This window comes from Myotis yumanensis, unplaced genomic scaffold (genome assembly GCF_028538775.1).
Source record: "Myotis yumanensis isolate MYYU_CA2020_CCGP unplaced genomic scaffold, mMyoYum1.0.hap1 SCAF_9, whole genome shotgun sequence".
In the NCBI taxonomy this organism is placed as follows: Eukaryota; Metazoa; Chordata; class Mammalia; order Chiroptera; family Vespertilionidae; genus Myotis; species Myotis yumanensis.
Window position 1 is genome coordinate 65,256,008 of NW_027223760.1, and position 130,981 is coordinate 65,386,988.

The 130,981-nt window shown below is 43.8% G+C and overlaps 1 protein-coding gene across 1 annotated transcript; it reads right to left on the minus strand.

Annotated features, from left to right (window-relative positions):
- Positions 1-1,593: 1,593 nt before the first annotated feature.
- On the minus strand, positions 1,594-103,025 carry CPVL (carboxypeptidase vitellogenic like). The gene is made up of 13 exons (XM_070424495.1): positions 102,944-103,025; positions 86,492-86,680; positions 79,993-80,114; positions 65,112-65,226; positions 63,656-63,714; positions 62,250-62,329; positions 57,247-57,313; positions 44,695-44,817; positions 44,003-44,134; positions 41,102-41,200; positions 39,450-39,623; positions 23,403-23,585; positions 1,594-1,848 (listed from the first exon to the last, which is right to left on the minus strand). The coding sequence occupies exons 2-13, from the start codon at positions 86,655-86,657 to the stop codon at positions 1,744-1,746; spliced, it is 1,425 nt and encodes a 474-aa protein (XP_070280596.1). The 5' UTR covers positions 86,658-86,680; positions 102,944-103,025; the 3' UTR covers positions 1,594-1,743.
- Between the last annotated feature and the right edge of the window lie 27,956 nt (positions 103,026-130,981).

Genomic DNA, 130,981 nt, shown 5'->3' on the forward strand with positions numbered 1-130,981 from the left:
AAAGCAAAAACGTGAACAATGTGGCACTAAATGTACCAAAAAAAGGCTATGTTCCCAGGAGGAGAGCTGCCATGGGAAGGCAGAGTGTGACCTCACTTGACCTCAGCTGACAACATGCATATGGATGACTCAAAGTTTTTGTCATTCTACACATGTTTCTGGATGACACCAAGTATTGATTTGAGTATTACAAGTACATTTTCAGCGAATAGGTGAATACACATATGGAATCCATGAATAATGAAGATTGACTATATCATGTCGTGGCGTCCTTTTAAAATAGGTCCTATTACAATGGCATGCGAACCCCAGCAATCTCCTCTCCTGGCTACCTTCTCGGAGACTCTGGGAGGCTAGTACCGCATAGGCCTTATCCAAAAACATCAGTGCATGTGTGACATCAGAGCTAAATCCCAGGTCTCCCAGGCACAGCTGGTACCCTTTCTACCACATATTTGTGGGACCAAATACAAGTGTTTTAACTTGCTGATGGGGCTCTATATAAACGTTTTTGCACACGCCTCCATCCCACTCCAGTGTTTTTTCCCCCTGCAATAATTAAAGCTGCTTTTGATCACAATGTTTGACTTGATGATTTGTAGTAGATGGGACCAATGAAATATGTGTATAAAAAAACCCAAAGGAAGATCAAAACCTGAATGAAATAAGGCACAAAATGAAATATTAAAAGAACTCAATAAAGTATCTGCAGCAAGAACAAGCTTTGACTTTTTAAATTTAGTTCTCCAGAGAGCCAAATCGTAGATGGGTAATATGAGAGGGTAACGATGTGGAAAAAGCTAAACACGCTGTAGAATTTCAAAGATATGAGCACATGCTGCGTAAATAGGAAAGATGGGCCCAGATGTGATATTTTAGTTGGAAAATTACTAATGTATGCTATTTATAAATATATTGTGATGCCAGATTATCTCAATTTTTTTTTTTTTTTTTGGTATTTCAACAATTATACAAAATTAGGTTGTTTATTTGCCTAACAGACATACAGACTTTACCACCCAAATTAGAAATGGCTCATAAGTAACGTGGCTGGCCTGCTGGTAAACATGTACACTTCAAACAGATCAACAAATTAAAGAGAAAAAAGGGAAAGGCAAAGAGTCAGTATGACCTCTAAGATCCTGCGCTTATCATCAGTTGGTACATCATTACTTTGATATCTGAGATTTCCGTTTCAAGGAATTCCAAGCTACCTTTCATGCTAAGACTTTCTACATCCCAGAATCTCTTCCCCACCACTGTTTTAATTTCACCTGTTCCTTTGGGGTAATAATTCAGCTACTCTTATCCAATAATATTCACCAAACCCCCTGCATATGTGTGATCTGAGGAAACTCTATTATTTATAGAACAAGATGTTGTTACAGCTCTATTCATTTATTGTACTTTTAACATACTCTTAGGAGAAATTAAAAATTCCTTTTCAAGGTCCCAACATCCCATTTATCCATATGTATCTGAATCAGTGCCTCAGAATCCATCCTTTCCACCTTTTAAGTTAAAAGATGTAATTTGCACTCCTCCACAGCATTTCCTGAAAGTTAATTTTGTAATGAAACAACAGAACCTCACTTATTATTTCAAGGGTAATTTTTATTGATGAGAAACATTTTGCAGATAGAAAAAGATAGTTTTTTTATTTGTATGACATTTCCTTTTTGAAAATTTTCTTATTAAAGATTCCAACCCTTGACGTACTCTTTGAGAAAAGCAGCTTATCCATCAATAAGGATCCCACCCTTTATCAAAAATGAATCGATTGATCATGTCGAAAGATCTCAGAGGCTGGTCATAGGGTAAAATGTGTCCTCCGCCTCGAACAATGACCTGAAAGGAGAAAAAGAAAGAAAAATTGAAATATTGAGAAATGCATATTCTAAATAAATGGAAAGTTTGATTCAGACTGAAGTATTCTGAAAGCCTACATGACCATAGAACATATTCTAGAAATCCATGCCTTGGGCTATGCCAATGTCTTGCTTTTGACAGCTTCAATAATAGGTACTTTAAGGTGGGAAAGTTTTGAAGTTGTGTAGTTATTTAACTTTACACAAAGTTGGGTTCATCATTACCTTGCATAAAACTGGAAAATTTCTCCTTGTCTTTCTCCACTTGGGAGGGAGCTAAGAGCTCTCTGCTCTCCCCCACCCTCCGCTGTTCGATAATTCTTACCGGGTTAGGCCCTGTCGTGGGGAGACACACCCAGGTCAGCTCTGTCTGCAACTGAGGGAGAAAAGTACCCAATTCCACCCTTCAATGATCTGGTCCGCTTCACCCTCATACTGAGCGGCACCTTCCCATTAACCTTTACCATTAATAAAGGGGACGGTGTCATTATCCAAAAAAAAGTAAAGAAAAAAGCCTTGCCACCTGAAATTTTAAAAGGCAATTTTTTGAGCAGCATAGAGTTAGAACATTCTTTTCCCCCAACATTTGATTATGAAAATTTTTTTAAACATATACAAATTTGAAAGATTTCCACATATGCACCATTTAGATTCTCTCATTATCACCCACGTTACTCATTTTCTCGCATAAGGATCCCACTATTTATGTATGAATCTACCTTATTTTTTAAAAATATATTTCTTTATTGATTTCAGAGAGGAAGGGAGAAGGAGAGAGAGAAACATCAATGATGAGAGAGAATCATTGATCAGCTGCCTCCTGCACACCCCTACTGGGGATGGAGCCCGCAACCTGGGACCCCTCAGTCCGCAGGCTGACACTCTATCCACTGAGCCAAGCTGGCTAGGGCTCCACCTTATTTTCTGACACATTTCAAAGTCAAGTGGAGGTATCAGTACATTTTCTCCAAAATTGTGTGCAATATAAACACACAATAGCATGCACTAGTCTTAAGTGTAGACTCACCACGTTTGGATAACAATGGACACCTGTAAGCCCTCTCAGGATGTAAAAAACATTCTTAAAACATCTAGTTGAGGTGAACTCAGACACACACATGGACCCACAAAGGATCCACCCTTGTGCTAGGCTCCCCACTGACAAAAGGGGGACCAGTTTCTGCACTCAGAAAGCCTCAAGGTTCAGCAAATGTCCCAAATAGAGGACAGAGAGGCCTTCATGATTCAAGTCCCAACAGGAAAGGGCTGACACTGAGTGTCAGGAGGCCACATGCAGGAGAGACCGACCTGGCCTGTGCTGTCCTATGGCACATGGAGAACACAGGGTTAGTAGTGGATGGAGGGAGTGAACACACGCAGTACAAGCATCACATTAGTAACTTCTAGCTGTTGAATCACACCCAGCAATTAAAAATCACTTTGACAAGGCCCTTCCGAAGAGGCTGGGCTCATTTTACCTGCTCCAGCCTGGAGGGAACTGAGGCAGGAAAAAGTACACATATATTACATAGCGCATTTATGAGATGAACCCCCAATCCACCACCTACACGCACCCTTGCTGTGAGGTAAGAGGGATCAACGTGGCTGGATGAATTATACTTTGCAGCTCTGCAAGCTGTGCACCCACAAATGATGAGAGAGCATTCACACCAGCATTCACACCAGCTCAGTCAAGGTGGCTGAGCTTCTTGGAGCTACTAGGTGGCTTGTCCAAGCCACACAATTGCAAGTGAGAGAATTAGCTAGAACCCTGGCCTCTGATGCAAACACCAGTGTTTTAAATCAAATCATTGTACTGGTACCATAATTCCTTAGTCTTGGGCCAAACTTTACAGCTTAGTCACAGAACATTTCACTCACTTCTCAACAACCCGCTGAGGCAGGTGAGGGAAGGAGACCACCACTACAGACAGGAGATTGCACCTACTCCTCCTATGCAATTGGAAACACCTGCTTTGTGTTTCACTCCGTCGGGGGCCCGCTGTGCCCTGCTGCAGCAACAGCGGGGCTCACCTATCATGTGTGTTCAGGCTTGCATCTGGAAACCCACCATGCCCCACTCTGTCACAGACGGAAAGTAAACAGATGTGTGACAGGGGCCCCTGCAGATGACTCTAAAGGAAAATTCTCGCTGTCCCTACACTCTCAGCGTACAATTCTCCTCCTGTACATTCCTCTCCAAATCTCTGGCCTTGGCAGGAATCCGATGAGGGATTTTTATGCAACTTCAGCTCAGCAGAGGACACTTAATGAAGTCATGTTTGTGACAAAACCCAGCTGCTTCAACTGGAAATGAGTTTGGCAGCCGTGGTCCAGAACAGCAATAAACCGACTACCCCTGAGCTAAGGTCATCCTCTGTCCAGGGCCAGCCTGCAGCCAATGGGGACAGCACAGTGTGGTAAGGCCAGGGCTCGGGGGAGTGAGGGCATAGGAACGTGACTCCAGGCAGGGCAAGCTGTGACTTTGGCCAAATAATTGAACCCCTCTAACCCTCGGTTTCTTTGTATGACAGGGAAAGAAGTATCACCACTGGGGACAGCTGTGAACTGTGTGAGAAATTAATGGAATCATGTCCATGGGACACCGAGCACACTGTGTGGCCTGGGGAGATACTCAGGAAATATTAGTCACTGTCATGATTCTACTAACAATTATCCTCATTCAAAATGCAGCATCAAAATGCTTGTATCAGCTACCCTCAGATATTGTCTTCCCACGTTAGCATCAACAATCTTGGTTGAACGAAGTTGTTTAAAACGTGAACGTGCATAAAAACACCTGAGTTGGTTGATTGGACTCCTGGGCCCTGCCCATCGAGGGTCCAATTCTGAAGGGCGGGGGCGAGGCCTACGTATGTGCATCTCCAACAATTCCAAGGGAATGCTGATGCTGTTGGTCCAGAGACTCCTCTGTGAAGAACCGTGTCTATCCTGTGACAGATCAGGCAATTCTCTATTTACTTCGTGGGAGACTACAAACAGAAATTTGTTTAACACCTACGCATGACCTCACCTTCTTTCTTCCTGATGGTCTGCTCTCCTGGTACTAACACACACACACACACACACACACACACACACACAGTCACACACACAGTCACACACACCATGTCCATGATAATCATGTGGTCAGGAAGGGACGACACAGCTGGGTATTATAATTCTTATTCTCAGAGACCTGCCTGACCCCAGTCCAATGCTGAGCTGCCACGTGGAATGACCAAACACCATAAAAAAGGGTGTCGTTAAGATGGGAAAGGAAAGCTCTTGCAGGAACAAAGGCTTTTTCACTCGCCACAGGTTCTCAGAGGATGCTCTCCAGCAGACTCACAGCCAGCATGCTGCCGATGTTAGCCTCAGGAATAAATGTATGCGTGCTGACAAATAGCTCCTCTGTTGTTTTCCGCCACGCTGCTCCCCCTCACAGATCGAGGGCACAGGCCACGCCACAGTCTTTAAGGTGTGCAACCAGATGTGACAGGGCTGCGATCACCTGTTTAAATGTGACAAGATTAATCTCAAGGCTCCCTGGATGGAAAGGGCCTCATCAGCAGAAACTGTACATCTGGGCCGTTTCCACACTGGAGCCCAAACCGCCGGACTCATGTGTTCCAGATGTTCCAGGGGTCACAAACATGTCATGGATTTTAAAAGGGTTCTATAAAACACGTTAAAACCTCAACTCACTTTGTGTTTTAGAGAACTGTACAATTCTGCCTGGAACTGGAAACATGGTCTTGGCAGTAAAGGATTTCCCAGTCATGCCTTTTCAGGGGACACAATATAGAGGGGAATTCCCAGTGGGCGTGTGGATGTGGATGGCCGGGGTGTGCATGGGAGTCTTGGAGGAAACAGGTCACTGGACAGATTGTGGAGGGTGGGTGAGGGGAGGGTAGCATTGCAGACAGAGGAAACTGTGTGTGTGCGAGCACTGGGGCACGGAATTCATGGCATGTGCCCATGCCTTAACCTGCAAATGGTTCCATTTATGAAGGCATAGAGGGAAAACAGAGGGAGGGTGAACAAGTAACCCTGAGAGACATGCTGCTGAGATGCATCGACCTTATCTGGTAGGATGTGTGTGTGTGTTAAAATAAAATGTGTGACATAAAAGAAAATGACCCTTCTAAGCATTTCACAGTGAACAAGTTAGTAGCATTTAGTGCATTCACAATGCTGTGCAGCCGTCACCACTATCTAGCTGCAGAATGTTTTCATCACAAAGGAGGCCCCATTACCATTAGCCATCGCTCCCTCTCCCCTCTCCCTGCCAGAACCTGGCAGTCACTGCTCAGCCTTCTACCTCTGTGGGTTTACTCTCCCAGAGAGTGATATATGGTCCAGGTAGGGACATGCTCAGATTTGCATTATAGAAAGATGACTGAGCATGGGCTGAGGAATGAAATGATACTGGGGCAAGTGAGGCGACTAGCTGTTCAGGTGAGCAGTGATGTAGGTTCATAGCACAGGTGATGAGAAGGGGAAGGAAAAGAGGGATGTTGGGGTGGAAGCAGGGAAATTAGTGATTAATTATATATAAAGCTGAAGTGAAAGCAGCCCTCCTAAGCCCCACACACATGCTCCCCACTGCAGGCTTTTTTGCAAGAAATGTTGACATGGACCAAGACAGAAGAAAAGAAGCCCCTGGAAGATGCAGGCTGGGGAGGCAGGCGACAGGATAGATTTATAGTTCTTGTGCGTAACGATGGAATGATGGAGACTCAAGAGAACCTTGTTTGTTATGGCTTCTGACTTACACTAAATTCTTTTGCTATTTTTTATTCCATTGCATATTTATGAAATCTTACTTGTTAGCTTTCAGAAACTACCCATATGTAGAAATAAAATAAATATGCACTCAAATAAAAAATATACTAAAATGTAAAGGTACTTGGGAAGGAGAATTAAAAACAAGCCAAAGCTTGTTAGCAGCCACCTGTCAACAAAAAATGAGGCAAGTCACTTAAAAAAAATACACAAAAAACAAAGCAGAAATCAAGGCTCACAGTTACTCCCATGACACCCAGGGACAACTCCGGAGATTTACAACTCTACACCTCTAGCGTAGCAAGTGATCATTAAATAGGAGGGGGAGGCTGCTTTCGCTCTCCTACATGTGGCCCTTGCAGTGGTAGACATTCCTAGAGTAGTCAATAGTTACGTTTGGTATTGCTTTAAAGTTCCCAAAGGCCTCCCAGAGGCACTGTCTTGCTTAATCAGTTGCAACAATATTGTAATTTAGGATTTCCACTTCTGCCTATGTCACAATAGCGTGTGTCACACCAACCCACCCCAGAAGAGCATGCCTGCTGGTGAAGACCGTAAGCTCAGGGTCCAGCAGTCTGGGTTTAAGCCCAGCTCTATGACTTTGGCCAGGGACTTAACTGCCTCTACTATGGGTTAAAATATGGGTGACAAGTTGTCCCAGTTTGGCTAGGGTTTGAGGGGCTTCTGGAAACACAGATGTCTCAGTGCTAAAAACTGAAAAGTGCCAGGCAAGCCAGGATGGTTGGTCATTCTTAGGATATTTAACCTATTGTGGGGATTCAAAGAGAGAATGCATATAGAATGCCACATGGCATTCAGTCCACAGATATGGATTAAGCTTGAATCACGTGCTGTATAGACAAATAATAAGCACTAAAGCAGTGTTCATGCTACTATTGACTGACTTTTTATGGTCAAAGGAATAGTTTTCCTTTTAAGAGTGGAGGAAGAGCATATGTTACATCTAGAGGCCTGGTGCACGAAATCCGTGCATGGGTAGGGTCCCTAGGCCTGGTCGGTGATCAGGCCCAATCAGGTTCCCCACCTCTTTGCCTCCCTGCCTCCTCCTTCCCTCACTCCCTCAGCACCCTGCTGCTGCTGGTTGCCCGCCATGCTCCACGCTGCCCCTGGTGGTCAGCGCATGTCATAGCGAGCGATTGAACTCCCATTCTCCCGGTTGAACTCCCAAGGGAACACTTTTGTGTATTAGCCTTTTATATATAGAGATAGTAATAACTACAAAATGCATTACTATACTTTTCAGAAAGAAAGGATTATAAGATATTTTTCAGGAGGGGCATATTTCTCTTCCAGGCTTCTTTCATTTCCATGCAATGAATCCCTCCTTCCCGTGGGCAAGGTCCCAGTGACAGTAAGAAAACAGCTTGAACACGAGCTCCAGCCTCTGTCAATAGACTTGACTTAACTACTGAGAGTGAGTTTTAGCCCTAAGTCTGCCAACTCCAGGATCTGCCCCATTCTTTCCCTCCACCCCCTTCCGCCACATTCAATGCCAAACACCCTCTTCTCTCCACACAGAAATGTCAAGCGAGCAAGACCTTACTTGTCTTAGCAGAATGAGAGAAAGCTGTTCTGTCTTTTTTCCCTTTTAAGAACCCACTTAACAACAAAAGGATTTGATGCAATTAAAAAGTAATAGAAACTCCACTTCCTCCATGTCCAGTTTTATATTTGACAGCCACAAGAGGATAAAAAGCACAATCCAGGTCATTAATGACCCTTCCTCAGTATCTGGCTTTACGATCTGCATTTGTAGTTTTTCTTTGAGGACAGACTGAGTGGGAGGAGAGGGCAGAGGGGCGGCAGGGAATGCTCTAACCGGCAGTGTCCTGAGGACCGAGAGCCTGACTCACTCGCCACTTCTGGGGAACATGGAATCCAGAGCGAGCCAGCCTGCTAATACTGTGTCTCCCGCAAGCATGGCAGGCTGGTTTTACAGTGGAGGGCTGGGCTCTCGCACCTGTGCACATCGCTGTCCCGCTCCACATCCAGGACGTCACTTTGGTAGCTTGAACCCGGCCGTGGTGGGAGTATTCCCACCAAGGAAATTGACAACCACTACAGATTGGCATCTCTCCTCCCTCCCAACCCCGTTCACCCTCAGGCCACTGGTTCTCTGACGTTTTGGCTCTACTGGGGAAAGATGAAATATTTGGGCATTCTTCCTCTTTCTCAAAATCAATCAAAGAAATATCCATCCAAATGGGTAAATTAATGACCCCTCCTCAGTATCTAGCTTTACAATCTGCATTCGTAGGCCGAATTGTCTCTGACACCTTGGCTCAGGAAATCAGACGGGCCGGGTTGCAAATACCCGCAGGAAGGCGAGAAGGCCCTGTCGCCTGTGTCCAACCATGCGCCCCCACTTAGTTCCAGTGAAATTGGCAAGAGTCATGTTAAAGCCATACCACCGGGTTCTCGGAACCTCCGCTGGTGTCAGAGCCCTTGAGACCCTCCAGAGCGGGTCTGTTTGGGACAACTGACCAGACAGGGCTTCTAGGTTTAACTGTGTTCCTGACCCCCAGCCTAAGGGGACCCCGGACCTGCAAATGTCCCCAGGTTCCAGGAATTTCAGATGCAGAATATGCCAAAGCGCACAGCATTTTCATGATGCCCTTACTGGTACTTGAAAGAAAACAAGGCACACCGTTTTTACTACCAAAGCAAAGATGGTGCAAAGCAAAACGGGGCCCTTAGTCCATGGGACAATGGGACAGTCTTAACATAACTTTATTTTGTTTCGTCCCGCTGTCCATTTCTCTACCCGACTCCACCCTCCACTTTGTTAACTCTCTGGCTCTGTTTAACACCCCCACAAGCGATTTCGTGACTCTGGCTACACTTCCTTAAATTAAACAACAAAAAAAGGTCACTCTTTAAAAAGCAAACCCAATTCCTTCTTTGTTCCTCAAATAGTATTAATTTTTAAAACCCATCCTCCGTGTGTGGATAATACTTTAGATGTGAAACTTCTTCGTATTTATTCACTTCCCATAATGAAATGGTTCTCTGTGAAATTTCAATAGAGTATTAAAAACCACTCAACAGTTAAGAGAAGATTATGCATCATTGCCTAGCAGCTATACCTCAGTAAATAGATCTGCTTTCCAATTTATGTTTTAAATAATACAATAAATTAGCTCCCTGAGAATTAGCTAAGTGCATATTTGGGTAGCTTAATTTAGAAGCATTCTTTTTATGCTAATAAGTCCTCTCTATTGAAAAAGAATCACATAAACCAAGAGGACTCTTGGCAAGTAATCAGAGTAAAATTGGGAGTTGCTATTGTTTATTATTTCCTTTGTTTTCAGGAAGCAAGCTGTGTCCTTTTTAAGGAAAGGAAAATAAATCAAATAGCAAGGATTCAATATTTTAAAAGGAGATGACACTACAGTCAGCCCCTGAGATAATGAAGCTTTTACACCACCTTCCTTAAATTGGTTTCCCAGGATGCTCCCCCTCCCTCCCCCTATGTCACACAGAAAGGAAATAGTCTTCAGCTGACATCAGCAGTGCATCCTTTGGCTCAGAGCGGATTGTTTTGAACTATTCATTATCTCCTCATGTCTAGTCTGTTTCCTAGAAGACATTGTGGTGTGTACAATTGGGGAGTGACAATAGCATTCCTTGAGAATTGTAGTACACACACACACACACACACACACACACACACACACACACACTGTGGGAACCATGCCAGGTCCCCGGATAGTCAAGGCCAGTGGGAGCACAGAGGCCTTGTTATCAATACACCAGAATGGCCAAAGGCCGCTCTGGGCATGTGCCTAAGCGGGATGTTCAAGGACTCTGAGCCTGGGATTCCTAATCCGGCCAAGATACCATGAGCGGGCGCAAGGACGCACGGTACACTGTGCTCTTCAGTAGCCAATATGATTGATATAACTATTGGCACCAAGCCTTCTTTGTCTAAATAGTGTAAAAGTAGGTAACTGACCAGCTAGTTAGCTGGAGCAGGCTGGAGTCAGCTGAGGATGGAGTGAGAAGAAGTCTGCTGGAGAGAGCAGCTGGGCAGGAGAGACAGGGGAAGCTGCTGAGCTGGAGAGCTCAGGTACCGCTACGATGTGAGGCGGTGAGTCCAGGAGGCAGCGTGCGGCTGCTCAGATAATAGCTGTGGGTACAGAGACTGGTGCTGCTTTCTGGGAAAGATCTATGTTCACCAGCCAGTGTCCGGCTGCCTGCCTCTATGGACTTCGCTGTGAGGACTCTTCTTGTCTGACGGCTATATGGCCACTGGCTTCAGCAATAAAGACTCATTCTTATACACCCACAACCTCTCATGGCTTCTCCATCTAAGACCCAGGGTCCTAGGAGGGCCAGCCCCAGGCAGAGGGGCTCAGACCCAACACCTGCTGTCTAGTGAGCAGAAGATAAAGGAGGAACTTGGACTAAGTTCCCAAGAGTTAGTACAGTGAGCAAGGTTCAAGCGGGAACCAGCCCTGGCGTAGTCGGATGGGAGAGTTGAGAAGAATACATGGGCTCAGAGATACTCACAGCCACTCGGAGCCAGTCAGAGCACCAGAGCGCGTGCAGGGCTCTTGCTACTGGCTCTGACACACACACACACACACACACACACACACACACACACACACACACACGAGAAGGGTGTAGGCATGAGGCAGGGGCCAGTTTGATTTTAATTCTAATTCGCTGAACATTTACTGAGTGCCAGGATCTGTGCTAAGGGCTTGCTACCAACAGAAAGCGTACATCATTCCTGTCCTCAAGGAGCTCAGTGTGTGCCGAAACCGGTTTGGCTCAGTGGATAGAGCGTCGGCCTGCGGACTGAAAGGTCCCGGGTTCGATTCCGGTCAAGGGCATGTACCTGGGTTGCGGGCACATCCCCAGTAGGAGATGTGCAGGAGGCAGCTGATCGATGTTTCTCTCTCATCGATGTTTCTAACTCTCTATCTCTCTCCCTTCCTCTGTAAAAAATCAATAAAATATATTTAAAAAAAAAAGGAGCTCAGTGTGGAACAGGGGAGGAAGGTGACTACAGAGTTAAAAGGACCCCCGGTGCGGTCCCTGCAATGGGAAAGTGGCCCAGAGAGGACAGGGAGGCCTTCCGGGAGGAGGGCTTCCCACAGGTGATGCTGCAGCTTAGCTTTGAACGGCACATGGATTCCAGGCAGTCGGTTGGACGAGGAGAAAGGGCCTTATGAGGAAGAGGGAGGGCATCCCATGGAAACTGCTGGCTGATGAAACAGCGGGGGGAGTTTGGAAAGTTATAAGGTGTTTTGTTTTCTTTCTCAAAATTCTAATTGGGAAAAAGGGAGAGTGAGCGGTCAGGTTGGGGAAGGAAGCTGAGGCCAGACCAACCATCATCACTATTCCAGTAAAGAGCTTGGACTTGATTCTGCAGGTAGCAGAGTCAGTGAGAGGTTTGAAACAAGGGAAAACACGACCAGACTTGCCTTTTGGAAAAAGCACAGAGAGGAGGGGAGATTGGAGAGGAGGGAGACTAGTTAAGAACAGCTATGGAGGCCCTTGTAAAAGGCAAAACATTTAAACAACAACATAAAACACATATTTAGAGAGTTGTTCAATAGCAACTCTTAAAACTTGTGCCTTTTCTTAAAACACCACAGGGAGAAACTATTTTATTTGAGAATTTATAATGTGGGGTAGCCATCATTTTTTTCTAGTGTCTCCAAAATGCTGTGTAAAATCAGTGTTTTTCTTGTTCAGTAATTCTGTGTGGTTTCTGTGTTGAGCACTGGGAAATGAATTAAGCCATGGCAATGAGAAGGCTATTGGAAGGCAGATGTGAGAAATGCTAGCTAAGGGACTGGGTGAGTAATATTTGCCAATTACAATTTTTCTTAATTTTCTGGTAAGACTCATAGCAAAGCAATTTCTAAATAACTTCCCTTCCTTGTTGTTTTAATGGAAAAATAATGGAAGTGAGGGGCCTCGTGCTGTGTCGGAAAAATATTCAGGTCCTTCTCCCAGATGGTCTGGGGCTTGCCTGCAAATCCACGACGTGAGTTGAAATCTGTCTATTTTATCTAGTTGCTTCTTGTACTGAGCCACTGTGGGCGAGTGGATGTAAAACGATGGCAAAAGAATACATTTCTGATTTTTTTTTTGAGCTGGATATTTTGGTAGCCAACCTCAGCTCAGGACATCCTGAATAAAAAATGCCTCTGCAAAACCAAAGCAGCACCAACACTTAGACATGCCATGTTCCCTGCACCCTGTCACAGTGCGTGGATGCTGGTCTCAGTCTGATGGTAGCCAGGGAAGAAGACGGGAAAGACAGCACGAGAAGAAGAAGGCAAACCATGAGTGTTAGACATGGGAAGGACATTAATCCCCTCTTCCCCTGAAGCCCGAGGGAAAGATGACTAGAGACAAGTCCAAGATTTGATGATAATGGTGGAATAACCAGAATTCTTACACATTACTGGCAAGAATAAATAAGTTGGCATTATCTTATGCAGTTGAAGATGCTTGAATCCTGTGAACTCATCAATTCCACCTCTAGGCAATATTCTTACAGAAACTCTTACAAGCAGGGCACAAAGAGACATGTGCAAGAATGTTCACAGCAGCAAATTGATAGTTGCAGAAAACTGGAAACAACCCAAATATCCAGTAGCAATGGAATGGCCAGAGAATATAAGCATGCAATAGAATACTATGCAGCGATGAAAAAGGATGAGGCACAGCTGCACATATCAACATGGGTGACTCTCACAAAGCATTGCATAGCAAAAGTATGTTATTGCAAAATACATACAGAGCAATCGCTTCCTCTAAAATTAAACATGAAAAGTAAAATATTGTTTATGGAGATATATCTGTTTATGGAGATGCATATCTGTAGTAAAACTATTAATTTTTAAAAGGGGAAAAGGATGGTGAAAAGAAAATCTAGGACAGTGAGGACAGGGGATGGGATTGGGGAGGGCAAACTCACGGTAATGTTGCATTTCTTAAACCAGCTGGCTAAGTCTAAGGGAGTTCATTTACCACTGTCTGTTTACTTTTACACAAATATTATACATATTCTTTGGCTATTATTCAATTTTTAATTTAAGAAAAGAAAAGCCACCTACTGATGCTGCCAACTCAGAAAAAAATAAACCTTTAAGAAATTTAACATGTTCTTTGCTCTGCTATTTTCTTCTGCCCAACCCAGAGATGAGGAGATGGGCCACTACGTGGGAGGAGATAGAGAAGCAACTGAATAGAAACAAAGGCAACCATGGGAAGTGCCCTTCTGGAAAGCAGCTCTAAGGAGACAGAGCTGCTGCCAGAATCTAAACCTCGGGACTCCAGTTGCTGCATAAAAAATAAATAAATGTTAGGAACAAAAACAAACACCCACATCTCCATGCTGGACAGCAGAAGAGCAAGTTGCCAAATATTTTACTGTATTTTTTTCTGGGTTGTTTTTTACTCTCTAATCTAAGCTCCATATTCCTCTTCTTCTCTGTTTCCATATGTTAGAAGCTAAGTCCAGGTGGAAAAACAAAAACAAAAAGGCTGGGTGCTCCATTTATTGTCAACAGGGATGGTTCAGATTATTGTTCAACTAGAAGGAACTCAGTGCTTTAGAAACATCTCATTACTCAATGCAGCCACTTCTACGTACTATCATTAGACTGCCCTGGAACAATATGCAGAATCCCTCACAGCCCTCTCTCTTTCTTCCATTTCTCAGCAAGAGTTTCCTTATTATAGTGAAGCTGAAACTGGATACAATTACAGTAGGGCCAGACCTTTCAAATAAATAATATTTAGCCCATTTCATCATCTGAGCCTTTAAAACCCAGTATCTATTAAGGACCCTCTTAGGGGAAGAGCTGCTTGCTCTGTGAAAACAGATGAATGCTGGACATCAATAAAGGCTGTAGGAATAAATATTACATGCTTACTAGCTGCCAGGTAGAGTGTCAAGTAATGTATAAGCATTCTTTCAGTTAATCCTAATAATCAATCCTTCTGTGAGAGAGGTAGGTGTTAATATTATCCCAACCTTACAGATGAGGAATCTCTTGGAGAGCTTAAGTAATTTGCCCAAGGTCACACAACTAGTAAGTGGTATAACAAGGAGGGAAACCAGGTCTAACATAGTATCTAGCCCTAATCCCTATACTACAAGGTCACTGGAGTATGGTGATAGTAGAAGTAGAGTTGCCATTGAAATACATTAGAAATAAAATTCAAGTCTACTTGATAGCTAAGCTCATAACTTCTCTATCTGAAGTCACCAAAGGTGGTTTGGGGTTTGGTTTGGTGAGGGTCTATAAATTATTTTTAACAATTCAAACTATGTATATATATATATATATGTATGTGTGTGTATATATATATATATATATATATATATATATATATATAGTGTAATATGTATATTATATAAATATCTATCTATATAAAAGCCTAAGTGACCATTTAACCATTTGACCAGTAGCTATGATGCGCACTGACCACCAGGGGGGAGAGACTCAACGCACAGGCATGGAAACATGGAACAGACAGATGAATCTCAGAGGGAAGCGGGGAGGGGGGGAAGAGATTAACCAAAGATCTTATATGCATACTAGAGGCCCGGTGTATGAATTTGTGCACTGGTGGGGGGTCCCTCGGCCTGGCCTGTGGGGATCAGGCCAAAACTGGCAGTCCGACATCCCCCGAGGGTGCCAGATTGCGAAAGGGTGCAGGCCAGGCCGAGGGACCCCACCAGTGCACGAATTCGTGCACTGGGCCTCTAGTATATAATAAAATAGACCACACATGAAGCCATTACATTGAAATTATCAATCTAATAAGAAACAAATTTGTGATATATTAATATACATATTTCTATATGAACACATTCAATAAGAACTACCAATGGGTCTGATAACTACTATAATTTTAAAGTAGCAATGGCCATAAACATTGTTTCAAGGTATTTGCAACAGCATATGTATTTGATATGGAAATACTTCTGCTTTCTATTGGTGACAAAGTCAAAGGCACTGCCAATGCCGCTGTGGTTTGTTGCCTACACTCATAATGGCAGGAAATGCTAAATTTTAAAATTCATAATGGAAGGAAATGCTGTTTTGGTTAGAGGTTAGTACAAATAAAGCTGTAATTTTTTTTCCCCATCTGAGTTCACTGACCCCTTGAATCCTCAGCACAGGCCTGAACCCAGGTTAAGAACCCTTCTTCAATAACCTGATGATCACCGCCTGGAAGTGCTAAGCTTATTCCTGATAAGGCTTCAGTCTAATTGATGCATTTGAATTCTTGCTTTGACATAGAATTAGTTGTATCCATCCATTATAGCATGTGACCAATAATTAACATCCAGGAACAAAGAATAAGGACGTAATATCCAGGAACACGTTCACTGTGACTGGTGGGCCACATGTTGCTGAGAACCCCTGTGGATGGTGTTTACAGTAGACCATGCTTGATCGAATGGTGTCTGTGTTGGAAAGGACCACACATACACTGCTACCTAAAGACACTGCATGCGAGGACCACGTTGTTTCAGTACAGGGCAAAAACTCAGCTGGGTAAAGTAAGCTAATGTTTTGAATGAATGAAATAGTGTTTCTATAAGTCTGAATTACCTACGGTCTGTCAGTGTTTTAAGAGAACAAAGGCCACTTGTAAACCTACAATGCATGGTGAAGACTGTGGTCTGAAATTTGACATCAGGTCTTGGCTGAAGATTTCAGAGAAACAGCGCCACACCAGTAGACACTGTGGACTAGGGGGCACTTTGCTAAATGTGATGCTTCTGCTCAGTGGCTGGTTTGTTAAGAGTAAAACTATGTTCTCAGGTTCCTGGTTGGCCTGGAAGTAAATATCATAGGTCAGGGTTTAGAAAACACTTTAGGCATCAGAGTGGAAGTTTATCCAAACATAAGCCACACAGGGTTCCTGCAAGATGAAGGCCATTTTAGTACCAATAAAGGGACAAAGCACATACAAAGGACAAAGCTATGTATTAGAATTCCCTAAGACAAATACTGAGGCTCAGGTCCTACCTCAGATCAATAAAGTCAGAATAAATGGAGATAGGGCCTGGGGATCTGTATTTGTAAGGGTTGAGACACATTGATTTAGTTCAACATTCGTTGCTATTCTTCCCATCAAGATGAATCTGGCCTTGCTCTGTGATTTGCTTTCACCCAGAGAATGCAATGGACTTTGGAACCCTGGCTTTACAAGGACTGGCATCTTTTGCTTCTCAATTTGGGAGACCAGCCCTCATGCTGTGAAGGCCAGGCCAGGACACTGCATGGTTAGAAGCCATCTGGAGAGAGCCCTGGAGGAGAGGAGACCATCTTGGATAGCTTAGCTTTCACCAAACTCTCAGCTGAATGCATTCGCATGTGTGACCTCAGTCTGCATCATCTGAATCTGGCTGAGCCCATTCCCCCCATATCATTGTGAGGAATAATACATTACTGTGTTTAAGTCACTATATTTTGATGTGACTTCTTATTCCATAATAAACTAAAAAAAAAAAAAATACTGACAACGCTCTATTCTTTTCTTGAAAGATCTGGTGATCCTATCTTGGAATCTTGACATGAACTGAAAAGCAAGGCTGGATACATCTTTCTAAAGCAGATAGAAGACATGATTACACCGAGAGCTTAGGTGAAAGCTTACCTAATACAGACAAAGGAAGACCAATATCCCATGTGGTCTTAGGTAAACGCCCTACTCCTGAGAGTTGGGTGGCCATTTTGATAGACATAGAGACCCACCATCAGATCCCCCTACAAAGGTGCACTTGCTGCCCTGCTGCAGGGAGTCCCGTCAACAGAAAGCCTCCAGCTCCCAGCCCCTTCAGGGTCTGCCTCGGCTGCACAGAGCAATCTTTCCTATGATGAGGCCCACATTTGGTGACTGAGTGAGGTGGGGATAGAAAGGTCATTTGGGCCTGATGTGGAATACTGATAGAAAAGACTCTCTCTGGAGTTCCCTGCAGGTTGGCCAAGGTTTAGATGGCCTGTGCCATAGCCCGACTTCCCACCCTTTCCTTTCACATGTGTCACTTTCTAATAAACATCTTGTATCCCAAACTTGGCCTCAATGTTTACTTCTGGAGAACTCAACCTGTGACTGCCATGAGATCTAGGAGGTTTTACTTCTGAGGATGTGGGATGTGGGTTGATTGCTATATTCTGGTTTTTCTGGCCACAGACTGATTCCTATAAAAGGACAGAAGAACTTTCCTAGGTCTAAAAGATGGAGAAAAAGAACCCATGAATCAGGACTTCCCTCTTTTGGAAGGGAACAGGGCTGGGAGAGAGATGAAGATCCTGTTGAACAGTTTCTGTAACAACGCCAAAACATTTTCCCAGGGAATTAGCTGCATTTGGTAGTCATTGTCTCAAATCTGTCTAGCAGTTACTTTCCTCCATTACATAGTGTCTTAAATGCTCACTCCCTCTCAACCAGTCACATTTATTGCTTGTTGCTTACTCTGAGTTTGTCAATGCAATCAAGAACGTGGTGAAGACCTGCCTGGAACTGTTATTTCCTTCAGAAATAGTTCATAATGCTCCCAAAGCTGTTTAAAATTATTTTAAAAAATGAACTGTCAGCAGGAAATTCAAGAAAGGCAGGTGGCCAGCTCTCTGTGGATTATCCGAGGAAACCCTCAAATCCTTCCACTCAAAGCACCATGGTTATTCTTTTAATTGTGTGTAGTCAAAGAAGGGCAATAAAGATCATGTTCGTTTTAGGAAAGCACAGCTGGGAAGCTGGAGTTATGCTTTCTGTCTGCACAACATGCTTTCCCCCTCCTCCTCCTCCCTGGAGGCACCCTCTTGCCTGTAGGGGACAAGTGATTCCATGTGGACTGGATGCGCTGCCAAAGACTGTCCATTGCCAACACTCCACCCAACTTTGTGACCACCACCACCTCCTACACACCCAGAGCACACATGTGGGCTAGATCTGGCCAACCCAAGTATTCCACCCCTTCCCACTCCACTGCCCTCTCGGGCTCAAAGGCACAGTGGTGCAGGGGAAAGGTTGGTTTGGGTTGTCAAATCTCAGATACGACTACTATTCGAAGCCTTAAGCGAGTTTCTCGGGTGAAACTTCTGGTTCCTTATTTATAAAGTAGTACATTCAATCACATAAAATATAGGGGAGCTACCAGAATGTCACAAAAAGGGGTGTGGCAGACCACAGGCCCGAGGGCTTGCACATGCTCCCATGGCCTTCCTGATACCCTGTGAAGTAACTGATCTCCCTCTGAGTTTACAGAACAAGAAACCAGCGCAAAGCTAGTAAGTGACAAAGCTAACATATAAACCAGGCTTGTCTAACTCCACAGTCTACCTTCCTCTCCTGATACCAGACAACCCGCCATTGATCATGACTCTCCAGAATGACCAAGCTTTGAGGGTGGTGGTTCCTTTGCTCCGGACTCAATCTCTACCTGAAGGTGTCAGGAAGTACGGGAGCACCTTCTTCCCATAAAGCTCCTAATATATTCCCGGTTTCCCAGGGATTCCCCTACCCTGACCTCTCTCCACCCTGAATCCATCCTCTTGCTGACATTTTAAACTTCCCAAAGAACACGTGCTTACACACCTTCCATGGTGACAAGTGGTGTCTTTGAGAGACTTAGAGGAGTCAGATTCATGGAGACAGAAAGTAGAATGGTGGTTCCAGAGCTAAGGAGAGGGTTGGGGTGGGGGATATACTGTTCAGTGGGCCAGGGTTTCAGTGTTTCAAGATGAAAAGTGCTACGGAGATGAATGGTGGTGATGGTTGCCCACAAACATATGTAATACCACTGAACTGTACACTTAAAAATGGTTGAGGTGGTAAGTTTTATGTTTTGTGTTTTGCCACAATAAAAAAAATTGGGGAAAACCCCAACAACCTTCAATGGCTGCCCAGTGCCTATATAATAAACACTCACCCCTTTGTCTACCACAGAGGCCCCACAATCCCCTTCCACTTTCTCTCCCAGCTTTTATTATCCAGGCTCCAGACTAGAAACTGGGTTAAGCACTCTGCCTGTGCCCTGCCCCAAATACTCTTCCATACTCAAGGTTCTGCCCACCCACCATGTTTTCTCTGCTCATTTTAGCCAATTTTAGCATCTGTGCTTTTAGCACAAGTTCCCAGATAAAATCATAACTTTTCCTACCAGTGCATGAACCTGGTCTCACCACCTACTAAGCTCTAGTACTTTCTAAAATTCCGGATACTCTGTCTATGGGAGGTGAGCTATGTGACCTCACAGCTAATCCTAGATGTGAAACACATTATTTCTCAGGCCTGCTGTAATTATAACTAACATATGCAGGTTCCTATTTTAAATACATTAGCATATTGCTGCCAATCTGTCATTCCAGAGGTGGGTCCCCTTGAGAAGCTGAAAACCACCGGACTGGAAACCAGAAGGCCTGGGGTCTCAGCTCCGACATGAAATGGGTAGGAGACTTTGGGGCAGTCCCTTAACCTCTGGGCTTTGTTTCTCCATCTGGAACATTAGATCTGAAAGTCGTTTCAGCTGTAAAATGTTACCTCTCTGAGATGTTCCATCCTGAAATCACTGAATAACCTGAACTGATACTGATAATGAAAACAAAATAAAAATACAATGGCTTAAACTACAATCAGGGAAAACAGACTTGCTGGATGTTATGCTAAAGGCATAATATCAGAAGCTATGCCCAGTGAGGTTGGATAAGAATGAAGACTGACCAGTGCCTTTTCTTTCAATGTTCATATGGAAAATAATTTCAAAAAAAATATTTTCAGTAAAATAAAGATAGAAAAACCTGTAATGGTTTCAATGCTTTTGCCAGAAAATATTAGCTTAATAAAATTGTTCTAGGAAAATGTTCTTAAAGAAAGTCATCAGTGTTGCTATTATTCTGATTACAAATTTATATTTCTAAATGTGGAGTCAAAACTTCCTTGGGGTTCAGATGACGATTCAGTGATGTAAGAACAAAATGTCCTGCATTTCAAAGACCATGACAACATCAAAAGAGACCATGGCAGCAACTCTGACATTCGGAGGACAGAGAAAGACCCCAAAGGAAGCAGCAAAGTGGCCTTGACAGTGATGGCCGTGGGTTGTCACCAGCCAAGGAGAAAGAGGGTTAGACCTCTGATCTACCTGTAACATTATTAAGTCAATATATATTGACTACACACACACACACATACACATATATACACACATACACACAGACATATATACTTACATACACACATATATGCATATACACACATGCACATATACATTTATATATATATATACATACACACACACACACACACACACACATAACACATACCTGAGTCAATACTAGTAGAGGGATATATATATATTAATATTAGGTGTGTGTATGTGTATATCTATACCTATAAATATATACACTGAAGGCCACTATGCTATTCTATATTTCTTGCTAACTGTGCCCCTCTGGGCATTACCAAAAAGTAGATATTTCAGTTATTTCTTAGAAGCTATCTTAGCGATAACTCAGTCCGAACCTGGCATTTTACAGATGAACAAACTGAGGCTCAGAAAAGGCCCCTGCCCCAGACGACCAGGCCGTGTCCAATTGTTAGAATGGTACAGATGCCAAAGGCTTGCTCCCTCTCGGCCAGGTCGAGCGCCCACCTTCGCCCTTCACCTGGCCTCTGAGGCTGGCTGCAGCTGCCTGGTTTTCCTGGGCATCGCTTGCCGGGAATACCTGGGGACGCCCGCTCCCTCTCCCAGCACCCTGTTGCTCCCTGCGGGGAGCTGTCACTCCTTTAAGTGGGCATTTTAAGGAACCATCCAAAAATAAGTCTACTTTGGTTTCGATTTTTAAGTTAAGAGCTGTGCAGTTTGGCAGGGAGGGCGGTTTCTATTTTGGCAGACACATATGCATGCTTCTGTGCTGTGTGTCTCATGCTGGAAAGCAAGTCCATGGCTAAGGTCCACTGTTTTCATTATCAGCCGCTTGACATTTGGACTGTGTGCTCAGTCCAGCCTGACAGAGGATGCCTTTCTTAACACGGGACCTCTTCCCTCCTCCATTCTGCCCTCATCTCCACCCACCACCCCACCCTCCACCCAGCACTTCGGGCAGGAGCTCTGCCAACATTTGTAAATCACCTACATGACATGCTGCGTGGTGAAACCCTCCCTATCACAAACATATGTGGGCCTTGTTCCTTTGTTGCCCGTTTTTGGCAGCCGGGGGAGTGCCATGGCAGCTCTCAATGTGTTTTGCATTCACGAGAAGGGTCAGCGGGCGCCGTGTGATATTTGCACACAAGTTTCTGAGTGGCAGGCAATCCCTTTGTCCACTTCTGTGGCACATGCAGCCACAATCTGGTCTCCCAAGCGGCTGCTTTATGCACAGAGCTGCACGGGACACGTGTGCAATGCCAAGCACGGCAGCGCTCACAGGCTGGGCTGGGGACACGAAATAACAGGGGCGGAGGCAGCCATGAAAGGACCTGGAGGACATGCCGAGTGTGCCCGCGGCCACCCTCCTCAAGCAGTGAGCAGATGGGGGACACCTGACGTGATCATTGCTCCCTGGCCGTTCAACATTCAAGTCTGCCCTTAATGGCCTAACTATTAATATCACAACTTTCCCCAAAGAGTTGATTTTCATTCATTTGCCCTGGTATTGATTTTTATCATTTATAATTCTCCTTTTGTTATGTACATTCTTATGAGTAGAGATTCCTCTCACCAGAGCCCAGAAATATGTCTTTCAACGGTTTCTTTTGTTCATCAAGGTAGTTAACATTTTGGGCAATATCTAAATTTCTCACATGCTTTTAATGATTAGAATGACTGGGGTGGGGTAGGCAAATCTATACTTTTTACATTACAATACCCCTAATTTTACTTGATCTATCAATTCTTCTAATGTAAAAGTAACCCAGTAACCCCTATGAAATTCTTTGTGAACTCTCATTTATTATGTCAAATTGAAGTACTTTCAAGGAAGTATGTGTCTGATTAATTTCTGTTTGGAGCATGGATTTGCCTAATGGAAAACTCGAGCATTTAGAATCCCAAATACCCAGGGAGCCAAAATTAAGGTCCCAATGTTGTCTCAAATAAAAAATTGAGGGAAATAAAAATCAAGTCCAAAACATTTAAATTTCTTCTCTTGACTAAGCAAATGCTTGCTGAGGGGCTTTCTAATTTCTCCAAAAACTTTCTGGAGGTGAACAGTTCAACCGTCAAGTAATCATTGGAGAAGCCTTGTCCTGAGGAGCCGAGATCCACAAACAAAGGCGGGTGGACAGGCTTGGCCAGGAGTAATATCTGATATGATCCCTTAAGGGGAGGTCACACTAGGGGCATCAGGTAGAAAGATTTTGTCTTGGGCTCCAGGTATAATATACAAATATGATCATAGATTGGCCAAAGGAGATTACATTGACCTTGCCTCATGAAATTTGTTCAAGCTCCCCTTTTGTTCCCAAATACACTAATTCTCTCATTAATGATTCACCTTTTGGGGGCTGAGTATTCTCTTTTTGACTGTTGAACAATGCCTACACTTTGGTCTTGTGTACTTCAACAGAAACGCAGACCACTCTTCCCTTGTGGAAAGTAGGACCGCAGAGGCCACATTTTGGCTGGTGTGGGCCTCTGCTTGAGGCCAGCCGTGCCCGATCGATGTTTTTAGGCTTTGTTTTCAACCCACTCTCCCATTCCCACAAGCCGAAGGCCCCAAAGCGTGTTCCTACCTGATGGAAGTTACCCACTTGCCGCACGTAACCAGCCACTTCCTTATCAGATTTAAAGATCTTCCAAACTTTTCTTTCTGCTTTCTTGTATTCCCGGGATCCTTTCCAATTCATGGCCATCAGGGAGCGCTCTGTCAGGGGGGCTGCCACGATGATGTCCAGTTGGCCATTGTAGATGAGCACCTACATGAAATCGAGCCGGGTACAAATGCAGGAGTCAGCGAGTGAAGCCAGTGACTCTACCTAGGTAGCCAAAGTGCACACGCACATGCACACGCACATGCACACGCATGGGAGAAAAGGGACCGTGAGCGTCTCTCCTGTGGTGCTCCCAGAGGCCCGGCTCACAGGCCTGTGGGGTCATTTTCTTCCAGTTGGCTACACACATCAACAACCTGAAATAAACTGGAGCCTTGTCTCAACCGTTGCCTTCTCCCAACATTTGATTCTTCACAGGAATCTACCTAAAGGCCTCTCTTGGTTGCAAACATGTTTGCGCTGTAACACTCGATGATATTATATGCTTGGAGGTATGGCTATGCTAAAGAGTAGGACTGTACTTACCACATTTTAGTGAAGCTGAGGAATACTACACCCCGGATTTTCATGAGGCCTGCATTTCATTAACTGGGCTTTCAGGCACTGCAGTAGCTTGTGGGCTGGGCCTTCCCTGGGGGTTGTTAACCCATATGGCTCTCCTCTCCACATTGATTGTACAGTGGCCACTATAATGCTTTGAGGCAGACAGACAGATGCAGGTGCCTCAAATTTGTTACTTGTTGGAGGCAACTGTGTCTGCCATGCAACTTCTAAGACCTCCTGTTCTTAAATAAGACAGCTATTTGCCAACAGTGAGCAATGTCCTTCCGTCCCAGAATTCATTTGTATTTTTTGCCAATTTGATGGCTATTATAATAGAAACAACCCTGGGGAAGCTCTTATCTCTTCTTCCCAAACAATGTTCAATTTGCTTGGAAAAGAATCCAGGTAGCACCCAGCGCGGGTGAAGCCGTGGAACTTCCCGGCAGGGCAACAGGCGCTCTCCTCTGCAGGGCCACTTAACACAAACCCTTTCAATGTTGAGACTTTCCATCTCAGTAGTCCTGATTTTTTAAATGAATTTTATGAAAATAAGCCCAAAGAAACTATATTCATTAGTCTTATTATAAAGAAAAACTCAAGCACAATCTAAAGGTTCCATGATTAGTAAGTGGTTAAATGAACTGTGGTATGGACATTCAAAGGGATAGAGCAAAACCATCGAAAATGTTTGCCTGAACCATGAAGCAAAGTGGAAAACCCTTATCCCATAAGTCTGAGAGCCAAAAGTCAAATATATATATCACCATTAGGAATGGATAAGATAGGTAGACATATTCTCATGTGTGTAATGAGACTGTTTTAAAAAATGAATACAACCCATTAATTTCAGTTCTTTTCTCGTTTGTTTTCTACTCTTCTTAGGCTATTTTTATGCAGCTCCCACAGTAGGAATGCTCATACGGCACTGTCCCTCTGTCCCCAGCAAGGGGTGTTCCTCAGCTCCATGCCACCGTTCATCTCTGGAAGCTCTGGTTTGGCTCAAGTGAAGACCTTTGGTTGAATCCTCACACTGGATAGAAAAGGTCTCACTGCATATGTTTCCATCCCGGCCTCCCTGGTACAGGCTTCTTAAAAGGCTCACACATAATTAAAAAGCCCAGGACTTTGACACACTGCAAATCCTCCGGCAGCCCTGGCCGGGACTCGGCGGAAGATGAAAGAGTCCTGGGCTCTGCCGCAAGAACGCGGGTCTTTCATGTCCTTCCCTCGCCGTCACCACTTCACTCCCCTCAACAGAAACCCAGAGGGGAAAATCCTGGTCGATTTAAAGCATCTTGAGAAAACTCAACTCCCCCCTGGCAATAAAATTTTGCATTGTTTATTCAAAGACATTGCCTCAAAGACCTTGAGTACTTCTGGCCCAGGCAAAACTCCTACAGCTGTTTCACCGACAGTATGGAAACAATTATATATGATCTGTACCAGCAAACAAGGCTTAAATGCTCCACCATTCTAGGAAGGCCTGATTATAGCTGATTAACAGAGATAATCATCTCTAAAGTAATTCCTCGGCTAGCCCTCCATGAAAAGATGCCGATTCACTAGGGGATGCGCCAGACTCTCCGGCGTTTTCCTCTCCGTGGCCACAAAATGAAGCTTGCTGAGTGTCTTTCCGAGTGTCTCTTGTAGGGACTTGCTAGCAACAGTATATTTTGAAATTGATTTAAGGGATTTCATCAATCGATGTCATCTTTAAGGGATGAAAACCCACAGATTACAGCAAAAACATGCTAAGATGTACAGCATTAGTGTGCATGGTTGTTGAACTGAATTGAGATGAATCCCAGCCCTGAGCTGGGTCCCTGGTCGCCTCCACTGGTCCTAAACCAGAGCACTAGCTCCCTGGAATGCTGCAGTGAAGGGCTGACCTGCATCACTTTGTGCATGTGACAGGCGGAAGGCCCCCTTGGGGGGGAGGGGGGAATAATTGGAAATCCTTCCTTTACAAAACAAGGAAAACATTTTTAACTTTTAAAGGGCACATAAGTCAAATGCAACCAAAAAAGAAATCAGATTAATGTTCAAGTGAAGTGATTTCAGGGCTGGCCTTTAAGGTCGCCAGCCTTAAATATAAGAATTCCTGAGCTTTTATTTTTATCTAAATGTCACGTTTATTCTCGTCGGACCTCACAGGAATATCCCAGTTGCCTGTAGGGCTGGATGAGTGGGCAAAATATCCCAGGGTGCACTGACAGTGAGCTGAGAAGCCAGGTGGGTGAAGTGCATGGGTGGGTGGTCCTGAAGCCCAAGGGCACATGTGGGCGACCCACATCCTAACAGAGAAGTTCAAGGACAAGGCATACGCCCTGACGCGTTGGCCAATTATGCAGGATCTACACACACACATTCGCTTCATTTCTTCCTTGTAGGGTGACCAGCTGTCCTGGTTTGTCCTGGGCTGAGGAGTTTCCCAGGATGTAGGACTTTCAGGCTAAAACTGGGACAGTCTGGGGCAAACCTCCCCCGGAGGCTTGCTGGTATTTTAAGCAACAGGATCTAAAGACAGAGTGGAGACAGAAATGAATGCAGCCTTGAGCTACACTCCCCTTGTCAGCAGTGAGCCTAACAAAACCCGGAGCAGGGACAGGGCTGCTGGGAACTGGTTTCCCAGGCAGCATCCGAAACACGTGTCCTGGGTGGTCAGCTGTGAGGCCTCCTTTTAGAGAATGTTCTTTTCTGTCAGCACTTAGAGGACTGACTGGTAAGCTTGCTGGAAGTGACGGTTATGTGAAGACATGGAAAATACTTCTTATTAAAAAAAAATCAATGAACAACTATGATTCCACAGTTTGTGCTCTGTAATTACTATAAAAAGATGCTTCCAATTTGGGAAAAGAAAACATCAAATACAGGCAGTTAGGGTAGTCTAAGTATGAGTGATTTGTTTTAACTTGACTGTTTTCTAGGTTTATGTTATAAACGTGTTTAGGATGCTTTTATAATGAAAAATAATTAAAAAAACAAACAAACAATAACATTAAGAGGTTAGGCACCTCCATTTGGCAAAAGATGGGTTTTATCACAGAATAATTTATGAAAACTCCAATATTACCCATTCTCAATTTTTCATGACAACTAGGTAAAAAGCACAACTTCAGTTCGTTCGCAGGTGACCCTAAAGACTCATTCCAGAATTCAAGCATTTGCAAGAGACAGCACTAGGTCATCTGGATTACAAGCATCTTTCTTGGGGAGGTCAAAGGACAGAGATGAGAAAAGCATTTTTATGATGATCTTTATTTTCTGAAGTGCTTTTGTGTCCACGTGGCTTTATTCTCATTCTGCTACACGAGGTCGGGATGAAAGTGTTCGCCTCCGCTTTAGGAAATTGTGACATAGCGAGGTGCCAGAATGCATCCTAGATCCCGACTTGCAAACTTGTACCTGGAATTCCCCACGGAAAGAGCTAAAGGCCTTCGAACCAACAAGCATGTACTGACTCCCCACAGCGAAGTGTTTGGTGCCCCTGGAAACGGAGAGTTGGTTGAGCATGACACAGCTCACATCTCCAGTTCAGAAACAATCTTGGCCTGTGTGCCCAAGTCCAGTGACATAGCTGCGTCATTTCTCACTTTGGCTCTGTGGGCAAGGATGAGTGCAAGGGCATTGCTCAGCTGGTGGCAGATGCCCCACTTCTGCAGGGAGTGGCCTTGGTGAAGCTGCTGTGGGGCAGCATCAGCTCCTGGAGAAGGAAGCTCCCTGAGCATCCGGTCTGTCCACAGCCCCTGCACAGTGCCTGGCGCCCCATAGAACATATGGACACTTCCAGGGCATAGTCAGTTGCTCTCCTTAGGCGTTCTGCCATGCTGTAGAGTGACTGCTGCTGTGGCTTGCCCAGGTCCACTCTTCCTTCTCCTGGTGACTGTCCTCCCAACCCCTAAAGGATACAGCCCTAGTGGAGCTGTCAATCACAGCATCCCGCCTCTTCTGTGCCAGGGATGAGCATGTGACCTAAGCTAGGCCTCCCTGATGAATCTGCTCAGATTTTTTCCTGGTCCCTATCTTTCCTCTTCACTCCAGCTCTTCAGCTTTTCTGTGAATTCTGTGACCTCTCGTGTCTTCTGATCAAGTCCTTTGATGCTTCAAGTAACCAGAACTGTTTATGTTGCTAAGAGCACGCCATCCAAATGCATGCACCGCCAGACCAGTGCACACAGGCCCCAGCATGCAAAGCAGGGAACCCCTGGGTCCGGGGCTTAACCTCCCAGAGCTTCAGTTCCCTTTCCTGGACGTGAAGATGGTAAGACCTACATCCCACTGCAGCGAGGATGAATGAGGTGATGTGCATACAGCTCCTAGGATAGGGCCTGATACAAACTGAGAGTCCAGTGACTGTTAGGTCCTCTTCATTTTTAGGCAGGTTGATCATTTGATAATGACTTGACTCAACAAAGCACTTCTTCTAAAATAACCCCCCAGTGTGTATGGATGGTCTTTTTGTGCTCACTACTTGGTTGCCAAGCTCACTCTTTCGGACAAAGGCCTATGGTAGGAGGGAATCCAGCCAGGGTAAACCTGAACTCTATATATTCAGACTCCTGAAATAACACACCTCTCCCTGGGACTTTTACACACGTCGGGTATAGCGTCTCAGAAATACTTTCCTGGTAGTCAGAGCCATAAGTTCACCAAGTACTCTTTTTAAAGGAACTTATAATTTTGAAGCATGGGATTCAAAATCACAAGGAATTTCCCCATATTTAAATGCTAGGAAAGTAAGGTAAAAGTATAGCTTTGAAAAGGACATTTTGAATAATAATTGAACATGTTCACCCTTATTATGTTACAGGAAGTGTGCTAACCATTTTACATCCATGACGATTTCAAAACACCCCCAGAAGGCAGGGGGTAGTCACCCTTTTTTAGATACAAGGAGACAGAGGTACAGGGATGTGAGCCAACTGGTGACAGATTCAAGTTCAGATCTGCCTGACTCCAAAAGGTTGTGATTCTAATCTCTCTTCCACACTGTCTCCCTGCCCAAGTCACTACCCCGAAAGAACACATCGATCAGGCGGTGTATCTGTATTTGTAATTCCACACGCAAGGAGCAAACCTAATGATAAGTGTGCCTCCTTGTAATGAAGGATACATGTTTATAGTTAAGAGCACAGGGCCTGTGTCTGGGTTTTGAATCATAGCCCTGCTACTTACTAATAAGATTACCTTAATTAATTACTCAGCCTGTCTAGAGTTCCATTTCCTCATCTGTAAAATGGGTATAAGGGAAACATATAGGACAAAGAATCACTGGGAGAATTACACAACATATGCATGTAAAGCTCTTTGCGTCCTAGGCACACAGTACATGCTCAATTAATGCTAGCTATTATTATTGTCACCACATTTAAAGAGCTCAACATAGCTATTCAAACAGCTGCATAATATCCAAAAGAAATGTCACCTGTGGATTACAATTGTGATTTAGGAATAAGGAGTTCGAATTCTAACACAACGGCATGAGGCCATAAATTTGGTAAAACGAACAGCAGGGCCTTAGGAAAGTAGTATTACACTTGTAGACAGAAGACTTGAGGCCCAGCCCTGGCTCAGCCCCCAGGGCCTGTGCTTTGGGGGGCGGGGGGGGGGGGGGGGGGCGGGGGGTGACATTGACATGGCATCTACTCACTCTTAGCCTTAACTTTCTCCTCTAGGAAGTGAAATAGCTACGTAGTAGAGTTGTTATGAGGGCCACATGGGATACGAGATGTAAAAATGTCCTGTCACTTGAAGAGCAGGGTTTCATCAATGGTTTTGTTACTCCTTATGAAGATTAATCTGAAAATTACATTGAGATAGTGGAGTGCAGAGGTTTTAAATTGGCTGCCTGAGGCCTTGCAGATCTGTCCACTGAGTCTACATCGTGGCACAGTTTTTGCAATTAGATGCTAGCATTCAAATACGAGGAGATCTGACCCTGCTGGGCCCGTATTTCCCCTGGGCCACAGTGACTAACCCTGGACTTGAGCTATCCCTCTTACACACAGCCCCACCCCTTCCTCAGTGCCCCCCCCCCCCCCACAGGTGCAAGGGCAGTTGTCAGTTTTTTCGGTGCTTATGCTATTATTTTTCTTTAAAGAGAAAAATATTTCTCTGTATCCATGACTTTGTCATGGGCAAAACAGAAAGATCAATAGGTCTCAATCCAACACTGTTCATTGATTTCCTTTCCTTCCTGGATCCTCAGGCAGCTGAAGTCCACTTCCATCCGAAATGGTATGGGAAGTGTGGCCTTTTGTCTGAGTGGGAGAAGAGCCCGTGACTTACATAAGGAATGTGTTGTGTCTGTTTGTTTACTTGGCTACTATGAAATGTCGACTTACTCAGCAGCAAATATTTATGAAGCGCCTAAGGATTAGGTGCTCAGGGGACAGATAGGGAAACATGTGACCTCTGCCCTGATGATGCTCCAGACTTTTTTTAACTCCAAAACAGTGACTAATCAGAAGAGGAAAGGCAAGTTCACCCTTCCATTCTCTAAGCCAACGGTGGGCAAACTTTTTGACTCGAGGGCCACAATGGGTTCTTAAACTGGACCGGAGGGCCGGAACAAAAGCATGGATGGAGTGTTTGTGTGAACTAATATAAATTCAAAGTAAACATCATTACATAAAAGGGTACGGTCTTTTTTTTTTTTAGTTTTATTCATTTCAAACGGGCCGGATCTGGCCCGCGGGCCGTAGTTTGCCCACGGCTGCTCTAAGCTCTCCTTAAAGGAGAGGTCAACCAAAGTCTGTTCCACGTGCATCTTCCTAAAATCTAATCATTTAACCACCAACTTTTCAAGTTCTGGACGTATATAAATCAGTAGTCGATTCATACATTTCCCTCTCTCAGCAAGAACACATTCTCCCCAGTAGAGACCTAATGAGCAGAACCAGAGGATGCTGAACCCTTACTTTGCACAGTGTATGCCTTTCAAAGGTATTTTCTGGGCAGATATAAAGCAACCCACTGTTAGCAAAACAATACCTGCTCACCACTTTACCTGCAGAGGCAACTGAAAAGATCCCGTGCCCTCAGAACTCAGATTTGGGATCCAAGTAAGTTAGGGGGTGGGCACATGCTACTCAACGGGGAGAGAGACATCTGGGCTTGCAATGGTCCCGCACAACTGGCTTCTTGAAAGAAGGGGCTGGGGGCAGAAATGTACATAAATGTGCATTTTGTTGTAAATGTCAGTGCCTCCAGTCTCAAGGCAGAAGGATGGAAATAAATCATGTGCGGGCTACTGTCTGATCGAAACTTTAACTTCTTTGTTAAACCAAATCAAAAGAACACAAAACTGTTCCCTGTGTTTGCCCGTTTGCGCGGCTACTTTTAGGAAAATGACTGAAATGCCGCAGGAGGAGGCTTTGGTCTCTCAGCAGAACGGGAAAGCAACCCGTGCTTGTGTGCGAAGGCGAGCTTTTTGTTGTTGTGCTTTTAGACGAAAGATTTATGCTTATATTTTGGCCCATTTACAACCCATCATAATACTTTGCAGACAAAGTTATGCTCTTTTCCCAATGATCTAGTGACCTTAATCTCTAATATTTTGTGGTTTCCTGTTTGGGGAAATGATTGAACAGCAGCCTAAGCTATTCCAGGCGGCCCGGCGTTCCCAGTTGGCCGCTATCTGTCTTGGTTTTGAATGTTCTCCTGTTCACCAATCCAAGAAAGAAAAAAATTGGTTTAAAGAAGGTTTTCCTACAGATGCTAAATCAATGAAACTCCTACCAAGCGGCCCTCCACACTTCCTCCTCTGGCTGCCTTACTTATCATTCTTCTATTACAAACCCCAGCAGCGCCAGGAGTCCTTTCTGCCTGAAGCAATTAGCATGCTCCACCACCGCTGCTCTCTCCTGAGCAGAAGGGAATTAATTTCACTAATATCCAACTCGACCCAGGGCCCTTCCCCAGGGCTTCTCACCAGTTCAGCTGCAAAAGAAGAGCTGTGCCTCCACTGTGCACAATAAGGTTCAGGAAATGTTCCCGCCTGGAGGCAGGGTTGTTATCTCTTCCCGGACAATTCCTGGCCCCCTGGCCCCAGCTGCCTATGGCTCTCAGGAGTCCCTCTTCCTGGTGATTTTGCAGGAATATCGGGTTGGAAGGCTCAGGAAGCCCAATCCCTGTGGTCCACCCAGAGAAGACTATGGCAGAAAACTAATGCCACCATTGAAGGAAACAAAATATGTTCCAAAGGGACATATTTTGCTTCCAAGCTTAAGGAAAAGGGAAGACAATGAAAGAGAGAAAATGAACTTGGCATAAACACCCCCATGTGCCTGCCATCCGCCTACCAGCTAGCTTTGCCAAGACGAGCAAAGAAAAATGAGAATGGAGCAAAACAAGGTTGGGAGTGTGTGCGGCGATTACACAAATAATGTCTTTCAGCCAAAGAAAATTATTCCTGCTTTCTTGCAACTTAACTCTAAATAATTTCGTTGCTTTTAGAGGGGAACAAGGAGCTAAGCCAGCGTGGCAAAGAGCCAGCAAGCCATCACTCCAACCCAGGCATCTCTGAGGAAAAATTAACCACCTAGCATAGCACACTTAAAACGACTTTTAATGATGGCTCAGAGTAATATTTTTCTCTGGTTTGAACAGAAAAGTCCCGGGCTCACTCCAGGGTCTTTCTCTGCCTTCTCGTTCCAGGGTCTGCTGTCAGGGCCCTTTTCTGATCTTCTCACCTCTCCGGGGTCTCCTCTGATCAATGTCCATCCCTGGGTTTAGGAACCGAAAGTGCCCAGGAGCGGGCCTGCCGCTGCCCACGCAAGTCCCTCTGGAGGTGAAAGTCCTCCCTGGTTGTCAGAATGTCAGTTTCAAGGCCGCAGCAAGGGCCATCTCCAAAGACTGCCACATGCTTGCCACTGCGGTTACCCCGCTGCCATGGAAGGGGGCAAGTACCTGGTCGCACAGCCTACTTTTCCTTACTGAATTCAAAAGAGAAGCCCAGCTGATGCCCGTGGCCTCTGGGATTTCATCGGCACAGGAAAACCTGCTATCAGCAGGTGCAAGATCCTCTGCCCGCACTCTCAATGGTGCTATTCACCACAGCTGCCCCGTTAGTCTGAGATTAGCCTTTTTCTCCCCCAAACACAACTTCCCCTTGTTTGGTAAGAAAAGCATCCTTTTCCCCGTTCTTTCCCGAGAATGTCAAATAGGCTCAAAAGGATTGTGCGAGCCGCTGTAACAAACGCAGGGACTGTCAGGAGGCCGAAGAAACAGACATGAGTATTCAGAGTGGAAGGAGCACAGGGAGACCGGGAAATCTAGACAGAGGAGGTGGGGGGCTCCCGCCCAGAGCTCTCACTTCAGAAAGCTTGGTTAGAGGTTTGGGCTTTCACTCAGCCACGTGCTGCTCAGTACAGGAAGCCTGTGCTCTGGTGTTGCCTGTTACTCGTGAGAAGATGGGAGTTTCTCATCAGCAGTGAGTGGATGGTACAGACGGAGCCACACAGGGGTGTGGCTGGAGGACTTCTACAAGCAGGCCAGGCAAGTCAGTGATAAAAAGCCTCCAGGGGGACCCCTAGAGGTTGCGACTCTGGCTCCCACAGGCACTGGGAAGGGTGGGAACATGCCTTCCCCTTTGGACTAATAGCCAGGGCCCACCGCCCCTGAACTCAGTCCCCTGTGCTCAGGTGGAAGAAGAGGAAACTGCAGTGGAAAGAGCACTGGACCTGGAGTCACATCTCGTGGCAAATGGACTCAAATGGTGATGACCATGACCCGAACCAAAATACCGGCTTTGCATTTTGTCTCTATGTCTCTAATATGTGACTCTCACATACAGACCAACAAGTGCCCCAGTACCAATCCATGCAGTATCATTAGCAAAGCTTTTTGTCTTGTTTTCTTTTGTGAAATAAAAATTGAGGCTGTACTGTTTTCCTCCCACACCCCCAGGAGGGTGGTGGCGCCCACTGCTTTGGAAACCACTCGTTTCCTATGGTGTGGCATCGGTTTGCACTAGTCCTGCTCCACGATGACACGAGGAATAGACTGAGAGGCGACTACCAATGCTGACATCTATCACACGCAAACTACTCCTCACTGTATCCAGAAAGCAATTCTCTCTGCCCCCCCACCCCCCGCCATTTCTCTATTTATCTTTTCAAAGTAAAATCAACTGATATAATAGCCTTTGGTTCAGAGCAGTTGGATTTCACAGCAACTGAATTTAAATAAGTCATTCCTTGGTATTCCTGGGGCATTGGTTACAGGTCCCCTGTAAGTACCAAAATCTGAGGATGCTCAAATCCCTTCTATATATTTGCATACATCCTCCTGTTCAATTTAAATTGCTCTAGGTTACTTGTAATAGCTCATACAAGGTAAGTGCTATGTAAATAGTTGTTATACTGTATTGTTTAGGGAATAATGATATGAAAAATAGTCTGTAAATGTTCAGTGCAGATGCAATCATCATTGGCCTAAGTACATATGAGGAACAATAAAACAATTTTTCTTTGGAATGTTATTGATCCATGGTTAATTGAATCTGTGGCCACAGAAACTGTGGACATAGTGGGGCAACTATATATGCATTTCTTAACTTAATGATTCTTAGATTCCCTGGAATCTGCATAGCAAATGGTAGTGCCACTTACTATCTTCCTTCTTACACCACCCTCTGCCCTGCCATATTTGGGTGACACCAGAATAAATTCTACTTTTCCTGTTGCCAGAGATCACAAATGTACTTTCTATTGTTTTGAGCATGAGGTCCCTTCAAACAACAAAATAAAGCCCTTGCGAAATGATTGGCATGCTTACCAAGCAAAGCCATTTAAAACAACTGGTCCACATGGCAGAATATAGTATCAAAAGGTTTTTTGTTTGTTTGTTTTTTTTAATAAGAGAACATAAAAATACATTCTGGTTCTCCTTTGAACATTTCATCCCAACATAAATTTAAAGGACAGACAAGAAAAATTGTCAAAAGCATGGCAAGTTTGGGTGAAATCAAAGTCTGTTTCATAATATATGGCTATTTTCATTTCCCCATAGTCATTGAAATGCTTACAAATCAGCAAAGTCCAAAAGTATGTCTCATAAAAAAACCCCCACAAAAAACATAAAAAGCTAACCCCACTCTTGCACTTGGATTATAACTGAAGCAGGTAAAATGGCCTCACCAAGCACCCTGCAGTATAAGGTACACTATTTTATTTGCCTGTAAAGTGGCACTTGCGGATCTATAGGCTATGATTACATACAACAAATGTCCCAGGATTAGCTTCCTCTCTTCTGTTGTGCTTCACTAGGAGCCACTTCCTCCCCCCAGACATTTTCATGGAATGGCACTGGCATTCCCTTCATGGCCTTCAAAGGCTTTGGAAGAAAGTGATCACATCAGCTTACAGTCAACAAAGCCAAGCGTTTCCCGTCATGGTTTCATGGACGCTTGGACTCCAACTGAGCCGCTGAGGAACCAGGCCCATGTAAGTGTTAACTTTTTCTTGGTATGCTAGACACTTATCCAATCTCATTTCCTGGCCACTTTTGTTATTGACATTTTGCTATCAGGAGATGTTATGAAGGAAAATGCCACCAGCAATGAGAATGACTGCGAAAATGAGTTTGTTTTACTAGAAATATTTATCTCCCAAACGTCTAAGTCGCCTCCTTTAATCAGGAACTGCCCATTTCTAAATGAAGACCTTTTGCTAGCCCCGGACAAGTAAACAAAACTCCAACGACCTGGGTGTTAAGATTTCAGTCTGGTGGGGAAGCTGAGAAAACAGTAAGATCCTGAATTCTGAAGATGCAATTAGTGGAAACTTAATGAGCTGCAGAATGATAAGTGACAGGGAAATGTAACTTTATATTTACAATTTCCTGACTAGATGAACTTTTAAACACAGCAAACTAAGCCCTACCCCAGGGCAATTTAACCTTTCGAAGCACAGGCATGTGGAGGTTAAGAACAGGCACTTGGAGATGGTACCCCTAAAACTGCAGTGGGCTTCCAGACAACACAGCTACGGGGGTAACCTCAAATCCAAGGCCAGTGCTTTGCTTTGAATCCAAATGGCCTCCATGTATGGAGCTGTGGCTCCTATTTGTTAAAATAAAGGTTTCACACACCCCCACCCTCCCACACTGACACTCATTCTCATGTCTTTGAAACTATAGCCCATATATTTTTAGAAAGGCAAGAACTAAAGAAAGGGAGGCTAAACACATATTCAGAACTTTTAGCAAGAATCTTCACGAGAACAATGTACCTTCTAATATCAGAAAGAACTAAGGACCAGGGGACCTCTACAAAGAGCAGGGTTTTCAAAGCCAACAGCTCTGAAGGAGTATGAGTTGCATGTCTTAGGTTTTAGAGATGCCCTGCAAGTACTATCATTATTCCCATTTCACAGATGGAGAAGCTGAAGTATCCTATGTGTTTAAGTATCCTCCCCAAAGGAACACAGCCAGTGAATGATGGAGCAGCCAGCATTCAAACTCAGAACATCCAACTTGAGAACCCCCGCTCCTAACTACCATGTTCTACGACCCCGCTGAATCCTAAAAATCCGGACAATATTGTGACCCGATTGAATCATGAAGAATCCCAATAGCCCAGCAGAGTATTTCTCATTCTAGTTATTTTGGAAATTATTAATATGATATTGCAATTTACCACCCAAACGTCTGAAATTACTGGGTAGAGAGTGCATTTGAGTACACATCCCCTAGAGATCATTACACGAAAAGGGTTATGTTTCATACAGTCTACCCAGAGGTGCCACAGGAGTTCCATTCGTTGCCAGGAGCTGAGGAGGGCCTTCCCCTGTCCACCTGAGATAGTCCACATTGGCTAAAATGAACCCAGTGCAGGAAAAAGACTTCCAGGTTCCTAGGAATAGAAACATGTGCACTATTTTCTATGACAAATTAGCACTGAGTCTTACATATCACTTTGAGGGTACTAATGTTTCACGCCAATCTGCGTTGTTCTGATTCCATTGCATATGCATTGAGGTTCACCACCATCACAGACAAGCCAAAGGTATTCGCTGCCCGGTGGCTCCGCCAGCGCAGCAACGCGTATGCAGTCTGTCTGAGCAGATGCCACTTTTTTGGTGGGCACTCAGATTGACTGAATACTTTGTTCTCTTTCTTTATGGAAACACGGTTTATCTGCATCACTGATCTGTTCTCTTTTTTTTGACAACTCAGCCAGAGTCTTACTGTTTAGAAAATACTCTGCTTGCATTGGAATTCACATGGACAGAGATGTGTATATATCTTTAGTCAATGTGTTCTTGTCAATCCATTGCACACTCCATGGAGATGAGCCACTCGCAGGTGAGCTGATTATATAGACTCTCCTCATGTGCCTGGGAAAGGAATCATGTTCCAGTTCAGTTTATACAGTGAGAACATGTATCTCCGAAGGGCACAAAAAAAAAATGTGATGGGAACTTCCTTATTTGCTCTCCACTCAAAAATACCACGTTGCATTCCTTAATGTTTATATTGTAGCCCATTATTTAGGTTTTGAAAATGCAAATGCTAAGCTCTTTTGGTTTAATAATTTGATGGGTCATTGACAAGTTTATAAGAGATAATTAAATTTTTAATTTTTTATTGATGTTTAGAGAGAGGAAAAGAGAGGGAAAGATAGAAACATTGATGGGAGAGGAACATCGATCAACTGCCTCCTGCATGCCCCCTACTAGCAAGTAAACAGTCCCAGCATGTGCCCTGACTGGTAATCAAACCAGTGAGCTCTTGGTGCATGGGAGGACGCTCAATCCACTGAGCCACACTAACAGGGCTAGTAGAGATAATTTTGAAATACCACTGATTTATAGAACTGGTTTTTCATTCATTCGTTCTCTTGTCATCTGCTCCAGGCTAGTGCTGGACTGGCAGTCTATAATGGCAGTCCAGCTAAGTGCTAAGTGTGGCAAGAGCAGCAGAGATGACATGGTCTGAGAGTGAGAGAAGACGACTGTCCTAGGAAGTATTTCATCCATTTCTGCAGAGTTGTAATAGGGTTGCAGACTCCACATGTCATTGACACTAGATTATTTTCAAAAAGGGTTGTGTGCTAGGAACTCAAACTCGGTGCTAGAGGCAGGACCAGAAAATGGGCCTCTTAGGTCGGGCATATTCCAAAAACCCAATCTAGTAATTGTGCATTTAGCCAGAAACTCCCTGGACGGTACTGAATGTTGTGCACAGAACAATCCTACAGGACCCTATTCCTGACATAGACATTGTAGAAATGTGTATTTCTCATGGTAGAAAACGGCAGCAAAGAGTTTAGTTCAAATAAAGGCAGTATATTAGGATAATTTTTGACAGATGGGAATAAAGTATCTTGAGAGGTGACCTTTTTTTTCCTAATTGATACAAAGGTGTGCTGGCTACTGGCTGCTCTGTGCTTTTTTTTAAAATCCCAAACACTAGAGTCCTGGTGCACAAATTTGTGCATGGGTGGGGTCTGGCCGGCCCACTCCAATCAGGGCCAGTCTGGCTGGGCTGGCTGGGGGGAGGGGATGCTTGAGGTTGGCTCGCTGGCCCCACCCCCTGGTTGAACTCCCAGTCAAGGGGACAATTTGCATAGTAGCCTTTTATTATATAGGATTATTCTTGCTTCTGCCAGGAAATAGAGAGGAAGTGGACTGCCTCACTCGTGGTCTCTTCTCTCATGTAAGCACACTTATCCTGCACAGATGCCCCATAGACCATGCCTAGGACAGATGACAGCAGCCCTGGAGGACAGAACTGAGAAGAGAAGGGGGAGGGGCTGCACAGGGTGACTCTCCCGAAGGCACTTGCTCTTGGTGTCCACCCTTTTGGTGAGAGCCCTAGAGTCCATGGCTCCTTTCCTGAACCCTCAGGGCTTTCTTTCCATGATTTCACTTTCTTTTGGTAGCTCCAGCAGCAAATCAGGCAAAACATCTCAATCAGATAACATACTAATAGCGGTAGGCTTTCACACCTCCGAACAGAAACCCTTTCTCATTCATTGTTTCAACCTGACAGCCTAGCAGTGTTTGGCTTAATGTGGCTACTGAAAACAAAATAAAACTGCCTTTTGAGCAACATTAATTAATTCAATCAATAGGCAATATGCATTTTTGGAGTAATCAGTTGATTCCATTTACCCCTGACTTCACCGGGATTAATATTATACAGCAAACAATAAGCAAAAATTGGCTTATCCTTTTAGTTCTGTGATGACTTCTTTTCTCAAGAAATGATGAGAGGTGGCCTGTGCCAAGGGGAATTTCACTTTAGGAACTATTGGGGTATGTGATTTAATTAGAATGAAGAAACCACAAAATTTTTCACTTAAAGAAATCAAACAATGAAGGCGTTATTTGTATCTGTAAAACATCATAAAAGTAAAAAAAGAAAATGGTAGGAGTCGAATGACAAAGCCAAGAAAGTCCCCTCTGCTCTGGGCAATCCGAAAAGTTCCTAAAACAGTAACTGAAGTAACTTTCTCACCTTATAGTTATTCATGATTGCAGTTAACCATGGCTTAACTGACTTCACTGTATCTTCTCGCAAGTACTTTTCAACTATGGATCCATCATTAAAAGTCCGGTTCCCCACGTGGATGGCTCGTCTCACTTGTGTGAGGGACAAGAATTGCTGATAGTAACTTTGGTCCTCGGGTTCCTGGCAGAAGGAGGCATCCAAAAGATATTAGGGAACATGAACAGCCCACATTTGGTCAAAGCTTCAAATTTCTCATAACCTATAGTATCTTGTTCCTATACCATTAGGAACAAGATAAGTCATGACTATTCACTTGCTTCCACCTGAAAATTTTAAGTTGGGGATTTTGAGTTAATTTAAATTTCACTAACAAATCTGGACAATCAAATGATACTCTTGGAGCCAATACCCAATTTGTAAATGCTGGATTTCCCTTTATGGAATCTGTGACTCCAATGAACAATCCCATTGGAGGTAAATACAGGGAAATGGAAGAGGTGAGATTATCCGAATTAATTTGCTCCTTGCTGGAGGACCTATGGGAAGAAGATCAAAGGAGCACATGGGCCCAGGGTGATGGCTAGTGGGTCCCAGCTGAGGATTTCTTGCCCATGTTCCCTTTGCTAAAGCCACACGCACCAAATAATCGGCTGACCATAATTTAAGGGGTACACATAGAGTATAAAAACAGATGATATACTTTGTGAGGCACATAACACTAAAGAAGATATCCAGGAGCCTTAGTTTTAAAACAGTACTGTGCACAAGTCTCTGATATTCATTATACTAAAATGAAAAGGACTCCATGCTGTTTTAAAAAGTTACAAAAGGATAAAAAAAACTGTCAGAGTTTGAGATTAACATATGTGCATCATCAACAGTTTTTGCTAACTGAATTATTACTTTGAAAAAATCAAATTAAAAATTTTATTTCTCTTTTGATACCATATGTTTTTCTCTTGATAAAATCTAAAACCTCAAAGCTGGCAAATCCCATTGATGTTAGCTTTATATTTTATTTACAAAGTAGTTCATGAGCAAGGGAATTTCACAAACAGAATGCATTGCTATATACACTAGAGTAGACAAAGAATATACAACCCAAATCCCCACTTTGGCTCACTTTGTCTTATTTGATTAATTCTACCCAGAAGACATCAACTTTGGCCTACTTTAATGAAAGAAACTACTTGAATACTTTGAGAAATACTCCAGAGGGCTCCAAGTGAGGCCCGAATTAAATGCAAGAAACATCTTAAGACAAAGCAAATATTTTCATAAAGGCTTCGGCAGTTTTGGTTATCCAAGCTGTCTTAAGTACAGAGCAAATAATGTGGGCATTTCCAAAAACTCACTGCAGGCTTGGAACTCAGGGGCCTGCTGCCCAGAACTGCAGTCCCTGCCTCTGTCCATCACCAAAGAACTTCTGTATAACAAGCTCTTTGGGGTCATTGGGGGCGGGGGAGAGGATTGTGTTAATCAGAGATTGTTCTGAATTATCTGGAATGTCACACATTCTCAATGGTCAGATGATAATGTTTACAACATTGAGGGGAGGGAATCTATAGATTAGTAGACCCAAAATTCTTTTTAAAAAAAGTTTGATTTTGCCAAAGGTTTTAAGCAAACACTATCATGGTATTTTTAAATGCCATTACCGTGCACTGTAAAATGTTATAGTAGTTAGAGCATCCTGTAACATTCTGGAAGTAAGAAGGGTCTGTTGTTAAGTCACCATCTAGTAGTTTATCCATCACCTAGACCAGAAGAGAGGGGAGAAAGAAAGAAGAACCACATCAGGGTGGGTAAAAATATACAGGCATTTGTCATTTCTTTTATCGAATGGCCTTTTCACTTGTGCACTGTTTCATCCCACAACCACTAATTGCACATCTCCTCTGGGCTAGACACTGTCCTAGACATGGGGGAAGCAGTGGCCATCAGGACAGATCCAAAGTCCTCCCTTGTGAAGCTTATATTCCAGAACGCATTTGATTTTGAAAAGAGTCAGAAATCATTTGCTGTCAAACCACTCAGGTGGGTGGTCAAGACCTGTGAGGTCCAGCTTCTAATCAAAACTGTTTCCCCAAGAGAACATTGTCATGTGAGAAAGACAACACAGGACCAGTGATGGCCTGTGCACGTCTTACAGAATCATTATGATGCCCCGGGATTTTTCTAGAAAGCAGGAAAATTACCACGGGAGAAGTCCTGGGTGGGAATTGGGGAGGGGAGGCACTTCTAGCCCCAGACCTCCCACAATCTGTCATGTGGCTTTTGGCAATTGATTGCCCCCTCCGGACCTCAGCAACCTCATCAGTGAATGTGTGCGTGTGTGAGGAGAGATGCTCTCGGACGTCCCCTCCAGCTCTGGTGGACGGGATCATTGTAAAGGAGCAAAGCATCAAACAGGCTTCATTATTTCGGCCTGCGATGCTGACAGGGCTTTTCTCTTGGGTTTCGGGATTTCTTGCAATTTCTATGACCGATGTTGAAACACATTTGACCACTACTTACGGACTTTCCTAAGTATCATTTTATCTATTTCCCTTGAAAAAGCAACAGTCTTTATGTTTTAATTCTTCACTCAAGATATTGGACCATTGGCCAGAGGGACACTGCATTCCTTCCAGGGTTTTGGGTGTTTTCTTTGTTTGTTTCCTGATGAATCTGGGTTGGGAGAGACGCTACTTAACCTCATGCACCAGCTCCTCATTATCTCTGGATATACAAAATACTTGAACTTTTAAACAGGGTCACTGAATTCCGTAACTGCTAGTTCACTTCACGTACAACAAGCGTCCTTCTGCCTTCTTTATCCCTTTGGGCCTATGAAATATGCTTGTTCTTGACACTGCTTAATCCCTGTATGCTTCGCCAAAAACACATCTAATGTCTCACTTGCAGATCGGTCTCCCATGAGGTAAACTTTCATAGGAAGTCTAAATTCTAAAGGTTTAGTCCTTTTTGCGCTAGCACAGCTGATAGTCCAAAACCAGCCTTGAAAATTCTGTCATTTTGGCCTGGCCCATGTGTCCAGTGGTTAGAGTGTTGGCCCACACACTGCAGAGTCCAGGGTTTGATTCCCAGTCAAGGGCATGTACCTCGGTTGCAGGTTCGATCCCTGGCCTGGGTGGGAGTGCATATGGGAGGCAACCAATGGATGTATCTCTCTCTCTCTTTCTCTCTCTCTCTCTCTCTCTCACACACAAATCAATGGAAAAAAATATCCTCAGATGAGAATTTTAAAAAAAGAAAAAGAAAATACTGTTGTTATGAGTTGAAGAATGATCCTACATGTCCCCATGACGCTCCCTCTTCCTTCATATTTACAATCGCACAAGAAATTCTGAACCACATTCCGCAGCCATGGCAGGTGTCCTGATACAGAGAAAGGGGAGGTGGCTGGCATCCTGCTAGGGCTTCCTGAGTCCCAGGCTGCTATCGGAATTCCTGGCAGGGGCAGGCATTGCCTGGGGGGTTCAGGTAGTGCCCTGGCACCCACGTGCAGACTGGAGCGTAACTTCATGTTACTCCCCTTCTCCCTAAGTGTGTCTGCCTCCTGCTTTGATCTGAACCAGCTGACCTGCAGCGCCTAGAAGTCTATTAATAGCAGGCCTCGGTCTTAACAACCACCGTGCCCTTAGCTAAACATCACAAATAGCTTCCGATAACAAAGATTCAAGTCCTCAGAACTGAACCTGGCCTCATTTACATGATGGCTCCGTCCTAAAGGTGGCAAAACCCCTGAGAAAGGCTGCTTACACTTCATCTCCATCTACACTGGCAAACAACAAAACAAACCCCAACCTCCCATATCCTAACATTTCGTCTAGTCCAGTGGTTGGCAAACTGCGGCCCCTTGAGTGTGGCTCTTCCACAAAATGCCACGTGCGGGCGTGCACGTACAGTGCGATTGAAACTTCGTGGCCACACTCAAGGGGCCAAAGAGCCGCATGTGGCTCGCGAGCCACAGTTTGCCGACCACTGGTCTAGTCTAACATTTTAAATAACAACAACAAGGGTGAAGAATATAACCCCATTATTTGATTCTCAATTTCAATATTAGGGGAGCAATGTGCCAATGTTTACAAATACCAAAGGCTCTTGGTAAAAGCCTCCAATCACTATACTTTATCATCTTTGTCCCTGGCACACAGGAACACAGGACATTTGTTACACATGCTGGTCACTTCTTGGGCTGAAACCCTGTGTGTGGCTATCAGGGGGGTTAGAGGGTTCAGAACCGATGGTCCACTTTCCAGGCTGCCTGCCTCCATTCCTCACCCAGGGTGTGCCTTCAGGGCCTACGTGGTGTTTAAAGAAATCAAGACAGTCAATGAAAGACAGGATCTCTGGTGGAACATGGAGCCACAGGAAATTCAAAGAAACCCACACCATCCGCTTCTTCATCAGGAGCCCACTGTCTCCCTCCTGAGCTTGGATGGCATAACAGATACACCTTCTCTAACAACAACAAACAGCCTGAGCACTGTGGTGCTTCCGGCACCCCCTCAGATGGTTCTCATTGCTCCGGCCACGTGGGCCCCAGGACTCACTTCAAAGGCTTGAAACCACTTCTCCTCCTTGATGTATTTCACGCACGTCTCGCTCAGCTTCTGGAAGTACTTTCTCTGCCTCTCATCCAACAAGCCAATTTGGTACAGGAATGATGCATAGCCCCCTATGATCTGAGGAGAAAAGAGACAAACACAAGAGCCACAGGGCGTGGAAGAAGTTAGGGAAGCCCATGTGCTTAGTGAAATAGCCCTTTGTAATTTGTCCACCTTGGGCTAAAATTAGCCAAGCAAGACAATCACACACACACCCCACATACCACACATCACACAGTACAAATACAAACACATACCACACATCAAACATATACAAACATACAACACATGCCACACACATACACATGCTGTACAAACACACACAAACATGCCCACACAATACACAAATACATAACACACAACTTTACAAACACACACCACATAACACACAAACATATATATACAACACACATGTAACACACATACACACACACCACACACACCCATACACATACACACACACCACTACACCTTAAAACATTTGGGGAAATTTAGAGGATTGAAATTATTAGACATCAACTGCACAACTGTATTTCTCTTTATCAGGTTTGATTTCTAAGGTAAGAGGAGCCTCCATCGAATTAAAGGGAGTTTATTCTCCTCAATGAACAAAACGGAAAGGAAAAGCAGACACCTACTGATTCAGGATCGAAATAGGCATCTCCAATAGCGATTCCTTTCAGGTTGATCTTCACCGACAGGATGGGGTTGAGCATGTGGATATAGTGTGCGATGGCCGGCACATACTTGCCTGCATAAGACTGAGGAGGGTAGATGTTAAAATGAACCATCAGAAGTGTATGCTGATAAAATTACGTGTTTAAGCTCATTCAGTAACAATCACAGCAGTATCTCCACCTGAGACACACCAAGAATTTCTTAGCCTCACATTGCAAATTCCACAATAGCTGAGAGCACTGTCTCTTGCTCCTTTATTCATCCCAAGTTGCACCCAGTACACGCAAGTCACAGATTAGGAGCACACAAAGATAATGCACGGACATGGAATAAGTGAGCATTTTCATTTTCTTCCAAAACAGTAAAGAAAAATGGACCAGTGAACACAATTCTGGTCCATAGGACTTTTCTTACGAGAAAGTTCCATTAAAAGGTTTATTTTTTAAAAAAAATCTCAAGGCCAGAATTAAGATCTCAACATCTGTATAATGACACAAGTTTTGACATCAGCATGTGCTAAAGGAAGAGGAAAAGGGAAATACTACTTATTGGCCACTGAAATTGTCACTTGAATGCTCTTCCGTATCCAACCTTTTCCAGTATAAGGTTCTTTTTCAGTTTCAAAATATTTTGTGGACACATACATAATAATAATGCTGCTTTTAAGAGTATGCTGAAAAGGCTACTATGAGTTCAGTAATAGTTTAAAACCAACTTGTATTTTTTTCCAAACGTTGCCTTCTTGACATTTCCACTTGCATGTTTAATATTAAACTTCATCTGTTCAAAATGCAGCTTCATCCCAAGCCCTCCTTGCAGCCTCCCTTTCCATTCACATGAACTCTGACCTTCTCACTGCTTAGGCCAAAAACTGATGCCATTCTTCAGCTCTCTGATGCCCCACGGAAGCCTATCATTGACATGTCTTCTCACACCCCCACTTCACTGCTTTGTTCCAGGTAGACCATCTCTCACCTGGACTGTTGCAGTAGCCTCCTACCTGGCCCCTGCTCTCACCCTTCCCCTTGTCCAGGCTACTGTCAGGACAGTGGTCTGGATAAAGCAGACCATGTCACACCTCTGCTCAAACCCAAGGACTTCCCACTTCCCTCAGAGGAAGAGCAAAGGGTTTTTTCTGAGACATAAGGGCTGACATGATCTGGTCACTTCACTAACATTATCCCCTCCACCCTCGTGCTCATTCCTCTCCAGCTCATGTGGGACCACAATCATCACTGTGATCCTCACTGCTCCTCCCCTGTGGCCTTTGCAGTAGCAGTTCCCGCCACCAGGAATGGTCTCCCAGATATATCCACATGCTTAACTCCCTTACTTCCCTCAGTGAGGCCTTCTAAGGGATGCCTTCCCTGGCCACCCTATCTAAAATTGTCACACCTCCTTTTTGCCTGGCTAGTGTGGCTCAGTGGTTGAGCATCAAGCTATGAACCAGGTCATGGTTTGATTCTGGCTCATGGCACATGCTGGGGTTGGGGGCTCGATCCCAGTAGGGGGCATGCAGAAGACAGCTGATTGATGATTCTCTCTCATCACTGATGTTTCTCTCTCTCTTTCATTCTCCCTTCCTCTCTGAAATCAATATATCTGTGTGTGTGTATATATATATATATATATATATATATATATATATATATATAATTGTTACACCTTTTTTTTCCCCTTTTCTAGTCCCCTTCTCTCCTTTTTTATCTTATTCCTTATCACTCGCTAACACTCTTTTACTTATTTATCTTGAATTGTTATTCCCCCATCCAGACTAAATAAAAGATCAGTGAGTACAGGGATATCGGTCTGCATATTTCTCAGTGTATCCCCTGGGCCTGCTGCTGTTTATTTGTTAGTGCTCAATAAACAGTTGTTGAAAGAATCTTTAATTAACCTAATGCATTTGAAGAACAGCAATGCATATATGTTCACAGTAGACTAGAGGCATTATGTGGGTACATCTGAGTCTGCAGACCCTTCACAACATTTCCAAGGCTCTCTGAGGGATGATAGTTCAAAGACTGGGTGCTCTCATTTATTTCAGACCATAATCATATGCTGGACATAGCACTGTTCCCATTGCAAAATGTGGACACTGAGGCTCAGAGGGGTTGACTGCTGTCCCATTATAAAACCTGGCAATAAAACACCTCTCCTCGGGTGTGCATTTTAACTTGTAAACAGGTAGTGATGACAAACGTAGGCTAAAGCAGCCAGAATTTTAGGGCATCTCCCCCCTTGTGACCATCATGAGTATCTGGGATACATCCAGGCAGGAAATTAAGAACAAACACCCACTCCATTTCTGAGCATCTATTAAAAACTAGGCTTTTCCACTTACTTTAATTTAAGCCAAATAAGGTTACCCTTATCTTCCTATATTTTAGAATGATGGAAACAAGGGCCTGTGCATTGCCGTCACATGCCTGGCTGGAATTCTATCCAGGCTTGGCTGCCTCCACGCCCCCCATTTCTCACATCAAATCATCTTTCAGGCCACGGGCCTGGAATAGATTATGGGTCTCTGGTCCCCCAAGTGGGGGCTCAACCTTGGGTTTATCCACGGCATGCCTGCTAAGCTGGCCACTGCTGGAAAACGAGAAGTGAGGTGGGTAGTTCTGTAACAACGTCCAAAACGGATTCCTCAATGTTCAGTCACATTTGCTAACCTAACCATGATGGTGTCTACCTCGTTTTCCCTTCCTAATGACTATCCCACACTTCCCTGCCCGTGTCAGTGTGACAAATCCTTCACTGCCGTCCCCATTAATCATCCCACTGGCGGAGTGACTCCGGCTGTCACACGGAAGACAATTACAGGATCGTTTTATGGAAAACAGACTGGAACAGTATAGTGAAATTGCAATTATTTTGGCTCTCCTGTTGACACATGTTTCTTCTTTTTATTTATTTTTTTACAAGATAAGACTTGTTTATTCTTCCTCAAATATTTATTTCTCAATTTAACGATTCTCTGATCACCATGAGCCCACAAAAAGGCAACCAGACCGTAAATCCTGTTTTATTTTGCCCAGTGTTCCCTTTTCTGGATATATATATATATATGTTTTAAATAGAACAGAACCCCTTATTTGGGAGGGAGAATTTAGGTATGGCTGTCTGCTGGATCAGAGGCAGGCTAAATAGCCCCTCAGGACTTGTACTTGGGATCCTGTGATTTTATGAACTCTTGCTTCTTTTGTTCTGAGTTCTGCCCGTTACAAGGACAAAGGCAACAAACCGGCACAGCGACCGGCCCTGCGGTTTCTCTGATCTCTCGCTGGCGTTCACCAATGTGGGCAGCAGCTGGCCACGGGGGCTCCTGAAGTCTGTGAATTCACACTAACCTTCCACCACTGGGTTAGACCCTGGCCTCATAAAGGCTCAGAACAGCATCAAAGCGATGATAAAAGGAAAGCAGAAAGGCGAGACCAGAAAGTATCTGGGCACATATTAGTTTAGAACTCAGCAGTGACCTTCAGATGGGGAACTCAGCCACAGAACCATATGTACTTGACACAATAATTCAAAGGAGGCTGGCTATCAACACATCAGGATCTTCGTCTGCCCTTCGTATTCCTTTCTGATATTGAAAGACGTCTCAAGGTGTGATTCCCAGCACAGTTCTTGGGGAGCTCATAGAGCTCACCTCTGACAAGGACCAGAGGTACCGGGGTGTGTCTGCATCTGCTGGTATTGGCTGGAACTTAAAGCAGCAGTGAGCCCCCAGTCTCCCTTGTTACATCAGCAGGATCTCAGCATCCAGCTCTGTCTTTTATGTCCCCCAGGAGAGAACAAGGTCTCCACAGCACCGGGGAGCAGTGGTTTTGAATCTTGGTCTGCGATCTTTCTGAGTTCTTAAATGATGTTTGGAACAGCCTAGTGGAAATCACATTAAGAGCACATTGTACTTGTAAAAATAGTCTGGGGAGAATGTAATGCTTGGTTAATTATCCAGATGTGTAAAAGCACAATGAAATTGGGCTTTAAAAAAACTTGTAACTGTGTATTCCGTCTGAATCTCTCCCTTCTTACATGTTTCAACAATATTCGAAGCAGACTTACAATATCCCTGCACCCGGTGACTTTTAAGGGAGGAAAAAATATTTCATATCTAAAATCAAGCTTTAATCAGCTCCTCCTGAAGAAAAAAAAAATCGTGTCAGAGAATAATACTATAATGGAAACAATGTCCTCTTACAGAAATTTCACATGTGTTAGCAGTTACTATTGTTTGAGCTTCTCTCAGTGGTCTACATTTCTTACTCAAGTTCAGTTGTAAAAAAAAAAAAAAAAATGCAGTTAATACGTTTTCATTCTCTGCCTTGCTTCTAAGAATGCATTTTATGGTGAAGCATGCAACTTTATGGGTGATAATGAGCAATGCCCTTTGAAATGAGACACACTGCAACCCAGACACACACAGTGTCACTGTCCACAGCCCCTACTTCCTACCCTCTGTTTGGCCAGTGGAAAAGGGGGAGCTTTCAACCTCAGCCCTGGTATGTTGAGGAAGGTCAGGGTCATTCTACACCCTTCTGCCTGTTCCACACCCACACCCCCACACCCCCACACCCCCAGGCACTCCAGCTGAAATGAAAGTCTCTTTGAAGAAGTCCCTTGGGGATGATAAGAACTTCTCCATGTCCCCAGGAGGAGACAAGGTGGGCTGCCCTTCAAGAGAGAGTCACACCAGTGCCGTGTCCTCTAGCTGTCCCCAAACACAGACTATGGTGGAGCCACACCCACTCATGGGGATGATCAGAGGGAATAAGGGAATATGCCTTGAAGAGAATTGTATACACAGATTGCAAACCACAAAACCTAATGGAGTAACACAGGAAGCAGCGGCCAAGAGGACAGGATTAAGCAAGGGTGACCTTGACTTCATCCAGCCTTGGGGTAGAATCTAATTTCACGAGACCATTATTTTCTCTGAGGAGAGAAGAGGTGGGGCCTTAAAAGGGCCACTTCAGAAAATTAATGAATGGGGAAAGCTGAAACTTCAGTATTGTGGTAATCTCTACAACTTCCTAGACATTTCTAGACCATGCGTCATCCAATTTCATGACCGCACTGCTGCAATTAAAAGAAAAAACATGGCTTCTAACAAGGATATGACTTTATCTAAACATCTATTGCTCTGGAACATGAGCTTGAAAAGGAGCTCAGAATCTATAGGAGTAGGCATAAGACAAACATTTTGATCTGTATCCAACTTTTAGCTACATAAATTTATGCAAAAAGATGTGCTGCCTTCCAAATGATATATTCTTGTTTCATACTAGAGGCCTGATGCACGAAATTCGTGCAAGAGTAGGCCTTTCTTTCCCTGGCTGCCGGCACCCAGGACCCTTGCTGGCTTCCCTCCAGCCACTGGCAGGCACTCGCAGCCCCGGCTTCATCAGGAAGGACATCCGATCTAATTAGCATATTATGCTTTTATTATTATAGATTGAGAGGATGCTTCTTTTCATTCTGTTTTCTTTTTAAATTGATTTCACAGAGGAAGGGAGAGGGAGAGAGAGAAATATCAATGATGAGAGAGAATCATTGATGGGCTGCCTCCTACATGCCCCTTCCTGGGGATCCAGCCCACAACCCCAGGCCTGTGCCCTGACCAGGGAATTGAACAGTGACCTCCTGGTTCATAGGTCAAGGCTCAACCACTGAGCCACACTGGCTGGGCAAGAGGATGCTTCTTAAAAAAAAAATCCCATCAATGACAACAAGTATAGGTGAAAAACATTCACCTGCCCTCCCCTTCCCCTGCAAGTGATCTTGTGTCGGTTTTGCAGAAACCCAGCTTTCAGCCAGGTGACTCAACCAGATGAATAAATCCTTATGTTTAAAGAGACCACAGATAATTTGACTTTAAACAAAGAGTATGAACATCAGGGCACAGTCAACAAATTGTGCCTTTGTTTGCTAAGCACAGATAAAATCAGAAGGTTGAAGCTGCATAATAGATAAAACTTAGCATTTCCTGTCTCCATCATCGAATCAAGCACTATCTGTGTGGCAGCACGGTGGGCAACCTCAAACAAAGCTTATAATGACTTCCGATTTACTCATCTTCTTTTCTATGGAACTAAGGAATCAGTAAACATGCATTGATTCCACTCAGATATGCTGCTATCCAAACGCCTCAGGCCTCATTTGCAAACAGTTCCATATGTTCCTGTTCAGTTTTTCAGGTTGCAGTTTAAAGTTTAACTTTTCTGATATTAAATACATTAAATAGTCACCAATCCATTCCCAATTCTAAAAGAAAATATTGGCAAGTCAGATGAACATAACTGAAAAGAGACATTTGTCATGAGCCTCGGAGTTAAAGCACTTGAATGTTATCTAATAAAATTTAGCAAGTTCCAAGCTTTTGGGAATAATTGCATTCTGAGGACGTCAAGCCTTTACATCACTTGAAACTTCCATTTACTCCATAAAACTTCGTGATCAAAGCCAAGTCTTTATGATTGAAACTAAGTCTTGGCCAGAAAGACAGACACATCCAAGAAGCTATGTCTCTTCCATTTGTGTTAGGTTGAAAGATTCTGCACAAAATATGAAAAGGATGTTTGACTCCCTTCTACAGAAGGTGGGTCTGTTTCATGGGAAGAGGCAGGTCCCAAAGACAGTGCAGTTTTGGAGAGAGAGCACCCAGGCTCCAGATTGCATCTCCACAAGCAGGGTAACAATCTTTAGCCAGCTCTGGAGTCTGGCTGGGAGACCTTAGTAAGGCCTACCTAACCTCTCTGAGCCTTAGTCATCTCATCTGTAAAATGAGAATGACAGTAACAGTGTCAGCTTCATAAGGTGGCTGTGAGGATGAAGCAAGGTAATCCATGAAACAGTGCTTAGCATTATGCCTGTCATATGATCCACTCTCAATAAATATCCTCAAATAATCCTACAAATAAAACAAGTGAACCCTTGAAGGCCCCCTTCTAGCTACCATATTCAATGATCACAGCCTGAGCTGATGGGAGAATGGTGTAGGCCTACATAGAATGAGGACAGGCCCACTGCTAGAATAGTTCTCCCATCCCACACACGTTAGATGTCACCCCACAACTGTATGTCCCTGCTTGAAATTCCCCATTACAAATATCTTTTTATGGCCTAGGCTCTGTACTCTAGTCCAGCGGTCACCAACCGGTGGTCTGCGAACCCCTGGTGGTCCGTGAGGTCCGAAAGGCTGGCGACCACTGCTCTAGTCAAATACCAGCCTCTTGGGAATAAGTTTAATTTTTCAGATCCTCTCTAATGGATAGTGAGCTGATAACAAGTCAGAATGGAGGAGAGAAACGATAAATCATGGTGGAGATGAAGGAAGTGTTGGACAATAGAATCTGAGCACAATATAGCCAAGGAAAGGAAGGCTGAGAGTGAGTGGGGGCACTGGATAGCCCTGGGAAATAAGGATGTAGGAATGAGGGCCCCTAGGCCTGGGAAGTACAGGGAGAGAAGGGTCATGAAAGGGTGATGAAAGGAAGCTGGAGAGAAATACCACCGATATTTTCATTTCATCTAGTAACAGCCTTGGAAGAAGCCACTCTCTAACATTCATTAAGTAATGTGCTCAGGCCCGGCTGGTGTGGCTCAGTGGTTGAGCATCGACCTATGGACCAGGAGGTCACGGTTCAATTCCTGTCAGGGCACATGCCCGGATTGCGGACTTGATCCCCAGTAGGAGTATGCAGGGTGCCACACCAAACAATGTTTCTCTCTCATCATTGATGTTGCCATCTCTCTCTGAAATCAATAAAAATATATTTTAAAAAAAGTAATGTGCTCAGTATTATATGAAACAAATTAAACAAACATGGCTCGGGCCTACAGGGAGCCTACCCCTCCTGCTACTCCCAACCCAGTGAACCATGATGCTTTCAATCAAGGTTGTCAGACTCCCTGATGCCAGCAGGACTTCGCTCATGCAAATGAAGATAAAGTATCCTATTAAGCTCACTAATTTTTAAATAGCTTCCAAGTTTTGCCTTTATTGGGCCCTGAAATTAGCCATGGTTGCAAAACGGCTTCTAAGGAGCGGAGGCCCCTTCCGCTGATCGGAAGAGCAGCCAGAGTTTCCACCAGGCACCCTGTGCCTTTGAAAGAGCTCCTCCATCCACTCCACTGCCACTGCCATCGTAAGTGCTGGATCTTTCATGGGGTCGACAGAAAGCCACATGCTCCGAGGACAATGGAGGGCCGATTTGGTTTAAGGTCTCACTGGGCCCGTGTTCCCTGAAGAGGAGGCTAAGTGGGCCTGCGCCTCAAGAACAAGAGGCACCCCTCCAATAGTCGCTGGCTCAGAAAGAATAACACTTAGAAAGCAAGTTAATGATGTGAATTAAACGCAGCTTGTTTCTCCTCTTTGAAGTCCTTTTTTGTTCATGCCTGGAGGAGGGTGATTTACAGACACATTTTTCTCTCTTTAGAGCAAATTAATTCCAGTTGGTGTTCCGGGCAGACATGGAGAGAAAGCAGTCCTTCCTCTATAGCGCTGACTGCGGGCCGCACTGAGCCTCCTGGTCTCGCCATGGTCCACACGCAGCGACAAGGAGCCTGGGGTTGCTTCTGACGCATCTGCTTTCCGAAATGTCTAGTATCTGCTTCTAAGCTGCACTGTCATCCCTTGATGAAGCAACCACTTCTTTTAAAGATGGTGTCAAGATGACAGGGGAGACAACGCCACATCCCCAACCAGGTGAGCAGAGCTTTCTAAACGCCCAGCTCCTGTCCATGCGCATTAAGCCATGTGCTTTGAAGCCTTAATATATTATGGCTCCAAATATATATATTAATGCAGCTTTTCAACATGAGTAGTAATAATAGTCATCATGTGTTGGGCACTCACCACAGCCAGTCACTCGGCTAAATATTTGAGGAGGATTATCTAATTAAACGCTCAAAACAACCCTATGCAGTAGGTACTATTATTGCTTCCAGACTTCCTTGCACCAAAGTTGGGGCACAAAACAGCTGCTCCAGACCCTTGGAGCATCAGGCTACCCTCATCCACAGCACACGTAGGTCAAGGACATTTAGGTCCAGAACATTTGCACCGAGAAGCAGAAAACCTTCTCTACCTATTTATTTTTCAAGGACGATTCTACAAATTGAGTGGCATTAATTGTTCAATCTGCCTAAGACTGTGAGGAAATTAAGAGTTCAGAAGGAAAAAGAATTTCCTCTTCTTGAAATTTCTTCTTCTTCTTCTTCTTCTTCTTCTTCTTCTTCTTCTTCTTCTTCTTTGTGGTGGAGACAGGAAGGGTGGGTGGTATTATATTAAAACTGCAATGGCCCACAGATGCTTTAAGAGTACATGTGGTAACTACAGTTGGATTTCTGGCAAAGTGAACTACCTCTGGAGGTGATCTAGTTTACAAACCCACCCCTCTGATGGGAAGATGAGAAGCAGAAGGCTGCAGACAGTAAAGAACATGTTTGGAATCATCCAGAGAGAGGCAAGGCCAGCAATGACTCCAGGGGCTCCTGCTTATTTACCGAGTGCCTTCCACTTCTCCATCCTGCCTTGAAACAGAAGACCAGATGGAGCAAACCAGACTGCAGAAACATAGCTTTCTAATGACAATAAACCATCCAGGCTTTATTTAGTGGTCTTCCTTCTAGGAGACGTGCCCCCAGATTTGACGTGTCCCGTGGAGACCTTATGAAGATGCTGCCTGGCACTGCCTCTCTAGCCCAGATGCTGCCTGCCCTGGCTCACATCTCCCTTCATCACTTGGAAGGCACAGGCTTCCTTAAACATATCTGTCCTGGCAGCAAAGCACGTAAAAATAAGATGGCCCTTTCCTACGCACATCGGAAATTACATGCGTGGGAACCACCAGGCGGACATGAAATAGACAAATTTTCCATCCGGAATTTGGCAGCTTTGCTGAAAGTTCAACCTCATAGTTAACAACATCCCCACATCATTGGCTCTTCTGTGGGCGGGGGACACTGGGCATTCTCCAAGGTTGCTACCAAGAATGATGGGAGGGTCTCTTCCTGCCCTTTTCCCCAACCTGCCTTTGAAATAGGTTAAAAGGCAAGGAATAGCAGGGAATTATTGGTAGAGATCTCAAATAATCCCAACGGGGTAATTAGCTTATTAGCTTTAAAAAATAAGCAGTCAGAATGTCCTTTCCGAATGCCTTAGAAGAACGCAGGCGGAAGAGAAGGGAGCTCCCAGTTCCATTAACTAGCGATTCCCTTGGAAAACAAAGACTATTTTTCACGTTGAATCCCTTGGAGTGGACATCTGTGGTTTGTGCTGGCCCAGAATCCTTCCAGCCCTTACTCAGGTATCATCACTTGGATCGTCCTGTGGAGACCACTCATCTCCCAGGCCCTGCAGTTCAGAGGGTGAGGGCCCCACTATGATCCCTCTCAGGGCTTTGGGGTGGGCCTCAGGTACCACTCTGGCCAGTTTGATATTCTATCCTCCAACGCCAGTTATTAGTTTTAGAATGGGCATGGGATCCAAATGGCTCATATGAGATTCAGGAATACGAGTGGAATTATTGGGAAAGAGAAGTTGAGCTGGTAGGCTATACCAGAGCTCTGGAGGGGGTGGAGGAGCAAGGGCATGGGTGGAAAGAACTTACCTGAGAATAAAACCAGTGAAGTGCAAAGCCAAGTGCATAGATGAAGAGAGAATGAAAGACAAGATACCGATGACTATTTTTGAGCACCCATCTCCAGCCATTCCTGATGTCAATCAACCCAGTCTGCCTTAAGCCACCTTGAATAGGGTTTCTGTCACTTGCAAGCAAAAGGGCCTTGAGTAATGTACTCCTATTCATCCTCCAAAATCCAGTTTAACTTTTGGCTCCTCTGTCTGGCCTTTTCTGATGATCCCATATTGAGAGGTAGCTATTTGCACTCTCCTGTGCTACTTGTCCTTATGGCTGCTTCTCTGATTGCACTTTTCATTCTGTATTGTGCTTAAATTGTTACTTTCAGATATAGGATGGAGTCAATGTCATAGTAATCACTAAATTTCCAACACTTATCCAATACCTCTGATATAGTAGATAGTCAATATATGTGTGTTGTATTGCATTTGATTCTAACTACTCTTTCACTGCACCCTGCAATGATTTCCCAATACACTTAGAATGAAATTGAAACTCTACCATGGGCATCAGGGCCCCACATGACCTGCCTGCCCTTCCCATCTTGGCTCCTTCCTCAGTGGCTCTGTGCTTTCCCTTGAGCACACCAAGCCTGTCCCCACCTCAGAGTGTTTGCATTTGCTATTCCTCCTTCCAGGAAAGCTTTTCTTCCAGGTACTACAACCAACCCCACGACATCACTCAGGACTCACTCAATTGCCTCCTTACCAGAGAGTCTTTCTCTGACCACTTTATCCTAAGTAGTACCTCCATCACTCTCTAACCATAACCTTGTTTTTTCCTCCTCATGACATCTATCATTGCATGACTGCACAGTGCATATTTCTTTTTTATTTATTACTGTCTTCTCCTCTTAGGATGTATAAAGGCAGGGTATTTTTCTGTTTTGTTCACAACTAGCACCTAGAAATTTTTGTGGTCTCAAAATACTGGCTGCTACACATTTTTGAAATAACCTTAAATTTAAATGAATGGAAAAAGCAAATCCCAAAATTGAAACCAATATATGCACGTGAAGCTGTATATTCAATTGTAACATATCACCCTAAAAATAGAATCCATTCTTATAACTTTAAAACATAGTACTTTAAAAAAAAAAAAAAAAACTGTGGCAACCTGTGGTGAAATAATAATCTAATGATAAAAATAATTATAGCAAAAATATTGACAGTAACTTGGAGGTTTCTTGTTGTAGTGGTACTGATGCAGCAATTGTGAAACCATTTTGCACATGTTGTAGGATTGAGCAAAAGAGTAAATACACTGATGCTGTTGGGAACCCTGGCATTCAATGTGAAAAAGGGGCATACAAATACAGGATGCGGGAAGAAGCTTGTGACGTTGAATTAGAATGATGGGATGACTTTGTACCATTTTGCCTCCTATCCCTGTCCATAGACCAAGTCTAGAAGAAATTGCATCCCAGTAGTAATGAGCACACTTAGTACTCGGGTCTTGGTTTCTAAATACCATTCCCCATAAAAAGGAACCAAGATTCCTTGAAGAAATGACTGGTTCCAGGGCCTGGGCAGGGAAAGCACAAGATAATCCTAGAAATATATTTGTGCCAAAAGCACAGACGTGCTCAAAGACTAATGGGGATCTGTCAAAAGGATATAGGAACCAGACAGAGGGACTCCTGTTGATCAAATGTGGGACAATGTGAGCATCAAAAGCAATAATGATAGCAAGAAATGTTAAAACATCAAACAGAAATTACAACCTATGAGCCCACAGTGATGTTTTAAAATGTAAAATATTGAAAAGAATAGGAGTGAAAGATCTCTTTAGAAGACTGACAGATGCTACCTGCTAATATATTTCAGTCCTCTTGGAAGACCACAAGAAACCATGACTTCAACTCACCTCTCCAGTGGCATAAAAGTCATTCTCTTGGTATTCAGGAAACAACTGGAAGAACTGGATTAGTGCACTGCAAAAAAAACCCCAAAACAACAAGAAAAATCATATGGAGTCGGAAAGGCTTCATGCTACCCAATCCAAGCCTTGCACAATAGGTTTCACATTTAAGACAGGATACCATTATGGTGTAAGCTCCTGCAGGCATCGTTTTCAATGTCTCATGTGCATAACACTCCACACTTGATGGTTAGAAAATACTTGTGGTCTTACTTTGTGATACTTAGAAGTTGAGACAAGTGGACGTCCACACTCTGGGCACATTTGCAAATCTCTGGGTTACCAACTTGGATCATTTACCTTGAGCCAAGTGATCCAGGCTTTCACCTTTTATTTAGCACTTTTTGGAGGCAGTTCTGCAAACCTTGTGACCTCATTAACCCAGGTTTGTGGTGAGGTAATGGGAACCTCTAACGCTTACCTCCCTCTCCCTGTGGGCAACCCTGAACATTTCTAATGGGCCTCCCAGAATTTCAGTGTTTTTAATAACAAAAACACAGAAAAGATGTGAAATGACGGCACTCTAAAGAAAATCACTGAAAGGCCACAGATATGGAAGGAAATGTCCAATGGCCCTCTAGGCTCCAAAAAATCATATTTACTAAAGAATGGCAAAGCCACATGGGTGAGTTATGCTGCAACAGACTTAAACAGACTCAACGAAACAAAACCGTGTGAAACTCAGATGCTCTATGACTGTTTTCACCCAGCTTGCAATGCCTGAGTAGCCAGGCAGGGATTTTGTTCCAGCTTCCTGCTGAGGGATTTAAAGCCATGAACCACCCAGGAGAGATGAAAGGCAGGACGCCCCGCAAAATCAGGAGGAGGAGGAGGAAGTTCCAGGGTTACAGAGAGGCACAACTGGGTCATTACAATCACCATGATCCTGGCTATACTTACTTTTCAAAGGCTCCATAAAAATCCACCGTTACACACTACCATAGAGTTTCAGCGTATTTCTCTATTCATTATTTATAGAAACTAAATCTTGGAAGCTGCTTTATACAGCTTCCATGTTAGTGCTGACAATAAGCTGGCTTTAGAGCACAGATAAAATAGGAGTTGATCCTCCTCCTTTCCCTCTCTAACCTTTAGGCTAAAAGTGACGTCCCTTTCGCTCTTCCTGCTAATTGGGAAAAGGCAATACTAGAAAATTTAATTTAGTAAATTTCAATTTAGCCATATGCCTTAGGTTAAAGCTTATTTGCCTGGAGAATTTGTTGCTGAGTTGTGAGGGTTGCCAGATTTAGCAAATAAAAATACAAGATGCCCAATTAAATTAGAATTTTAGATAAGCAACAAATAAGGATTTTGCATAAGTGTGTCCCAAATATTGCATGGGACATACTTAGGTTAAAAAAGTATTAATTGTTTATCTAAAATTCAAATTTAACTGGGCATTCTGCCCTTTATCTGGAAATCTTAGTTGCTTCTAGCTCGAAGGATGCCAGGATTCTGTAGGTGAAGTGTCCAAAGCAAGACCCCGCTTGAGGAAGTTATCATAGAGTTTTAACTTAACAGTAAGATCAGAACAACAACAACAAAAAGGCTAATAGTAGCAAGCTCTTGGTGGGTCTTTCTTAAATGGGAGTGAAAAATAAAAAAGGTTAATTTAGTGAGTTAGATTTATATATGGCATTTGCTCATTTAACTGTGTTTTACTCAAGGATTCTTCTTGTTACATGATGGTTTGCCTAAAAATATAATCTAGAATTATGGCCACATAAAATTCCAAATTTTAGAAGCGGAATCGCAAAAATATGTAATACATAATGTACACACGTGCATGTATGTGTGTGTGTACGTGCGCGCACTCACTCCATGCATGTGTTTAGGCACCAGGAAACATGCCTCTTCCAGGCGATTCTACTTGGCAACCTTGCTGGCTTTGAGCCAAGACCTTCTCTAATAATTAGAATTTAAGTCAAAAGCTACCAGGTGGCGGAAGGGTGCATTGAAAGACAACAGGAAGAGACAGAGCTTGTAAGAGAGAATGACTAGCAGAAAATACTCCTCGGACCCAAAAAGGGAAGATGAGTTTGGGTCCGAGAAGGTGTGTGAAAATGACAATGCTCGAGAGACCGAAGACAGCACTGGGACTGGTCAGGTCTGACGGTGTCAGAGGCACAATTAATACAAGACGTTCAGGAGGATTGAGGTCAAAATAATCTAAGTAAAAGCTCCATAATAGCACACACCAAACAAGGAGCATCTTTAGTCACTGACGCTTTCACAAAACAGGCTGAGCAAGAAGAATCCTGGTGGTTTTGTGCTGTTGCCACAGATGGGGCCCACCCCCTCTGCGTCCATTCCTTCCCCCTCTGGAGCGGCTGGGCCATGATCTCGTCCAACCTGTGAGGACCGGGCCACGTTCTCAGTGAACACATGACTATCTCATAGTCACACTGTGTGAGGCTTTGTGTAGCCACAGACATCATTTCCCATGCACTCGGGCATGTGGAGTAGAATGCTAGTACCACGTCCATTTGACTGTGAGTAAGTAGCATGGGGCGCATCGCGAGAGCAGGGGCTGTGGGCTTGCTGACTCTGCGGCCCCAGCACCAGGAACGGGCCATCGGTCAAGAGCGGTAGAAGGAGACGGGCACCAGTTGGTATACTCCCAGTCAAAGGTAGTCAAGTTCTTATTCTTTGGCACATTTATTTTATTTTCTCAACCAGAGAGGCATTGTGGCTCAATAGCACAATTCAAGTCCGAAGAAAAGAAACAAAGGAGAAGAACATTTAAACATCTGGTAGTGAAAACGTTTCATTTCCAAACACACAGAAAAGCAGCCTTAATGTGAATGTCAGATGCCCCTTGAGGAGGCTTCTCCTTACAGCCGGGCACTAGTAATAGTCCAAAGAAATGGGATTTTCAGAAGAAAGGTGGTTTTCAAAGGGAGAAGGAGAAAGGTTTGCTTTCTAAGCCTGCAGTAGTCCACTTACAGGTTTCAAAGCGACCTTTTTATGCCGACCGCCCATCTGGGGAGCAGGAGAGAAGAAACAAATAGTGTAAACTGGGAAGGGAACAGCTGAAGTCAGTTTTCTGCACGACCCTTGATTAGCTATTTTCCAGTTCTAAGAGCCTAAAGCGAAAAGAACTCAAACAGCTATAAACAATGCATGCTTTGAAATAGGTTCCCTTTACATGTCATGCAAGAGGAGATGTACCACATGTCCGCAGTAAATATCCACACGGAGGGTCAACTGGAAGCTGGGACCATCCTGGGGGGGGAGGGGAAGGAGAGACAGAAAAGGAATGGCAGGGTTGCAACCCCCTGGCTTAGAGGGGATTGATGTGTTTCTTTAATGCAGAACCTCCGCCCTCGGGGTGTTTGCTAGTTAAACAACTAAGCTGGTTTGGATTTAAACCAAAAGAGAGCCCACAGTCAGTACTAAATGAGAAAGACATGGAGCTTGAGCACACTTATAAGGACAGCGGGATTATGTCTGTGCGGGGGGGTTGGGTGTGGGGTTGGGGAATAAATCAGACCAAGGGGGAAGGGGCAGGGACCTCTGCCAGGATCTGCCCAACCTGCTCCCAGGATCCACTGTATCTGGAAACATAAGGGTGGGGTCCTATGCATTCCCCCCAGAAACTGAATGGAAGTGTTTAAATAATGGGACATGTGGCAAATGAAGTGTAGGAGACGACAGCCATATTCTTTTCTGGGTCAGAAAGCAGAGGAGAGAGTGATGTCTCTGGGAGAAAGGCACAAAGTTCCTTTCCCCCCCACCCCCACCCCCCTCCCCCACCCCCATCCCACCACTTGCCTGGGCACAAAGAATAGAACAGAAAGCTTTTGTCCGATGAAAAACCTCTGACTCTATTGGATTCATTTTCACTTTTGGACCTGGTTGCGGTTCCCTCACCAAGTAATTAGCAGAGTGAGTGTTTGGGGGAGGTCGGGGTAGAGGAGCTGGTTAACTCTTTCTGGCCACTGGGGTTCTTGGAGTGAATTATTACAAAGAGTGGTGGCCTAGTGATTGGAAAGAACTCAGGACTTGGTCTCTAGTAATAAGTTACAGGCTGGGAAAATGTGCACAAATATGAAAGGTCACTTACTTTTAAAAAAACATATACATACTAAAAATAGCTATAGTCATGTAGGGAAAAGAAAGGAAGAAATTACATGTATACTGTTTGATCAAGCTTGCAACTTTCCATTTTCCTTCAATTTTTTTACTAAAGTAGTAATTTTGTAAGATGAAGGGGAAGGGAAGAGACTAGCTATCGAGCTGAGCTTTTAGCCTGAAGAGTCATGAGAAGAAGCAAGAGAATGAAAAACTGCCCTGAAGGCCTCAAAAAGGGGGAACCCTGGGCCCTAACTGGTTTGACTCAGTGGATAGAGTGTTGGCCTGCAGGCTGAAAGGTCCCAGGTTCGATTTCAGTCAAGGGCATGTATCTTGGTTGCGGGCACATCCCCAGTAGGAGGTGTGCAGGAGGCAGCTGATCGATGTTTCTCTCTCAATGATGTTTCTAACTCTCTATCCCTCTCCCTTCCTCTCTGTAAAAAAATCAATAAAATATTTTTTTTAAAAAGGGGCGGGGGAACCCTGGGAGAAAAACAGACATCTGAGATGCTGCTTCCTAGAAGTGCCAAGTTCATCTTACACGGTCAACAGAACCCTCTGAGGCACCTGGCCAAAGGTCTGAAGATCATGTTTGGTTGAATAACCTGCCCTGTTTCCATTGTTTCTTAAAGGATATATTTTACCAAATCATAATTATGTCTTAAGCTTTCCCCCCCTCCTTGTTACTTTCTCTGCTGGCCACTTTTACAATTATCAGTGATAACGTAACAAAGTGGAAAGTAGACAGTGTGTGTCTTAAAATGCCTTTGGGAATTATACTAGGAGGACCAATCGGTAATACTTCTACTACTACAAGCACTTTCCTACTGAAAGAGAAAAGTGTTGAGTCTGAAGAGAGAGCCAGGGCCTCTTACCTGAATAAGTCTCGAGCCACATCATCCTCGGTGACTGCATATCCCTGGGGGTCATCAGTAAAGCTGAAACCTGTGCCCACCTGAAGGGGAGATAATGAGCAGGTAGAGTCATAGAGAAATATGTGCTTTGCGCCCCGCAGAGGGAAACACCACATGGGAAGGAAATAGACCTGTTCCAAGAGCCAAGCCTCTGACCTCGGCTTTGTGCCATCGGCCATGTGCACTTAGTCATCCTCACAGGAGGATGCGACATTCCACCTACTTCCCTTCCCCCCTCCAAGCCCGAATACAAAGCATCAGCATAAAACTCTGCCCTAGGTCAGTGGTCCAGCTGTCCTGATTCCGCAGTGGGGACCCTGCCAGATGTTGATTTAAGGGCGAGGAATTCACCTTTTCTTGGCCCCTGCTACAGCGTCAAAGACCCAAAGCTGTCTCCTCTCTGAAACCGGGAGGGTGCATTGCTGTCCTGCCAGGAAGGAACTCTCCAGGCTGGAGGTACCAGATCATGTGAAAAATATGGCCCCTAATCCCTTTCACCTTCAGTAGGCAAGCGGTTTTAAAACAATTAACATTTCGTTTTACACTCATGTTTCCTTTTACCTAGAAGTTCATAGACAACTGAGTTGTAACTAAAAGAAGCTACTACTTATTCTGCATAAATAATTTGTCTAAGGAAGGCACCACCCACCAGATATAAATATTTTCTCCCCTGAAATACTCAAGGGAATGAGACATTTAATTCAACATTTATTTAAATATGCAGTTACTGACCAGGAAAGAGAATGGTTGATGGGGAAGAGCGGAGACAAGGACACTCCTCCCTATTGACCTGTTTTCTCTTTGAACTGTCTGGGAAGGGAGAGGGGTTGGAGAAATGAGGGGCACACATCTGCAGAAGCTGGTCCTAAAGTCATGCTCCTGCTCTGCAGCTTATTGGACTCAGGTTCAGAAGAACTTCCCAAGAAGAAGTGGCTTCCTGTGCTGAGAAGAGGCATTCTGCTGCTGTGACGGTGAAGGAGGCCAGTTTTGACTTTTTATGTCTAGAATTCCATTGGAAAGATTAGGAGTCCTGCCACCATATAATAACCATGACATCAGGAAGTCGTATTATCAGTGGAAAGAAACGAATCCCTCATCCTGGATGATGTCATTCAATGAACAGGGCATTTCATAAGATTGAAAATGAGGGATGGAGAGAAAGCACCAACCAAAATCCCCAAACTCGGATGTAATCATCCATGAGAAAAACAAAATCTAAAAAAAAAAGTTTTAATAGATTAAATTTTACTTTCAAATGAACAAAACTAAATCTCTATTTCCTTTTCCCCCTATTTCTTAAATGTACGGAATCAAAAGGAGAAAGACGAGTGGCCCACGTTGCCCTGTCACTGGCCGCCTGTACTCACCGGATTATCGATGTACAGCATGGACAGGGTGCTGGTCCAAGGGAAGTCTCGGGCGCGCACTGGGGAAACAGAGACCAGGTTAGTGAAAGGGTCATGAACCGAACACCCTACTGAAGGCCCAGATCTGGTCCAGAGCCCACCTCTCCCCACCTCTCCCCACCACGTCAACATGGTGTCCCTCTAACTGCTGTGTCTTCTCACAGTGGGAACAGACACCAGCCCCTTCTCCTCTCCTCTCCTTTACTTACCCCCGACCCAGAGGGTCTCTACATCTAAGATGCAATTTGGGAACAAAACCCTGTGCAACTGCCCAGCTGGTGTGACTCAGTAGTTGAGTATCAATCTATGAACCAGGAGGTCACTGTTTGATTCCCAGTCAGGGTACATGATTGGGTTGTGGGCTCAATCCCCAGTAGGGGTCATGGGGGAGGCAGCCGATCAATGATTCTCTCTCATCATCGATGTTTCTCTCTCTCCCTCTCCCTTCCTCTCTGAAATATATATATTTTTAAATAAAACAAACCCCTGTGCTACTTGGTTCATGTAGAACACCCATCAACCAACTATGCAGTACACCAGGGGTCCTCAAACTTTTTAAACAGGGGGCCAGTTCACTGTCCCTCAGACCGTTGGAGGGCCGGACTATAGTTTAAAAAAAACTATGAACAAATTCTTATGCACACTGCACATATCTTATTTTGAAGTAAAAAAACAAAACGGGAACAAATACAATATTTGTATTTGCATGTGGCCCGCAGGCCGTAGTTTGAGGACCCCTGCAGTACACCCATCTCTCCCACCCAAGGGATCGTCCTCATGTTCCGTCCTCCTGATCCCCTTCCTCCCACCTAACGCCTAAGAGAGCAACCTCAACAGAGTTGGCACACACTTTTCTGCTGAGTCACAAGCTGGGTCACCCTCCAGATTCTAACCCAGGGAAAGTAAACACTCCCCCTCCCCCATCCCAACCCCCAAAATAGATGGAGGTTCACTTGGGTTACAGCCAAAGCGGCTCCTCCTCCACTCCTTCCTTCACTCCAGTCTCCACCCACAGTATCCTGCTTCCAAGATATCTGATCACTTATGTGACTGAACCGGACAGTGTGCAGTTCCTAGGAATAATTAGGGATATAATTCCGCCCATTAGGACCATGCAAAAGAGCTTGCCCAAGTGGTAATAAATACCACCTGTTTTCATAGGCCCAGACTGCTTGAGTTAGCAGCAGACTGCAGGAAAATAGCTTAGAACCTTTCACCCAAATTTCAAGAGAGAAAGCAGCCCAGCCGGCAGGCTCACCCTGCTGGCCCCTCCTTCTCAGGCAGACACTGTTTTTATAATCTGGAACTGTTAAGCTCCTCCTAGGGGTTCAGTGCACACTCTAAATTACTTCTAGAGCAGATGTAAGGTTCAGATGAAGAGTTCTCCACAGGAAAGTAGGGTCCAAGCAATACTTACGGGTCAGGTTTTTGGTGACAATGTAAGGTCCATGTTCCACAAAGAGTCCAAACATGGACGAGCCTCCCGGCCCACCCTGCAGCCAGAGAACCACTGGTGCAGTCTCCGAATCTACCTGGAGGGACAGAGAGGCAGTGACCACACAGAGCACTGAGGCTGTGCAATACACACAAGCGAATGTAGGCAAATCTTCAGTCTTTCCCAGTCTGGATTACACCTCATGAAGACCTCCCAGACCCCAGTGACCCTCTCCACTATAAGCGAAGTGCTCCCCCTCTTTTGTAGTTTTGAAATAGTATTTGCCTCATATCCTGGGGTCTATCTTACGCCATTGTCTGAATTCTCGCCAATAGTCAGAAATAGTCAGAAAATCCATTGAATGCAGAAGCTGTGGCTTTGTATGTCCCTAGGAACCCAGCACACTGCCTGGGCCACGGTTACAGCGTTTCAGCTGTTTAAACTTTCGAGGGACTCTTCCATTTGACCAACATATTCCCAAAGAGGCACAAAGAATCCATCGTTCTCAGTAACAGTTTGCCCCCTTCACTGGCCTTTCTGATTTTATTCACTCAGAAGGTGTCCCCAAATGGCCTTTCTGATCTTATTCACTCAGCAGGTGTCCCCAGGGACAACAGCAACTTCATCCAACACAAGGAAACTGAGAAGCATTCAGCCCATGCAAACAGTAACAAAACCCTGAACATCAGACGGATGTATGTAGGAGATGCTGGAGACATAAATAAGAAAAGGTCCCTGGCGGGGTTGGGATGCTGCAGTAGTGTCAATGTCATCACTCTCAATGACAGAGGAGTTGTTAGTTCTTTCATTCAGCCACACCTCCTGTGGGTCGGGAAGTATGCAAGAAGGTACACAGCAGAGGGCGAGGAAAGAAGAAAACTCCTTGTCCTCTTTGAGCTTACATTTTCATGGGGAATATAGACAACGTGTAAGTCAATACAGAAATGTGATAATTAAGGAGAATGAAAAGGAAGTACCAGTAAGGGTGATGTTAAGAGAGTGACGGCTGAGAAAGAGGGGCTGCCTTTAGACATGGTGATCAGGGAAGGACTCAATGAGAACCTGAACGTTGAGCTAAGTAAGACCTGAAGGCACAGGAGGGTCCAGCCACCCAAGAGCCTAGGAACAATGCTAAAGATAAAAGGAAATGCCAGGGAAATGCTCAAGAGCAAGGACTGAGTGTAGGAGCAGTGGGTACAGACGCTGCCTGCGCCAGTGACTCCTCCAGAGCCATCTAGAAGCAGCTCCGGGGCCTCCACCAGACTCAGACCGGGAGGTGACAGTGAGCCCTTCTGTGACGACATGGCTCATTTGATGTCTGGTCGGCCAGGCTGGGCAAACAAAGATCCTGTTGCTTCCGCCCAGAATGAAATGCTGCCTCCTCTTACTTAGCCCAGCCCTAGAGACAAATTGGCACTTGACGAGAAGGTCTGAGAGGATTGGCTCCAAACATGGATGATGTGAGAAGGCTGTGGGCAGAAGGCAAGACTAACTCAAGAGGAGGTGCTCTGGGATGCCTGGTGGAGAACCTGGAGGAAGAGCTGGTCATACCGAGTTCTAGCCTTGCGGACAGAGGGGCTAGAGGGATTGCTCTTCTTCAGTCACGAGAAGTTGGGTGCAGAGCTTTGGAAAGGGACTAAGGAGGCCTTGCTGAAAGAGGGGATAGGAAGAGCAGCCGCCCTACCAGGGGTTACCTCTGGGGTCTCCTCTCTAGCATCAAGGAATTAAATTGGGTACTATTTATAAAGCCCTTGGAACGACACCTAATGCATGATAAAGGCACAGTCAGTATAAACGGTGGTTATCACTAGGGAAATAGGTAAAAATGGTAGGAGCCCAGAGTCAGATCGGCAGGCTATAGTTCTAAGAGTCAGCACAGTATAATGGATAAGTCTGTGAGCTCTGGACCTAAACTGGATTCAAATCTGGACTTTGCTATCCACAAGCTGCGCAACTTTAGGCAGGTTACCTAAGCTCTCTGGACCTCAGTTTCCCCACCTGTAAAATGGAGATCAATCATAGCCACTTAGTTGTTGGGAGGACTAAATAAATAGATTTTCAGGAAGCCCAGTGGGGGGCATATAGCACGGGTTCTGCAAATGATAGCTATTGTTATAATAGATAAATACCAGGAAGTTATAGATGCTTTCAAGGTAAACCATCTCTACAGGAGAGAGTAGAAGTGGGTGGTTTGGTGCTTTTCCTTGCTCCTTTGGCTGACATCGTCTCTAGTCAATTTTTTACTACTTAGTCCTCTTGCCTCAAGTGTCGCGAATGTGCATAAAAAATTCAAGAGAACGAGGGACTTATCATGTATAGGTTGAAGAAAAAAAATTAAGATCAAAGACAGCCTTTCAAAGCTGCTGCAAGGAAGCAGAGTGAGCCCTGGAATTGAGAGCCAGACAGGTTCTGGTCCCCTTGACCACATAATAGCTGTGGGGTCCTGGGGGGTCCTGGCCCTCAGTTTCCCCATCCATCAAATGGCAATAAAGCCCACCTCACAGGCTTGCCTGAGGCCCCGATGAAAAAAATAAGTCATGGCACAATACTCTAAACTCTCTGGGGCTGAACAAATACAACCAGCTCCAACTGTGCGTCTTTTGTTTGAAGAAGTGATTTTTATCTCCGCTCAGATCCTCTAAGTTGCTATTCAATACCACTCACCAGGACCACCTTCGACTTGTATTCATGCAGTAGAAATACTAGACGGGGAGAAACAATGGGATCTGAGTGGGATTATTCTAGCCTCCAGGAGGTAAAATACAGTGAGTCCACCCATCCAGTGGACATCCAGCACCCCCACCTCAACACACACACACACACACACACACACATACTTCCTCCCTAACGGGCACCTGAGCTTCTAGAAGCCACAATGTGCTACACACGAACTTGTGGTTCTCAACCTCGGCCTCCCATTAAAATAACCTAGAGAGCTTTAAAACACAAACAAACAAACAAAAAAGAACTATTGCCTAGGCCCAAATCCCAGAGCTTCCAAATCTATTGGTATGGGGTGAGCAGACACCAGTCTTTTCTAAAGTTCCCAGGTGGTTCAGTGTGCAGGCAGGGCTGAGAATCTGGCAGGACCATGGGGGGTTTGCCCTCTTGGATGCCCCGGGCCATCTGGTCTCCACCCTGTCCTCCCTGGCTTTTCATGTCCCTTCCTGTGACCTGGCACAATGAGGGAGCTCCCAGCTCTCAGAAAAACAGCCTGCTCCTGAGAGGCCACACTACAAAGTCAAGCCGAGCACCTCAGTGCCAAACATCTTGATTATGCAACTTTGAAGGCCAGGACACGGCATTCTTGGGATGCTTACACACTCAGAGACCTGCATGTACACCTCTCACCTCAGCTGCCCTTGCTCCTCAAGTTTACTTTCCTAAAGGAGGTGAAGGAGCTCAACCGCCCTTGAACAAGCCCATTTTTTAAAGGAAACTCCATGCATACATCTTTCTTCCCTGACAGGCCAACCAACCTGTGAACTAATATTGACCTTATCCGGAATGACGTGCAAAAGTCAGATGCTGGAAGATAAAGATTTACAAGGTCAATGCTAAAAACCCAAGTTAGGGTTGTCACAGTATGCAGACTTTTGTAATACAATGTGACATTGTAATATAATAACATATAAAATGATTATTCCATAAGAATGGCATAAAATTATTAGGTGACAATTCTAAGGTGATATACTTAGCGCTCAATCCGCTCAATCGGGAGAATGCAGCCCTTCCCCCACTCTCCACCTATCCATTAGGCAAGAACAAAAGTGAATGAAAACATACCGAACAAAATGACATTGAAGAGCTTGGGATCAAATGAAGTAAAAAACTGCTTTAATTCATTTACAGTTTTTTACAAAATTTAAAACTACAAATATTTACTGTTTGAAGCCATAAATCAAGAGTGTGTGAAGCAAGAGAAAAAGGGCATTGATTTTTTTGCCAAAAGTTTTAAAACTTTTACTTAAAACATTTTATATTACAAAGAAAGTACTTATTCATAATAATTTTTATTCAAATGGGGTATACAAAAGTTCTCTAGAGATGATCATGACATGTTTAGTCTTCCAAATTTTTCTCTATGCACCCACACACACATAAATATATACGTATCTTATAGATATTATGTATGCTATATAATATTTTATTCAAAAATAGGATCATGCTATAAATAATACTCTGTATTTGCTTCATTTACTTATCAACCTTCTGTGAAAATTTCTTCATGTCAGTGCATATCATCATTTGGTGGAGGAGTGACACTGAATTTACAACAATGTATTCATTCATTAAACCTATAACACAGACTACTCATAGGCATTACCCTAGAGTTGGGGACGGAGACCAGTTCCCACTCATGGACAGGTCAGACACTAAATGATTAAGAACATGGATTTTGGCACCAGACTGCCAAGGTTTGAATTCCAAACACACTATTTTACAGCTGTGTGTCCTTGGGCAAGTTACTTAACTTCTCTGTTTCTCAGTGTCCTCTGCTTAAAAATAAGAAGACAAAGAATGTCTATCTTATATGGTTGTGGTGAAGATTCAAATAGTGAACATATCACAGCACTTACAGCAGTGCCTGGCATGCTTATCTAAAGGTTAGATCGGATTAATTTTTCTGGTGAGGTGGGATATAAAGAAGTGAATAAATGGGTGCTATTAGAGAGTAATGGAGGGTCAGGATAGTGAATACTTTAAGATTGCCTCTAGTGATAGCTTAACACTTAGACTGAAAGATGAGCAATCCCCTACTGATAAGCATTTATATATTAATTAAAAATCAAATCAAATCTCTCTTAAGGACATATAGGTTAGAGTAGTGTAGCAAGTACTGATGATCAAAAGAAGGGACAAATAAGTTCCAAATATAAAAAGAATTCTAAATATTTAAGTGAGAAGTCTGTCTTGCAACAGAAGAGTATGGGCATGCAGGTCCCATAAACCAGCATTTTTTTGTTGATGAACAATAAACTATGGCTTTGCCTCAGAAGCCCTTTTCAATTCTCTGATGACCCCTGGTGGCCAATTCATGAACTTATACACTCCCTCAGGGTTTGCTCCAGAATGAACAACCCAGAAGGAGGCAGGTTATCTATTCCGTTTTTATTTTTTTGTTCGTTTGTTTTGTGTGTTTTCCTTTGTTTTTAAAATCCCCAAAGAAGGAAATTTTACAATTTCTCACATCAGCGCATTCCATTATTTGTTCACAATGCTGGTAGAAAATCGACCCTATGTCTTTATAGGTTGCCATTCGAAGAAAGTAAAACTCATTTATTTGGTTTAACATTCTGTGTATAAAGAGATTCTTAGAAACTGGGTGTTTTTTCCTTTCTCCTTGCCTCTAAGTGAGCATAGTGGAGCTAAACTAGTACTAATCCTCCTGCCCCATTGGACTTGCCGCCTATGGATAGCATCCCCTGATACCCTGAGTCTTCCCTTTCACCCTGCCCCCCATCAAGCCATACCCATCTCCTGATCCATCCTCCCAAGCCCTCTTCTATGTAACATGGTAGAGATAACCTTCTATTCAGGCCTTACACATATCACTGAGGCAGTAAGTTCATACACTGGGGAGGGGGAGGGGGTCGACTAAAGACTTGTCAATTTCAGCACTCTTGGGTACCATGATTCTATTTACAGAGGACTCATTGGAGTGGCTCTAGGGATTTGTAGTTATCTTGACAAATATTAGGGCAACATTTTCTGCCAATGCCCTGAGGCTGGGTACATACTCCAGCCAACCCCTACTTCCCACTCCCAACAAGGAACACCACACTTTATAAGAGAAAACAGCAACTAAACCACCAACAGACCAAAATCAATGGTACCACTTAAGATGAGAAGTACAATTAGTAAATTAATTAAGGCTCCCTTCACACTTCTATATGCGGAGGCGGATCATTTGTTTGGTTTAAGTAACATGCTCTATCGTAATTGAAGTCATTAGTACCCCAAGCAAATGTCTTGAAATTCCCCCAAGTATGTTTGAATGGACTCCCATTTTGCCACAGAGATTCCAGTTCAGATGATACTTCAGCTGCTACACTAATGGTGTTCACCAGGGCAGAGCTTTTTATTTAAAGCAATTGGTTTTGTGACTAGAATCATTAACTAGGTACCTTAATAGCATTTTAATTCTACATACACACACTGCCAGCATATACTAGCCACTTGCTTAAGCTATTCTGTGCTTTCTCAGAGGAATTTTACTTATAGTGGTTGGTGTTAACCACTCACGAAATCTTCCTTTATTATGATTGTTGCCACTGTACCATCAGACGGAAAATGAACTTTTCAAATTTTTTTGTTTTGAGCCTCCTTACAGCACTCAAGCAACCACTGGCTCTTGTCAAGTTTCGAATTGTCTCATTTATTTGAGCCAGCTCACACCACACTAGAATCCTTCCCATCTTTCTCCTTCCTAACCTTTCTACTCACCTCTCATTCCTTTGTGAGATAGTTATGTCTTCTGTTTGTGCTTCTTGCCAGAAAGTTGGACTTTAGAAGGAATGGGGGAGGGGAAGGGGGAGAGGAGAAAAGGCCTGACTTTCCCTACTTGATGCAAAGATGCAAAGAAAGAAATGGCTGAAAGAGTTTTTTGCTTTCTTCTCTATGTTAGGTTTTCATTTCTCAAAGGGAATCATGCACACAAAGGTTTCTGCACAGTTCAAATATATTTATGAATGGAAAGAACTACAACATCATTTTAGCTACTTTCTTCCTGTTTTGTCTCACCTACCTTCTACCAGATCCCTGATGCCCTACATACATAACAAAAAGAAGATAGTGAAAGTTCAGAGAAAACTAATGTCTGTGACTTCCAAATCTTTGCTGTATGGCTACTGGACTCATAGCCATCTATGGTTAAGACATATTTTGAGAGATCTGTTCAGCCCACACCCCTTTCTCTAAAAAGTGACTCTGCGTTTACCAGTAGAAAGGGCCCATTGGTTATGTTATGTCACAAGACCCAGCTCCCTCAGCCTTAGCTGACTGGCCCAAGAAAGAACACCTGACCCAAACTGGACCAATCACATCATGTTCCTAGGAGAAGTACTAGTTAATTTCTATTGATTGAGACAGGTAAACTTAGAAACTGTAGAGTAGCCATCTTCTGCCAAATACCTGGCAAAGCAACGCATGTTGATCTGCCAAGAGAGAAGAATGAAGCACAGAAAGGTGACCCTATCATCTTGGACAGAATAAGGCTGAGACAGAAAGACTGGCTGCCCTGGCTTCTGATTTCAGTTCCTGGTTCCTTAGGCCAGACAACACTTTTTGCTCTTGGTGTCTCCAGGCAGGGAAGAAGGATTTAGAATGGGGTGGCTACCTGAATTAGGATTCAACCAAACAATAGAAACCACAGTAACTTTAATTTTAAAATGTTCCTTTTCTTGGCCTGGCCAGCATGGCTCAGTGGTTGAGCACTGACCTATGAACCAGGAGATCATGGTTCAATTCCCTGTCAGGGCACATGCCCATGTTGAGGGCTTGATTCCCAGTGTGGGTGTGCAGGAGGCAGCCAATCAATGACCCTCTCTCATCATTGATGTTTCTATCTCTCTCTCCATCTCTCCCTTCTTCTCTGAAATATATTTTTTAAAAATATTTTCCTTTTTAAAAATTATTATTTATTTTACTTGGAAACGTTGACCTTCAATGTTCCAAGTCTGTTACAATTTCCAGTGTTTGCTCTGGCCTGCATCAGCCATGAGCAAGCATGAGGAGCTACATTCTCAGTGTTGGGAAAATGCTGGGGAATAGGAAATATTTAATATAAAATGTATTCATTATAACAGGAGGATAACCATAGACATGTAAAGTGAATTCTAAAGAACACCCTGGGTTCAGGAAGAGTACTCATGGATGGACAAACCCATAAAGTATGAATGGGGCCCTTCCCAAGGCTACAGTCTGGACCTCCTTGGAGAAGGAGTGGCTACAGCCCAGTGGGTGGCTGAGAAGTTCACTAGAGGTCCTGGCCCAAAGCTGCCAACAATCCTGGACACATAGGAAAAGCCTCCAGAGGCGGTGGGCTGTGGCTGGCGGGGGTGGGGTGCAAAGGAAGTCAGAATATTGGGAGCCCAGTGGCTTGAAGGGTGACACACCACCAGGAGTGCACGGTATTCATGATGGGAGGGCTGTGGGAAGCCAGAAAGAATGGGGGAGGGCAAGGGTATAGGTGGTCAAGGCTGGTAAGAGGGCTGCAGAGAGAGCTGGGCTGTAGGAAGCCAGCTCACTGGCAAGGCCTGGGATGAATGGTGTCCATGTTGAGGGGGCCATCGCCAGGTGGTCATCCCTGAGACAGAGCCAGGACTGTGTGCCTGCTGAGGGTCTTCATGGTCTGGGTACCCAGCTCAGGCAGAGTGCCACTGAATGTCCCCACACACATACTGCTGACAAACTAGGCAGCAGGGTGAAGGGAAGGCAAAACACAGGACAAGGGAACAGGAAGAGATGCCAACTTCCTCTTGCAATGTCCCTCCAGCACCCTCTGCTGACAAAGCTTCATATCATGTTCACTGCGTAAGAAAATGTTTCAAGTTCTAATATCACAAAGCAAGTAAGAGAGGGGAATTGAATCTGAGAAGCAAAAAACAAAACAAAAACCAAAAACAGTAATAAAATACTGGCAGTCACCACTCTGGAAGTTCTAGTTGTTCCAAGATGTCACAGTCACAGCCCAAAAGTTCATGACTAGAGGCTGTATTAACATGTCTGTATAACATGTCTCCAGAATTTGGTGGCTTAAGACAACAATCACTTATCTCTCCTGCTTTCTGTGGGTCAGGAATTTGGACAGCTCTGGCTCAGGGTTTCTCATGAGGTTGCAATCAAGTTATCAGCCAGAGCTGCGGTTGCCTGAAGGCTTGACTTGGGCTAGAAGAACTTCATCCAAGTTTGGTGGAGGCCCCACGTCCTCCCACATGGGTTTGTGCATATGGCTGCTTTAGCGCCTGGCTTCCCTCGAAGTGAGTGATCCAAGAGACCAAGGCAAAGCAGCTTTGTCCTTTAGAAGCCTTGGAGGTGACACACCATCATTTCTGCTATAAAGTATTAGTCACAAAGGCTGGCCTGGGTTCAATGTGGAAGGGGATGAGAGAGGAACATGCGGACTCAGAGACGAAGATCACTGGCGACTCTCTTGGAGGCTAGTTAGCACAGAGGCCACGAATTCAAGGGCTCATTCACTCAACCTGGACCGTGACGTGGACTTCTTGGATGTTTCTATACCTTAGGTTGCACATTTAGGTCTGTCTTATAGGCAAGCCAACTAACACTGTCAACCACAGAAGGTAAGACTGGAAAGGGTCCTGAGAAATCAACCAGGTTCAACATGTTTATTTCTATATGACAACACAGAGGCTCAGAGAGCATGAATGCCCTGTCCTAAGTGGTACAGCCGGTAACTGCAGTCCCAGAACTAGAATCCCAGGGTCCTGACTCTAGTTTTTTCTTCCCAAATTCAAGCTCACTACACTGGAATCACTGTGGTTGATCCCTGGCCCCCCTCCAGGCCTACTGGGTCGGAATCTGCTGGGAGGGGCTGGACACCCAGCAGGGGAGTCTGTCCTATTTGTAAAGCTCCCCAGGTATTTCTGAGCAGCCACCACCAGTCTGGGAGCCACTGGGCTCCACCACCTTGACTGCTTCTGCCACCCAGAGGAGGGAGTGAACCCAGCACAGGCCAAGGCCCAGTGGGGTCTGATTCCATGTCTTCACACCAGGGGGGCTGTCCTGCCGGCTCCTGGGTACTCCTGGGGACACACTCTCCCACCTGCAGAGAGAATGCCTTGTGCTTTGGCTTGCACTGGATTGTGGACTGTGTTAAATGCACCTGGTCCCATGCACTTGATTTTCCTGGCATCTGATGAAGTAAGATGGGCTCCTGCATGATCCTGAAAGGGAGGGAGCACCTCAAATGTTGCCTCCAGGTGCCCCGTGCCTCACTTGTCCCAGCCTTTCTAACTCCTTGATATGAAACAGACCTTTCTCAGTCACCAGATCCTCAGACTCCAGGAATCCCAGCCATTCCCTGTAGCTAGAGGAGCAAGGCGGGGCCCTTAGTGGAGGGGTCCTTAGTTGGAGGGGCCCTTAGTGGAGGGACCCAGGCCCAACTCTAAACATCTCAGGTTTTGGCTCCATGACATTTGAGGTAAATAATCTGCAAGTCTAGGCTAAATGCTTCCAACAAATTACCTATATTCCTACAAGAAAGTTAAATATTAGATAATTCCCAATGTGAAGGATAGTAATTAAAAAAAAATCAACATGCTTCTTTATCTTCTTAAAAGTGGAAAAGCCACAATTCCGCTTTGTAATTTCCTTACCCAGTAGCAATTCATCCACAGTCTTGCCTGGCATTCAGCTACTTCCATTTTGGAATCTCCCCCAACTTCCTGTCTCCTTTAATTTCCCAAATTGTGCCAATAATGAGAAAACTAATAAAGATAATGATGATAATAATAAAATAGTAACAACAGCAACTGTACTAACTATGTATCAGGCACCAATGTAAGGGCTTTCCAGCATTATCTCATTGGTCTCAAAATCATTGTTCACAGGGTATTTTGGTCCTCATTTTAAAACAAACAAAACAACCAATGCTCAAAGAAGTTAAAAAAAATGTGCCCAAGGTCGCATTTGGTCCAAGGAGCAGAGTCAAGATTTTATGCCTGCTTGACTAAGTCAAGTGTCTTCTGGGTCCAGTTTTCTCCGGATCACCGAGTGGCCATCAAGATCAAAGATCTCTCTGTCCCAGATCTAGTTTTAAATTCCAGTTCTGCCAATTTCTTGTTGGGCAATTGGAGACTAATTATTTAATCTCTGCAACCTCTTCATCTATAAAATGAGGATAATAATTCCTTCCTCATGTGGTTCTTGAAAGGATTTAATTTTAAAAAAATGCAGTGTTCAGCACAGAGTCAATGTTCAATTAACAACAGCCATCATAATTGTACATTTTGTTCGCTTCATTATACTTTTTATCCCATGCAAAATGCCTATTCATTTCGCTAGTTGACTGTTTCCCCACTGCACACCAATTTCTAGTTCTAGAATCCATTCTGCCCTGATTTGTATACAATAACAGGGGAGTCTCGCAGAAATAACAGGAAAACAAAACTAATTTGAGAAACAGCAGCCCGAAAAATTACTCAGAGGATATTACAAATGTGGCATCCTTCCTGGCTCTCTTATTTTCTCTACCTCCAGCTTTTCTAAGGGGTCATTTCTCTCCTGATGACAATATCAGCTGCTTCCCCGAGACAGGCAACGGATTAATATTTCTGCCAAATAAAAGGAACTCTTCCCCCATCTGGGTGACCGCTGCTTCTCCTTCACCCAAACTGGCCGGTTCCATAATTTATAACCCAACTGACTGGGCAGGAATGGCTGCTCTGGGGCCTCAGAGACGGGGCTCTGCAGGTGGGCCCCGGTCAGGAGGTCTTGGAACAATCTATCCTGGATGCCTTGAGGTGACAGCTGTCAGTGGCACTGTCTTTTCATTGCTGCCTCTCTCCCCTGAAGCTTGGTGTATCGTGTCCAATAGGACACTATGCTTCCGCGTCTTCCTTCCCGGCATGGAGGCCTTGAGCTTTTGTCTTTTGGGATCATCTTGAATGTGTTTAGGGCTACATGAATGGTCCCCCAAAACAGAATCTGGTCAGGAGATGCACAGCCAGGTCTTCATTTAATTAAGGGGGGAACCCCAACAGCTCAGCCATTGTGTCATGCAGGGGTTGGGGGTTTCAGAGCTCAGTCTAGCAACCGGGAGAGGGTGCAGATCCTAAGCCCGTATTCCTAACCAGCTGTTTTATCCCCTGTGTGACCTACACTGTAGACAGAGCCAGTCGCCCTCAGAGGCAACCTAAGAAAGAGAAGACTAGGCCTTTGTTTTGTTTTCAAAATGAAAGATCACTTCCCTCACCATTAGTTCCTGTTTTCACAAATCTGGATCATTATTAGAGAAGACTCACTATGCAGAAGTCATTGAGGAACTTACTGGTATCAAAAGCAGCCACAAAGCAGAAGAGAAAGTAAGGAATCAGTTTCTGAGGCCAGGGCCGGGGTGGTTGTGGGGGTGAGGGTGGGGATGGGGGGGACAGGGAGTGCAGTGGAGGCTGAGGCCCAGGAGGCCTCAGAGGAAAACCAAGCAGGATTAGGGAAGCTGATCCCCACAGGCTGCACTTGCCTCCTCAGTCCCCCGTTCTAGCCCTCATCCCGGGGGCACTCAGGGGACAGCGCCACCTTCATCTGGGTTTGCCTGCTCTAGAAGTTTCTGGAGAAAAGAAGTGTGGGCCACTTTGGGGTGAGGAACACTGAACACAGGGCGGAGGCCCATAGGCTGGAGGATTTCTCAAGCGTGCCCTGCCTGTTAATTCTCCCAATTTCAGGTCACAGTCTCGGGGGGGAGTTGGAGGTAATTCTCAAATACAATAAAATGTGAGAATCACTGAGAACACATTGAGAACCACTAATCTAGGCAAACTTTTCAAGCATTCATTTTGCAGAGAAGACTGGCCACCAAAGATATCCACATCCTAATCCCCCAAACCTGTGACGGGGTTCACCCCATGGCAAAGGGGAATTACCATTGCAGATAGAATCAAGGTTGTTAGTCAACTGACCTGCATATAACAGGGAGAGTTTCTGGGATTATCCAGGCGGGCACAGTGTAATCACAAGGGTCCTTCAATGTAGAAGAAGGAAGCAAAAGACAAGAGTCACTGCAGGCAAACTGGCTATGGTGTCAGCCAGAGCAATGCATGTGAGGACTCAACCTACCAAAGCAGGATTTGAAAACAGAGGAGCGGGCCGCTAGCCAAGGAATACAGGAAGCTTCCAGAAACTGCAAAAGGCAAGGAAACAGACTCTCCCCCGGAGCCTCCAGAAGCAGCGCAGCCCTGCCAACACCTTGATTTTAGCCCAGTGAGACCTGTCAGACTGCTGGCCTACCGAACTGTGAATCAATGCATGTGTGCTGTGCAAGCCACTACGTTTGGGATCATTTGTACAGCAGCAATAGAAGACAAATAGAAGACATGATAAATGTCTGTACTTAATGATATTAATAAATGTGATATTAAAAACACAATTGTATATTGTGGCTTCCGAAAGGTATAAATTTTAAGAGACTTCCAAAAACACAGGGATAATTTCCACCTGTTAGGATTAGGTCATATTTCTAGGCTTAATTTCTATCACTTTTCCCTAAGACAGATGTGCTGGATATTTGCATGTTTTCCTGATTGATTTTTGAAGGTCTATTCTTTGCTCTGTGCCCTGGAAGGCAGACCTCTATGGACAAGACTCCCTCACCCTCTGGGTTCCAGTTTGGTTCCACTGATGGGAGGGACCAACAGGAATCTGAAAGACAACTAGGTGCCGAGCTTGTATCTATACAAGCCTGAGAGCGAATCCCTCCTTAAATCTTGTGCTCTAGCTTCCTCACCTGCCTCACTCCACAGTAACACCAAGGAAGAGATAAGAAACTCTCTAGGGTCCAGAAAAGACTTTCCAGAGTAGATGACAGCCTAAGGACCACCAAAAAGTGTCTAGAATTCCTCTCCATTTCTTACATGCCTCCCCCAGCCCACAACTATGTGGTGAATTCCGTCAGAAGCCATGACTGGGAAAGCAGAAATGAGAAGTTTAGAAAATGCCGGTGTGGCTCAGTGGTTGAGCATTGATCCAGGAACCGAGAGATTGCCCTTCAACTCCCGGTCAGGGCACATGTCGGGGTTGCGGGCTCAGTACCCAGAAGGGGGCATGCCAGAGGCAGCTGATGAATGATGTTTCTCTCTCATTGATGTTTCTATCTCTCTATCTCTCCCCCTTCCTCTCTTTTTAAAAATCAGTAAAACATATTTTAAAAATACAACCCAACAGTACCAACAGAAGTAATTTAATTGGAAAACCATCCTGGATTAAGCAATTTACCCAGTCATTAGATATGTAGCACTGCTATATGCAAATCATATGCAAATATAAATAAGATCCTCCATAGGGACTGCTTTTTCACTGTTTTCTCTGGCTTCTAAAGCAAATCCAATTTGGAAAATAAAAATAGAAAATTACCCTGTGGTGGGATAGCATTTGTTTATGCATCTCAGCACCTCTACCAATACCCCCAACAGTGCCCAGAAGCCTAACATGATTTGTTCAGGCTGAAGAACTATGTGACCTTGAAGTAAGCTTATTACGATTAGTAAAGTACAAGGATATACCTACCTGTGTGTATTATGGACTTGAGAGGGTGAGTGGCCCCCTCATCCAGGAAGCCAACCTAGATCACCTCAATCCCCCATCCCTCCCCCAAAGGTCCAGAGTAGATGGGTTCAGTTTCCTCTCCTGTGTCTTCACAGGGTACTGCTCAATTCATGGTACTGACTTCATGAAGGAGTGAGTGTAGGAATATTAATCGGCCTAGCAAAATCCACAGAGAGGGCAACCATCCAAGACCAAAATCAACCACCTTTAGCCATGCTTATATGCATTACCTGTGAACTTCAGGAGTCCCCCACTCCTTATCCTCGTTGGCTTCCCACTACCCTGGGTATTTTTTAGAACAAAACAACAAAGAGATAGGAAGAAGGCGGCGGCAGGAAGAGGTGGCAGGATTCATATTCCTAATAAGGCTGCGGGACTTTGAAAGCTGGACCTCTCTGCAAACATTTGTTTCCTGCCCATAAACAGGAACACCACACAGAGTCACTTATTTTTAGAAAAAAAATCTAAAATAAATTTTAAAACCCACAATTCTTCATTGAGTTGTAGGTTAACATTTCCACCCTGGAGGGAGCATAGCCCGCCCTTGAGTGGCAGTTCCGTCAGGGCGCTGGCGCAGGCTTACCAGGGCTGGGAAGAACCAGAAGAAAAGGTTGCTGTTGTAAGTGTTATTCACAGTGAGGAAGCCGGCGTAGCTCTCCATCTGATTCTGTCCTGGGAAGGGAGCCACTGCACTCAATCGTCTCCCTAGTGAGAGAAAAATTCACCCAAGGATTAGAGAGATGATACAGGGTTAGCCACCTCCTCCCAGGGGCCAGGTCTAGGATGCAGTGATCAGAAAGGCTACGAGAGTGGGCAGAAGGATGCTCACTGCAGGGAATCCCAGCATGCTCTGGTCAAGTCCACATTGTCTACATACGCAATTTAGCCAAGGACAGTGGCACCTTTAAGATGTTTTTTTTTTGGTCCCCAAATATAATTTATAAGTGATGATAAATTTTGTTCTTATTAAAAAAACAAAAACAATCACCTAATCTCAGTTCCACTCGAGAAGGTAAGTAAACCAAGGTGCTCACATTGGGCACCTGGAGGGCCAGGGCAGAGTAAAGTCACCTGACGCCAGAGGAGGGGTTGCAAGAGAAGCAACGTAGCCAAGTAGCCCTCAGCCTTGGGAGGCTTAGATCCTGCACACTCCCCTGATCATGGAGGCCAAAGGCCTGCTCCATCCATGAAGGGAAATGCACTGAGGCCTGTGGGAGCGGGATGGATAAGGGTGGCTGGGGAGGGAGGGGAAAGGCAGACAGTGAGAGTGAGGGTGGCCTCCTGGCGACTCAGAGGGAGCCAAATAAGACGATGGGAAGTTGTAGAAGGCAGAGGTCTTATGGCAGCAAAGGGACGAGGACAGCAGGGGAGTAAGAGGGGGAGGAAATGTTCATATAGCTAAGGCCACCCAGAAGGAGATAATAGTGATAGGAGCTAACACTGAAAAGGTCAATGTACATTAAGTGGCAAGTATAATTATTATCCCCACTGGACAGGTGACAAAACGGAAGCACAGACAGGTTAAGTGACTTGCCCAAGGTCACACAGCTAGTCAAGGGAAGCTGAGGTTTAAACCGCAGAGTCCCTCTCCCACCCTCCCCACGGCCTCTCACTGGAGAGTTAGTCATAAGGGGTGAGGTGGAAGGGGAAGCAGTGATTAGGAAAGGAGTGGAGAAGGAACAGAAAGTGGGTGACAGGCATCGTGGGGAAGTGGATGGGGAAGTCTGGGTAAAGAAGAGTCCTGTAGTGGTGGCAAAGCAAGGGTCCCTGATAAAAACAAACGACTCAAGAAAAGCCATTTAAGTCTGAGACATGCTAGTTGGAGACTGGCTAGTGGACAGGATTGGCAAGGAAGCCTGATCCTTCACACACGCCGCTGACTAAAGATGCCTGTGTGGGTGGCAGGGCCCTCGGGCCCCGCAGTGCTGATGGTTCACGTGTCTTCCCAACTGGGCGTCCAGGGACAGCACTGATAGGGCGCAGTAGCCACAGAACGAACGTGTGCACTCAGGGAATCGGTGCGACCAATCAGGGCCCGACCCCAGAGATGGTTGTTAACTTTCACCAGCACACCACTGCCCTGGGCCACAAGTTCTCTTTTCAAATGATGGGCCTCCCGAAAGGGAAACTCATCTTCACCAACCACACCACGCTGTTCCTTTTTCTAGCGCTTTGCTGATCCTAGCGCTACTGCTGACCAGCTCTGTGACCCTTTTTAAATTTTTTTGTTAATCCTCGCCCAGGATATTTTTCCATTGATCTTTAGGGAGAGTGGAAGAGAGAGGGAAAGACAGAGAGAAACATCGATGTGAGAAGAAACAAATCGATAGGTTGCCTCCAGCATGAGCCATGACTAGGGCCTGGGCCAGGGAGGAGCCTGCAACCGAGGTATGTGCCCTTGACTGGAATTGAACCCTGGACCCTTTGGTCCACAGGCCGACGCTCTATTCACCGAGTCAACCCAACTAGGGCTCTGTGACCCTTTTAACAGGCAGAGGTTTGACCAATCTGGGCTCCAGCTTCTCAGGTAGGAAAGTGGATGGCACTGAGTCTACGCACACAAAACCTGGAGAAAAGAAGCCGGCTTACAGGGCGCATCGCTATGGTTGCCTTTGAAATGCGTCCCCTGAATGGGAACAGGGGCACCTGGGAGCAGAGGCGATGGTGGGGACACAGGGAAGGTGGCAGTTTCCTGAGGGTCCTGCTAGGCCAGCACAGCAGGGAAAACATGGTTTCCCGGTTGGACAGACCTGGGTTGGCGGTCCTGGCCAGGCTTTCTAGCAGGCCACTCCACCTCTGAGCCTCTTTTCTTTTATGCGAAATGTGGATGCCTCCCCCACCTTGTGAGGGTCAAATGAAAACATGCAGATGAGCCCTCACCGTGAGGCTGGGCATAAAATAAGGGCTCAAGCAAAGGGAGGGACAGTCACCACCTGCCCAGGCCACCCCAGGAGCAGTCTGGAAGACTCTGCCCTTCTCTGCCTCAGCCCAGTTCCCTCCCAGCCAAGATTGCTTAACCCAACCTCACCAGCTCTGCCCCTCCTCTTGCAATGAGATCTACCGCCCCACCAGAAAAAGACAGAGAAAGAGGGAGACAGATGGATTTGAAGAAAAAGGGAGAGAGATGTTTAGTGGGCGCCTTCCTCCTATCCACACCCTTCCCTCCTGTAGACACCGCTTCCCTCTCCCTTCTTTGCTTGCACTTCAATTAGCGCAAAGAAGGCTCGCCCTCCGGGGTTGGGCTGCCGTTAAAACACTTGTTTTGGGGCCATTTTTCAAATGGAAATAGAACATGATATTCGTTTCAGGTGTGCAACCAGATGATTGGACATTTGTGTATATTGTGAAATGATCATCACAGTAAGTCTCATTAACATCTGTCACCACATAGCTATACAATGTTTTTCCTTGTGATGAGGACTTTTAAGATCTACTCTCTTAGCAACTGTCAAACATGCACCACAGTACCATTGACTATAGTCGCCATGCTGTACATGACATCCCCAGGATGTATTTTTTTTTAATAGCTGGAAGTTTGTGCCTAAAAAACACTTTTGAAATGTTTCTCACAAAGCTGTTAATATTCTGAAAATCAGAGACCTCTCCCCCCAAAAAGGAGGGCAGAGACCTGAAGATGAGGAGTTGGGAATGAATATTGGTGTGAATCAGGAGAGGTAAGAGAGCAGGAGATAGTTCATGAAAAAAGAAGAGAAAAAATGAGAACCATCAAAGTAGAATGAGAAGAGAAAATATATGATGGACAGGACATGACGGAGTCATCCATCTCTCTGAGAGTGGCCCGGCACCAGGTCCGCTGGCCGGCTCTGAAAATGACTCGGCTCAGGCAGCCCGCCCTTTCTGAGCACCCCAAGCGGTTTCTCTGCTACCTGTACTTACTCAGGTTCATTTCCTACCTGTCCTTCTAGGTCAGGGACTATCAGAAAGCAAGGAATTTGTCTAGTTTATCTTTATACCCCTGGGGACATACCATGCTGACTTACACACTTATGGCATTTAATACATATTGTTAATGAATGAATGTGAATGAATGAATGAATGAATGAGCTAAAACAGGCCACACTGATAATGCACTAGAATTAGCTTCCTTCTACAAAAATCTTTTAGGGCAGGGAGGCCTTATTAAGAGCTTAAGAAATGCAGAGAAAACTTTTCTCTGGCCCACAAAAAAAGTGGTTCACCCTGTTTCAAATATTAAACTTCCTTTAACTAAACCACAGTGAATAATTTAAAAGTTCTTTTAGCTCAAATGATTTTTAAAAATATTTTCAAGTGCTCTGTTCACCCTCCCAAAGTCTATTAATGGAATGTGGAAAATAAACCCCCAAGACATAGTGGTTCCTTTCTTCCTGGAACCGTGACTCAACAATACAAACATTCAAAACCGTTACAGAAAGGGAAAAGGTCTCTTTGAAGCAATTTCACTTCCTCCTTGTTATGTACTGTGGTTGCCAGGGTTTGTAATACCACCACGTTAAAAAAGATTGGAGTCTGACCACAGAAGGGCATGAACCAGCTAATCAGGGCAGACTTTACACTCACCAAGACTCGGGCCATCACCATGGTGTACAGAGAGACACAGCCAGACCCTCAGTAATAATAAATGAAGACCTGATAGCAAAATAGTCTTTAAAATTTGTGAAAATGCTAAACATGTGTTTGTGAACATGTTAAAATTTGCCTCTTAGATTCATTGTTTCAGAGAGTTAGGATTTGTTCTAGCTGCAAAGAAAGTAAACATGTAATTACAATTACATAAAATGAAGCCAGCTAGTTGGGGATTAAGAAAATTTCTCTCATTTTTTGTGAATGATTATTCATCCTCCAAATGTTCCATTGCAGCATTAAGACTCATGTTCCTAAGGTTTTGACAGACTCGATAAACAGAACAGATTTAGGGGAATGAGGTGACCATCTGCCCAGAGTTTCCTGAACTTTCAGTGAAGACAATGAATAAAATTATCCTTAATTAGGTTATCAGGGTTGCATTTGAATACCCAGATGTACCAGGTTTTGGATCAGCCATTTAAAATTCCATTTGAGATTTTGAGTGTGTTACAGAACAGTAGAAAGTGACATTACATCAGATTTAATATTTTAAATATCGTCACTCATCCCATGATGATCTCTCAGGGCTGGCACAGAAGGACAGAAGATGAAACGATCTCCCTCAACATCTTTCTTTGCTACTTTGACCATAGCTGAAATGCTCATAGTCAAGAAATTCAGGAATGAGAGGGGTGTGGACAACCCCTCAGGTGGATTTCTCTACAGTCTTCTCACTTGACGCTACCAGATGTCTGATACAGACACCCCATGGTCACTTTCACTTAATGCCTTTGTTTAAGCTGTTTCCTCACTCAGTATGTGCGGGCCCTTTTCTATTTACCCAAATTTTGCCCAATACCCTCAGGTCTGGAGCTGGTCACATAGTTCAGTGGTTCCTATTTCACACTCTGGAGTCATCAGAGATAGGTTTTAATTCCAGCTCTGCCACTTACCAGGTTTAATAGCCCTGGGTAAGAGATTTAATTTCTCTGGGCCTCATTTTTCTCATCTGTAAAATGGGAACAAAACTATGCATTCTTCCTTAGGGTTGCTCTGGGGATTAAATGAACTGATGTGTGCATAAAGCACAATGCCTGACACACATTTGGGTCTAAAATTGGAATTCTACAAATATCTATCGAGTGCCGATTACATACAGGCACTGTGCTAGGTACTGGAGATATAATTACTAACTGATAACTACTTGTTATATTTACGATGGCAACTATTGTTGTTTTCTCCCCGGACTGTGCCAACTGACAGGTTTCTTTCTCAACATCTCCAGCATGCTTAGGTCACATGTACTCCTTTAGGATTCTAATATGTGCTGCCTTATTCCTCAATTGTGTCATGTGTGTGTATCTGGTCACTCTAGGAGAGCACACGCTTCTTAAAGAAAGAAAAAGAAATTATAGCAGAAGTCAGAAAAGTTGGGTCCTAAACACACCTCTGCTTCTATGACTGCTTCCCCTTGGACAAATCATGCAAACCATGTGAGTCTCATCTGTAGATCGGTAGAGTTGGTTATAAGTAGTTCATTGCTCTTCAATTCTACACTACATGATTTGCTTTGATTTATTGTTAATGAACATCATCTCTAAGTCATCTGTATCCACTTAGGGAAGCCAGAATGAATGAATGCATGTGGTCCAGTTTGGTAGATTTGGATCAATGATATTTTGCCTCTTCATATGTGTCTAGTGATATGAGCCTGCGCCAGTAGGCTACCATCATTTCATGCCTTCTCTACATCAAGTCAAAAGAATCTTTTAAAAAGAAGACTGACTACATTATCTAACTACATTATCTGACGACATTATCAAATGTATATTAATGTACACTGACAACATCATTAAAGTTTTTCACCTTTTCTGAGAACAGAGATGGTGAAACATGGAACCATTGTGTATTTCAGAAAAGACGTCTGAACAGGACTCAAATGCACACGTAAGATACGGTTTTAAACCAAACAACAAAAACAATGACATCCTATTGGCTATGAGAAATTTCAAAGGAAGGAAAGTTGCTTTATTATACTTTCCATATAGAGTAGACAGATTTATTGTTGATCTTTAAAACTATCATTTCCCACCCTAGCCTGTTTGGCTCAGTGGATAGAGCGTTGGCCTGTGGACTGAAAGGTCCCAGGTTCGATTCCCATCAAGGGCATGTACCTTAGTGGCGGGCAACATCCCCAGTAGGGGGTGTGCAGGAGGCAACTGATAGATGGTTCTAACTCTCTATCTCTCTCCCTTCCTCTCTGTAAAAAAATCAATAAAATATATTTTTTTTAAAAAAGAAGTGCAGGAACTCAACCACTAGATAAATAGCCTGACACACTCTCGTTTTAGCTCACAATTCTGATAATAGATGACACTAAAGCATTTGTATTTGAAATAAAACCAATGAGTAAAAAAATTATCAGAATATATTTTAGATCCTATAGGATAATTGATTTTTTTAAAAAAGGAAAAGAGCGGCTGAAAGTACACCAGTGGTTTCCTGATTAGACTTACCTTGTTTGATTTTCCCAGCTTCGATGTAGGGAGTGAGAAATAATGGCTGCCCTGCGTTTCCCTTATACGGCAGGGGAGCCCGGGTATTATTGTATATGGAGCGGAACAGCCCGTCCCCACCGGGGCAGAGCACCAGCAGGGCCAACAGAACAGTCGCCTTCCACATGGCACCAACTATTCCCTCGAGGCCTGGGATGAAAACAACATTTCACAAATGAATCAAAAGAGTAAATATCTCCCTCGCCCTTTTACACGCACCATAGTCATTCAACCACTCAAAACACAATTGTGTGTAAATGCCCTTTGCTACCACTTAAATAAAACAGACCCAATCCCTGCTCACCCTGAAATTAACTGTCTAATAGGGGGTTGCTCAAGGGATTTACTATGTAGCTGGAGAAACAGTTTATATTTCTAAAACTGTGGTCTGGGAAGTAAATGCAATGGAGTTGATTAACGCCTAAAGACAAGGGCTCAGTAACTGATCACCAAATGAGTGGTGGTGACAGTCCATTCATGACAGAGGGCAGAGGACCTAGAAAAGCCTTGGCAAGGTGGGATGGGTGGAACTTAGGCAGGCAAGAGAAATGGGGAAGCATCACCAGTGGGTGGGTGAGTGTGAGCAAAGGCGAGACCTCAGTTGTCCATGGGCACTTTGCAGGGAAATTTAAAATAAACAAAATGGATCTGGTTCCCTCTACTATAGCTTACAAAATCAGTACACTTTGCATCCAAGAACAAAAAAGAAAGAAGGAAGACAGGGAGGGTCCTACAACTATTTTTAGTTCCCTGCCCCCATAGCTCCCTGATAAAGAAACTTAGGAGTTAGGACTTAAGTTTTACTAACACAACGCTTTCCAAGGATATTCGAATCTAATGTTTGCTTAGAGTATTCATCTGGATTGATGATAATAGTGGCTTAAAATTGCATGGCGATTTCCCTAGCTTGTAAACAAACATGCAAATTGTATTTACAATGAACCTTCCCTTGTATTTTCAGCCGATTCCAATCTCTTAATAACTCCACCAGGAAAGCGAGGATTATTATCACCATGGTTAGATAAGATAATTTGACTCAAAGGAGTGCTTCATGCAAGGCATGACAGTGGAGAAGTCAGAACTACAACTCAGCCAGGGTCAGGACTAGGGTCAGGTGAGGCAGGTGGAGATGCAGGGTCAAATCTCATCTTTTTATCTAAAGTTTTGACATTTGGTTCACCATGGATTTTTTTTCGGCATTGATTTTGTTTTTTTTTCCAAGAGTATATTAAAATACTACTTATCTTGATTACTGAGTTTTTTGGGGACTGTTACATGTTACACTCAAAGGCAGGTGCCTCACTTGCTTAACCTTAATTCTGATCCTGCTAAGTATTATGATGCCTACATCAGGGTTGGTACATTACTCAGCATCACTGCTATTTAAGCATGGCCCAAGTTCTTAGCTCTAAAGTCTAGGCAAAGTATACGAAATGAATAAATACTCCACTCAGATTATTGGATGCAAAAAGAAATATGCAACTATGCAAATATAATGCCTGCTCTTTGGTGCTTTAAAATACCAAACTATTAAAACATCTTAAAAACACAAAATGGGTAAAAGTCTATTAACCACCTGTTTATCACAACCCAATTTGGCATAATATGAAAATACTGATAGCAAATTTAAAAAGCTTTTGAGCCACATTTTCCCAACAAGATAAAAATGTATAATTATAACTGGATTGAAAATGTAATCCTTGTAAAGTCTTTCACGGTTAATTTAATAGAATTCCCCATACTTAATGTAAGCAAGCTCAATCATCTACAGCATGTAGCTAAAAAAATGCTTTTGCCTATTACTGACTATAATAAAGAACAAAATGAATTTAGAAACTGAAATTAGGTTCCCAAGAAGCCAAAGGGTAATGACTACTATAGTACTAATAATTTTTTAAAATTATGTGAATTTGTTATGCTGATGTTTTAATAGCAGTTACTTTTAAGGAATGCTTGAAATCAACAATCTTACTCTAACTGGTTCAGCGAAAAAAATCTGTGGTATTAAAATCATAGTGGAAGAAGCTTTTCCAGTAAATGGTTTTTTCCTGGGGGCAGACACAAGAAACTAATGATGCCTTCTAATTTCTCAGTCTTCCTGCTGCAAACCTCCAGGCCCCTTTAATGGAAGCCATTAATATTTAAATAACCAGGCTGGTTACAGAAGTTCCCTTGTAAGCAGATGTTGACTCAGAGATGTTCAAGAAAGGCAAAGCTGGTCTTATTTTAATTGACATATTTAATTCATAAAAGTAAGAGTTGGGTCAACTTAGAAGATCACATTAACATTTGATTAAACAACTGTTAGAGTCATGGCTTCGCATGTAGGTGAATGAAAGCGATATTTTTTCATTTCACAGTTCTCACTGAACAGTCAGAATTCCCGAATTGTGTGCTAAGCTGTCATCTCTCCTAATGAAATGAAAGCTATTATCCTGAATGGAAAAGTCTTTTTTTTCCCATGACATCCATCTCAGATGTTTTTGTTTATCCTAAACTAGCCTAAATCTTTTTACTTATTGAACATTACTGAGTACTTTCTAAACTAATAAATCCTGTACCAGAATCTACTACCCATAGAAAGTGAAAGAAAAAGTTACTCACCATACACTTTATCATATGTCTATTTGAAATAATATGAAATATTGGCACTATTTCCAGTTCAAATATACCATATTGAAGGATTCAGACAAACTGTTCCTCTTAAGAACTGTTTAGAAACAGAATAAAGTCTAGGCAAATACAAAGGGATATTGGAAGAATCAAATAAGCTCAATGTCAGAAGTTTATGATTTGCTAACACTGTCTTACTAAACCTTAAATATTACAGTTGGAAATTGTGTCCAATGTTCAATATTTAATATAAACAAAGTTATTTATCAGAGTTTTATAGAATAATAAAAGCAGTCAACAATGTAACCAATTAAGTAACTTTCTGTACACCAAAAAGATAAAATTATATACAGCAATTAATATATCTATGACAATGCTTTGAAAATATACTAAAATATTAGGTAAAGTAAAAAGCAAGCTATTAAATTGGATAGGTAGAATTTTCTCCTTATTTAACACTTCTTAAGAATTTCTAAATCTTCTACAATCATTAATCTTATAATCAGAAAAAAAAACAATTTTTGGTTTTGAAGACAAAGTGAAGCAACTGAGAGACAAGGCAAAAAAAAAATGCATGTTTCTTATTCCTTATTACTACCTGTTATGACCTCTTGCGTTTCCTGGGAGTCAGGTTCTATTTGTTCTCTTACAATAGGTCCTTCTCTCCCTAACATTCTGAGAAGACATGTCCTGACCTGCTGAAGCCATAGAACCCCAGAGACTCAGGGTCCATGTCCTCCTTGGTCAATGAGAAGGCTCTGCATAAATGTGAGAGGTTCTAATAACAGTTACTGTTCTTACATTTGTATTTAATTCCGCCCGAAGTAGAGTCTATGACAGATGTGCATATAATTGGTTCTAAGCAAATATTTGTTGAACAGATGGATCCAAAAAATGAATCATGATATTTTAGACCTAGATGAGATAATACATGTTCACGTGGCCCAATTCTTTCATCTTACCAACCGGAGAGCGGAAGCCAGAGGATTAAGTAAGTGACTTGCGTAAGATTATTCTGCTAGTGAGTAGTAGGGCCAAGCAATACTCAAAGCAAGGATTTATTTATGGCTATGGCGCTAAATCCAATCTGCATTCCATTTTCCTGTCCTTAGTTACAGTTACATTCAGATAGTCTGACTCCTGTTGTCTCGATAGATAATAACAGCCTGTAATGGTCCTAGATCCTTTCATAGACCAGTAGAGGCTGTAGTTAAACAAATAAAAAAGAAACATTGCTAAGTAAATCTTTCCAGAGAAATTTGGTTTTGGGAAAAAGTTCATACTAATCCTGACATGACTGACTCAGTAGACCTTGGGCAAGACAGTGACTTCTGTGGATCCCTGTCTGTGTGTTAGAATCAACAACTAGATTTCCAGGAACGGTGAGAGCCAGTTCAACATGGCCATTGTTACAAATTACGCTATAAAAGTTTACCGTTAAATAAGTTATATTTTAAAAATGTCATAAATATCAAAACTCACCACTTCTGAATTATCTTACTGCATTTTACTATTATCTGTGTCCTGGAGTTAAGTTTTTCTGTATTTGTCAGGTGGGTGGATTATACAACAGTTTGCTACCAGGCATTTCTTTCCAACTCTGTGTTCAGTGACACCTATGGACGGCTTCCAGTCAGCCATGGTGGGAATATTTACACCATGGCCATCAGCAAACACCACAAATCAGGGCAGTGATGGTGAACTTATGACACGCGTGTCAGAGGTGACATGCGAACTTATTATTTTGGTTGATTTTTCTTTGTTAAATGGCATTAAATATATAAAATAAATATCAAAAATATAAATCTTTGTTTTACTATGGTTGCAAATATCAAAAAATTTTTATATGTGACATGGCACCAGAGTTAAGTTAGGGTTTTTCAAAATGCTGACACGCTGAGCTCAAAAGGTTCACCATCACTGAATCAGGGTTTTCTTGCCCCCCAGAGAGCCGGTCATTGAATATACACCTGCCTGTGTTGGTCTCATGCTTCTTCTTTTAAAAATAAGCTGAGAGCCACCTTCTATCAATTCCAATTGCAATGACCAGCAGAAGAGACAAACGGGAGAATCCTGCCGAGTTGTCATCTGTGTGTGGAAGCAACCGACAACCTCCTTACATAGGCAAGGCCTCTAGGAGAGGAGCCCGCCACTGGAAGGGGTGTGTTCCACCAACAGAGAAGAAGCAAACAGAAACTCCAGAATGAGACCCAAACACAGAGCCAACATTTCAAGCAGCCCTGTGTTCTCTTCATCTCCCCTTCCAACTTCTCCACTTTAAAGTATTCCAATTAAAGGGGAAAAATCATTGATGTAATAATTATTATAGCTGAAATTTAAACAGTTACATGGGTCCCCTCACATGTTTAATTGGCGTGAATAGCTCCCAACACAATTAAAACATTGCCCCAAACAACAAAAACAGGCCAACTAGTAATAGACATTTCCACAAAATCTGTAATTTTTTTTAAAAAGCACAAGAAAGTAGTTCCTCTGGTTAAAAAAGAGTCACCTCTCAAGATTATTCATGCATATCCAAAGCATTTGGATCCTGTATTAAAGGACTACTGTGCAACCCTAAATGAAATACCAACCCAGATCCCAAATCTAGCTATTTTGTGAAAAAGATATCCATGCAAACAAATGATAAAAGAAAGCCCTTATTTTGAAGGAACCACTACTCATCTTCCTTATGGCATCATTTCAATTTCTAAAATTGATATTTGAAGCTCTGTTCCCAGAGAGGACATAGTACCTGGCTCACCTGGTGATGGGCAACCATTTGCACAAGTGGCACTGGGACTGTACGCCTATCGCCTTTTCACAGGCCGCCCCTCTGGCAGCCGACAGTGGTGTCTCACCTTGCAAATGAGTTGGGAGTGCCTATCTCTGCCACCATACCCTTGGACTCCCAGGCGGGAGACAAACTTGAGTTATGTGGCAGGTAGGGAATGAAAATAATCAGCAACCGGAGAAAATAATATGATCAGACACTGTAGTAGGGCACTTTTACCTTGAAATCAAATCAGAAGGAAAATTTGAGTGGGGGTAGAAATAAAAAGTAGACATGGCCCAAAATGTTAATAATAGTTTTGAAATAAAAAAAAACAGAAAGACCATCCCCATGATGAAAGGCATTGTCACGATAATGATACCAATAACTTCTATCAATTATTGAATGCTCCCTATGTTGTGAAACTATGCTAATGGTTTTATATTTCTATTTCTAACCTTTACCATGCAGGTATTATTATCTCCCATTTTACAGATGAGAAACTGATCCTCAGAGAATTTAACTTATTTGCCCAAATTCACAAGCTAATAAGTGGCAGAACAAGGAATTCAGGCCAGTCCTTATCTGTCTCCAAAGACCATTCTACAGTCCCAATACCAGCATGTCCCAAAAGGTGCTACATGGGCCAAGATCCTCCTCCTTATCCAGGTAAGTTTGGAAGTACAACATACTATATCCTCCCAGAATTAAATTATTATTTTGCCGAGAAGTTCTGCTGTAAATAAATGTGTTAAAACTTTATCCTAGTACTCCCCAAACCAACAATATTTCATTAGGAAAGGCTTTTTATTCTTGTATGATATCTAAAAATGTAATAGAACACCGTTCTGTGACCTTTGTTTACTCAACAAAATATGTTGGAGGGACACCGTTAGTCTAGGCCCTTACTGTTCCAAATGACCTCAAGAAAGTGTCTGAGCTAACAGAGTTCAAGAAACACTTCTCTGGGCGAAGCCAGCCTTGAGGAAGCAGTGCAAAGGCCCTGAGGTGCAACCAAGCTTTGTTTGTTGGTTGATGGGCATAGAGTGGATGTAGGAGAAAGTGGCACATGATGAGTTCCGAGGGTAGTCAGGGTCAACACATGTGGAGTCTTATCTGTATTCATAGGCATTCGGATTTTTTTTTCTAATTTCAATGGGAGACCATTGGAGGCTTTTAAATAAAGGAGCAATACCAGTCTAATTAGAATTGTGAAATGTGAAATGATCACTCTGGTTGTTACCTAGTATATGGACTTTAAAAGAATAAGGATTAGGAGGCTGATGTAATAATCTAGGAGAGATGACAGAGGCCGGGGTCAGGGAGTAGCCGTGGAGGTGGTGAGATGTGGTCAGCTACATTTTGAAGGCACGTCCATGAATATTTGTTAATAAACTCAAATATAATGGGAAAAAGCAAGGATGACCCCTAAGTCTATCTTTTGCCCAAAGTGGCTGCATGAATTGTGATGAGTTGAATTGTTTCCCCCCAGAATATATACTGAAGTCCTTCAGAATGTGACCTTGTTTGGAAATGCTATCTTTGCAGTTGTCATTATGACCTCCTTCTAACTTAACTAATGAGGCTGGAGTCCAGCGAGTGATGGGAGGGTGGTACAAAGTGGGATCAGCTATCAGATTATGGTGGTGTTTGGGGCTCACTTCTTCCCAGCTCCAATGTTTCCATACATGGTGAGGCTGGCCTCTTGTTACTTCCTTGCTCACTCTACCAGGTTGGGGGGAGAGGTGGAAAAATATCTGATGATAAATTTGGGGAAACTGTTAGTTTCAACTTCCTTTTGTCGCACAGGAAGCAGTGTTTTTCTCTCTCCGCCAGGTGTGGACCTGTGAACAGCGGGGCAAGTCTGCTCTGCTCGACTGTGGGCGTTAGTCCTAGGAAGCCCATTGTTCCAGAAGTAAACGCTCCAACTCAACCCGGCCTCTCTCAGTAATAAAAGTGATCTATTGCTGTCCACCTGCCTTGCTCTTTTGCCTCCTCAATTTCTCCAAAACTCAGGCAATGGAGAGAAGTTTGCTATTTTTGGGGCTCCCTCGGAGACCTCAAACAGAATGGGATTTGGGTTTTATTCTGAGTGTAACAGGCTGGAATATTGTTTTCCCAGTGCACCCCCACTGTCTCTATTATGCTGCAAACATTTCATCATACGTGTAACTATACAAAGGCTTGGGTAATAGTATCAGTGTCACCCACATATCCAGAATTTGAAGCCCAACAGTATGGCTTGCACACTCCAGCCCTGAAGGTATGAGAGTTGATCTACAGAAATAATTTCTAAAATCAAACCAGCTAAACTATCTTCACAGGACCGTCAAAAGACAACAAAGTCACACAAGGACAAGTTAGCAAGAACAAAAGGATACAAAACCAAATCCCCTCATTAAGTATTTTAAAATCCAGTGGGTAGAGTATCCAAAGTGGAGATGACAGAAAAAGCATGGAAACACCTCTATTATTGCTTCTATCAGCAGTTTCTAAAATCAGAAAAGCTATTTTCACTCTTTGGCTTGCTGCATTCTGACTTCGGTCCATACCATCTTGCCAAAATCATTAATGACCTCCCTATTCCCAAAAACAAAAGTTTCTGCCATTATCTTAATTGATTTATCTGATACAATGATATTACCCTTTAGGACAATTTGTCATTGACTTGCCTTCTGTCATCTGTGCTCTTGTAGATCTTCTAGAATGTTATCCTACAGAGTTCCCTCTTCTTCTGCCTTCCCTTAAACATTGGGATTCCTCAGATTCTCTCCCTGGTCCACAGCTCATCTCTCCCCACTCTCTCTCCAGGGTAATCTCATCACTTTAACTAGCACCTTCTACTGACACCACTCAGAATAATAGCTCTTCTTAAAAGCCTAGCCTCATCTATCCAACTGCCTGCCACACATTTTCGCCCAAGGCCCCATGGGCATAGTGAACGCAACTTGTCAAAGTGGAACCTAATCCTGCGCTAAGGCAGAGTGAACTGAACACATTTACTTCTGCTCCGTCATAAAACTGCTGGAGTGCAGTGAAGACATTTTTTAAAAGGTATAAATCCCTTGGCCCACGAGAACAGGAAAAGCAGCAGCACATAAGGCAGGTCAAATTTTGTTGTCGTGAGATGGAAGGGGAACGAATAGTGTGCAGAGCATGAAAGCAGAATATAGATGAGACGCCAGCTAATTCACGTTACACAACCACAGAAAAGCCCAGACATTCTGAGTGCTGGAGCCTGCAGAAGGCAGAGGTGAGACGAAGGCTTGGTCCAAGTCTGTAACAGCAGGTAAAGGCTCAGATCCCACTGCCCCCAGCCTGGCTCCTACTTATTCTGTAGAACACTTATTCTTTGAAAAATTAAACCAGGGGAACTCTAGACTTAGGAATAGTAAATACAGTAAAAACTGGGGAAAGAGGCACCCAATTTAAAGCTATGTCTCCGTACTGACATACCCTGAACACTCCCCCTTGAACTTGAACGTGTTCTGAACCCAGGCCTCGAACACTCAGCTCTAAGAAAGCTGGCAGCACACACTATGTGCCTCCATAACTCATCCTGCGCAGGAGCCTGAGGACGCCTCTCTGGGATAACTGCAACCTCTTAGAGAAAGGACCTAGTGACCCTGATGTGTGAGGTCCTCCGTGGAACTTCTTGGTCCTGCCAATTAATTCCATGGCTCCAGGGAGCTGCCGACAAATCCCTTGGACACAGCGAAACTTACAATCAGTGACTTCATTTCTCACATTTAATACACAACCAGACTGCAAAGAACCACTGCACATTGGAAAAAAAGTCTCTAATTTAAAAGAAAAACCAAAAGAAACTACTCGAAGAAGAAAAACACCTAAAAAGAAACAATAATACATAAAATAGGTAGCCCTTCAAAAACAACAAAAAATTATTTACAGGAATAAGAGTAGACGTTGCATTCATTAAGTAATAGAAAGTTGTCTTGAAAAGAAACAAAGAACAAGAACACGCTCCTGAAAATTAAAAGTAGGGTAATAGCGGTTTTAAATTTTTGATAAAAGAAGGGACAAAAAAGTCACGAAATCTCCCAGAAAATATAAGGGCAAAAATATAAGGAGGGGAAAAAGGTCATTATGAGATTTGTTCTGGAAGACCAATATCTGAGTAATGGGCATTCTAGAAAAAGAAGGCAGATAAAATTCAGGGGAGGAGATTATTAAAGAATTAGTACAAAAACATGTAGCATAAGTATGGACATGATTTGCAGAATGAAAGGGATGACAATTTTCCCAGATCAAGGCATGAAAAGACATGGAACAGTTTCCAGGAATAAAAAGACTACATAAACTGGGAGCAAGAGAGAGAAAAAAACAAACATTAAAAGAATCAAGAACCAAAATGGCACTAGACGTTTCAAAAGTAGCAACAGCAGCTAAAACACATTGCAGGGAGGGGTGGGCAACAGCTTCAAAATTCTAAGAGGAAAATGAATTTTAAGCTAGAATTGTATACTCAGCCAAACTAGCAAACAAGTGTAATGATAAAGAATGTTCAGGTGTACATATGTTTTTAAAAATTGGTTCTCATGTACCACTTCTCAGAAACCTAGCGGCAAACGTGTTCCACCAAATTGAGGAAGTAAAGTAAAAAAGAGAATGGTGTGGCATCCCACTAACAGGGGAACTAACAGGACAGAGGTCCCAGGATGACAGCTCTACCTAAAGGCCACCCATGCAGACTGGAGCAGTAAGACAGAGCAATCCAAAGGGAAGGATAAAAAAAAAAAGCGTGTAACTAACTACCTCATGAGTTTTTGTGAAAAATCATATCTATAAGGATACTACAGTTCTGTCAGCAGGCTTGGACAGAGTTCTCATAATTACATAGAAAACTAAATAAAAAAAGAGGCAATTACTAACTCAATGAAGAATATCAAACTGTACAAGAAAGGTATTGGAATGAGAGTATACTACTTAGCTCAGCAATGAGCAACACTTACATAATAAAGTCCTCATCAGGAATGAATTTAGCAACAACAAATTCTGTAACCATTGGTCAGGGTGGAGGATAGGCAAGTTGAGACATAAGTTAGGAAAGAGTGATAAGTTCTCACCTTAATAGACAAATACCTCAAGTTGATTTTTTTAAAGTACAACTCTAAATCAAGAAAGAGTTCAAGAAATCAAGAAATAGATTAGGCAGATCACTGAGAAATTTGGAGTTAAATACTAGAAGAAACAGGTGAAAGCCTGGGATGAGACTCCAGAGAGAAGAGAAGCGTGGAGAGTAGTAGAAAGAGAAATACAATTTTTTGCCATGAGAATTGTACTATGACTTGGATTTTTCACTCATGGATGTGAATTATGTTGACAAAAATCAAAAGTAGTTAACAATAACTCAAAAAAGTAAACTTATTACCTTCTTCCCTAAACAGGTCTCTACTTCCCTGTTTCGTCTTGGTTGGAAATACTCAAGCTCTGAAGCTGGACATCCCAGACCGATGACTCCTCCGCCTCCCTCTTGCTGCCTTTCCACAGCCAACCAGCCACCACTGCATGTCTTGGATGTTTGTCAAATTCTTCCTCTCCCCTATAATTCTACTCCCAGGTCCGAATCCAGGGCCTTACCATTACTTACCTGGACCAACGTGAAGCTCCAAGCTAATCTCTAACCCTGACTTTAATGCCTACTTGAATGATTTCCCCACTCTCCTCATTTGCTGTTGTCTCTCTATTTTCTTAGGCTGTGGGTGTTATACTTTTCCCAACTTTGTTGCATGGCAATAGATAACCACTCCCTAAGGCAAGATGTAAGCAGAGAGTACAAAGTGCTAAAGAGCAGGAAGAAGCTAGAGAAATCATACAGAAGCGATTGTAGGGGATGTTGTTGGAGCGCTCAGTCTTTACCATCCAGTGGTGAGAAACTACCTAGGGCTTCATAATTGTAAAGAATACTATGGCCATGGTGCAAGGATGGACTTCAGCTACAAAGATAGAAGGCAGATAAACTATTAATTGGGCTTTATAATAACCCAGAATAAAGATGATGATGCCGGGTAGGGGATAGTAATAGTATAAACAGGGAAGATTGAAAATAACCAGAAGGTAAAATTAGCAGGACCTTGGGAGTGATGAAATATTATATGTTGAAATAGAACAGAATCTAGGATGATTCCCAAATCTGACTTAGATGGCTGGGCAGATGGTGGCATCAGTAACTAGATTTCTCACTATGTGATTTTGTTGTGAAACTAATGCATTAGTGCATTCGTATGTGTGTGTGTGTGTGTGTGTGTGTGTGTGTAAAAGACAGACAGACAAACAGGGAATACCAGATCCCTGAGAAAGTGAAAATCAGCTCCCTGCTAATCACACTGTGATGTTCCCCACGGAACACTGGCAATGCTTCTACACACCTGAGGCCACACTGCCACTGCCAGATGACTGACAGCCCTTTCTTTTGAGCAGTCACTGGTTTCTTACCAACATGCCCGAGCCCCCTTTGTCCCTCCCCCGCCTGAACAAAGACTGCTGAGTGGTCAGCTGCTGAATTGCCATGGCTACTAGACAACAGCCCTTCCAGTGTCCCCTCTTCGCTGGCTCCTCCTTTGACCCAATCAGCACACGGCCAAACCTTCCCGAGTCCCCTTCAGACATCCCTGATCCTTTGACTGGGTGTCTTCCTGTGCTGCAAGTAGGCTAATAACACGAACTGTGTCATTGCACGTATAGCCCTGGTAGTCTTTCATCAGTGAGCTCCCACATGCCCTTGAAAGGAGTGCTGAGACCAGGTAGAGAAGTGAGGGAGACCACAACATACAGAGAGAAGAGACAATAAATCCAGAGCATCAGGGCAGCTGCGGGCTCTCATATTCTGAGACCAGCCTCTATTCCCGAGCGTATAGAACTCTCTCCCAAGCCAAGTCAATTCTACAAACACTCCAATCCTTGGAGAGAAAAAACATTATTTCCAGTTGATTTGTTGATTGGTAATACTATTCTTCATCAAGAAACCCAGACAGGAAACTGTTTCATTTTCAGAATTAGCTATGACTGTCACTTTCCCTGTGTGTCAAATATCCACTTTGCACCATGGGGCCCACACAAGCCTCGGAATGGGTTTGTCTTTAACTTCCTACATTTCTTGTTGCTCAACTTTGCCCAGGCACAATCACATTTCCTGGCCCTTTCAAACATAGCGAGTCCCCCACACTCTTTTCCACACAGTTTTCTCTCCTTTCGTACAATTCAATTCCTTAGAGATTTTCTGGGCAACTGATAAACTGTAAGATACTTTGCTAAAATTTGTGGAGTCAAAGGTGAAAATAATACAGTACTAGTACTTGCCTTCACAGAGAAGAGACCGGCACAAACCCAGTAACTCTGGCAGATGGGGTATGTGCTAGAATAAGGTGCAAGAAGCTCAGTCTTTAAGCCACTACCAATCAGCACTGTGCTCAATTCAAGTTCTCATGGGTGATGGCCTCACTCCCAATCCGAATCCTATATTGCTCAGTGTGCAACTGGCCCCTTTCGACTTCAGGAAGGAAAATGGAGCATAATCCTTATGTCTACTGAGTCAATAATAATCGATTACAGAGTCAATAAAATCTTGCTGGAGGCCCCAGATCCTATTTCCCCCTCTCTCCAAAGTCTCACAATGGAAGGAAAGTAAGAAGAAAGCTCCTTAGATATGTGACCATAGATATGTAAATGAGCAGGACAATGGGAAAAGCAGAAGATGGATGGAATAAAACACACAAGTAAACAAAACTAGAGCTTTCTTCTAGTTCACTCTAAAACAGTGGTTCTCAACCTGTGGGTCGTGACCCCTTTGGGGGTCGAACGCCCCTTTCACAGGGGTCGCCTGAGACCATCGGAAAACACATATATAATTACATATTGTTTTTGTGATTCATCACTATGCTTTAATTATGTTCAATTTGTAACAATGAAAATACATCCCGCATATCAGATATTTACATTATGATTCATAACAGTAGCAAAATTACAGTTATGAAGTTGCAACGAAAATAATTTTATGGTTGGGGTCACCACAACATGAGGAACTGTATTAAAGGGTCGTGGCATTAGGAAGGTTGAGAACCACTGCTCTAAAAGAACTCAGCAGAGGACCAAATGTGTGATCTTAAGGAGAACTAATGAAGTGATTGTTAAACTTAGCTGTAGGGGTTGGCATTTCTGAGGGAGTTTGACAGAGTTCAAGAAATGGGGTGGAAATAAGACAGGGCCGGAGGGCAGACCACTGATAATAACCAAGTGAGGGGCCACACCAGAGGGGCCACAAGAAGGACCCCGTGTATGCAAACATTTAACATAATACCTGCACACAGTAAGCATGTATGTATTCCATCTCCTGTATCCACTCAGAACAGAAGTACTTTGTCTAATGGTACATAGCTTTGAGGTATCAGAGCCACACTTGAAGGTAAATAAACATGTTCTCTCTTTCAAGTGCACTAGGCTTCCTCTTAAGAATGGGGCATTCCCAGGGGTATTTTGGTGCTAATAAATGGGTATGTTCTGTTCTCTGAGGCAGTAACTAAGCTCTCCCTCCCTCACTATCTTAGTTCTGTGCATACCAGAGTAGCATTCAACACTTATTGTTTCCTCTGACAAATGCTATGCTTCTGGAAACAAAACAAAGTCATTAACAAAATACTGCCATGCTGTTTGCTTCTGTGGGAGGCACTCAGACAGACATGAGCAGAACAAGGAGCTGAGCCAGGTATAGTGTCACCAGGGCGGAAAGCCCTGGGTGCCTAGTGAAGGACAGCTGTAGGGTGGGACCGCTCCCCCAGGGTGAATACCTATGCTCAGGCAGTTTGGACCCCTGACCTTTCCTCCCTAGAGATGACATCTAGGCCTCAGTTGTATTTCAGCTCCAGGCCCAGAAAAGCAGCAACACCAGCCACAGCTGCCCTCAGGACCAGCTGTATTGGAGAGTGACCCCCCTGCTCTGGTGCTGGACAATCAATGAGTGGAGACCACAACCCTGAATGGACACACCTGGAAAGCTACTGAATATTCTATTAAGATCTTCCCCTGGGGCCTCCCCTAAAATCTCCACCCTTAAAACCCTGAGGAGGGAGGACCCAGTGTGATCTCCTCCCAGGGGCAGGCCAGTGCCTTTCCCTTTCCTTTTTCCCTTTCCTCTCCATCTCTCCCTCCCCTTCTCCCCCCCCCCCACCGCCCCCCCTTCTCTCCTCCATGTCCCCCTCCCTGCCCCAGGCATGTTACTATTAGCTTTCTCACTCCCAAGCTCCAAGGACCCTTCCTTTACCTCCATAACTCATTTCCTATGCCCATTTCTTCTAGGAATTACTTCTTCTACCTCTGATTTACCAAATAAATGTTCTCTTCCAGTTTGGATCTTGGCTCTGAATTCTTCCCTAGCCAGAACCCAAGTATCAAGGTTGCCAAACCTAGGTTTGGTCTGACTCCCTGGTCAGACACCTGGTGCCATTCCCACGGCCTACAACACTTTCTTGTTTTTATTTTTTCAAGGGGAGTGGACTGGTAAGCCCAGTGGACTTGCTTAATACTCTTCTACGTCATTTGAACCTCCTGTCAGTCAAAGCCCGCTTATCTCTCAGGCTATAAAATCAGGCCAGTAGAAACCCACGCAAACTGGTTTAGAAGCTAGATTCACATACATTGGGGTCCGCCCCTCCAAACCAGCCAATTCCTTAGGAAAGAGGAATAAAGTAGCTTCGTACAAAGAACACTGGCATTCTAGACAAAGGGTTTCCCCTGGCTTAGGTTAGCCTGGGGTAGAAGTCCAGGAAGCCCACCAGCCCAAGGGGCTTGACAACCGCACAGACTCTCCTATGCCCACAAAGCCAGTGCTGTCTACTTAAAAAGTGTTCAGGTTCCTATTTAAACAACTTTCTTAAAAGTTACTTTTCAAGTTAGTAAAATGCATTCTCGTTGGATCTCTTTTTCTCCTAACTCTCTGTTCTTACTCAACACACACACACACACACACACACACACACACAGCAAAAAATAGCTGTACATTTAAGGGGAGAGGGAAAAACAAGTGTCTTTTAAAAAAATAGATTTTTATTGAGTTCAGACAGGAATGGAGAGGGAGAGAGAGATAGAAACATCAATGATGAGAGAGAATCATTAATCGGTGGCTTCCTGCAGGCCCCCTACTGGGGATCAAGCCTGCAACCCAGGCATGTGCCCTGATCCACTTCTATTCCTGGAACCCTTCAGTCCCCAGGCCAGTGCTCTATCCACCGAGCCAATCTGGTTAGGGAAGCAACAAGTGTCTTTTAAATGTGCAGAGACTAAGCCTTAGTGAATTCAAATAATCTGCTCAAGGTCACCAATTCGTATAAGGCAGAACTGGGATTCGGATCCATAAATATGGCAAAAGCCCATTTTCTCCGTGAGACCGAGTTGACCTTAAAGGTCCTGGCGCTTCCATTTCTCTGCACATCCACTGGCTCCTAGGAGTCCCCTGCCAGGCCCGATCCACTGGGCAGGGAGCTGTCGCCTGTCCCACACCCCTGGCTCCCCCCTAACCCTACATTCCAGAAATTAACAGTCTTTCTCATGTGCCTGCCTTCCTTCGCTCCAGCCAACTCTCCCTTTGTGGGGCGCACTCAAATCCAAGGCATTCTCCGCTCCCACGTCTCCACAGCACCCCGGAATCAAAACGTCCCAAAGAGGGCCGAGGGACGAAGGAGACGGTGCTCCTGCCTCACCCTGAGAGTAATGGAGGGGCCCCACCGCTCATGCTTCCCAGGAGGGAAGAAGCCCGGGGACCAGCGCCTGGGATCCTGCCTGGCGCCTTGGGGGTGTTCCCGGGCTGGGCGCGCGCAGGGCAGAGGGTCAAGCCTCCGCAGTACCCCAACCTGGAAATCCTGAGCCTGCCAAGCCCACCCGCCCTCGGTAGCATCCCCCCGGGCTTTCTCTTTCCTTCTGGGGACCCAGGGCTCCAGAGACCCCCGCCCCGCACTCCCTGCGTTTGGGAACGTGGTGCGGACCCGCCCCGCTGCGCCCGCACCCGGCGCACTTACGCAGGGCAGTGGGAGCTCCTTCCCGCCTCGGTGCGCGCAGACCCGAGCCCGCCGGTTCCCCAGTCAGGAGAGGCCAGACAGCCCTTTCCCTCGCACCTCCCCGTCACCAGTGCCCTGCAGGACGCCAGCTTTTAAGAGCCCCTCTCAGCGACGCACGTGACCCCGGTTTCTGGGGCCCCAGGTAGGTCCCCTCCCCCCTCCCCCGCGACCTGGCCTCGCCCAGTCGGCACTTCCCATCCTGGGAGCAGCCTGCAGCCCAGCGGGGCCGGGGGACTTAAAAACGAAAGGAGGAAGATGGGCAGGGGTCGGCTCCGTGGGTTTGTTCCTCTGTGCGTTTTTTTCTCTCCTGCGTTTAAAAAGCTGCTATCTTAGAATTTCAACACTGTATTTCGAAATGATTGCCTCACAGGAGCGTTTGCTTGCAAGCTGAGTGTTTGCATCTGGGAACCCAGTGGTGCTTCACTCCCGCCGTTTAAAAAGCCCACGCGCATTCTGCTGGTGCAGGGTCCCATCACTGACACTGAGACAGCGGTGAGTGCGGCACTGAGTGCTGAGAGCTTTCCCTGCGTTACTGCGCAGGAATCCTAGTGCAACCGGATGTGCTATTACCGTAATTACCCCCATTTTGCAGGCCGGAAACTGAGATTGAGAGGTTAGGTGTCCCATTCAGAGTCACATCTCTTGTAAGTGACCTGAGTACTTACTTACTAATGACCATCACTGGGTGCTGGGCACTGAGCCAGACTCTGGGGGAAGACAGAATGGAAAGGTATTGCAAGGAGAAAGACAAACCACACAATCCTTCCCATGTCTAAGTCCCCCAGATGCCCTGTGGTTCAGATATGGCACAATTATTCAGAGTTCTAGCCACCTGGCTTTGAATCCTGGCTCTGCTATTTAGCTCTTATCCATTTTTTGGTAAAAAACAAACAAAAAAAACAAAACAAAACAAAAAAACAAAATGTCTCCATGCTCCTTTGCAGAGGTGGGGTCTGTTTTCGCTCTTTAAATCAGGGCTGGCTTTGTGACTGGTTTTGACCATTAGAATGTAGACAAGTGCCAGTTCCATGGCAGGAATCAACAGGCTTGGCACCTTCTGCTTGGAGACTGCCACCCTGTGACTCCCCTGCCCACAAGCCAGTGTGGCTCCTGGAAAGAGAGGATCCAGGCAGGAGAACTGAGGCCCCTCAGAGACAGCAGCACCACCTGGGAGAAAGTGAGAGAAGCCCTGGCCACTTCCCAGTTCAGCGGTCCCTCCAGCTGAGCGCTGCTGCCTGGGTGAGCCCAGGTGAAACCACCAGCACTGAGGCTCCACCAACCCACCAATCAGGGGAAGACCCCAATCCCTGCTGCTTTAAGCCACTGGGGTTTGTTATACAACTAAGGCTAACTTTAGCACTGACTTTGTGACCTGAACAAATTACTTAATGTCACTGAGTCTCGGTTTTCTCCCAAGTACCTGCCTTATGGGGTTGTGGTGAGGACTAAATGAGGCTCCGCACAAACCATCTAGCCCCGGGACGTGCAGCGGTCACTATTCACCATCCTAGGTGATCCCACTGACCTCTTCATGGAGAAAAATGTGCTGGTGGGGAAAGTATTTTCCTGTAAGACCAACATCAGCACATTTGTATTAAACGATTAAATAAACTTCCTGCAGCGACAAATACAACTTCATTATGACCTAAAAGGCCAAGTTCAAATTCCTGGGTGATCTGCACCTTAATGGGGTGGCACATGAGAGCTGGTCCCCTGCCCCTGGTCCGAAGCCACCTCCTCTTTCCCCACTGAGCTCCAGCCCCAGTGGGGAGGCTCAGTCCAGCAGCCTGGCCTTCTCTTGGCCCTGGGACTGGGCACACCAATTGCAGTGTTATCTGCCATGGTGTGCAGGCCCTTGAAGGAGGCCCAGTGCCATTTGGGGAGACAATGTGGGGAGCCTAGATTCTCAGAACAAGGTTTGGGGAGGTGTGGATTTGGGGGCAGGGGGAGCAATGGACACAGCCCCATGGATACCTCAGTCTGTGGGGAGGAGCACAGCCATCAAGGCCCAGAGAGGTGCCTTCTAAAATGTGGGCCCTGGCAAGGCCCTTTGCTCTAAGCACAAGGACAGCGTCTGGCCCAGGAATACCTGCACCCAAATTGGAGCCACTGACATGAAAACCCAATGAGCTTACAGTACACATACAATGAGTCATGCTGCAGTGTACTTACTCAAAGACAGGGTTGCAGAAGTCTTACTCAACTTCTCATGACTTCAGAGATATACATGCTGCAACTTACAAAAAACCCCCACAACATTTGAAAGTTTAACTAAATGTATCTCACATTTACTGAGTGTTGTGAATTTTGAGTAACACATTTTTTGTTTCAGCTCCCAAGTGAAAAATGGCATACGTTGACTAAAAGAAAAAAAAACACACAATTACATTTATTAAAATAATTAAAACCTAGAGTCAAAAGAAGTAAGCTTTCAAATGGCAGTTTTGAAAGTTTGTAACATTTATGCTTATGAAGTAATTAAAGCTTAAAACTGCATTAACATACTTGGGAAACCCAAATATACATAAAGCTCACCTTTATATCAATGTTTAATATTAGAAGCATTTTGGGACTTTATTTAAAAGTTTGTTGATGTTTTTGTGACCAGAAATAGGCTGTAGGAACTTAGTAATTCTTTATACCAATTAGCCTATGGTGAATTTGGTTTTGTTATACTTTGTTTCTCTTGAAGTCGCAGTGTCCAAGAACCTATAGACAGCATGAAGTGAGGACTTTGTATAGTCAGAAGAAAAATTATTATTTCTTACTATGAGATGTGGTCAAAATAGCTTGAAAGCTACTTCACTGGAAGTCTTCTAAATTTTTGAATAAAATAGACATATGGCTTATTTTTCTTTTGATGAGTATAATAATGATTATTATAGAAATACGGAGATATGCAAAAAGGTCAGGTAAAAACCCCATTGTGACTCCTCAGAGATTACCAAATGATGTATTTCTGTCAAATCTTTTATGTATAGAAACATGTGTTGCAAACAAAATTGGAATCTTATTATATGGAATTATTTATCCTGCTTTTAGCAGTTAGCATTATATCCCAATTATTTTCACACGTTATTAATTCAAAGCCATGATTTTAATAGCTGCATAATGTTCAATCATAGGAATGTACTGTAATTTATTCAACCATTTTCCAACATCTGATCATTTGGGTTGCTTCCAATTTTCCCTTATTAATTCACTAAGAAATATTCTCATATAAAAATTATGTGCATCTGATTAGTCCCTTAGGAAAGAAACATCTGGAAAGCAGAATCACTGAGTCAGAGGGTCCTTGGAAGGTTATCTAGGTTCAAAGACAAGAACTCTGTTGGTAAAATATTTTACTTTGCAGGGTGCAACACTGCAAGCTCCCATGGGGTGGAGGTGGCACCTATGGAAGGAGCAGAGTTGATATAGTAAAAATAATTCCTGCAAAAGATGGGGAGTGCTTGGCTCAAGTGTGTGGGAGGCCGTCTCTTAGTTTCTAGAAGTGCCCTCACAAAGAATCACAAACTGGGTGGCTTAACACAGCAGACATGTCTTCTCTCACAGCTCGGGAGAAGCCTGAACTCAAGGTGTTGGCAGAGGTTATGCTGAGGCTCTGGGGGAGAATCCTGCCCAGCCCTTTCCAGCCTTCCTTGCCTGTAACTGCATCACTCCAGTCTCTGTCTCCATCTTTACCTGGCTTTCTTCTCTGTGTGTGTCTCAGAGTATCTTCTCCTCTTCACATAAAGACACCGTCATTGCATTTAGGGCCTATCCTAACCCAGTCTGACCTTATCTGAACCAGTTACATCTACAAAGACCCGATTTACAAGCCAGGTCATATTGTGAGGTTCTGGTGGGCACAATTTTGAGGGGGACCTATTCAAAATTCACTGACATATACTCAAACGCACTGAGAGGATTTGGAGACAGATAAACATTGGATGGGCAAAGAGGGTGAGTCTATAAATGTTCATTAAATAATACCCTGCCTTTCTTAACATCTGTTCTCCAGGGGACCATGGCTTCTGAAGAAGCCCATCTGGCGAACCCACGGCAGATTCTGTTCAGAAGCCAGGCTACAGTGCAGGAGGTCACCTGCAGGGCATGCTTCCAGCCAGACTGCAGGTACCAGGTATGATCGGCAGCAGCATGGGAGAGATGATTCTGGTCTAGATCTTTCATAAAAGACACTTGTATAGTTGACCCTTGAACAACACAGGGGTTAGGGGTGGCAATGCTCCTTACCATGTGCAATCAACACCCCCCATATAACTTTTGACTTTCCCAAAACTTGCCATCCCTTGGTGTCAGTGGGGCATTGGTTCTAGGAATCCTGCAGATACCAAATCTGTAGGTGCTCAAGTCCCCTATATAAAATGGTATAGAACAATGCATACAGTTGGCCCTTTAGATCAAAAATACTGTTTTCAACTTGTGGTTGGTTGAATATGTGGATGTGAAGCCCAGGGTTACAGAGGGTTGACTTTATATATATATTGAAAAAAATCCCCCTATAAATCAACTCATGCAGTTCAAAATTGTGTTGTTCAAGGGTCAAGTATATTCCTTCTCTATACTATTCAGAAGCCATGTTTTGGTCAAATATTTCTAATACTTTATAGAGTATTTCTTTACATTGCTCTCCAAATGACCATAACTACAATCAACAGTTGAAGAATCAAAGTATATAACTTATGGAAGAGAATCAAACTTCTGGAAATAAAATTTTTAACTCTTTTCTTGTATTGAGAGTACTCAAAGGTAGGCAAAAGAAGGCTTTGCAAAAAGATTGGTTAAGTCGTTCTGATTAGCTTTTCTGCAAACAAAGGTTTAAAATTGTCAGGTTGATCAATCCAGTTGGTTTCAGGGTTCCCCCAAGGCCTTGTGTTCTCTGCACTTTGGGAGGCTCCGGTTTAAGCCCTGGTGGTTCAGAGAATGAGCTGGATTCGGGTTCACATCTAGAACCTGCCATCTGGTGACCTCAAGCAAATTGCCTGATTTCACATTTCTCATCCATTCATGGTAAAATAATATTAGTTACCTTGCAGTGTGATTACAGGGTGAAACAAGACAATGGACATAAAGTGCTTGTTGTGTGGCATGGGCTCAATAAACAGCATCCGATATAATGAAAGGCTAATATGCAAATTGTCCCCTCGACTGGGAGGTCGACCTGGAGTTCAACCAGGGGGCGGGGCCAGCCAGACAACTGCCCTCGGCCCCTCCCCCCAGCTGGCTGGCCTGATTGGCCCCGGCTGGACCCCACCCAAGCATGAATTCATGCACTAGGGCTCTATAATAATGATCATGACAATCTGTGAGATTCCAGGCCAGTGACTGTCATTCTTTTCAATTGCCTCACCCAGGATACTGAATTATATTCTCTTCCCCAGGGTTTCCATTGTACTGGACATCACAATACACATGCCCTTTGCTGACCCACGGCCAGAGCTCTGCAGTGTGCCTGATACTCCAGCTAAGACACAGAGAATAGCTGTTTGCACGTCTTGAGCAGGTAAATACAATTCCAGTTGTCTAGGTTTGGAGATTTCATTTCACATTTGTAGCTGCTGCCACCAAGATAAAGGTGGACCTGGAATGAAAACAAGGAGAATTGGTTAACCTTATAGACAAACATGCCCCTCATGGAAGTCATTGCTCCTTTTAGGTGTCATTACCTGTCTTCAATTTGGTCACCTCGAGGCTTGAAAACACAGCTAGAGGCACATCGAAAAGGAATAATATGTTGAGTAAGAAGTCAGATGTGTTGCATTCCCACACTTGTAAATGGCATTGTGCTATTCAAAGGGGAGAGGAGAGTGGATCCAGCTGAGGAGATCTCACATCTGTTCTGCACTGTGACAGTAGCTTTGAGAAGTGGGCCAAGATGGCGGTGACCCGCTGTCAGTCAGACACCTGCCCTGATAAACTTGTGGAAGGGTCCAGCTCCTTACACATAGCCAGGAAGGGCCACCTCCTAAGATTAGCTGCAGGCTACAGACTCAGGGAGGTTGTGGATAATTCCCTGGTGATTATTTAGGTAAGTGCTTTCACTCTCAGCATGATTATCCTTCCCTGGGTTGTTTGCCTCCAGGCGCCTGCTTTTTGTTGGGAAACGATGTCTAAGTTAATCTCAGTCTTTTGTAAGTGAACCCTTCTTCTCTGGTGACCCAGCACCCTTCGCAGCGGGTGTTAAGCCTCTCTTACAAAAGGCATGTTTCCAGTTTCCTTTGGCTATTAAGAAAGCCAGACTTTGGTGGATGAAAGATGAATAATGGGATTAATATAGACTTGGCCACGAAGGACAGCAGAGCTAACCCGGTGTAAGACTGTGAGGAATAATCCCAGCAAACCTTTGTTGGGCTTCGTGGTTTGCCGAACACTTTTCATATACATCATCTCTTTAATTTTCATATCAGCCCTACAAGGTGTTAGGATGAACCTGCCAGTGTTCTCTGTACAATATCTAAGTAAGGGCACAGCATGGTTTTAGGAGTAGACTGATGGGGGTTTGAGTCCCAGTTCAGCTACTCATTAGCTGTGTGACCTTTACTATGTTAATTAACCTCTCTAAGCCTTAGCTTTCTCACAAATGGAAAGAGGACAGCCCTACAGGACTGATCTGAGAATTGAATGAAATTGTATCTGAAGCTGGTAGCACAGCGCCTGGCCCATAGCAAGCAGATCATTCATTTGTTAAAGGCAGGAAATTTACAAATGATAAACAGGGATCAAAGAAACTAAGTGAAATGGCATGTGGTGTCTCCTCTTTTCTTTTATTTAGGTTTTATTTTTTTCTAATTAAAATGGTGGTTTGTTCAGGTGCTGCACTTACTAATGAAATATTATGCCTATGACTGACTGCATGATTCAAAGCAGAGTTGACCTAGAAAAGTGACTCTACTTTTTTGGTTCTGTACCCTTGAGGGCTTCATGAGCTTCAGGAATTAACCAAATAAGGAATACAGTTATAATAGGTGAAGAGCAGTCTTTGCCATTTGTTGCTTTGTATGTGTGGTGGTCCAGGCTGGCTGTGGGGAGCTTCCTTCTTGGGTGACTGCTATAGATTGAAGGGACTGCCCTTGCACTTGAGATGGCTACACTAGGAGAACACAATGGTTGGGAAGAGACGATGTACTGGACCAATCCCAGATGTCTTCATTCTCTATTCTTTTTCTCTTAACTTTGGTTTCCTCACCTGAAAATGGAAGTTGTAACAACTCATCTACTCCACCACATTCCTGGCATAGAACTCCAAGGAGTCTTAGAATTCAAAATTCAAATCTTGTTTTCCAGGGTTGTCCTAAAGGCATATTTTTCCAAGGAAAGTGTATAGAACTTATTTTACTTCACAGTTTGTTACCTTGGTTTATAATCTTTAAATATTTAGATGTGGTATGTGGACCTTCCTGTATGTTCTTGCCTCCCAGACTTCCCAAGAGAGGCAGGCTTGGGAAGAAACCAGCCTTCGTTGATTTAAGCTACTGGTATTTGGGACCTGTTTGTGACCACATCATAACCTAGTCTATTATGACTGTTACACCTGGGGAGGAGGATGGTGGAAGTCTCAGTTATAGAACCTCTGTGGTATAGGAATGGCACTGTGGGTGCCAGAAGGGGCTAACTCAACAAGGAGTCCTGGTAGCTGTGAGAACAGTCCTGTGGTCCGTGGTGAGGGTGGTTGGGAGGGTCATCTCTCTGATTGGCCTGGGGCAGGATGCTGACAGGCAGATGAGGCCAACTAGTGAAGTGCATTGAGTACGTGAAGGAATGATCAGGATGAGGGAGATTGTGAACCTCAAGATCAGGCCCCTTCCCATTTGTATATAAGCAAGTCCCTGGCATGGAGAAGGGACATTCCCCATCCCTCTTCCCTAGAACATGGAACCTCTAAACCAGTGATTTTCAACCTTTTTCATCTGATGACACATAAACGAATTACTAAAATTCTGTGGCACACCAAAAAAGATATTATCTTTTTGCTGATCAGGTAGATTTCTTATAGGGTGCAGGGCACCTGGAGAGGATGCTTCTTAGATAACTCTGTCCTTGTACAGACAGTGTTAGGGCATCTGTCAGGATCTGAAGTTGACAGTCCAGAAGCAGCCACGTGTCTTTCCTACAGAGCAGACCAATTGTTCACCCTTTGGCAATTGGTTAGGAAACTTCCTTTCACATTCAACCTTGTTGTTTTCCCCTTTAAATCTAAAGAGGGTTGTATGGTAGAAGAATGAAGAATGATGAGAGGGAGGAAAGTTTAGATAATGTGTACAGGTTCTTCCTAGACCTCAGAGAGAAGCAATTTGAAAATCACATATTTCCTTTTAGTTTTTTTGACCTAGAGACTTTTTCTATCTTCTCACCCCGGACTAGACCATTTTTCCCTCTGTTTGTAAATCCTGACAAAGCATGTCACCTTCCTTGCAAATCTGTTGCAGTTATTACATCTCAGTATTAGGTTCCATGTTCTAAAAATGTCAAAATGAATCTCAGTGATTAAATGCCATGGATTAAGCTTGTTACTTCTCTAAAGTTGATATAGAGGATATCATTTGAATTAGAATATTATCAGTCTAAGCTTCTGTTACACCAAGTCACCTCCAAAATATGTATAAGGCTCTAACTCTGAAAAAAAAGAAGAGTTAAATTCTATTTAAATACATCTTATTAAATAGCCAACCCCAGCTTATCTTATTTCATTTGGGTTGAAATTTTGCCCTGTGGCATCTGAGGAAGGTCATCTATGAGGGAACCTTTGAACTTGTTCTCTTTAGATGTCTATAGGCTCTAATTAAATATGCATTTATTGATGTGATTTTGAGTGTAGACGTGACTGGTATTCTCTGGCATACTTACCCAGGGCATCATGTTCAATTTTCAGATTTATCTGTTCTGCATAGCTAAAGACAAAAGCCAAGAGGCCGGACTTCTTTATTAAAACTAACAATTGCTTTATACATCTGGGGATTTGTCTAGAGAATGCTGCCCTGTGTACTCAACGATAAAATCCTGTGGCTGCCAGTAGCCAACACCTCGAATTTTAACACAGGAATGGACATCTAAGAAATATCAAAACCAAAGCTACGCTTAGAGCGGGGTTTTCTTTTTCACACATTTGTGCATTGACCCCCCTCTTGCTGTTTGCAGCAAGAAATCCCACCTACGTAGTGGAAGCCGGCATCTTAACGGTGCTAGGAAATTGAAGAAGAGGAATGAAGAGGCTTGATGATTGCTGAATTGTATCCCCCTCTATTTCCCAAAGAAGAGCCATAAAGAGCTTTCTTTCTCCCATTTCCCATCCTGCCCACCCACGTGTGCAATCTGTTTTACAGCTACCTACACCTCTGCATGGAAGGAAAAAAAAAAAAAAAGAATGGAATGTGACCCCTCCCTGACCCTGCCACACCCATGGGAACGTGTGGCTAGTGATCCTTAATCTCCCAAATTGCTGTGGGACTGTCCAGTCCTATCCCAGTCAATGCCCCCACCCTGTGGGTTTATGGAGCTGCAGAGCTTGTAGTGAATGCTATCCGTTCTTCCTCTATATTTAGAACTACCCTAAGAAATGGTGTTATCTCAGTCACTAAGCTGCCAGCTGCTTCAAGTTAGGTTTTCACTTTATGCACCTTTTACTCAACTATTGAGGCTGATGCACAACTCCAGAAATGCAAACTATTGAAACATTACCTCCTAGAAAATTGACTATGATTTGCATTTTGCTAATGTCAGAGAAGGTCAAAATGTTATTTTTCTCTCTCTTCTCAATAACGTTTCATTGAAGGTAAATCCTACTCCTTTTCACCAGTGAGAAGCCACTCAGTGACCTGAATCAGATCTGGTGATAGGAAACATATTTTCAGTAGCACTGAACTCATTTTTCTGCCAGAAAAAATTAGTCAGTAGCTATCGAGTATGTCACAGAGGTTTTCAAGAGGCACTTAGGAGGATGCTAGAAAGAAAAATCTTTTTATGTAGATTATTAGAAATGTCATGGTGCTAATGTAAAAACGCTATGGTAATCTTTCTGTTTTCCTCTTCCCTGCTAAAATAGTGTGGGTTTTTTTTTTTCATTAACAATTCTGGTCCTATGAGAAAAGATGTCTTTTGAAAATGATTCTAAAGAGAAACAAAAAGGAAATTTTATAATTTAATCCAGAAAAGGCAAGATGGAGGGGTAATCAAGTAATGGAGGCAAAGAGCCAATGGAAGGCTTCTCTGAGTTCCATCTCCATGGAAAACTGAGCAAGAAAGGGGGAGTGGGCTGGATTTATAGGAAGCTTTCCTTAGATTAGTGTATGTTAAAAATAGGAGTTCCTAAATGAATGAGTAGATGGATGATGGATGGATGGATAGATGGATGGATGGATGGATGGATGGACGGACAGATAGATAGATAAATGAATGAGTGAGTGAATGACTATGAGCAAGGACTGCCTTCCTTTAATTTCTTCGGCATTTGAAGGAAAAGCAGTTTATAGCTCACACAAAACCTCTTGGTACCTCAGCTTCTACCAGCATGTAATACAACGAACAATTGCTATTTCTCTGGGCTATTGAGAAGATTAAATAAGATGATGTAAATAAAGAATCTACCAAAGTTTACCAGAGGGGGGGAAAAGCCGCCGTCAGCATCCTCTACGTGACCCATTTCTTCATGTGGAGAGTTGATTGTGTGCTTGCAGGGACCGTTTATGCATTTCCCCCAACGCTCTGTTATAACTTGAGTTATTAGGCATGGCCACGGAGTCAACAGTTTAATATCAAAGTGTTCCCTGGGATTTTGCTCATTTCTTTTGGCTTCTACTCAAACTTCAAGGAGATTATTAGAAGCAGTATATGTGATATCATCCTGTTTTAAATATTTACAGATGCTTAACTCTTAAAGATCCTTTCAACATTCCAACAGTTCTTAATTCTAAGTATAAACGTTCTTTGGGGGGCTTTTATTTTGTACTGATAATAAAAACTACCAGAGGAACATGACTTACACCTGATTTCCATATGAGATATCCTCCAAGAATCCAAATATCCTGTGCAATTATTATTCCATTAGAAAGTACACTTTACCAGGGGGAATGTGCAAGAAGAGAAAATTAAAACCTAGCTGCCCACATGAAATTCCATTAATTCATTTGAATCATTAGGTGGCTCTTCAGTATTTGTGAGCTTTCTTGCCCTGCTGGGCTTCAGGGCATAAGGAGCCCTCCCAGAGCAGGTAAGAAGAGCCTCCTGCAGACTCCTGCAAGATGTTTTAAATCCAGGAGTTATAGCATTTAGACCTGAGCTGGACCTTGGGTGTCATTCTCTTTAGATCTCTCAATTTTCAGAAAAGGAAACTGAACATAGAAGAGATGAAATGGTTTTTCCAAGATCTACAACTGGTTAGAGGAACAGTCAAGATTAAGCCCCAGATCTCTATAGCATCCTGACATCACAGATTCCATCTGGTCCTGAAGGTGCAGAGAATTATTCTAGACTGATGTCTTTGGATGGTGGAATTAGAAAACTACCTGGGTTGATAGTTGGCTTTGGATGGAATGAAAACCTATTCTTTTTTTTTTTTAAAGTAGAACATTTAAAGTATATTTTATTTTGTACTATGTCATGTACTGTCATTGATCCTGGTTCCATGGTGTTGTTATATGCATTTAGTCTGTATTTTATATAAACAAACTGCCAAAGATCACTACCTTAAGACTAACAATTTAGAAAACAAGATAATTCAAAATTATTAAGTTGGCTTTCTTGAAAATAGAGTTTGGCCCACAATAAATGTCTCCCGTAAAGAAGCAGAAAGTGGAATCTGTGAATGGCTTGATGAAACTATTTAGAATTAAAGGATCTTGAAGCTGCAAGGGATCACAGATCAGCCAATCCAGCCCTTTATTTTACAAAAAAAAAGGAAACTGAGGCCCATCAAGTTTACCTAAGGCACACAAACCAATAAGTGGCAGAGCTGGGGTGTGTAGGACTCTACAAAAGACTGTCCTCCTTTCCTATTTAAGTGAAGTCTCTCTTAGAGAACATTGGGGTAGAATCACGATGACTTCATCAATTTTTGTAGAATTTCTAACGTATCCAAATCTTGAATACAGTGCATTGATTCACTTATTTGTCAAGCACTGATCATTGCCATGACCTTGTCTATATGACAGTTCTCACAAATCAACATCAACTTAAAATGACATATTAATCTTACCTAATAATAGACAAACATGTAAATTGACTGTCCCTCCACTATGCTCACCAGCCAATCAGGAGAGTATGTAAATGTACCCAACAGAGATGGCGGTTAATTTGCATACGTAGGTGCGAAGAAGCTGCAGAGCAAAGACTGAAGGCTCTGGCTGGAGCAGTGAAGGCCTGGGTCCCGGGTGCCGGAGAAATACTGGTGCCGGCAGCCAGGGGAAGGGAAGGCCTATTGCACGAATCTCTTCGTGCAACAGGCCTCTAGTGTGGTAATAAAAAGCAACAGTAGCCCTGGCCTGTTTGGCTCAGTGGATAGAGTGTCAGCCTGTGGATTGAGGGGTCCCGGGTTCGATTCCTGTCAAGGGCATGTGCCTGGGTTGCGGGCATGTCCCCAGTGGGGAGTGTGCAGGAGGCAGCTGATCGATGTTTCTCTCTCATCGATGTTTCTAACTCTCTGTTCCTCTCTGTAAAAAATCAATAGAATAGATATTTTTGAAAAAAAAAAAAAGCAACAGTAAAATTAAGGGGAATTATCTTTATTACTTAAATATGAGTGCTACATTTTGGTATCAAATGTGAAATGGCAAAGAAAAATGACATCCATATTAATGGGAAAAGTGGAAACGGGCAAAGAGCGGTCCTCAACTTTGTTTGAGAGAGAAGCAAAGGATGGCTGCCGTGACACATGGAGATCTAGCTCTCAGGGAAGGTTGGGGGGGGACCATGGTTCTTTCTCTCATACCTATTTAGGTAATTTATGCATTGTGTTTTTAGCATTGTTGTTTTTAAGAGTAGATAATTCAAAATATATGGCAGTACTATGGATAAAGGCACTACAGTGATATAACCATTAAAGAAGCATCTGGGAAGAGCATTTTGTCATTCAGTCTTGTTAGATGTATCCTCTTATTAAGTTGGCTTCTTCTAAAGTTTTCATCTGCAGTGTACTGTGTCTTTCAGAATTTAGCAATGCCATTTACATGCCTCTCTAAAACGGTGTTTTTAATTGTTATTTTAAACAACTCTCCCTTCTCCATGAGTGATTCTGTCCTATATTGTTTTTACGTAAATGTCTAAGTGCAATGATTTTTTGTCAATTAAAAAATTTTGTTTCGTCGTTCTATTAAGTAGCTGACAATGTATCAGAGAGTAAAGACCAGCACATGGCCATTGGCTTTTTCTGCCTTTTCTTCTCCTTTGGTTCTTGCTGTTTTGTGTGCATGTTGTAGGGCTTTCATTGTTTGCAGCTCTGACTCTGTCCCTCAGGGCCTGCTTGACACATTTGATGCAGAAAAGTTCCTCCCTTCCCCCTGTTGCCATTTGCACAGTGGTTTGCCTGTAGCTCTCCTGGCCCTTATTCCATGGTTGTCTGGCAAGGATGAGAGCTGTTAGTCCCCTTGATCCTTGTATTTGACCTTGACTAATCCAGTGCTCCCAGACTTCCAGCCATAGCCCATTCTCTGGGGTTGTACTGGAGGAGTCTTACGGCATGGAGGTGCTTCTCTGAGCTCTTGAACCTGAGTCTAATGTGCTTTTTTAAAAAAATATATTTTATTGATTTTTTACAGAGTGGAAGCGAGAGGGATAGAGAGTTAGAAACATCGATCAGCTGCCTCCAGCACACCTCCCACTGGGGATGTGACCGCAACCAAGGTACATGCCCTTGACCGGAATCGAACCTGGGGCCTTTCAGTCTGCAGGCTGACGCTCTATCCACTGAGCCAAACCGGTTAGGGCTCTAATGTGCTTTTTTAGCCACTTCGTTTAATTGTTGCTTGCTGGCCTGGCCAATGTGGCTCAGTGGTTGAGCATCAACCTATGAACCAGGAGGTCGAGTTTTGATTCCCGGTCAGGGCACATGCCTGGGTTGCTGGCTGGATCCCCAGTGTGGGGCGTGCAAGAGGCAGCTGATCGGTGATTCTCTCTCATCATTGATGTTTCTCTCTTCCTCTCCCTTTTTCTTCCTCTCTGAGATCAATAAAAATATATTTGAAAAAAAGCAAAAAAAAAAGTTGATTGCTGGCGATGCTATTGACGCTATTTCTTTGTTTTAATATCTGACATATTTCTTTACAATCTTCATTACCAGAGCAACTCTATGGAAAAGCAAATTTTCAACCACAAGATTTTTTAAAAATACGTTTTTATTTTTTTTTAGAGAGAGAGGAAGGGAGAGGGATAGAGGGATAGAAACTTCTATGAGAGAGAAAAAGCATCCATCAGCTTTCCCCTGAATGCCCCCTACTGGGGATGGAGCCTGCAACCTGGGCTTGTGCCCTGACCAGGAATTGAACCGTGACCTCTTGGTTCCTGGGGCGACATTCAACCGCTGAGCCACACCGGCTGGCAAACCACAATATTTTAATATGCCTTCTGAATTTGTCACACAGGGAGAGATTATGAGGATGGCTCATGCAATTATGAAGGCTGAGATCCCAAGATCTGCATCTGTAAATCTGAGACCCAGGGGAAGCTGCTGGTATAATTTAGTCCAAATCCAAAGGCCTGAGAACCAGGGGAGCCAATGGTGTAAGCCCCAGTCTAAGGGCAGGAGAAGATGAGGTAAGACCCCCCAGCTCAAGTAGTAAGGCAGGGACAAAGGGACAAATTCCTCCACCTTTTGTTCTATTCAGGATTTCAAGGTGTCATGGGACTAACGGGTCCGTTTGCCTGTGCTCATCAAAGCCCCATAAGGCAGGAACAGGAGCTTGCAGCAAGGAAAGCAAGGGTCTATTTTTAGGAAGTGGCCCAGCCCAGAGTCACAGGTGGGCTAATGCACAAAGATCTGGCTCCTCGATGGCTTCCAGGGGATTGATATATAGGGGGAAATCATTAATCATGACGACAAGGGATTTAGGGTTGTGGTCAGGGTCCTGGTCTCTCTTGATTGGTCAGTGCTGGGGTGGGGGTAGCTGATCATTGCATCTGGTCCTGATGTCAGTCATGGGTTTGCTTCATCTGGTTCCACTGTTTTTCTGGGCCTGAAGCTGAAACACAATTGAGGTCTAAATGTCATCTCTAGTTTGACCAAAACTCACTCTCTCTCTCTCTCTCTCTCTCTAGTCAACACACCCTCGGCTTTGTTCCTAAGATTATTTGATGCTGATCAGAACCTCATTGTCCTAAGGCAGGGGTGGGCAACCTTTTTGTGAGTGCGTGCCAAAACCAGCAAAATCTCTGACTCAAAATTCTTCTGCGTGCCAACCCTAATTTTTTGAGAGCATGTTACGCCTACTTGATATCTCTTAAGGTGTGCGTATGTGAAGAACCTTGAAGAAATAATAAAATTCATTCAAGTGACAAAAACACAGTATATGATGATGAAAAATACATTTATTTTTTAATGTATACATGTACACTGATAGTCCGACAGAAAACTTTATGACTCCATTTGATATTATCAGTGGGACTTTTGCTGCTGCATCACTGATGACAGAGATTTTACATCAGGTTTATATTTCGTGACCTTCAAAGATATGCACGAGCAACTACTTTCATCTGTCAGGCTACTCCTATTATGAGACTTAACAAAATTCATCACTGAGAACAAAGATTCACAAGCATATGTGGATGAAACCAAAACACTGGTCGGATCTAGGAAGGCAGGGAGAATTAAGGCAGAGGCATAGAAATTGCTCTTCCCCTCTCTCATCAATCCATGCCTATAGTCTTTAAGATAACTTGTTATGTAAAATTATTTATTTATCTAAGATGCACCTACACTGAATTTATCTGAAAAATAAAAAAGTCGATATTAAGAAAAAAAATGTAAATGGAATATTATAAGAGAGGGTTTCGCGTACCAGCAAAAGTTACTGGCGTGCCATGTTTGGCACGCGTGCCAGGGGTTGCCCACCCCTGTCCTAAGGGCTTAAAGATTAAGGGGGTGGTTGTGCAGGGGAGAAGGAGGCAGGTGAGTCAGGTGCTGGATGAGGCCAGTTTGAATCAAAAAGAAAGAAAGCTCATACCTAAAAAAGGAAGTTTTTACACATTTATAAGGGATTGGATGATGCTCAGTCACACTGGGGAGGGCAGTCTACTGAATCCGCCGATTCAAAGGCTAATCTAAATGGGAAACACCTTCACTGACGCGCCCAGAAACAACGTTTCATCTGAGCAGCCCTTGGCCCACTCAGATTGACACCTAAAATGAGCCATCACCCCTTTCTTCAGGCCAAGGTCTCTTTTATATATGTCCCTAATAAAACATGTGTTCTATTTGATGCTGGAGGCTTGTCCTTCCTTTCATTAATTTTGGGATACTGAGTATGGTAGGTCCCCTCCCCATATTGTCCACATTTTCTCCAGTTGTTTATCTGATGACTCAATTAAATCACTTGTCCCCCACTTTATAATGGCTTTTGCATATTTAGTGAATATTTTGAAGACAGACAAACCATTACATGACAAATGTATGTCCTCTAGTATCTTGGTTCCCAAGCTCCGTGGAATGCTTCGGAGTGACTTTCTGTAATGCCTAACCTCAGGCAGAAACAACTTCTACCGCTCTGTGACTCAGCCAACCCATTGCTCTAATGCACACAAGCCCACATTTCTCTTGTTGGAAATGACTGTTTACAAGGTGTGTCAATCAAGATGAAAGGTGCTGAGCACAGTGCGCTGCCTGTTCGGTCCTGGCTCCCAGTTCTGACTCCTGATTGCATCGCTCTGTGCTTCCATTTGCACTGCTCTAGCTCATGAAATAACTGGTGCTGACACCACCTTATAAGCTTCGTGCTACGTTCTTTCTGCCACACTCTGGGGAAACCAAAACGCCCTTAGGAGCGCCCTGGGGATCTCCCAGGTCTGTAGGAACTACCTGTTAATTGGGCTTGGTTATTCTGTAGGGATGTCATTCAACATAATACATGCGTAATGGAATAACCAACAGCATTAGCCAGTTCAGAGCCCTCGGGCTGAGCTTGGCAGAAGAAAGCATCACACCCGGAATAAGCTAATAGGGTGGGGATCCCTGAGGGGGGTGAATTTACCCAGAATCCTCCTCAATGCAGCCCTGAGGTTCTTATTGGGGGTCTTCTGTGTCCAGAGTGTAAGGTCAGAGACTTAATATTTATTTCACATGTGGGCAGGGAAGGCAAGCTCTAAAAGCCTCAGAGATGCTATTTAATCAAATTCCACAAACGAAATATTGGCCAAGAGGCAAATGATTCAGAGCATAGAACTTGTTAAAGCCAAATCCAGTCACGTGACATGATTCAGAAAACTACCAGTGTGTCTCTAAAGAATGCATTTTCATTTTCCCACGTAAACACATGCCAGGAAGGACTAGGCCTTAATCCAAGGCAGTAAACTTTAGAATGCTAATATTACTGTTTTAAAGATGGCCGTTTCTTGACTTGGAAAATAAAAATGTGGTTCCTTCTCTCAGATGCCATTGTCTCCAGAGTATGTAGTATAACAGACAGGAACACAAGATGATTCTGTAAACATACAGTGCAGAATAACAAGTGTGTATAAATCCTTTTCCAGTCACATTTATAAGGGTTTTTTTAAGGTACAGATGTGTGATCAGAACCAGTCTTCTGAATGAATGAAGTGATATTCATTTGAAATATAATTTAAGGGGTACCAATAAAAGGGTGCCTGGTCTAAAATGTTGTTTCCATAGCCATATCATGGTGCCTGAAATTCAATATACACTCTTGGGAGCTAGGGTATTTCCCAAGTTTCCATTCTGATAGTTTCCATGAGAAAGGTAACTCATGAGCACATGAATCAACATTCTCATCTCGTGCAGGATTTTCCATGGCTCCACGGCTCCTTTCAGAGTCCTAGGAGTTTGAGTTGGAGACAGGAGTGAGGAGCCTTTCCTTGAGAAGGTCTGAAAGATAAAGATAACTAGTAATATGAGGCCTATTATGTCCCAGACACTGTGCCTGAGGCCACCATGTTCAATTCCTAGAATACTCTTGGCAACCCCAGGACACTGGTATTTTACCAGCCAAGCCTTTTGTAGTGGCAGGGAGTAAAACCAAACTTAAACAAAAGGATTGTTCTTGTTTTTTGAAGTTAGATAACTAAAATGTCTAGAGGTTATGTGTTCTGGGTACAGCTGGATCTGAGTTATCCTTATTCTCAAGCAGGTTCTCTCTTATAGTGAGACCTCCAGGTTTACGTGGCCCCTGTTTTGGTTTGCCATTTTGAGAGGAGAATGTACTCTCTCTGCCAACATCCTTATCACTCCCAAATGCAATTTATAAGGGACGTGGATTGGGCCTGCTCAGCCCTGTGTTCACCGCTGTAGTGGTGCTTCTGAGACCATCACAAGATCTCATGAAGGCACTGGAATACATGGGTAGAGTCAGTACAGAGTGAAGTATACAGTGAACGATAGGAGACATGAAAACAGGGGGATGTTAGCTTCCTAGTGATGCTGTAACAGATTACCCTTAAATGGCTTTAAGCAGCACAGACAGGTGACTTCATAGTCCTGTGGATCATAAGTCTGATATGGTCTCACCAAGCTAAAATCCAGGGGTGTACAGGGATGCATTTTCTCTCAAGGCTCTGGGGAAGAGTCTGTTTCCTCATGTAGGTGTGTTGGCAGAATTCAGTTCCATGTAGTTGTAGGACTGAGGTCTTCATTTGTTCGCTGGCTGTTGATCATGGTCACTCTCAGCTTCTAGAGGCTGCCTGCATTTGCTCTGTGGCCTCTTTCATCTTCAAAGTCAGCAACAGGGAGTCGAGTCCCTATCTTGTTTTGAATCTCTCCTGCCTCTTCTTCCATTGGATTTGTCTGACCATAGCTGGGAAAGGTTCTTCAATGTTAAGTATTTATTGGACCCACTTGGATAATCTAGGACAGTGGTTGGCAAACTCATTAGTCAACAGAGCCAAATATCAACAGTACAACGATTGAAATTTCTTTTGAGAGCCAGATTTTTTAAACATAAACTATATAGGTAGGTACATTGTTATCAACTTCATTAGGGTACTCCTAAGGCTTAGGAAGAGCCACACTCAAGGAGCCAATGAGCCGCATGTGGCTCGTGAGCCGCAGTTTGCTGACCACGGATCTAGGATAATATCCCCATTTTAAGATCTATAACCTTCACCACATCCACAAAGTCCCTTTGGCCATGTAAAGTAATGTATTCCCAGGTCTAGGGGTTAGGATAAGGATATCTTTAGGGGCCATTATTTGGCCTGCCAGAGAGGGATGGGGAAATGCCAACTACTGAACCTATCATTTTAAAGGAATGAAGTAGTTGTAACTAAAGCTTGCAAGCATATCTTCAACATACAAGTGGAACTTAAGAGCTGACTTGGGGGGTAGCCCCCCATTCCTATACTCTTTTTTTTTTGTTTTTTGTTTGTTAATCCTCACCCAATTTTTAGGGAGAGTGGGAGAGAGAGGGAAAGACAGAGAGAAATATCGATGTCAGAGAAACACATTAATTGGTTGCCTCCTGCACAAGCCCCAACCAGGGCGTGGGCCTGGGCTGGGGAGGAGCCTGCAACCAAGGTATGTGCCCTTGACCAGAATCAAACCTGGGATCCTTTGGTCCACAGGCTGACACTCTATCCACTGAGCCAAACTGGCTATGGCCTATTATATTCTTGACTGTACAGAATAATCAGCTCTATCTGAGAAGGTTGTCCTCCTCAACTGAAGAGTCAGCATGGGCTGTGCATGGGGAAAACTCATGAAATGATGAGGAGGAAGGAAACAAGCATCTAGTTAGCCAGATTAGCCAAGTCAGATACAGGGTCAGCTAGATCATGATAATATGCTTGGTTACATTGCCACCTAAATGGAACCCAGGAATTCCTGAAATGTCCAGTCCTTTGATGAAACATCTTACTGTGGATCATTAAATCTCAGAATCACAGTCTCTCCAGGATCCAGTCCCACTGAGGTCTCGGTACCACAGGCGCTGTAGGCATGTTGGCTGATTTCTGTTAGTTGGTTTGTTGTAACTAGTTGATTGACCAGGACTCCTCTGACTTCTAACCTTAGGCTCACTTTGGTTATAAGATTGGCATCTAAGTTTACCTTAGTCAAAAAAAAATTTTTTGTTAAAAATAACCAGGAAAATGCTCAAAATCAATTTTATTTCTATTGCAGTTAGAAAATTAATTTTAAATTATTCATGTTAACACCCTCCAGTTAATTTGAACTGTTTGAGTATTTGAGGAAAGATTATTAAGTCAGTCTTTTACGTTAATGGATTCCATTTTTAAAATATTAACCATTTTCACATTAACCATTGTGTTTTGACTTACGCAACCATCAGAATCAACAACTTCAAGAATCATTCATCTTAATAAGGAAAAAGGGAAATTAAAATTTTAACATTATAAAACATTTTTTCAACTTATGCTTATGACTTACTAGATATCTAGAGGAGCCTTTCTGTTATATATCAACTAAAAAGTGCTGGATAAGATAGTGTTGTTATTTTAAAACACACACACATATTTTTAAATGCATGTCAGAGTTTGCAGGAAAATTCTCCCAGTTAGCAAATAAGACAGCGGGAACCCAGAAAGGCAGTGAGCCCTCCCGCTGGCATTGCCCTGACGGCATCTGCCAAGTGCCTGTGGCTTTGAGCTTGGGCCATACCTCCCCTGACCCTGTAATTCACCCTCCAACCCAGAGTGCTTGTGAAGTGAGCAGTGATGCTGTTAATAACACACTGAGTGTCCCTCTTCAAAACCATCCCTTTCATGAGCTCATCCGAGAGCTGAGGTCCCATGGCCAGGAAACAGAAGTTCAAGGAGTAAAAGCACCCGCCAATGAGAGTCAAAACACATGATTTCCTTTACTCTTGGCAGTGCATGGCGGGAAGAGGCGGCTGCCACAGCGTGGGGAAGAAGACGTTTTTTAAAAATCCTGAAAGCTGAGTGTGCACTAGTATATCGGCTTAGAGTAACTGGGGGCTCCAGACACAATGGGAGTTTGTACCCACTCCCAAGCTCCTCTCCGTGGTCACCAAGGTGAAAGGCTGGAGAGAGCGCCTCTTGGTGGCACGGGCTGCAGGAGTCACTGGCACTGCGCCTGATGCTCCTCTCGTGGGAAGCAGAAGCCTTAAGCTGTTGGGACGAAGCAGCGAAGCTGCTGGCCTCCAACGCTGCTGAGGAAGTGGAAGCAAAGCCATCTCCCTGTGTAGGAAGGTCAGCACACCCTTCTCCCCACAGTCAGTATCCAGGCAAAGATTTACTGTTTCCGGGGAAGGATGGAAGCGAAGCCATCAGACCTGGGGAGAGACAGTGAAAGAAACTCTTTGGGCCCAAATGATGCACCCATCAATGAAAAGCAATGATTCCCTAGTCCTGGGGGAGGGCAGCAATCTGTCCGGACAAGGGCACCTGTCCCTGTGGCCCAGCTGATCTGCCTCTCAAGGCACAGAGCAGGGAACAACAGGGTGGAGGGTGGGTTTGGAAAGGGCATAAAGAAAATACCCAGCATCACGATTAAAAATTGTGAGACACCATCACAATTATGATGAAGGAACAAGAAGCTATGAAGAACAATGAAGCCAATCGACTTGAAAAATAATGAAATCATAAAAATGAAAAATCAAAATTATATATTCAGTTCAGCTGATAAAGAGCAGATGAGCTACATCGCTATTTGGTTGATAGGTAACCAGCAGAACAGAAAACTAGTGTGGCATCCACTGTGTCTGGTACCCTCTCAAGTTGGGCAGCTGCAGGCCCAGCCGTTGCCATGTTCATTTGCCATGTTATTTTCTCAGGCTGCCGTTGCCAGCTTGAGAAAATAAACAGAAAGGCACCGACAGATTTATGTGCAAGGATTCTTCTCCCAGCGTAATTCACAAAAAGCAAAAACTATGGAACAGTTTAAATTTCAGTTAATAGAGGGGTCACGAATTGACTTATTGCCACTTAAAAATCACATTAAGAATGTATAATGACATGGGGAAATAATTCATACAGCTTCATTCCAAAATGAAGATAGCTTTCTTATTGTATACAATTATAAAAATGAAATATAATTATTTAAAAATATTACCCAACATAGAAAAATTAAAGTAGAATAATTTCAACACACAAAGATAGCCACTCTTGGTAGAGGTCCTAACAGAGTTTTCCCACAGGTATGTTCAGATTCCCACATATCGTAAACTGCAAAAAGCAGACTGCTACACTGCTCATCCCCACAGGGAGAAAAAAATGCCAAAAATTATTAAAGTACTTATTCATGCTGCTGAGAAAATGGATGATTTTTTTTCTTTTACTGATCCCTCCTTTACCTCCAACATGTCTACAGTTAGCATGATTGCTTTATAAGAAAACATCTTAACATAAATGCTGTAAATGATTGGATATTAAGCTAACTCATGACTCTTTCATTGCTTTGAATACAGAATATAAAAAATGGACATATTCCTTTTGCAAAATGAGAAATAGCACTCATTAATCACTTTGCCGTCTTCCTTTAATGAAGACATGCAAATGCCTATGCAGACAAGCTGAACTTCTCTTCTGAGACCATGACAGGCAGGATGCTCTGCAAAAGACAGGGTAACGATGGAGTTGGAAAAATAGGAAGGCAGAGGAAGCTTAGCAGTGGGGGAAGATTTCTATTTGGAATGCCCTAAAAGAATTGTTTTAACCGGATAGTGTTCTGACAATAGTACAACAAGATCACAAGCAGCATTAAGAAACAAAAGCCAGGCCCTAGCCAGTTTGGCTAAGTGGATAGAGAGAGCATCAGCCTGTGGACTGAAGGGTCCCGGGTTTGATTCTGGTCAGGACTCCATGCCTGGGTTGTGGGCTCGATCCCCAGGAGGGGGCATGCATGATGCAGCTAATCAATGATTCTCTCTCATCATTGATGTTTTAATCTCTCTCTCCCTCTCCTTTCCTCTCTCTGAAGTCAATAAAAATATTTTAAAAAGAAACAAAAGCCAGGCATTGTGATATGACACATAGAATGTAAAAAAGGGGGTATGAAAATGGAGATCAAATGAGATTGTATAAAGTTGTATTATTGTTCAGACTTCTCCCCAAGTGTTGTCAGATCATTATATTCAACTACATGTCACATTCAGTCAATGTTACCCATGTGTAACGCTAGGATATTCTTATCCAATATTACACTTTTGGATCAATAGAAAAAGTCAATTCAACATTCAAGATTTTTTTCTACACGATGATTGTGTACATTCATGTCTATAAATACACACTGAGTAAATGCACTGTTCCTCAAGATCATCACATTCCATAAAGCCTGAATGTCACATTAAGGATCTTGATATACCGTCCCGAAGAGGATTGGAGCTAGATTTATAGAAAATTAAATGCCTTCGACAGGGCAGAGAGAATATCAGACAGCATCCTACTGTGTTCATTCTGTTCTTGCTCACGTTTGGATCAAAACAGAAAAAGTCAATTCAAAAATTCAACCCAACTCGGTTGGATTCTACAAACATGTTTTTCATTTTATGATAGGAAAGCTTTGGGGGTTAGGGAAGGGAGGTGAAAAAATAGTCAAACGCCATCACTGCCCTCCAGAATCCCCCTATTGCTCAAGAGCCACAGGAAGAAAGATGACAGCAAAACATGGCAGAAGTGAGCAAAGGGCTGGATTGGTGGAGTAAACACAGAAGTCCCCTGGAAAGGGGCTGTGGTCACTATTGGAGTCATCATAGACCTCGCCACTCCAAGCAGGGTCCGTGGGGTGGCATCGCTGGGAGCTTGTGAGAGATGCAGACACTCACCGCCACCACCGGAACTCCTGAATCAGAGTGTCTGAGGGGGAGCCCAGTTTTAACGGCTCCCCACGCAGTATGTTTCAGTTCTAAAGTTTGAGATGCAGCCCTGCTCTGAGGTACAGACACTTGGTGTAAGAGGACACGATCCTTCCTGTTGTTCACTTAATAACACAGTTTTAATATCAATGATTACTGTGTACATGCTCATTATAGAAAAATTAGAAAACCTGGGGGAGTGTAAAAGGTGAAAAATTACCCTTATGAATTAGTCACAGTTCTTCAGTGAAAGAGAACCAATAAGACACACACACACACCCACATACACACACACCCACATACACACACACACACACACATATGTATATATTGGCTCATGCATATTCTTTTGCATATGGAGGCTATGGAGGTGGTAAGTCCCAGGTCTGCAATGTGAGTCAGCAAGCTAGAGACCTAGGAAAGTGATGGTTTATTTCCAGTCCAAAGGCAGGAAAGGGGCTGAAGGCTGAAGGCTGTCAGGAAGAATTCTTCCTTACTGAAGGGAGGGCCAGTCTTTTTGTTCTAGTCAGGCCTTCAACTGATTGAATGGGGCCCACCCACATCAGGTAGAGCCATCTGCTTTACTCAGCTTACTGATTTAAATGTTAATCTCGCCCAAAAGCACCCCCACAGAAACACCCAGAATAATGTTTTGCTAAATATGTGGGCACCCTATGGCCCAGTCAAGTTGACACATACAATTAACCATCATACCTGAATTGACTGCTGTAAACACTTTGATTCATTTAACTTGCCACCTTTTTAGAGTCAACCCTGAGGAGTGGGAGTGCATGTGGATGAGGATAAATTGTTTGGGTACAAAGAGTCAGCTACACTGCTTTTTGCCCCTCTGCTACCACCATTGGAAGTGGAAGGCAGGTGCATTCACCTCTTTCTTTCTGAGGGAAGCATTTTATTTTCATGAATTCATTACACATAAGCAGCTGAGGGTTTTCTTTCCCCAAAGCAATTTTTGTAGCTGCGGCATGAAGTATATCTCTGGCATAAACATCACCCTTCAACCCCATCTGAGCCGAAAGTCCCATTTCTAATCTTCTTTCTGATTGAGAAATGATAGAGTGGATTTGCTGAAAAAACCTGCCTTCCTGACAGCTGGCTGCTCTTATGGGAGTGGCCCTAAAGTAAGTGCATATTGTTTATGCTTGTTTACCGAGAAGTATATTTTAAAAGTCATAATGTGGACTGCAATTTGAAACAGAATCACCCCCATGCCGATTGAAAAATGCTGTCCTAATGTTAGATTATAGTCTGTTTCTCACATCACAGTGGCTGTGGTTACATAGACTTCTGAAAGGTCTTGACAAGAATTTGATTCTCTACTTCGTGACGAGAGAGTCCTGGCAAAATGATGGGGCAACATGAGCCCTCACTATTCCCGGCTGACTGCTTCGGCAGTATAATCTCTTCTCTGAACCCCACATTTCCCACCCGTGGTTCCAAACCATAGCAGCTCATTGGAGTCACCTGGGAGTTTTAAAAAAATACTGATGTTTGGTTCTCACCCACAGAGATTCTGATTTGATTGTTGTGGGATGCGACCTGGGCGTTGGGATTTCTGAAAGCCTTTGGGTGCAGGCAGAATTGTGAACCACGGCCCGAGGGCCCTTGTTACTGCAAAGTGTGGTGATGCGACACCGGTGTCACCTGGGAAGGTGTCAGAAATACAGAATCGGGGCCTGCCCCACACCTACCTGCTGAATCTGAACCTGCATTTTAGCAAGACTCCCAGGTAATCTATAGACATGATGTTGGCATATAGCCCTGTCCTATGAATTGGTCTTCCCCTTGGTGTTAAAATCAGCCTTTGGGAGAGGGAACTCACTCAGGTGAAAAAAGGTACTTGGTTTAGTGAATTCTAGGAGGTGTTCATAGTACTTTTTGAATCAGACAAAGAAGGGACACTTCCGTTTATGGAAGGTCCCGCATGGGGAAGCTGCATAGGATGGAGTTGTGATCAGGAGCATTCTTGGTGCCTGGGAATCCCCTCACTTGGGTAAATGCCTTCGTGGTCTCCCTAACACTATGCCTGACGCTGCTCAGGCCCTTAGAGTCAGAGCACAAGTCCTGTGCGCTCTCCAGAGCCTGGCCTACACAAAGGTTTGTGTTTTAGGTGAGGATAATAACAGTATCCTTCTAGGTTCAAGTAGGAATACATTTAAAGAAAATGTATTTTAGCCCTGGCCAGTGTGGCCCAGTTGTTTGAGCATCATCCCTTGCACCGAAAGGTTACTGGTTCCATTTCAGGTCTGGGCAGGTTTGCAGGTTTGATCCCTGGTTGGGGTGCTAATGGAAGGCAACCAATGAATGTTTCTCTCTCCCTCTCCCTTCCTCTCTCTCTAAAAATCAATAAAGACATTTTTAAAAAGGAAAATATATTTTAAAGACGTCAATCCTCACCCAAGTAAAGGCTCCACCAGGAAAATATTTACCAAAAAAAAAAAAAGCAGAAAAAATGAACTTCAAACAAAAACTAAAGGGTAAATTTTCTTTTATCATGTTCTGAAGAGTCAGCCAAAGGCTAGGTTCAAATCGATGCGTGTAACCTTGATCAATTATTTACCCTCCCTCATTTTTTGTTTCATAACCAAATAAAGTGGGGATGGTAATACCTGCCACTAGGGTTGTCATGCATTTTGATTAAGATGTAACCTAAGTTTCCTGGCCTCAGTTTCGCCAAATGGAAAATGGAGCTCACGATTCTCACTCCAGGACTGTTGAGTATGTGATCATGTGTACACAGAGCCGAGCATGGTCCCGCGCGTGGCGAGTGATTATTACGTGGAAGGTGATTTTTCCGTATCACTAGTGGCAGGAAGCATGCTGAGAGTGGTGATCAAAGTAACAGCACAGTGGTCCTCACCACATGTTGGTTTCCTCCCCTTTATCTCATGGGGCCAGGTTTGGTGGAGCGATTAAGTAACCCGCCTACACTCTTTCACAGTCTCCTACTTCCCATTCTACCAGGGTTCTTATCCATGGAGGCTGGGCGAGATCAACGGGAGGCATACCATCTTGTGGTGTGTGTGTGAGAGAGAGAGACAGGGAAAGAGAGAGAGAAAGAGAGAGAGAGAGAGAGAGAGAGAGAGGCACTCGCGAGAACTTGAACGTACCTTTTTATATTCCACCCACACACAACTCGAAGATTCTGACCCCCCTCCCCCCAGCAACATCCACTTTCTACCATTAGAAAATACTTGCTGTAATTAATATTCCTGAGTACACTTGTGCCATCGTCTTTTATATAAAAATGAGGTGTTATCTCTGTTTTAAGGAGACTGAGAACGAGAAGAAGCTAAGCTCCTCGTCCAAGGTCACCAGACGGTATCCAGCAGAGTCAGACTCTGAGCTGGGATTTGTCTCCAAAGCCCAGGCTCCATATGTCCTAATGTGCCTCATACAGGCGATGTATCATAGAGATGGCAGGTAGAGATGGAATTTACTTTTGCGTCCGACCATTATTCTTCCAGGCTGCTCTGGAAATGCAGAGGTCAGGGCACTGTGCTTTGCTCTAAGGAACAGACCCCGGGCCACCAACAGGGTGTCTGTGTGGTAAACACTGTATTATGCCTATTATTGCATTTGGTCCTCATAAGTGCGGTGAACCTGGTATTAGTAATCACACTAGAAATAGCAGGAAACTAAGATTAATGTTTAAGTTTAATGTGTATCTATGGAGTTTAATTCTAGTTTATTATTTATTTGCTGTGTGACCTTGAGCAAGTTATGTAAACTTTCCTGAAAGCATTTTTTCGTGTCTGGTTTTATAAGCAAATCTAAAATCCAGGGTGGGGCAAAAGTAGGTTCACAGTTGGGAGTATGAGAAACACTGAGTTTATTCTTGTACTGTTATTATTTAGTAATTATTGTACTATTTTCCATACAAACAACTGGAAACAACTGCGTTTGCCTCACTCTATATTTGCAAAAGGCTAAAATAAGTTTTCTCTATCAGAAGATTGGCCCAGATATTGTCTGTTAGCTTTCCTCCAACGCCATTTACCCTCCCTCCTTAGAAAGATTAAAAAAAGAAAAGATATTCCTACTTTGTTGCTGAATC

What these genes read in the sequence shown, in the direction of transcription:
- CPVL (XM_070424495.1), bottom strand. Translation starts at nt 86,657, where the DNA reads ATGTGGAAGGCGACTGTTCTGTTGGCCCTGCTGGTGCTCTGCCCCGGT. An exon ending in GTGGCTCGAGACTTATTCAG is followed by an intron (nt 57,314 to 62,249) that starts GTAAGAGGCCCT and finishes TTTTTTTTGCAG; the next exon opens with TGCACTAATCCAGTTCTTCC. An exon ending in ACTTTTATGCCACTGGAGAG is followed by an intron (nt 44,818 to 57,246) that starts GTGAGTTGAAGT and finishes TACCCTCCTCAG; the next exon opens with TCTTATGCAGGCAAGTATGT.